The sequence below is a fragment of the Magnolia sinica genome, chromosome 17 (genome assembly GCF_029962835.1).
Source record: "Magnolia sinica isolate HGM2019 chromosome 17, MsV1, whole genome shotgun sequence".
NCBI classification, from domain to species: domain Eukaryota; kingdom Viridiplantae; phylum Streptophyta; class Magnoliopsida; order Magnoliales; family Magnoliaceae; genus Magnolia; species Magnolia sinica.
Window position 1 is genome coordinate 13,006,886 of NC_080589.1, and position 144,179 is coordinate 13,151,064.

A 144,179-nucleotide genomic window follows, 5' to 3' on the forward strand; every position below is an offset into this window, starting at 1 on the left:
TAGGGTCATTCCCTCAGTGGCTCTCTTGATGGCAGGCCGCGATGTGATGCTCTCCCACCAGGCTTTCCCATGCGGGCGCAAGTTAATGTGATGAGCTTTGGGAGTCCTCATGAGGTAGTAAGTGAATGGGAAGTGATGCAAATTGGCTAAGGTGAAGAAATCCCCAGCTAAGTAATTGCTCTTGGACAGCCTCTCCTCGTAGATGTCGAGCACCTTCCCAAGCTTCTCCACATTCTCCTCCACCACCTGATCATTTGTGGTCCCACCATACATGGGGCTGATGACTAACTGAAAAATGATGGCTGAGATAGGTGGATTAAAGTTTTGAGACTCCACTTCCACCCACACCCCAACCAATGCAGACTCCTTGGTGTTGCCTAGCCTCAGTAGATCGGCACCTCTCCCGTAGTGCTTGGTCGCTACATAATGACTGATTGCACGAGACTGTGGCCGTTCATTCAAGATCAAGTGGTCCAATTAAAGCATGATAATAATAAGTATAATAAGAATAATCAAGATATGGAAGAAAAATCTCTTCAGGTCTCATGTGCAATGGCAGATCAAGGAAGCAAATGCAATGCTTGAAGAACCATCTCTTCGATTTGCTATTGATGGGCCCTTCGTTTTCACCATTCACTATGTTGGTCTTATAATGTCATTTACTTTATTTATTGGTAGCACGCCGATAAATCTCATTCTCACCAATTTCTTGGTTTGGGATAGATACGTTTAGTGAGATGAAGGGTTGCTGCTTATGTTGCTGCTATCCACACCGTTCATCCGTTTTTCCAGCTCATTTTAGGGCCAAAATTAAATCATATCTGAAGCTCAAGTGGACCACACTACTGAAAACAGCGGGGATAATGACGTCCACCGTTGAAATCTTTCTAGGGCCCACATTGATGTCTATCAATCATCCAACCTGTTCATAACGTCACGCTGACCTGGATGAAGGGAAGACACGATCATCAGCCTTTGATTTAAAATAAAATAAAATCTTCTGAGCCTCAAAAAGCTTTCATTGGTGAGCGTTCAATTTCCACTGTTTTTGTGGTTTGGTCCACATGAGTTTCGAATATACTTCAATTTAAGGCTCATGCACTAAAATGTGTTGAAAAAAATGGATGGACGGCTTAGATATAAAAATACATAAATCATGGTGGCCCCACAGAGTCTTCACGGGTTCAACATGCAATCCACGTCCCACATGCAGATATTTCCACGTGGCTAATTTTATCACCGAACATCTAGTTGTCCAAAATAGCAAGTCATACTCGTGTGATCACCGACCATCTACTTGTACAAAATATCAAGTCATACTCGTATGATCTACGGATGAAATAAATTAATTTTTAGACAATAAAGATCGTTCTAGGCATTTTGAATTAGCAACAAATCGTGTACGCATTGCGTGTTTTGAAAGGGACGCGGATTGCATCCCACCGACAGCACGAAGTTCGTGGGGTCAGAAGCTAGTGTGGGGCTCACCATCTTATTTTTGCAAAAATTCACTCCGTCCATCCGTTTTTAAAGCTTATTTTAATTGACGAGGCAAAAAATTAGTTGGATCCAAAACTCAAGTGGGCCACATGGCAGGAAAAATTGGGAAAGGAAATACTCACCGTTGAAACCTTCTAAGGTTAACGTTGATACTCATGTGGCATCCAAATAGTTGATAAGGCCATTCCAATGGGATGAACTGAAAAAATAAAATTATTAGTCTGATACAAAACTTCTGTTTAATTTTTTTACGTGCCTTTTTTATTATCACGTCTTAACAATGGTCCTATAAGACGTTGCCTACTTGAGTTTTGGATCAGTCTAATTTTTTTACGTGCCTTTTTTATTATCATGTCTTAACATTAGTTGAAAAAATTAAATAGACGGAATGGATTTCTCAAAAGCATCACGGTGGGCCCCACCACTCCCGGACGCAAGAAAATCCACATCCTTTTGGTAGGACAGGAAAAGCCAGTTAGGCCCACCGTGATCTTTGTGTCGTCTACTCCATCCATCATTTCCGACTGTTCAAGTTAAGATGTAAGGCCAGAAATTCAACTGATCCTAAGCTCTAGTGGGCCACACCACAGGGAAAATAGAAATAAGGAAAGTCCACCATCAAAAGCTTTGTGGGGACACCGTTACTTTGGTCAAGCTGATATCTGGTTTTTCCCTTCATCAACGTGGGAATTCTCCTTGTGAACGGGTTGGATGGGATGCTGGGCCATGATGGTTAGGGCTGAAAGTTGGGCAGGTCAGGTCAACCCTAGCCTAACTCCTATGCTTCAACCTTAACTCAATCCAACCCAACATAAGTTTAAAAATTCACAACCCAAGCCCAATCAAGTAGGCTCCGGTTGGTCAACGTATTTTCATTATTATATTAATTTATCATATTTGAATGCACATATTATTTTTTATACTTATAAATTTATTAATTACATGTGTAATTATTTATCTTAAATAACTTTATTTTTTCTTAAAAAAATAAATTAATTAAAATATAAGACAACTACTCGTTTAGAAGTTGTGTCGTTTAGCGCACAATTCATTTGGGGGAGAGAAATCTAGCATATCTTGTTAGCTCGAGTCATCAGAAGTTACGTGGATGAATGAGACCCGGTGTTATTGGAATTTTCTATTCCTTCCACACAGACATTTCATACTCAATTATAATTTATAACTTACATATTGATTGAATCTTTAACCTGTGGGGTTGGCCCCAAACTGAACCTGGTACATTTTGCCCGAGCCTAACTCAAAGTCGGTTGGTCAGGTTCTACCCGCCGGATTTTCAGCCCTAATGGTGGTTAAGTGCATGGACTACCATCATCTGTTGTGGCCCATGGGTCATAAATATGGGCTGACATCCTAAAATGGCATAGGTTAAAACAATTCCAGCGTGAGGAGAGCTAAGCTTGAAAGCCCGATGTGGCCCACATAAGCCACGGTACTTCCTGAGTCTTGGCCTAACCCCTCATTTCAAGTGGATGAAGGGTCTGGATGGCTTTGATATACGACGGTCTGTATTCCCTCTCGATATGCTGAGCTTTGTATGGTCTTGATGTTTGGGGCCTTTGGGCTATGGGGTTTTCAGAGATACGGTGCATCTCATGGACGATTGGATACTGTGATCACATGATCACTGGGCCCCACATGCCATCGTAAATTTATGATGGTACTGTTGTTGCTAGTGGAGCGCGCCCCTGTGTAATAGCAGAAAGGATGGCTGTCTTTATCAGATGACCAAAAGGAGATAAGGTAGTTGACGTGTATTCCTCCATCGGATTGGACTGATGGGTCCCTCTGCAACGTTTGCAGATTAAGCTTATTCTAGCAAGCCGTGTATGGGGCCCATCGTGATGTGAGTCTCAAATCCAATCCGTCCACAAGGTGTGTCCCTTCAAGTTCACTCAGTGTGTAAAAATCAGCACCATCCAAAAACACATACGAGTCACACCGGAGAACAGCTGTGATGAGGACACCAACCATTAAATCTTTCAGAGAGTATGCGGGGCTTATTGAATTTTTTATATGCTATATGCTATCCCATCCATTCCACAGATGAGGTCCACTAGGATGATGAGACACCCCAAATATCAAGTCACTCCAAAAGTCTTGCGGTGGAATATCATGTGATTTTAAAGGTTTTAGGCATAATTTTGGATGGTGTGGTCCACCTGAGTTTTATATTAGCCTAACTTTTGGATCATAAATACGATAGATTCAACATGATGGACGGTTTGGATGTCATTTATACATGACCACGGATCCACACGCAATATTGTACTATTCTAGACATCCACCTTTTACATGAACTGGCCTCCTTATTCATCTAGGTATTTCCTGTGTTAGTTTATCACCATTTAAAATGGTTGTGGGCTTGTTCTCATCACATATACTGCACAGATGCACAACTATCTGGACCTTTGAAACCAAGTGTCCCTTTTAAATAGGAGCATATTTCCAAAATCACATTGATCAAGCAATCTAACCATTCAATTAATGGCTATTAAATAGATGGTTAAAAACAAAAGTGAATGCTCAAGTCGAAATTCGGAGGGGAAATTAGATGATTAATATTATATTATCAGTTCAATCTTTCAGGAGCCCCAGCTCGGCTTTGATCTTGATTGGACCTATCAGCTTGGCCATGTGCTGAACTTGGGCTTGACCCATATGACCCAATCAATTTTTGTGATGGATTGGGCCGGCTTATGTCATTTTAGCCCTAACAAGCTTAGCTTTTCCATAAATGTTCCCACAATTTAGTCAATTCTAAATGACATTTAATAAAAATTATTTTTGATAGTTATCACTTATTTTTGGTACTCATAAGATTTAAATCATTTGAAGAATGCAAATAATTATTAAGTGCGTAAATCAATTTTCATTGAAAACAATGATATTTTTTTAGCTCACCTTCCTTTAACACTTATACAATTCAAATTGTTTGACAAATCTAGATAATTAAAATGTTGAAGGTTAAATACTCTGTTGGAAAATATATTAGAGAAGCGTATTTGTTGCTCCAACTCTAATACCATGTCAAGCATCCAATTGTTCTAAAAGCTCGGGCCATTAGAAAATGGCTTATCAATGTATATCAAGAGACTTTAACATGTGTATCTCATCTAAATTATATATCTGGATCTCTTTACCATAAAAGTTAGATGCCTCAAAAATCAAAAGAATCCAATCATCGTGTGGACCAGTTAATTAATTTGGATGATTAACCAATATTTTTCATGGTTTGGCTAGCTGCATTTTTGCCTTATTTTTGGAGAATGCCATCATCATGGTGGTCTTAAAACCAATTACAATCCTCTCTCCCATGCACGTGCCTTCTACTGGAAAATTATTAATCTATTACTACCAAAATGGATATAGTTATAAAGGTGACACGTGGCACACATGTGCCAGATCTGAGAGGTTCATTAGTAGCACTACAAGAAATGTGAGAATTACTAACACATTTTTTTTTTCCGGCGGCCAACATATATTGCCGGTAAAGATAAGAATCACCGGCATTTCTTGTCACTGCCATTAAATGTAGGAAGCGAGCGCCCCTGTACCCCCAACTCTTTCATTTTTATTTTTATTTTTTAATTTCTTGGCACTTCCCATCCATGGATGGGGAGTGCCCTAAAAATCTCCAATTGAAAATTTTCTAACGCTTCAATAGCTGGACACTTTCCCATCAAATGTGGATGGATGGTCTACATTTATTCTCTTAACCATATGCTTGAAACCAAGAGGAATAATCTTTCAATATTGGAGCCTTCCTGGACAACATCCATTTTTTGGGCCCATCAAATCAACTAAAGACGATTATATGAAATCCACTCCAACAATTGGCTTAGTGAGGTAATCAATAACATGGACCTTAGCACACTAGGCTGGTATGCTGGGTCTCAAGTTGATTCAACAGGTGGTTGCTCTGTTAATTTATGGCAATATCCAAATTTACAACAATGCGGGCCACAATTTGTTGCCTGCTGTGGCTGACTTGCTTCAACATGTATTGGTCTAGCATCATCATAGATTGTTTTGTTACCAAATTTTGTGAGTTCTCTCTATTGCTATGGCGGCTGCTATTCTATAGTTTTTATTTTTATTTTTTTGGTAACATATGCTGCTGTTTTTCTGTAGATGCACATAGTTTGTATGGCCGGTTTTGGAGATTCACTTTTCCTGCCAGTAGTTGTCCTGTTGGTGGTGTTGATTGCAGTACATCATTCAAAAAAATGCAAGGTATTAACAATAGACATTTAGTCTAGCCAAATATCTCAATATCAATTAGTCAACCATTCCTGTTAACAGCATTAGTGATTTAAAAAAAAAATAAAAATGAAAAGTGCATCTTTCACCAAGACATGGTGTGATGTATAGAAACTTCAGAGTTTGGATTCCCCTTCATCAAAACAAATTCAAGGTGTTGACAATAGACATTTAGTCTAGCCAAATCTCTCAATGTTAATGAGTCAACCATTCCTGTTAACAGCATTAGTGAGTTAAAAAAAATAAATGAAAAGTGCATCTTTCTTTTTACTGAAATTTCAATTATAGAAAACTTCTAGGAATCTCTGAGGAGAAATGTGATCAAGCACACGTGTGGCTGAGTGTGGATGGACAGGGAAAACACTCTCCACATGTGTGGAATTAGCAAACCTCCTGAATATATTGTTGCATTTATGCTAAAATGCTAAACTCGGTAAAACCCTTTTTCTCTCTCTTTGAGTTTTATGATATCTCATCAGTTTATTGTTTTGACAGGCTTATAATCCTCCGTTGGATATTCACATTTTCTCTTTTGGATGTATTTTGGGGTATATTTCTTCCTTAAAAAAGTAAGCATTCTTCTTCCTTCAAGGCAACACATCTTCTGAATTTTTTTTCTTTCTTTTCTTTTTGGTACTAAAGAAGAAAATTATGTTTTCAGTTTTGCCGGCAACATGTGTCTTTCTTTGTCGTTAATACGTAAAAAATTGTCTTTCTTTCTTTTTTCCTTTTCCTTTTTTTTTATTTTTTATTTATTTTTTTATTTTTTTAATTTTTTTTAAAGCTTCATCTTCCCATGAATCAATTCCTACCATAGATTGGATTGGCCAATTAAAGGTCTGATCTCTACCCTCTCTTCTTCATTTTCATTACCTCTATTTCTTACAAATGGATGCTTGTTGGGTAAGAAATGAGACATGGCCATAAAATTTTAAGCCCCAATTCATGTAAGTGGGCCATTGAAAGTCATAGGATATGCCCCATGTAAGTTTTGGACAGGAGTTTGACCCTATTACTTATAGTGAGTGGGCCCCTCATTTCATTGACTTGTACAGGAAGGAATGCATTCTTAGTGGGCTATTGAAAGTCATTGGATCACTTTCCACTACTGAACCTAACATGTCAAATCCCACCTTATTAATTAAGTCAGTTTTCTAAGTGTAATATGATGGATTTCATGCATAAGCCTTTCGAATGAAGTTCTTGTGTTGGGAATTCAGGTGGGGACCAACATGAGTTTGGTAATAAATCCACTATGTCCATTTGTTTTGTGAGCTCCTTTTAGGGCATGCGACAACAAAAAGCAAGGTACAAGACTAAAGTGGGCCACAGGAGAGGAAAAGTTTGGGAAAGAAATGTATATCATTGAAACCTTCCTAATCTTCATCTTGATGCTCATATGGCATCCAAGTTGTTTATAAGGTCATCCCTAATAGGATTAACATAAAACATAAATAAATAAATATCTTGATACAATTAAAAATGAATTGAGTGGGTCTATCCTGTCATTTGACTTAATTTATTTATTTTTATTATTTTGTTTTGCAGGTTGTAGGCAGAGACAGATGATAGCTGGATGGAAGAATTTCTCTTATATGTATTCAGAACATTTTCAATATATGATTGTAAATATTAAACGTTTCTCATTGTGAAGTAATACAATTTATTTAGTATTCATTTTTAATTGTATTGTGTAACATTTTTTAGATTTTAAATATTTAGAAGCAATTCAGGTTTCAATTCAATATAAACAATCAAATTGATTAAAAATAATAATTAACTCGCGGTTAGAACTTTTACAAACAGTTAACAGTTTTTACTAGTGCACATTTAAAGGTTTTCCAAGCTTTTTCCATGGTATATATCGGTGTTTTAAGACATTTGAATTATACTTAGCTTATTGGAAGCCTTTTACTGAAGCCTTGATAGATCTGTACCGACATATATAGGCGCTTTGATATGTCTAAAAAACACTTCGGCAGGCCTTTTCCGGCATTTCTATATATCATTTTCGGCATTTTGGCAAATTTTTGGCTCCGCATAAATATACTTTTATCGGCATTTTTTTTTTTTTCATCTTTAACCAGTGATTTTACAGTTTTTACTGGCGTTTTTTTACAACTTTTACCAGCAATTTTTTTTTTTTTTTTTTTTTACAATTTTTACTGGCGCTTTTACAATTTTTACCGGCAGCCAGCATAAGCACCGGTAAAGGATAATAAGTGCCTGTAAAAGTCTCATTTATAGCAGCGGTCATAAAAAATGCCGGTAAAAAGGTACGACCGCCGATAAAAGATACAGCGATGCCCCCCTTTAGTGGCATTTGTACGACCACCGGTAAAATAATTACCGGCAGTTTTTTAGACTTTTAGGGGTGGTTTTGGCCGCCGGTAAAGCCCATTATTCTTGTAGTGTGGATATCAGTTAGAGTCATGAGTTTATCTGGTCCAAGTCTTATCGGGTCATTGGGGGTCAAATGGTCTTGTTTTTTTAGGACTTGACCCATATCCGGCTCGGTGCAGTCATCAAATGGGTCTTTAGATCTTGTTTTTGAGTAACATATTTTTTTGGTAAGATCACTCTGAGAGGATTTTAGTTCAAGTCATCTCTTTTTTAATAGGACCTTGGTTCTTCTTTCCCATTAACTTTATCTAGCATCAATGAAAAAGCATCATGTGCATATATAAAACCTAAAATAAAATAAACAAAATCATCATTCATGTGGAAGAGTATTTACTTTTTTCACTGTAGGTTCCTTGCATGATGCGCTCATGGGGTACTTTATCACTAGGACTTAATGTATTATAATTTTATAATGATTGCAAATTTCTTTACTTGTCTTTTATTACATTTGTAATGTATTAAATAACACATTAGATTATATGTTTAAACAAACATCTATCTAAACATGTCTTCAATATCTCCAATCCTATGCACATGAAACCATCTAAGGGTCTTTATTTTTTTAAAAATTATGATGTGGGAGTTCCCATTTGTTACGTAAAGGAACTCCTTATTTGAAGCCTGATTTGTATAATTGGTTCATCCAATCCATTTATTCGATGGCCCCGTGATGCTCCAAAAGATCTCTTCAGTTGTTCAAATTTAGCATTTCTATTATTGGCATGTAAATACTTGGTTTAAAGAAATGCACCTGCAATTCGCATCCGATGCATATATATATATATATATATATATATATATATATATATATATATATATATATATATATATATATATATAAAAAAAATTTGTAGGTAGGATCTTTTAATTCAGCGAATTTTCTTTTTGTCATAGCTCTTCCATGGTAGGGACATCAGATCATATCATTTATGGGCCACACATGTAACTAAGAATCATTACTTTGCCTTAAGTCGAGTTTTGAAGCTGGCTTTGAAGCGCTTCAAAACAGCTATAAATTCAACAACTAGCATATTTTATTAATAAGCTTTGAAGCTAAACAAGAAATTCAGCCTCCAAATTTATACAAACAAGAAAATCTTAGATAACATCAACCAACCCATATCATGAGTTTGTAACTAAATTCACCTTAATAACAACTTAAAATTCACTTTCACCTTTCGAATTACTACTAATAGTTAACATCTTAAGACATTTTTATAAATTAGGCAATCGCGCTGTCCATTTATTCATTTTTGTGGACCCAATGATATCTTCACTAAATTAAGGTCATTCCTTCAGTGGCTCTCTTGATGGCGGGCCGCGATGTAACGCTGTCCCACCAAGCTTTCACATGCGGGCGCGAGTTAATGAGATGAGCTTTGGGTGTCTTCATGAGGTAGTAAGTGTATGGGAAGTGATGCAAATCGGCTAAGGTGAAGAAATCCCCAGCTAAGTAATTGCTCTTGGACAGCCTCTCCTCATAGATGTCGAGCACCGTCCCGAGCTTCACCACATTCTCCTCCACCACCTGCTCATTTGTGGTCCCACCATACATGGGGGTGAAGACTAACTGAAAAATGATAGCTGAGATAGGTGGATTAAAATTTTGAGACTCCACTTCCACCCACACCCCAACCAATGCAGACTCCTTGGTGTTGCCTAGCCTCAGTAGATCGGTACCTCTCCCGTAGTGCTTGGTCGCTATGTAACGAGTGATTGCACGAGATTCTGGCCGTTCATTCAAGAGCAGTCCAATTAAAGCATGATAATAATAAGTATAATAAGAATAACCAATATATGGAAGAAAAATCTCTTCAGGTTTCCTGTGCAATGGGAGATCAAGGAAGCAAATGCAATGCTTGAAGAACCATCTCTTCGATTTGCTATTTATGGGCTGTTCGTTTTCACCATTCACTATGTTGGTCTTATAATGTCATTTACTTAATTTATTGGTAGCACGCTGACAAATCTCATTCTCACCAATTTCTTGGTTTGGGATTTTTTTGGAAAATTTTAAAATATGAGGTTATTTCTAGGATGGTATTGGGGATTAATCTGTTTAATTCATATGTATACAATGAATTATTTAAATATTCAAATAATTTTTTGCATAAAATTCCAATAATATCTTAATACAATCACAAAAGTTACAAAAGTTACAAGCTTTCAGATTTTAAACTTTGCAATGCTAATGAGATAATATTGTTTGATTAATTTTCTATGAAAATATTGCAAGACTCTCAAAATGTCTGAATATTTGTCACATGGATTGGTGGGGTCTTCATAGTAAGAACCTTGGCCAACACCCAACTCTTTTGTGTTATTGGAAGGGTTTCGTTAGGGTATAGTGCCCCCACCAGATTCCAGAATCAGATTGCATCCTTAGATTCAAATGAACTGTTCGGGTTGCTACCACATAGAAGTTATGGTCTTATTATCATGATTCATCAATAATCCTGATCATTAAATCTTGAAAATATGAGCCATTAAATATTCACTTTCATGTATAATCACCCATTCAATAAATATTTTTTTCAATGGTTAGGATGTCATAAAATCCAGAACATGAAGAGTTCAGATCATTTTGAAGATGCACTTAAGAGGTCGAAATCACCCACGCGTGGAGTAACACGGTAGAAGCACCATAACCTAACAAAACTAAGCTGCAAAAATCACCTTAAGCCTTGTTTGCTTTCATATAATTTTATTGGCATTAATTAAGAATTCATATCTAATACATAATAAGTTCATGCTAACAATAATTATATATACTTACTAATAACTAAACAGAGATTAGCTAGTCAGAGCAATGGAAAAGATGAGTCTTTTTGTTTGCTAAAAATTAGAACGAACGAACCAAAACTTCAATAGCATACTCCGATAAAGCTGTTAAGATAATGAAAAAGTGGGCAAACAAGGATAGAAGGCTTGCCAACTCATTTCAAGATCAAGATCTCTAGCACATAATTACTGGTAACTAAAATGAGATTAATTAATTAGTCAGATTAATGGAAAAAATGAATCTTTTTTGTTTGCTAAAAATTAGCATGAACAAACTGAAATTACAAAAAACATACTTAGAGAAAACCGCCAAGATAATTAAAAAGTAGGCAGACAAGGACAGAAAGGCATGCCAACTCATTTCGAGGTCAAGATATCTAGCATATAATTACTTGTGACTACAATGAGATAAGCTAGTTAGAGCAATGGAAAAGATGGGCCTTTCTTGTTTGCTAAAAACTCGCATGAACAAACTGAAATTGCAAAAGCAATCTTAGAAAAAGCTGCGAAGATAATGAAAAAGTGGGCAAACAAAGATCATTGAAGGCCTGCTAATTCATTTTTTTGATATCTACCAAATAGGGCCTTAGCATTTTAGTTGAGAGATACTAACCAAAGAACGTGTAATCATTGTCCTCTAGAGCTGGAACTAGACCAAATGGCTGCCAAATTACAATTAAAGAGAAATAAGTATTTTGAATGGCTGCCAAAATACAATTAAAGAGAAATACATATGTTGAGAGAGAGAGAGAGAGAGAGAGAGAGATCCTTGCTGGGAGAGTCACTAACCGCTTGTTGAGTGGGCTTGCTTAATTTTTAGCTCTTGGATTAAGCTTACCATGACAAGGGTAATTGGTTCATGATACATACATTTGAGTACCATTCATGGGTTTTCCTGTGGTGCTGCGAGTTGTCCTTTCCCCGTCCATAGGAAGTTCCTATGATGTCGGGAAGCTATGTGAGGACCATAGAGATTTCAGTGAAAAATATAGTTGGCCCATCAGTTTCTCAAACTCACGGTAAAATATGAGTCTAAAAATTAGGTAGATCCAAAACTCAAGTAGACTACACCACACGAAAAAGTAGAGATTGAACATCCACCATTAGAAATTTTGTGTTGGCCATAGAAGTTTTGGATCAAGATGAGTTCTTACAGTTCATCCCAGTGGTAATAACCTTTTGAATGTTTTAGATGGCATATAAACATCATGGCCAACTCCAGAAAGGTTTTAACAGTGGAGGTCTCCATTCTCACTATTTCCTTTCATGTGGCCCACCTAAGAATTCAATCTAACTGATTTTTGGACTCATGTCATATAATGAGCTTGAAAAGCTAATTGACGGAGTGGATTTCTCATAGGCATCTGAAGCAGGGACGAACGTGATGAGGTCAATCACCATCTTCCTTAAGGATAACTACTCTGAATCCTTAGTGCTTCTCTAGACTCCTCACATAAACTTCTCAAATTCACGAAGAAAAGAAATAGAAATAATTTTAAAATATTTAAAATAAATCTGTTCATGATTGATAAACGAGTGTACAACCCTTTAAATAGGGATACCAAGACTTGGAAGAAGTTTATGATTTAAACTATAACTAAAATTCCCTAAAATTCGTAACTTACTATAAATAGTAAAATTTCTATTTATGGTAAGTATCCTATGTGGCTTAACCACGTTATTCTCCTAATTTTTCTAAATACTTTTCATATTGGACACAACTCCTAAAGCCCAAGCGGATGAAGAGTTACAATCAAACCAAAACTTATTTAAAAAAATGGTAAAAACGTAAATAAACATAGAATTCGACTGTCGATATGATAGAATTTCACAAATTCGGCATGGGCAACCCGGCTATACCGGGTTGGTTGGCTAAAGTAGCTCATCCTACTCAAAATTATATATGGTACGTCGAGTAACTTATTCCAATTTGTGAGATATGTCTGTTTTAAGGTTCCGACAGTCTTGATGACTTCTGCCTCTAATTGGGCTTTCTCTGATTCATCTTGGACATGAAAGTGTAAGATCCACAAAGCTTCTGAACATAAGAACTTGGGGGTGAGAGTGAGGTGCACAAACATTTTGTGTCCATTTCTTACTTAGTATCCTTAAATGGTGGGAGATATTTGTGCACTGAACTACTCATTCTTATTCTTCTTCTTCCTTTTCTTTTTAAGTTGGTGTCATGGCGCTATAGTAGTAGACTATGATGTATGTTTCGCCGTATGTTAAAAAGATTGAAAGCACCAACATCATGGAGGGATGATATCATTAAAACTCGTCGTGTTACACCAGCTACAAACAAACACTAGAATCTACCCATTTATGTAATATTATTGCTGTAATAAAATGGAAGGATAAATAAAAAATAAAAATGAAAATGAAAAATATTCAGCCCATGAAAAATAATAACCCTCTCTTTTAAACCATAAATGGTGATGGGATCTTACTCTCATGTGTTAAGAGTACAAGACCATAAATTAGGTCAGGCTATTTATTAGGTAAGATATATTGTGAACTTGTCAATTTATAAAACTTAAGGCACCATACATATCAAGTGATCAGGCGAGGCATGCTCACCCATGCACATGTGCACCTTTGCACACATGTCATGGGCCCAAAATTCGAACAATCCATGTGATGTGGAACCTTTTGAGGCTCCCATGAAATCTCTAAGACTAATTTTCACTCTAATCTAAAACTCTTGTGGGTCATAACAAAGAGAAATGCAAAGCAAGGCAGGAAGTTATTTTCTTTTGCCATAACCTACTAAACTTTTGAACCCATGAAGTTTTTCATGAGTTGTTGCATCACGTTGACGGTTCTGATTTTGGCCTCACATCATGTGTGATGAGTTCTCGATAAATTCTTGTAAGAATTCACGAGAACTAGTGCGCAACTAACCGTTAGGCCAAGTGAGCCATATATATACTATTCAAATATATATATATATATATATATATATATATATATATATATATATATATATATTTCATTTCTTATGATGCAAGCTTTACTTGCAAATATAATGAAGCCGTGCTGAAAATATCAATAATGACATGAATCAATCACAACGCAGAAAAACATAAAATTTTTGCTTTAGCAGAGGATCCAAATTCTTCGTACATATGATCTGCCCCCAACTTGAGGATGAGGAGGGCCTACTTACATACTCATAACCCATATTGGAATTTGGCACGTACATTTTTTGCGAGGTAGGACGGCTGCTTGTGTTCGCCAGCAATGACATCGACGGTCACGAGCTCGAAATCAATGCCGATCTCGTAGAGGGTGCCCAGAACACGTGCGGTGCACGTGGACATTGCCATACCATACAACTTGAAAGTCATTTCTGTGATGAGAACAAGGAGATACACGGAAGGAAAGGTGTATATCTTCTCTCTCTCTCTCTCTCTCACTCTCTCTCTCTCTCTCTCTCTATCTCACGTAGTTTAAGAAGCATGGCAGTGTCAAGGGGGGTTTATATAGGGTGGGTTCTGTTTTCTTGGTGGCCAAACGAGGGCCCAGATTAGGTGAGGCCGGGGTAACCAACTTAGTGGTTGATGCCCTGATGGTGGGACCCACCTAGATGTATGTGTTGTATATCCACGCCGTCCATTCGTTTTTCCGGATCGTTTTAGAACATGATCTCAAAAAACGAAGTAGATCCAAATCTCAGGTGGGCCATTAAAAACTTCTTAGGGCCATAAAAGTTTTGGATCCAGCTGCTATCTGTGTTTTCCCTTCATCCAGGTCTATATGACCTTTTCAACGGTTTGAATGACAAATAAACATTACTGTAAGTGCTGGAAAGTTTTCAATGGTAGGTGTTCAATCACCATTGTTTTTCTGTGGTGTGGTCCACCTCAAATTTGGATCTGCCTCATGTTTGGGAAAATGATCTGGTAAAACGGATGGACGGCATGGATATACCACACATACATCAAGGTGGGCCCACGGTCAGGGCCTCACCCACTAGCTTTTATCCAAGCCTCACCTAAAGCCCACACATGTACAATAAAGCTCGTTTACACAACGCACATGTGCCAGCATGACTTGATTAGTCCAAGATCCAATCCATCCATCAGACTGGTGCCATTATATTGATTCGCTAGGCCAAGAATCAGATTGGCCCACCAATCATGTGGCCTACAATTTGCAAAAATAATTTTATGGATCACTTTTTTCCAACCCATCCACCTGATGGATGGATCAGATACCATACTACCACATGTGTAGCATGTCAGAGCTTTATTACACACGTGTGCACTGAAAACAGCCCTCCATTCCCTTTAATTTTGGGTGTTTCTGGATTTACGGGATTGGGTACTACCCCATCCAGCCCTGGCTAGGACCGGGCGCGGGGGCTTTAAGGACCATTGTGATGTATGTGTTTCATCCACACCGTCCATCCACTTTTTCATATCATTTTACATTGAAAACCCACAAATCAGAAAGATAAAAGGCTTAAGTGGATTATACGGTAAGGATTAAACACCTGCCATTGAAATTTTGTTGGGGGCAACTGAAGCTTTGGATCAATCTGATATTTATGTTTTCCCTTCATCTAGGTCTATGTGACCTTGTAAGCAGTTTGGATGGCAGTTAACCATCACAGTGGGCCCTACCAGGATTTCAACAGTGGGTGTCATTATAACCGCTCCTTTCTGTGGTGTGGTCGACTTAAGATTTGGATTTTCCTAATTTTTGGGCTTGTACCCTAAAATGACATGGAAAAATAGATAGATATGGATAAAACCCATACTTCACGGTGACCGTTCATACTTAGGGACAGGCGCATTAGCATGCAATCAGACATTCCCTCCTAGGTACCTTACCATTCTAAAGAACAAGGGTAAATGAGTCTTTTTATCTTGACGTATATTTTAGGAAAATCAGTACTTCAAGAAATTCTCGGATAAAAATACTGAATCTTGATTTTTATTTATTTCTGGCATTTTTCTCACCTCAAAATAAAAAAATATATATTGCACCTATAAAATTGGTATATAATAAAGGGGAAAGGTTCCGTGCATTTGAGCTCCGGGAAACTTTCCATGAGGTTGAGCTGTGTAGGCGCCACCATAATATATGCCGAAAATCTACCCCATCATTCATTCAGATGCACCATTCCATGGTGGGCCTATGGATTAAAAATAAATTCAATCCATAACTTGTGTGGCCACACCACATACAAAAGTTGAGAATGGTTAACCTCCATTAAAACATTCATAAACATTTTTTGGGCCTACCGAGATGTGGTTCACAAATCCAGCCCGCCCATTTTGTGTGCCCCACTTGGATGAGGGCTCAGACCAAGTTTCAGACGCCTCCAAATTTCAGGTGGACCCCACCAAGTGCTTTTATATGTTTTAGGTTCACATGATTTTAGATGGTATGGCCAACCTGAGTTTAGTATAAGGTTAATTTTTGGAATATCCCATAATTTAAAGGGTACCCATCAAATGCACGGTGTTGACGTTTACATCATGGTGTGGCCCACAGGGCTCGAAGTCATGGGAAGTTCCCATGAGCTCAACCGCATGGAACCTTTTCCCTATAATAAATAGATAATAAATGTTATTTTCTTGGTATCTTTCAACCACTCCTCTTGGGAGGGCCCACCTTATAATAGGAATGAAAAGAAAATTATATGATCTAACCAGCTTTGCTGGGAGATTGCCAGGAGGAGGTGGCTGCTGGACAGTTCTCTGTGGGCCCCACTATTATGTATGCGTTTTATCCAATGTCTACATCTATTTTTTCTTATTTTAAGGGCATGAGCCCAAAAGTTAGGCAGATCCAAATTTAAAGTGGACAACGACATAAGAAAACATTGGTAATTAAATGTCCACCATTAAAAAATTCCTAGGGCCCACTGTAATATTTTTTTTCCATCCAACCCGTTGATTAGGTCACAATGACGTGGATGAAGGGAAAACACGAATATCAGCTTCATCTTAAAAAAATCGTGGGCCCCAGGAAGCTTTTAATGATGAGAATTCAATCACGACTGCTCGTGGTGTGATACACATGAGATTTGAATCTAAATAATTTTTGATCTCATGCAATAAAATATAATATAGAAAAATGGATGGACGGCGTGGATAAAACACATACAGCCCACACAGGCCCACACAGCACCGTCAAGCAGCTAATGCAAACTGACAGCGAGCCATCCATCAGAAGGATACCATGGAAGATACGTATAATATCCATGCCATACATCAGAAGGATACCACTATGTCGATTCCCTATCCCAAGGATCAGACCGTTCCATTAATCGTGTGGACCACAATTAACTGAATAAATGTATGGTTGCGGAATAATTAGCTGAAATTTATAACTGGTCAATTTATTTCTACTATCGTGGATCGCTTACTCAATAGGCTACCTTTATCGAATATTAACATTTAAACTGTGGGGTCCACTTGATGGATGGCTTGGATATTTTACTTTTCTGCAATGCTACCATATATGGTGGCGTGTGCATTAGCTGACTTGTCCACGCGTGTGGGCTGAGGAAAGGTCTGATCGTTATCACGCGATTAACGTTGTAGCTCTCCTTTTCGAAATACTGACAGGTTGATTATCGAGACTCGCTACTGAAGTGACGTCACCAAGTTTTGTGAGTCCCACCATGATGTATGTGTTGTATCCACACCGTCCATCCATTTGTAGAGATCATTTTACACCGTGATTCAAAGAATGAGGCAGATCCAATGATATATTGGACCCCACCACATAAAACAGTGGAGAGAGTGATGCTTACCGTTGAAACATTGCTAAGGTCCACTGTGATGTTTATTTGAGATTCAATCTGTTCATAAGTTATCACAGACATTAAATAAGAGAAAACACAAATATCAGCTTGATCTAAAACTTTTGTGGCCCTTAGAAGTTTTTAACGGTGGGCGTCACTCTCTCCACTGTTTTCTGTGGTGGGGCCAATAGAGATTTGGATCTGACTAATTCTTTGGCTTATGCCCTAAAATGTTCTCTTCAAATGGATGGACGGTGTAGATACAAATCATAGATTATGGTGGGACCCACATAACTTGGTGACGTCACTTCATTAGCGTGACCGTCGGGTACACCTCGATGTATATGTGGTATATCCACGCCGTCCATCCGTTTTTTTCCAGCTGATTTTAGGGCATGGTCCAAAAATGAGACAGATTCAAATTCAGGCGGACCACACCATAGGAAAATAGTGGTGATTGAATGCTCACCGTTAAAAACTTCCTACTGCCCACTGTAATGTTTATTTTCCATTCAACTTGTTGATAAGGTCACATGCACTTGGATGAAGGGAAAACACGAATAGTATATTGATCCTTGCCTCTAAGAAGTTTTGAACGGTGAGAATTCAATCCCTATTGTGAGGTCCTTTTGAGATTTGGATCTACCTCTTTTCTGGGACCATGCCCTAAAATGATCCGGCAAACAGATGGATGGTCTTATTTTGTCGGTCTTATTTGAGCAAATGTGTGCTAGGTTTACAATTTCTGAGTGCACGTGCATCAGTCATCAAAGGCTTTCTGAGCATCATATAACGGGTGCGGTTTTGATACGTTCCTTACTTTCACTTTGGATATGATCCCTAACTGTAGGGCGTACTGTGACGTATGTTCCTTACATCCACACCGTACATCTACTTTGACGGCTCATTTTAAGGTATGATCCAAAAAATGAAGCAGTTCTAAATCTTAGGTTGACTGTACCATAGGAACCAGTTGTGATTGAATCACCACCGTTAAAAACTTCATGGGAGACACCGGAATATTTATTTTCCAATCAACCATTTGATAAGATCAAAAATAGCCGGATGAAGAGACCGCACAATATCCGCTTGATCCAAAACGTTTGTGGCTCACCTGAAGTTTTTAACGGTTGATTACTACTATTTCCTGTATTATGGTCCACCTGAGAGTTGAATCTGCTTATTTTTTGGATCATGTCTTAAAATAAGTTTTCAAAACAGATGGACGGCATGGATATAAGACAAATACATCATAATGGGCCCCATGGTCAGGGATCTCACCCAGCTCCGTAGATCTGGGCATCCACCGAAGCAGCGCCCTCACATTACACGTTTGATCGATAAGCTACGGCGATTTCCAACGCGGATTGCACACAGAAAGAACTCAAATAATATTTTGGGGCCCACCGTGATGTATGTATCTTATCCACACCGTCTATCCATTTTAAATTATCATTATAGATCAGGATGCAAAAATTGAAACATATCAAAAGTTCAAGTGGACCACACCACAGGAAACAGTGGGGAAATGATATTCACCGTTGAAATTTTCCTAGGGTCCACAGTAATATTTATTTGTTATCCAACCTGTTCATAAGATCACAAAGACATGGATTAACGGAAAAAACCAAACATTAGCTTTATCAAAAACTTCTGTGGTCGTGGAGAAGCTTTCAAGGGTAGTCGTTCACTTCACACTGTTTACTGTGGTGTGGTCCACTTGAGTGCTGAACTTTCTTCATTTTGGAGTGCATATCATAAAATGAGATGGTAAAATGGATGGACGGCGTGGATAAGATACATACATCACGGTGGGTCCCACATATTTTTCTGAGTACCCAACGCAATCCACGTCCATCAATGCAATGCTCCGGTCCAGGCCGTTAAAACATTCGGCCATCTTAGATGGACCATGACTTAAAAAAGCACACCGATGGTGCTGAAAAGGAAAACCGCTTCTTTCACAATATTTAAAACCGTACACGCATTACACGTGTGCAAGATACGGACCTTTCATGATCGTACGTGCCGATTGAAGGGCCATCGATGATGATTACAATGGGCGTTTAGAAAAAGTACGACCATTCAATCAATGGCTAGGATTTTATGACCGTTGCGATTGCTGAAGTATGGCCTATCCACTGTAGGGTACAAGAGATGGACGGTCCAGATCTCGTACATATGTGGCACGTGTATGGATGTGTGGGTGCATGATAACTATCTTAGATGCAAGCGATTTGCACTGTATACTTTCTCAAAAATCAGGTGGGCCATTGGAATTTCTGAAGGCCGTAATTCACGTGAAAATCATTACGTACGGAAACTCTAGAAACAGGCAGAAGCGCACGATAATCCATGGAAAAACGTGGGGCTAACAATCTTCTGGAAGGGTGGGCCACACCAGGTGCAAAACGAGGAATTAGAAAATTCTGGAGCTTTTAAGGTTTGTACCGCACTAGGGTGCAAATGAGTTGCATGGGCACACAAGAAAAATTCAAAACACAAACCTTCCAGAAGACCTACACACGTTTCATGGACCACCGTATTTAACAAGGATTGAATGATCCTAACCGTCTGAACATGGGTCAGTTTCTTCGTACGTACGTTACGAGAATTTGATCGAATGGCTAAAAACGTTGGATCAAACTGATTCTTGAGAGACCTATGTGGATGAGGAATCCAAGGAAGGGGCTTGCGTCTGGATTTAGACTAGTTTGATGACACGACCAGTTGTATTATATTTCTGTTCGCTTGGCTCGTTTTCAATTGTGTTGGCACAATAGAATTGATATGGGTCTCAATTCAAATCGATCAACTATAACCCTAACTCCAAGCGTCAAAATAAATAGATATGTTCAGTATAAATATATATGATCAAAATTTGAGAATATCAATCACTTACTTAACTGCTTATAAAATTTGATAATGATCAAGTGATAATTACAAGTTTGGGTTTTTTCATCTGAAAATGTGTTATTTTGTGCCTTCTATATGAAAAGACTTTGAAAATATCAGTTTAATTTAAACAAAAAAAAAAAAACTCATAATCTCCCACTAGAAGCACCTGCAAAAATGTGTCTTTAAAGAACTGTTTAATATTGGATAAAGAACGAATCTAGAGTATTAACATAAACTTGGATTACAACTAAAGATTATGTTTAAGAATTACTAGTACTCCTAAGATAAGTTGAGATAAAAGATAAATTGATAAATTTGATTGATTGTGGTTGGTTAGTTGTGTTTAGAGATTGAGTTGTTTTTTTTGTTATACTCCTCTATTATTTATAGATTTCTGTTGTAGCTTGTTCTTCCATATCTTTCTTCTATTACTACAATGGTTACAACAACTAAAAAGTTTTTTTTAGATCATTCTCTCATCTAAATCCCTCTTTCATGATTGTTCCTCTTCCGTATTGCTTCTATACGTATTTTGGCCACTCACTTCACTTTTGTCAGCTAAGGTTTTATTTTTGTTGCCCTCGGTTGCCTTTTATTTCTTTAACAACTCGATCATGTTTCTTATATGTTTACGACAACACTCTGTCAACCATCTATTGACATGTATAATTAGCTTTACGCCAGTTGTAATATACAAAAAGCGCTTTAAATTCTTAAAGATCTTTTTATCCACTTCTTATTCTTCATGCAATACCATTTGTCACCCTCCTATTGGCTTTCTCAGAATAGTGAAAAATATTGGACAACACTTACCTAGGCCATCTGATCTGCTATATTGCTAAGACGGTTAAAATCATTTAATAAGTGTGGGCCGTGACGATTAGGGTGGACTAAATTGAAGGCTTAGATCAGTGGATAAACTATCCACCATGATTAAAAGACTCAGAAATCCAAACCCACTCACTCAGTTATGAGTCGCATTCAGTCTCGCTCGAGTAAAGGCTGACTCAGCTTAACTTGCCTACGTCGGTGTAACATCCTGGATTTTCACTATTTTGGATTTTCAAAAATCCTTGAATTTTTTTTATTAAATAACTTATAATATCACTTAATGACCATTAGCACTCAATGATAGTTTAAACACGGGTGGAACCAGTAAAGAATCGCACAAGTCCGTTTAATCAACTATATGAAGCTAACGAATCCGCCCGATCACCTGAACATCAAGTTTAACCCTATAATTCACTCATGGGGGACCCAAATCTAATCGACCCATCGTTAATAAATCAAGACAATCATAACTAAATTAAAGATCCAACCGAAGCCGAGTCAGAAAAGGCCCGGATCTTGGCTAATAGACCAAATGAACCTCATTACTCTTTTAGCCTAAAACCGACGGTTTAGAGTAGTCATGACCAAATCTCTACTTTCATTAGTTCTAAATAGGCCACACTATGAATATAGTTAATCCAAACCCTAATTAGTGTCCACGAAAAATCTCAATACCTAATTCATTCCAGAAATGCACTGATTCTCCAAACAAGCTCTAGACTGCTCGTTAGTAGGCCACTAGTTCCAAAACTATAGAATAATGTCTATCTTACTAGGCTTGATGCTCATTGCGAGAGTTGAAGGTACTGTCCAGAACCGCTCAACTTGAGCCGAAGGACGAGTGCATGAGAAGTGCAAATACCCTAAAGGAAAACGTTGAAACTTAAGTAAATTGGGTCGTCCACTCTTATGCAAAGTTGAAGATTTCGGACCGTCGGTTTATGACCAAAATTTACCCATAAAGTAAGGATATTTCCCTTCTCATATCTGTATATCCGCTGTCCCAATCGACTATCGGTGACCGTTGAACAGACTTCTAATCATATCTGTTGATCGGCGCATCTGAATGGCGAGCCGATCATATACGTACGTAGATCATCATTAGGTCTAACTATCCTACGGTGTATATCAATATTGTAATGCCCTGAAAATTGAGGGTCGTGCATATACTCGACTCCCGAGTTCCCGAGTGTCACTTTTCGTAAAATTTATGGTTTTGCGGTTAATCAAATTTAGTTGCGCAACTTGGAATTACTTGGAGCATGAACACAACCACAACTAGTCTACTGAAATGAAAGAGATATACATATATATATAGGTCTAAAAGAATACAGATGGGTCACCCAAGGCGTTGCCCAACAAAAATCACAAAAATATCATGTCCAAAGGAATGAGACTAAGTCTGCTACTTAGAAATCCAACGTCCCGCCTACTGATCTGATGAGATTCTGCGCATCAGCTAGAAGTAGTAGAACTCGTCCCCCTCCTCGAGACTCGCATCACCAGGCCCCACGTAGCTTGCATCACCTGCATTTACGGGCGAATCTAGTTGGTGTTTTAAAACACCATCTCAGAGTGGGAGTGAGTGATCAACTCAATGGGTGTTATTAGTCTTAAGTTGTAACCTGCATCAGTTATAGTAAGAATTTAATAAAAAGCAATTATTCACAAACACCTAACTAATCTTATTAATGCACATGCATTGTGGATGATATAATGTATGCCCTCGCCACAACTCTCTCTCGAGCGACTCCGTCTAATGATCGAGTATGTCAACACTCCCTCAAAGCGACCTCGACTTATAAGTCGCCAACCTAGCTAATGCTGTGCAATGATGATGTTAACTGGGTTCTTAGTTAAGTCCATTCATCCAGCAGATTTGAGAATCTGATACACCTCACGTATCAAATGCCATGAACTAGTTGCGAGGCCAAGTCCCCCCAATGTGTGAAGCCAAGACCCCGTGATCCTTGATCCCGTCGGGTTCCCCGTCCCCGACTTCAAGTACACAGGGAGTGCTGAGAGAAAGGGATCGCTCGCGGTCACTACGGGGAGGTGCGTCACCCCAGCGTAGGCCGACAGCTCCGACATAGTGTCTCATTCCACCATGCCTGGCTTACGAGACTGTGAATCAATGTTCCATCCGGTATCAATGGGCTACAACGGTGGTAGGGTGTTCCAGATTCCATACATAAGTGAGCAAACATGGTTAACAAACAGGGTTGGACAGTCGATAGGCTAGACCGCATGAGTCAGGCGAGCACGTGACGGACGACATCGAGCACAAGAGGCCCATGTAGTCGAACTACTGCCGCCCACGCGCACCCGCTCAAATCCATGGGTTTAGCCTTGGATAGCCCTACCAATGGGGCTACCGTCTCTCCTCAAGTTTCCTAACCAATCCAAAGATTTGAGAATAACTCTTAACATGCCAACCATCAAGATTACCGACTAGCATAATGGTATCATATTTACAAACATCACAACTTACGGTTTGATTATTCCTAACAAGCATGCTACAACAACATGAACAAGGTGCATGTGAGTGGTGTGGATTAGGGAGGAAGTTACGCACTTCCTACGCCTCAAGGGATCAAATACACAAGAGTGATGAGTTAAACACAACATAAAACAACACATATGAGAAGAAATCGATCAAACATGAGCATGTAGTTATTCATATACTAATTCATGTGAGAGGCAAGGTCAACATCAAATGCGAACTAAGCATGTAAATCATACAATTCCAACAACATACCATCCCTAGGTTTCCTCTAGATTCTTCAATACATCATACCAAATGAACAAAATCATTAAACTCCTACTATAATCGGTGCTAGGCCACCTAAGGATAATAGTCCGCACCTATGGATCGTTGAAGACTTGGAAACGACCTAGGAGTGTGGATTGTGGGTCGATTAGCCGGAATCCCTAAAGCAAAGCATTGCATGTTAGAATCCCATATAAACCCCTCTTCATCATAAGGTTTTCTAGAAAAATGGGTGATGGATCTTACCTAGGCGATCAATGGAATGAAATGGCGGTCGCGGAGGAGGGTTTCCTCTTGGAGATGAGGTAGGGAGTTGTGGGGTTTGATTTCCTTGGGCCCCACCTCGATCTAGGGTCCACCTTGTCACCTTCACTCTTTTCCTCTCTTCCTCCTTTCTTCTTTCTCCCTTTTCTCTCTTCTCTCTTCCTTTCCTCTAGGGCAAAATCGTATGGGGAGAGGGGGTGCCCAAATGAGGCCCTTTTATAATGCCAGATTTGGCGTAAATGGCCCCAAGGGCTAGGTTTTTACTATACTAGACCTATATGAGGATCTTTCTAAGCTCTAGGGCCCACTATGGGGTGTACACATTGATTTACACCATAGGATAGTTAGCTGTAAGACCCGTATCCTAGTCCGTCCTGTTCCGTCGCATCCCGCGATCCTTCCTGTGGAATTTCGGCAACCTGTGACGTATAATCGACGTTGCGATCGACCTTAAGCCATATGTTGTACATTTGAGTCGGCTTAAATCAAGACTTGTACCATTGCGACCGCACCATCGCCGAGGTTCCGACGCCGCGTCTCTCGCACCGATCCGATACCCTGGCAGGAAGATGTGAGCCGGCGTTTATTTCGAAGAAAACGCCGTGCGGTTGCAATCCCAAGAGAATCTCTACAATATGTCAAATCAATCTCATCCATCACCTCATGTCAAGTACAAGCAACCCATGCTTTCTCTCTCCAAAGTCAACCCTTTCTCACCCTCTCTCTTACACACCCATGCTAGTCAAGTACACATCACCTCACCCATCACTCACATCCATCACTCTCTCTCTTTACATCCCATCTCTCCCTCTCTCTCTCTCTCATTTCTCAACTCTATCCCAAGCAACAAGAGAGCTCACGTCCAAGCTCTCTTCCATGTGAGAGAGTGCATGTGTGTGGCCCACTTTCCCATCTCAAATCCTCCATCCTAGCCTTTCACTTCTCATCTTCCACCATCAAAGTGAAGCTTAAGGAGACCGGCATTTCAACGGACCGAGAAGATCGACCGGTGGGTGCTTCTATAGGCTAGATTTTCATGTTCTTATGATGGGCCAAGTGAGGCCTACCGATCAATGGTATGGATCTTACTTTGGACCCTTGATGTGGCTAATGGCCTACCTTGATGCTTAAGATCATTCCATGATGGGGCCATTCTCCATGGACCCCATCATGATGTTTATTTTCATGCATGAATATGGTCATCTAGACCTTCTAGTTTGGTGGAGAAAGGATCTCCACCGTTGATTTTCAATTTGGTGGGCCCATATGCAATGGGACCCACTTGATGTATGATTGGATGCTTGAAACGGAGGGCCCATAGTGCCGGGGTCCCTCCATCACACGTGTATATCTCTCTCTCTCTCTCCCTCCCTTTCTTTTATTCTTCTTTTCTTGTGATGTTGGTGTGATTGTGTGGCCCGCCCGAATAGACCCCACCATAAGGCTTGTATTTTATCCTAAACCATCTATAGGTGGGACCCACCTTATATGTATTGTATCCACAATACTCATCATTTGGTGGCCCACCCAAACAGGACCCACCTCATGCGTGTGAAAGGCCTAGACCGTCCAGCGTCCAGGGATGTTAGACGTTCACGTGAAACACAAATATCAGCTTGGTTAACAAGCCTTTTGGTGGCCCACTTGTTTAGGCCCCACCTTGATGAAAGGATTCAATCCACGCCGTCCATCCTATTAACCATCTCATTTTAGGCGTTGAGCCAAAAAATGAGGTCAATCTGAGATTCTGGCGGGCCATTGCTTAGCAAACAGTGATCACCACTGTTTAAAGTTCACTGAATTTTTCTACACACTGAAACAGGCCCAATATTGGGCTTAATAAACTTGTTATGAACTATGAAATCTAATGGTTAGAGTGGATTATCTTGAAGCGGGCCCCATACGTGAAAAACCACAAAAATACAGGTTTTTCCAAAAATAAAAAATAAGTAAATAGAAATGCAAGGCAGTGCTGCTGCGTCAGAAGTAGCGAACTGCTGCTGCGTGTAGTGGGTGGACGGCATGGTCCCACGGCTCCAGCCGTGGGCCCCACCTTGATGTTTATATGTCATCTAAGCCGTTCATATGGTGGGCCCTTAGGGAAGCGGGCCTCCCTCCAAATTTCAGCCTCATCCAAGACCCAGATGGCCCACATCATGGGAAACAATGGGATTAAACGTTTGCCTTTGAAGACATTTTCTGGGCCACGAAAGTTTTGGATCAATCTGAAATTTGTTTTTAACTTCAATCCAGGTCTGTGTGACCTTCTCAATAGGTTGGATGGAAAGCAAATGTTATGGTGGGCCCCACGTGGGACCCACAGTGATGTATGTTATTCACACCGTGCTGACGGTGGACTCCCACCCTGTGTATGCGTTATCTCCACGCCGTCCATGGCAGTGGACATGGACTCCACCATGATTCATGTATTTATCCACACTGTCCACTGTCTGGACAGTGGACCCCACCATGATGCTTGTGTTGCATCCCCAACCGTCAATCCATTTTGCAAGCTCATTTTAAGGCATGAGCTAAAGAATGAGTCAGACATGTGGTTCAAGTGGGTCCTACCACTATTATTTGAAGTGAGGATCGGTTGATCCTTTGGCATGATTTATATATATACATATATATATATATATATATATATATATGTATGTATGTATTTGTGGCCATTTTTAAGGCCCACCTTGGCATTTATAAGGCCCGTGTTATGAGGCCCATTTGATCTACATATGGGGCCCAATTGGTGTGGTCCATTTGAGATACATAAAGCTCATGTGATTAGGCCCATTCTGATATATTCTAAGGCACATGGGTTATAGCCCATTGCAATGTACATAAGGCCCGTTGGTAAGGCCCATTAATGTGGCTCATTTGATGGATGTAAGGCCCATGTGATACGGCCCATTTGATATACCTAAGGCCCATGGATCGAGGCCCAACGGGTTGTCCTTAGGGTCCATTACAATGCGTGATTTCTCCATGGTTTGTGGCAGGCTATGCCTTGGGAGCAATGTTGGTTTGACGTCCACATTGCAAGTATAATGTTGGTTAAATGTCCGCATTACGACTCTCCCTAGGGCCCATTGATAGGCCGTACTTGTGGTGTGTAGCCCTTTTAGGCCCATCTGCATGGTAGGGATAATTCATCACCTTATAACATGCTTAGTATAGATCCATGATACATGTCCATACGCATCATCTGTATGCTTGATATGAGGAATGTTTGATCATAGCATAAGCCGTTGGGCTGTGGCATTTATGGGACTCCTTATGAGACGGAGTGCCCCCACATGAGTGCGTGGTACGCACAGGATTACTGCATGATTTGACGATGTGACTCATGCATTCCGCATATGTGTGACTTGATCACTGCACGCCCTAGCGACATCAGGGCCGTGGCCTCCACAGGCACATCGTGGATGGTCGTATCGGATACCGAAAATATTGGCTCTAGCATTGTGGGCACTTAGGATGTCCTTGGGTGAAAGTCTCAAAACCTTTTTGGTACCAGGAGATGCTCCAACGTCTAGACCGAGTGGATACATGAGCGCCCGAGTGCCGAATACCAGTAGGCCGCGTCTCCCACTGTGTCGTGGTCGGTTGGAAGGGGGTGTGGCCTTATCCGCCCGAGTGAGGGGGCTATAAGCTAGGCTGAGTTTGACCAGCTCGTAAATGAGTCCGCTATCGACGAGCCAGGTAGGTATTGGCAGACTACTTGTTAGGCGGATTGTGTGGTCTCTTCCACTCGCTTGGCTGTGCAACTAGGGAGGAGGTAATCAGTGTGAGGTGTATTAGACCCCGGTGATATCCAGAGAGGAACTGTACTGATATGTGTACTTGATGAGGACTGACATGCTTGCTTCGCATCTCGCATATGACATTTGGCTACATAGGCCTCGCATCGCATGGCCTTGGTATGGCCGATAGCATTCATGTCTTGCATCATATAGCTTTGGTACAGCTGATAGCATTCATGGACTTATCGCATATTTCCGCATTACTCTGATACTGTACACTTGGCGCTGGCCTTGCACACACACTTACACCACCCTCTAAGCTTTTGTAAGCTTATGCACGACCGTTGCGTGCAGGTAGTGTTGGACAGCAGCAGCGCTGAGGCAGGAGTGCACATCAGTTTATTTTGAAGCTTTTGATCACCCTGTATTTTCCTTTCCGCATTGTACTTAAAGTTTTTGATTTAGTGGATATGTGGTGATGTTGTTTTATGACTTGGTTATGCTTATAGTTATGCTCCATTACAAAAAAAATTCATACTGAAAATCCTCCTTGTAGGATCCCAGGATCGGAATCTGGTATGGGTGCTGTTTTACTATACTAGCCCTATAGGAGGATTTTTCTAACCTCTGGGGCCCACTATGGGGTGTACATGTTGATATACACCGTAGGATAATTAGCCCTAATGATGATCTACGTATGGATATGATCGGCCACCCATTTGGATGCGTCGATCAACAGATATGATTAGAAGTCTGTTCAACAGTCACCGATACTCGATCGGGGCCGCGGCTATATGGATATAAGCAGGGAAATATTCTTACTTCACGTGTGAAATTTGGTCGCAAACCGACGGTCCGAAATCCTCAATTTTGCATAAGAGGGGACGATCCAATTCACTTAAGTTTCAGCTCCTTTTTTTAAGGTATTTGCACTTCTCATGCAATCATCCTTTAGCTCAAGTTGAGCGGTTCTAAGCATTACCCAGGTTTGACTCTCGCGATGAATGTTAAGCCCAGCAAGACGGACATTACTCTATAATTTTGTAACTAGTGGCCCACCAACGAGTGGTCTAAAGCTTGTTCGGGAAATCGGGGCATTTTTAGAATGAATTAGGTATTGAGATTTCTCGTGGGCGATGATTAAGATTTGGATTAACTATTCATAGTATGGCCTATTCATAACTAGTGAAAGTGGAGATTTAGTCATGATTACTCTAAGTCGTTGGTTTTAGGCTAAAAGAGTAACAGGGTTGATTTGGTCTATTATTCAAGATCTGGTCCTTATCTAACCTTACCCCAGTTAGATCTTTAATTTAGTCATACTTGCCTTGATTAGTTAGCGAAGGGTCGATTAGATTTGGGCCCTCTGGCCTTAAGTTTCAATGAATTCCCACAATGGCCCTCTAGGACTCGTCATTATCTTTGGGGTGGACCCAACACTTCCTTGGCCACCAAATTTGGTGTGTAGGTGCCCAGTGAGGGACCATATAAAATTTGGAACAAACGGATGAACGGATATGGGGTTTGAGTAAACTATTCCGATCTTCAAATGGCCCTATGGGGTCCATTTCGGTGATTAGAACAGTTCTGGTGGCCCTCTAGCCACGAAACTTATAAGATAGGTGCTTCATGGCCTGATGAAGGGCCATGCAAAATTTAGGAATGATTAGATATAGGGTTTGGTCACACGGGTCTGATTTGCGATCAACGGTCACCGTTCCACGATCGGGTTCCAGAGTTTGTGGACGGGCGTAGAAAAATACATTAGACCCTCATCGTAAATTATGAAGAAATCCGACGGCTAAAATATCTTACATTTCAGTTTTATTTACACGTGTCAGATTCCAATTCTAGCATTGGTGGGGCGCATCTGGCAAGTGCCAGATTCCACTTCTGGGTGTCTACTGGGTTCGTGGTCCGCAATAGTCCCCAAGCCCAGTGAGATTTATGCTCCCCTAAATTTTTATAATTTTCTGACCTTCCCGTATCGCGGTATAGCCAGCACGAGTTGTCGCTAGGTGTAAACGGTCATCTAGCTTGGAGGCCCGCACCAGGTTCTATCAGGACCCGTCTGGTCTATTCAATTAGGCTAATCTTGGTCTAATTTATTTGTGATACCTCACTATGAGTGGCTTAAACGAACGGTCCTGTGGCAAATCCTACGTGGACACCCCAGGACACTGTTCTGGTTAGGCGGGACATTACACTACACATGATGTTCAAGTGACCAGGCGGATTCATTGACTTCCTATGGCTGATTAATCGGACTGGTGCGGTTCTTTACTGGTACCACCCCTGTATACACTAATATTGAGTGCTAATGGTTATTAAGTAATATTTAGGTTAATTAAATTAAAAAAATTGATGGATTTTTGGAAATCCAAAATAGTGAAAATCCAGGATGTTACAAATATGTACACCCTATAGTGGGCCCTAGTCACTTTGGATCGTGTATGAGTGGGATTAGTTCTCTATTTAGATGACTTTGGATTCATTGTTTGCATATTTTTATAATTAGTAGCAATTGATACTGCTTATGACGTACTTCTACTTCATGTCTTGCTAAATCCTTCATTGTTTCTGAGATCAGCCAAATATAATTAAAATATGAAGCCCATTAGGGCACCCATGACACCTGAGAATTTGGGAACCGAGTTCTTACACGGCCCCTGAAAACCCGAGGTGTTACAGATGGTATCAGAGCAATGGTTTGGAATTAATTGGGCTGTGGATTATGAACTCGCCATAACGCATTCGCTGACGTAGGAGGGAGCGAACAAACTTAGAGAGATCTATAGGATCCCAGGATCATGTCATTTGACAAGTCCGAAGACTAGAACGTTAGGGTTTATGAATAGAAATACTTAAACTGCGCAAAGTGATACAAATCACTTCTAATTGGAAGGTTGGACAACTTGAGCCGACCTGACCAAAATGTGATAGGTTCAAGCTGCTGAAGTAGCTTGTGCGATCCCAAAATCTAGTGTATCCTAGCCCGACGAATAGGTGGGGCCCTCCCACACGTGGGGACCCCATTCTGGCCTCTCCAAGCTCCTTAAAGGCCCTAAGGGCTTCTCCCTATAGTCATTTCTAGCCAATCATATCCCTTTCACCCTTAATCATCACCTCATTTTCTTCCTAAGCTCTCAAAATTTGACCCTTAAGTCTCAGCTCCTCCTTCCAACCCATTTCTTTAAAAAAAAAATCTCACTTTTCACTACTTTATCCCTCTAATTTCTCTAAGTACTTTCAAATTGGACACAATTACAAAGCTCATAGGATGAAAAGCTATAATCAAACGAAAATTTACTATAAATAATAAAAATGTAAATAAAATAGATTTTTAACCATTAACTTGATGAAATCTTGTGAAATGACTAGGTCTATTGCGTAGAGTAGCTTCTCCTACCCCAAATTCATATATGGCACGTCGTGTAACTCAATCTGGTTTGCGAGATATGGGAGTTGTAAGGTCCACGTGTCCAGAAGCCCGGCGCCACAGCGCCGAGCCTGGTGCCGCCAGCGCCACTGGTCCAGAGGATCGACTCCACAGCCCCCAAGTGGGCGCCGCCACCGCCCGGCCCCGGCCCCGGCACTGCAATGCCCGACCAGCGCTGCCAGCGGCCAACTATCCAGCAGGCCGGGCGGCCCGTTTTCTGCCTCGCTTTCTGTAATTTTTATTCGAATTCAAAAATTCATATCTCCTTTATTACAACTCCAATTTAGGTGATTCAAAAGCTAAATTGAAGATTAACAAGTCTAGTTTCATATAAAAATTTAAAAAAATTACAATATAGTTATATTTGGAGTGAATTGACAACTATTCAAAAATCATTAGTTTTAGATGGTGGTTACTTCTAGAATTTTTATAATTTATTTACAACTCCAAATTATATGAATTTGGGTGAGATGACTTAAAAATTGATGGTAAATCATTGTAAAAATTTTAAAAATAATCCAATTACTTAAAGTATAAGAAACGTTACAAGATAGGTCCCCTCCTTCCTTTCAATGTACACACAAGTGGGGCCCATTTCCCTTGCTACTTAGGACTATCTAGAGTCCATAAAACCTATCTCTACTACTCTCATTACCCTCCACCATCCCTTCTAAACCTTAGAGAAAACTCTCCTACTCCCAATCTCAAAACCCAATCCCCAAACCCACCATCTTCTTCTTCACTCTAACTAATCTTAATCCTCATTCTCTCAAACCCTTTCCAAACTTTTCTCAATATCATTTCTTCAACTCATTCCTAATCACTTCTCAACTTCCACCCCTCAAATCCATTTTCTTAAACTCATCTCCAAATTCATCCCACTCAACATCTCCAAACCTCCCGAATACCTTAGAACCTCGACTATTCCTTCATTCTTGAAATTTATGAAACCAAAGTGTAGTCTGCGATTAACCCACTAGCCATAAGATTAAAACAGTAATTCATATAAAATTTTGTGCTTTTAAAAACTTGTTAGGATGATCTTTAACCATAGGCATATCAAGAGATTTATTAACCCCCAATTTGGATATAAATTAAAACGAAGACTCTCGTAGGCCAAGACTCAAAGGACAACCTTTTTACTCTGGTCAAGTAGATGATCGACGTATCGGGTTCAAGCCCACTACAACCGTCTCTCCGTATTGGTCTAACATTGAAAACAAATATTTTTACTCTAGATAGAGGGAAATTGTCGTCATAAATCCAAATATTTTTTTTAAAAATAAATAAATAATTAATTAATTAATTAAATTGTAGTAAACCATCAAGGTGAAAAAAAAAGTTTTAAGGGGTGTAGACAAAAAATGAACCAAACTAGTATAGATAGTATACACCCTATTAGACATATAAACTTGAAATCAATAAAACTTAAGTAAATGAAATAATAAAATCTTTGCTTATTACCCTTGGGCAATTTCGGGGACGAAATTATTTTTAAGGGGGGTAGATTGTAACATTCTGGATTTTCACTGTTTTGGATTTTCAAAAATCCTTAAATTTTTTTTATTAATTAACTTATAATATCACTTAATGACCATTAGTACTCAATAATAGTTTAAACACGGGTGGAACCAGTAAAGAACAGTACAAGTCCGTTTAATCAACCATATGAAGCCAACGAATCCGCCCGATCACCTGAACATCAAGTTTAACCCCATGATTCACTCACGGGGGCCCAAATCTAACCAACCCATCGCTAATAAATCAAGACAATCATAACTAAATTAAAGATCCAACTGAAGCCGAGTCAGACAAGGCCCAGATCTTGGCTAATAGACCAAATGAACCCCATTACTCTTTTAGCCTAAAACCGACGATTTAGAGTAGTCATGACCAAATCTCTACTTTCACTAGTTATAAATAGGCCACACTATGAACATAGTTAATCCTAATCAGTGCCCATGAAAAATCTCAATACCTAATTCATTCCAGAAATGTCCCGATTCTCCAAACAAGCTCTAGACTGCTCGTTAGTGAGCCACTAGTTCCAAAACTATAAAATAATGTCCATCTTACTGGGCTTGACGCCCATCGCGGGAGTTGGACTGGGGTACTGTCCAGAACCGCTCAACTTGAGCCGAAGGACGAGTGCATGAGAAGTGCAAATACCCTAAAGGAAGAAGCTGAAACTTAAGTGAATTGGGTCGTCTACTCTTATGCAAAGTTGAGGATTTCGGACCATCGGTTTACGACCAAAATTTACCCATGGAGTAAGGATATTTCCATTCTCATATCCGTATAACCGCGGCCCCGATCGACTAATGGTGATCGTTGAACAGACTTCTAATCATATCTGTCAATCGGTGCATCCGAATGGCGGGCCGATCATATACGTACGTAAATCATTATTAGGACTAACTATCCTATGGTGTATATCAATATGTACACCCCATAGTGGGCCCCAGTCGCTTTGAGTCGTGTATGGGTGGGACTAGTTCCCTATTTAGATGACTTTGGATTCATTGTCTGAATATTTTTATAATTAGTAGCAATTGATACTGCTTATGACGTACTTCTGTTTCATGTCTTGCTAAATCCTTTATTGTTTATGAGATCATCCAAATGTAATTAAAATATGAAGCCCATTAGGGCACCCATGACTCCTGGGAATTCGGAAGCCGAGTTCTTACACGGCCCCTGAAAACTCGGGGTGTTATAGACCTCCGAGCCTCCCAGCATCAAATCAAATCATATTCAATTGAGTCCAACTTGACTCAGATGAGTTACATCAGACTTATCTCGATCTTCAAACAACCAAGTTAATGGGCCCTCGATAGGCTGTTAATGGGTCAGGCTAGCCCTTTGGACTCCTTCGGACTTTCCATCCAGGCTTGAACCGTAGTATTTAGGCATGAGGCTAAGATCAACCTAAAAACTCAAGCTCGTTTTTTAAATGGGTTGGGCTTGGATCACATACAACAGTCCCTCAACCTGAGCCGAATCTGGTATGGCTTAGCCCCTTCGGGTTTACAAGGCCAACCACATTGTATATGGGCCACCATGGTTTGTATCTTTCATTAAAGTCATTAATTAGGGGTAACTCACTAAGATGAAGGTAAGATACAAAAAACCAGCATGATAAACAACTCAAGTGGGCCAAATTGTAACTTAGCAGTTTTAGGAGCAATTTATATCATTCTTATTAATGAAGCTCATATGAGATTTTAATCAAGATTTTCTTATCTATGTATGGTCTGAATAATAGTCCCACCTAATGGAGGATTGAATTTTACTTCTATAGCATGGTAGACCCCATAAAGCTTGAGTGTTTTACCTTCTACATAAAAGAAGTTAAAGGTGATTTCGGTCTGAATTAGAGTATACGTATCTACAATGATGTCCACATATGATGCACTGATGATCTCCACCCCCCCCCCCCCCCAATATATCTATTTATACACACCATCCATCCCTTTTCTCAAATCATGTTAAGGTATTGACCCAAATATGAGGCAGATCCAACACTATAGTGAACCATACCAAATAGTAAGCTTACGTTGTATTAAATGCACAAATCATTAAATGGAAGAGTCATCTCTTGTATAGTCCACTAGAGTGTTGGATTTGCCTCATTATTGGGCCCATACCTTAACACGATCCAAAAAAGAGATGGATAGCGTGGAAAATAGATACATCACAGTGGGCCCCACATAGATCTGGTAAGATGCTTAAAGGTCTGACCAGGAGTCGAATGCAATAGGCTTCCCACCCAGAAGGTGTTCGTAGGCCTTAGGGAAATAAGATGGGTCATGTTCATCCCTATGGTCACCAATTCCTGTGAAAGCCAATCAAAGTGAGTTACGTGTGATCTGGATGGATTTAAGTAGTGTATTTGGAGATCTGTGGGGATATACGAAGAAGATTCTATGATAGTATAGGTGAAGCGCATTAAGCAATGCAATGTTATTCATTAAGCGATCGATTGAAGAGTAATCGTGTAAAATTGGTTATAGGACAGATGACAAAGTTATAACAAGGAAGGTTAAGATGTGTTTTATGGTTATAGCAACCATCAGAACGTGGGAAGCATATAAATGGCCAAATTAAGGCTATAAATAATAAAAAATTTAGCAAAAAGATTTCGTCTCATATCAACCCAAACAAACCCAAACATATATTTCAATTACCCGTCATTTTACATTTCTTAGTGTAATCACTTTACCTTTTCTGCAAGTCAATTACATTCCTTAGTGTAATTATTTACTTTTTCGTCTGTTATTTACATTTCATAATGTAAATTGTACCATTAATCAAGCAGCTGGTAATCTTAGCAATAATTTGAGTTTACGCTCATATGTTGGATTCAGTTCTTCATCCAAGAAGGTATTTTGTAGCTATTATCTGTGATCAACTATAAGAATTCCTTTTTTAATCTTTTATCTATACTGAAAAGTCTTTTTGTACGGAAGGTAAAGGTGTAACCTATCATCAAAGGACAAACTCTACCATCTGAATATTGCATGATTCTATTTACATAGTAAGTGAGTGGTTGAATAGGGGGGCGATCTTATTCGATCTCGGTCATATACTGTGTATCTGCCTATCTTATCGCTTGAGGTCATAGTTGTTCGGTTTGAATTGAGCCACAAATTCAATTCAGGCACACCCACACTTATCACGTGACCAAATTGGAGAAACAACGAACAACTAGCAACAGGTCCCACATGATATACTTCTCAGATGCACTCCATGTGAGCACGTGTATATGATCACTAGTAAGCTTATGTGATATTTGACTATCACTCAACAGAACTACTAAATTAAGCTAACTAAATGCAAAACCCGGGTTCACCAACTTGATCTTTGGGCCTAATCACAGACATCTATCTGATGAACGCCTGAGATAGTTTAACATAAATATTGGCTATTAACCAAATAAAACTATGGACAAGATCAGTCAAATTAAACTAACTATATTATGGAACCCACTATCACTAAACTATAATATGAGAATCAGAATGGTTGAATAATAATGATTTCTTATTAGCGGACATTTGTTTGATGAAATAAGATTGTGGGATATTTTTCATTTTAATTCTCTAATAAATGTTAAAAAATATAATAGTTAGATAACCACATAAAATTAAATTTTTGTTCCATGCTACATATAAATTTGTGTGAATAATTTGGACAATTTAGCTTGAATTATTTGTGTGCCTCATATGCATTTTCTCAGTAATTTCTAATTGTATATATCATCCATCACATCATGTAAGAGTATCAAAGTATTTTTATTAATTACATATGATATTTTCAAAATATGAGTAGGTAGGTACCAACCGAGGGTAACTTTCTCATAGGGAAATGATTCTATATATACCCCGTTGTTCATCAGGCCAATCATCCTTCTTTTTTTCTTTTTTTTTACCTTGATCCGACAAAATTGGGCTAATTTAACACTCAAGTGAGCCACACAGTTCAAATTATACAAAACCTCTAAATTCTCTTAGTATGGTCTCATCTGAGTTTTATTTAAAATTTTATACTTTAAGTAGATAGAGCATATATGCACATGTTTGATATATACTTTTTTACTTGGCTCAAATTCGATCGTGTGCCATGTGTGTTTTACCGGGCATGCTAGAGCCAAATGTGACTTAATTCAAACTGAACTCCTTTGACCCCTGGCATAGATACACACCATGAGTCCGAAGGGAAGGGTTTGTTCTTCTATGGGTTCTTTTTGCCTTTCAGTCGAAAGGACTTTTAATAACTGTTAGTGACGATCATTCAACAGTAAGGTGATAAAGATGAAAGATCTAACAGGTAGGAAAACAAGAATTGTATCAATGATGTTCATAACGAATATACTTACAAATAGCTTCATGAGAAACCGCCCAATGGCAACAAGGTAATGAACTAACTACAACTGATTCTCCTTCTAGTTCAACGGCATACTATAGACAAATGAATCTAAGCAAAAACTATAATTCATGCTGAGAGGAACATTGCATTGATGAGCAATAGAGTGCTAAATTAAACTAAAATATCTATAACTAATCTTTGTTGTGATCCAGCAGTGTGCTGTGGATGAAGGCTCTGAAACTAAAAGAAATTAGAAAAATTACGATCCATGATGAGTGCAGTATTGCACTGATGAATGATGAAGAGTTGAATTAACCTATTTTAGGAGAAGAGATCCCTTGCTGACCACACACAAAACAATATTGAAGAAAAATAAATTAGAGGGAATATGTAAACCACAACACAAAGATTTACGTGGCTCTCCCTTTCAATACATCCATAGATTCACGGCAATCCACTATGCCCAAAGGAAAAAAAAAAAGAGCAACTCTTAATACAATGGCGCATCTCTGTCTCACTCTCTCACAATAGAATATCTATTACCCCAAACGAACTAAGGTCTACATAAAACTCTATGCGAAATTACAATAGTACTGGCTAGATGAACAATACATATTTGATGATTAAGCTGGATCAGATCCTAACAATCTCCCACTTACAAACTAATCACAAGTAATCTCCAACTAAATAGAACTCGGTGTGAATCTCGTCATGGTCTTCTAGCTTAAAGACCAATATAAATTGAACAAGATGTCAGCTTCTCTCTGATGACTACCTTAGTTAACATATCTACAGGATTCTGATTTGTATGAATCTTTTGTAAAGTAAATTGTTCATCTTTGAAAAAAAATTATATGAAATGATATTCAATGTCTATTAGTTGGTCTCTAAATGAAAGGTTGAGTTCTTTACTAGATGAATTGAGCTTTACTATCACTGTGTAACTTACAATTTATTACATTTTATCAAACTCCTATACGAGACCATGTAACCTACCATTTCCTTGCAAACCTTTATTGCAGCAAGATGCTCTGCTTATATCATCGAGATGGTAATAATCTTCTATAATTGTGAGATCTAATTAACTGTTGTATTGATCAAAGTGAACATATACCCTATAGTGCTCTTTTTGCTACTAATATTCCCTGATAGCTTTGAATCATATCCCTGCAAACTTATTTCTAACCCTTTATAGTACAATGCTACATCGGTAGTTCCTCTCAAATATTTGAGAATCCATTTAACAACTTTCTAATGCTCCTTACTTGAGCTATTTATAAACTTGCTGATAACTCTCACTACATGAGTAATATTTGATCTTGTGCAAATCATTGCGTACATTAAGCTACCAATGGCCAAGGTATATGGAACCTTAGCCATATAGTCACATTCTTCCCACATTGTTGCACCCCGTTCTTTTAAGGTTCGGTTCTGAAGTGGCTTACTAATTGGCTTAACACTTTATTACACTCCAAAATTTGGGTAACTAAATTGGATTATTTGATACCCGAATCCTAAACCCGTGAGGTATATTTAATCAAATTATAATTCAATTCTCTTGATTTCCATACATTTCGATAGGTGACCAGAGCTAACTGAAAAAATATTGAAATATTCATTAATGAAATACTCACTAATGCATTATTCACATTAAATAAATCTTTATTATCATCTGTCATTAAAATCAAGATATTTCACATATCAAGTGATCTACAACACATGAAACAATTTGTACTGAAAATATATTTCAAATGTTACCCGCTAAAAACATAGGGAAATGGCCCACTCTAGCCTTGGAACTGCTTCATCCTTTGTAAAAGGCCCATTTTGAACCAGAGGGACCTGATGGATGGAGTGGATTTCACCCGATCATCATGGTGGACCCCACATCAGGATGCACGTGCACCATAGACGGTGCGTACGCAGTGCACTGGAGCATGGTATGCTGGTTGACCAGCGCTGACCCGACCATCCCGAAGAAGAAATTCTCTTCTTCATTTCGTTTTCTCGCCAGCGAAACGGACGACGTTCATGTTTTTTATCAGCATCCCGTTATGTAGTCTCATCTTCAAGATCCGAACCGTTCATCGGATTCATACGATGGGCTCGACCAAAACCCAGTTGTTACAACAATTTTCCTGGTACGAGTGGACACACGATCCTTGGTGCAATAGGGTCCTACGAAGCACAACGTTTCTAAAAATGGAAACTGCCCACACGCCAGAAGGGCGATCCACGTGAGTCACTCTTCCTCCATCCAGACCGTCCATTCTAAAGAAATTCTAGTCGTCCTAGCTAGGTATTTAGAAAAGAAAAGGGGGCTGAGAAAGAATAGTCGTTTCCTTCTCCTTTCAAACCCACCACCCAAACTCTCCTCAAGCTTCGAAAGGGGCTGTTCGTAAGCTGCTTAGGGTCCAGATGGACTGTCTGAAAGAAGCCGATTGGAGGTGGAAGCCTCCATTCAAGATCTACCATTGCAGCTCGGGCATCTTCCCCATTCGAGCAGCATTGAGTCGCGGTCCGAGTTCGGCCAGTTCATGCTTTGCTGAGTTTTCAGCAAAGGAAGGAAGAAAAGAGAAAGAAACAAAGCAGAAAGAAGAAAAAAGAAAGAAAGAAAGAAAGAAGAAAGAATCAGAGAGAGGGAGAGGCTGCCCTGTTCGGCAACGGCTCGAACCGAGTCGAGTTCTGGGGTGCACCGGCTCGCTGGACTGATTAAACCACCAGCGAGTTGCTGGCCATTCTTAGGGAAGAAGCAGGAAGGAAAGAAGGAGAAATGAAGAGAGAAAGGGAAGGTGGGTGCTCTGTTTCACAGCTCGAATCGAGCCAAGTTCGGGCCGAGTTGTGCTCGCAACTCAGGCCGAAACCGGACCCAATCCGCTGCGCTTGGATCTGTCCAAGTTTCGCCACTCGTTGTCCCATGATCCAGCGTGCTCAGAGCTGGCTCGGGAATCCAGCAACGAAAGAAAAAAAAAAGGGAGAGAGAAGAAGAATAGAAAGAAAGTTCGGGTGGTGGAGTTCCACCACATTACAGTCAGCAGACCGAGTCGCTGACTCGGTTCAAGTTTGTGGCAGGCCAGGTTCGGTCCTGCTGCTGCTGGCCAAGGAAAGAGAGCAGGGAAGAGAGTGAGAAAGGAAAGGGAAAAGGAAGAAAAGAGAAAGAAGACGAAGGAAGGAAAGAGAAAAGGAGGCAGGGGGTTTGAGAGTGACTCAACTCGTTACCGAGTCCGTCCGAACTCAGGGCAAGTTGGGCGTCCATTGCTGAATTTCCAGCAGAAGAATGAATAACGAGATAGGGAGAAAGAAAAGGAGAAGGGGAAAGGCGGGCGGTTAAGTGGAGCTGAGTCAACTCAACTCAACTCAAACCGAGTCGACGAAGGTGAGTCCATGTCTCTCCTCCATATCAAAATTCTTTCGGTTTCAATTCCCATTTTTGCCCTCCTATTGTTATTAGAATTATGAGTATTATGAGTGAATAACAGTTAGTAAATTATCTATATTTGTAACATCCCGTCCAGCCAGAACAGTGTCCTGGGGCGTCCACATAGGATTTGCCGCAGGACTGTTCGATTATAGTACTTGTGGCGAGGTTCTACGAATAAATTAATCTAGGATTAGCCAAATTGAGAGGACCAGACGGGTCATGGCAAAACCAAGTGCGGGCCGCCAAGCCGGATAGCCGTTTACGCTTAGCAACAGCCTGTACGGGCTATACCGCGACGTGGGAAGGTTAGAAAAATCTAAAAATTTAGGGAACCATAGAGCTCACTGGGCTTGTGGACCATTGCGGACTATGGACCCAGTGGACACCCAGAAGTGGGATCTGGCATTGGCTAAATGCACCCCATCAATGCCAGGACCGAAATCTGGCACTTGTAAATGAAACTGAGATATCAGGCTATCCAACCGTCGGATTTCTTCTACATTTACAGTGGAAGTCTAATGAATTTTCCTACACTCGTCCACAAACTCTGAAACCCGATCGTGGAACGGTGACCGTTGATCACAAATCGGGCCCGTGCGACTAAACTCCAAATCCGATCATCCCCAAATTTTGCATGGCCCTTCAACGGGCCATGGAGCAACTATCTTATGAATTTCATAGCCAGAGGGCCACTAGAACCACTCCAATCACAAGAATGGACCCCATAGGGCCATTTAAAGATCGGAACCGTTGACTCAAATCCCATAACCATTCATCCGTTTGTTTCCAAACTTTATATGGCCCCTCATTGGTCCATAGGGCACCTACCCACCAAATTTGGTGGCCAAAAGATGTGTTAGGTCCACCCCAAATCTCATTGGAGACCTAGAAGGCTATTTTGGGCAAGTATGAAAACTTAAGGCCAAAGGGCCCAAGTCTAGGGAATAAACCCTAACTCTCATAACTCTCTCTCATTTACCACAACCACCAAAAGTAAAAAGAGAGTAAAGGAGCTAAGAGGAGAAGATAGTGTGAGAGAAGGAGATACAAGGTGAACCCTAGATCGAGGTGGGGCCCAAGAGAGTCAACCCTTCCAACTCCCTACCTCTCTTACAAGGAGAAACTCTCCTCCTTAACCTCAACAATCATCTGTGAGTTGTCTAGGTAAGATCTTTCACCCATTCTTCTTGAAATTCATGTACTAAGATAGGGTTGGCTTGGAATTCTAACATGTAAGAGCTTATTTTAGGGATTCCGGCCGATCGACCAGAAAGCCCTCTTTCCTAGGGCGTTTTTTGAATCTCCAACAACCCATAGGTGCGAACTATTATTCTTAGGTGGCCTAGTACCAATTTTATTATAAGCTTAATGATTTTGATCGATTGGATGCAACATTTGAAATTCTAGAAAAAACCTAGGAAGTATACGTTTGTGAAATTGTATGGATTTGCATGTTTGACTCTTTTGGTGTCGTTCTTGCCTCTCACAAGATTTTCTGTGTCTTTATGATACCATGATTATGCCATGTTTGATATCTTCATGTATTGTGCCTCATAGTATATATGATGTCAATTCGCTTGTGCACATGATTTCGTAATATGGGGGAAGTACTTAACTTCCTCATAGGCCCACACAACTCACATGCACTTGTTCATAATAGTGATAGCTTGCTCGTTGAGAATATGTGAATTGTATGATTGAGATGCATGAACACATGATGTAATATGCTAGCTGATAACTTGGATTGTCGGTATGTCATGGATCCCCTCACCCTCTTGGGTTGGTCAGGAACTTGAGGAGAGACGATAGTCCCATCGGTTGGACTATGCTATGGCTAGACCCATGGGTTTGGGCGGGTGTGCCCGGGTGGCTGTAGTTCGACTACATGGGTCCATTGTGCCCGATGTCACTCGTCTCACGCTCGCCTGACTCTTGCGGTCTTGCTAACTGTCTGACCAACCTTGTTTGTTAACCCTGTTTGCTCACACATGTATGGAACCTGAAACACCCTACAACCGTTGTAGCCCATCAATAACCTACTTGAAATTGGTCCACAGCCTCGTGAGCCGGGCATGGTGGAATGGGACACTGTGTCCGAACTGTCGGCCTATGCTAGGGTACTGCGCCTCCCCATAGTGACCGCAAGCGATCCCTTTCTCTCGACACTCCTCATGTGCTTGATGTCGGGGATGAGGAACCCAACGGGATCACGGACCACGGGGTCTCGGCCTCATGCGTTGGGGGGTCTTGGCCTCGGAACTAGTTTAGGGCATTGATATGCGAGGTGTATCAGATTCCCCAATCTGCTGGATGAATGGATCTAACTAAAAATCTCGGCTAACACGATCGCATTGCATCGCACTAGTTAGGGTGTCGACTCGGCAGTCGAGGTCACACTGAGGGAGTGTTGTCATATGCGATCGCTAGATGGAGTCGCTCGAGGGAGCGTTGTGGCGAGGGCATGTATCATTTCATCCTGCACGCATGCGCATTAATAAGATTAGTTAGATGTACATGATTGACTACTTTTCATTAAGATCATATTAAATTCATGCCTGTGATAACTTGAGACTAATAACACCCATTGAGTTGATCACTCACTCCCACTCTGGGACGGTGTTTTAAAACACCAACTAGACCCGTTCATAGATGCAGGTGACTCAGGGGCAGAGGAGCCTGGTGAGGCGAGCTTCGAGGAGGAGGACGAGCTGTCCTACTTCCAGTTGATGGAGGGTTCTCCGCCAGCTTGAGAGGTGGGATTGGATCACTAAGCAGGGGGCTCAGTTCTATTCTTTTGCGATTTTGTTGGGTAGCGTCATGTGTGCCCCTTTTATTCTTTTGGACATGTATATAGATTTGTGTTTGATCTCGTTCACTTCAGTAGACTTGTGTGATTATGTTTCATGTTCCAGAAAATTCCAGGCTGCACAACTAAAACGGATTAAATGCATATTAATGAAAATCGGTTAAAAGTGACTCTCGAGAACTCGGGAGTTGAGCGTATGCGCGACCCCTGATTTTCAGGGCGTTACAATATTGATATTAGCGTTACATATAAAATAAAATTTTCATTGTTAACTATTAGTATTTTGTCAACATTAATAGTAGGTATTGGCATTTATTTATTATCATTAGTATTACTATGATATTTGTAATTATATAGCATGCTTAACTATTAGAAAATTTTCCATGCTTATATTAGTTATTATAAATGAACAAAAGATTTTACGATTATTAAATATTAGCATTTTATCTTTTATGCTTGAATATTATCATTGATAGCAGATTGTACAATTTGATATCACCATGATGATTATCGTTGCTGTGATAGCTAGCGTTAATGGTAACATTGATGTTAATAAATATTTTACAAGTACTAAATTAACATTATAATCAATTACACACCACTGGGGTTCAACCTAAAAGATCTAGCCTAAACCTAAACTTTAAGGTAAAACCCTAGACCTAAGCAACCTAAACTAAAGGACAATAACCTAAAGCTAGGTAGAGTGTGAGATTTTGATCTAGAATAGCATCTGATCCATCGCACAATAATGGTAATAATAATAATGATTTAGGATTTAAAACCTAGAATCTAAGTATAGGACTAACCTTCAGGATAAGACCCCAAGTTCTACATCAAAACCCTAAAAACGAGTAATCCAAAACCTAGGTTGTAATTAATCTTGACCATAAGTACTTTGTAGAAAACTTGATCTCACATACGACTTCACAATCCATGGTAGGATTCAATTCTAAGGGTGCACGTGCTTCCTAGTGACAATAGTTGGTGATTCAAAGTATAAAGTGATGAATCTTCCCTTTGAGCTTTCCATCTTCCCATTAGCTTAAGTTATAGTTTGTATTCTAATTTATAATTGATATCTCTCTTTTGTAATCACATGTGTTAGCTGGTGGGAATTGAATTGTTATATTACATGCTTAATGTTCATCCTTTATATTTGTTCATACTTGTGGATTATTTGTGGATTTCTTATGGAAGTTAAACTGATACATTAGTGGAAAACCCCCACTTATAGATGTACACCCATACTTAGGATGTAACTTGACTAATAGTGCTTATAATGGACCTTCGACTTAGTGGTTTTTGAATGGTGATTTAAATTAAATGTTAATATGGGCCTACCATCCAAGGGTTGCTGTGACTAAGTGATTTTCAAGGATGGTCTTTTATCACATTGTTTTGATACTCACCTTATGTGGCTTATTTTAATATTTGCCCTATGTGGCTTGTCTTGATATTGGCCCTACGTGGCTTTGTTTTGGTATTTTCCCTATATGGGTTCGATGTTTTATACTGTGCAACCATGCGATGGTAAGCCCCATATATCGAATATGATTGGCCACTAGTCGACGGGTTTCCATTAAACATCCTAAGATGGTAGTCTCATGAGCCGGGGATAGTGGTATGGGACCTATGTCCGAGCTATTGGCCTACGCTGGTGATGAGCCCTTATAGTGACCTTGAGCTTATTTAAATTGACTGATTGTAACTGGACTAATAATGGCTTGGCTAATCATGCATACATGGCACAGACCAGCATCTATTGTTATCGTACGTGATGTACGTATTTGTCCGATTGAATTTTTTCCCAGGTCGATGATTGTATAGGTAACGAGCTCACTATTCGCACGGATGAGCATCTATTGCCATCATACGCGATGTACGTATTTGCCTGACTAGATGTTTTTCCCGAGGCACAGACCGTTTGGATGCTTTTCCCGGGTCGATGATTGCATGGGTGACGAGCCCACTGTCCGCACGGATGAGCATCCCCGGGGCGATGACTGCATTCACGCATCCATGCATCTAATAAGACCTGCATCATGTATTGTTTTGTATGCTTTGCTTTATAACTATGCTTACTTAATGCGGAGGTGTGTAATCTTAAGGGAAATTCACACTGAGTTGGCCACTCATCCATCAAATATATAACCATACAGGTAGTACGGGTGGCTCAGATGACATTCACATTCATGTTGGTGAGGAGCAGGCTATGGTTGACAAGGGTGCATGATTGTATTTGCTAAGGGTTGCTACAAGATTTCACAGTTCAAGATTGTTGCAATTTACCTTGTTTTACATGTAATGTTATTTCATTTTGTATTTGTAAGAAAGGGGGACATTGGTTTGTATAAGTCATTATGGGCAATCTCTTATATATTCTAAATGTAATCAACAATTTTCCTTATGTTGATTTGTCCATTCTACACTTATCTGTTAACTCTGATGAAAAAAATGGTATGGAATTTGGTTCTCTATAAGATAACGCTTGGGTTTTTGGGAAACGGGTCGTGTACTCGGGTCCTGAAAAGTCGGGGCATTACAGCAGCCTACACAACAATCTCCACCTTGACTTGGATTCTACCAAGTCACCTTAAAGACCTCTCATGCATCCTCCACCTTGAGCGTAAACTGCTCCATGCATTCTCTACCTGGAATGCAACTCCATTCGCATCCTTGTACAAGGGTGCCCAATATCATCAATGGCTGGTGAGATTGATCAAGCCCAAGTAGTGCTTAAACTTCTCTATGGTCACTAGCTTTCTCATAATGTCCAAAGCATTTCTCGTTCATATAAATCTTCTGAAACAGAATCTCTCCTGAAGTAATAAGGTCTTGTATCTTGTAGAACCTTACATTGATGTGCTCGGTTCATGCACGATACACCTAATTCATCGCTAGATGGATAACACTCTAACTATCGCAATGCAACTGAATTGCCTCTTGCTTCAAGTTGAGTTTTACTATTAGACCTTTCAATTACAATGTATCATTTGACGCCTTCGTTGCAATCATGTATTCTGCCTCCATTGTAGTCAACGTTATCGTAGATTGCAGTGTAGATATCCAACATACTGGTCTTCCTGTTAATGTGAAAACGTATCTCGTAGTGGACCTCCTATTGTCCAGATCACCTCCATAGTCCGAATCCACGTAGCCTACAATTCCATATGAAGCTCCGTGTCTCCCAAACATGATTTTAGTATCGATTATGCCCCTAAGATATCTGAGAATCCACTTAACAACATTTCAATGCTCTTTTCTTAAATTCACCATATATCTGCTAACAGCAATAATTGCTTGTAAGATATGTGGCCTCATACAACCCATTGCATATATGAGACTCTCCACTACACTCACAAAAGGCACCTGAGACATTTATGAAATTTTCTTTTCTGCACTTTGATACACCCCGTCTGACAACTTAAAGTGACCTGCTAGAGGTGTGCTAACTGGTTTACCCAACTCTTATATGAGACTATATAACCATACAATTTCCTTGCAAGCTTTTATTATAGCAACACGCTCTGCTTATGTCGTCGAGATGGTAACAATCTTCTATAATTGTGAGACCCAACTAACTATTGTACTGTCCAAAGTGAACATATACCCTATAGTGCACTTTTTGCTATTAATGTTCTCTGCTAGATTTAAATCATAACCCTAGAAACTTATTTCTGACCTCCATAGCACAATGCTACATCAGTAGTACCTCTCAATTATTTAAGAATCTATTTGACAACTTCCTAATGCTCCTTACTTGAGTTGTTCATAAACTTGCTGACAACTCTTAATGCATAAGCAATATCTTAGGACAAGGTATATGGAAACTTAGCCATATAGTCACGCTCTTCCTACATTGCTGCAACATGTTGTTTTAAGATTTTGAAGTGGCTTGCTAAGGGAATGCTAACTAGCTTAGCACTTTGTCACACTCCAAAATTTGGGTACCTAAATAAGATTATTCGAGACCCGAATCCCAGACCCATGAGGTGTATTTAATCAAATTATAATTCAATTCTCTTGATTTCCACTTATTTCCATAGACAATCAAAGCTAATTAATATATATATATATATATATTGAATAATTCATTAATGAAATACTCACTAATCCATCATTCACATTAAATAAATCTTTATTATATCAGTGTTCAAAAATAGACCAACCTAATAAATAAAATAAAATTTCAATTTAAACTAATCCTAAAATAACAAAAATAGAATTTCATCAATACAGTCTAGCTTGCTCAAAATACTTAAATCCTGCACTTGCAAAATAGTCTAAGGGGGTGTGAGCACGACGACATGTAGGGTCACATCATTCTCAAATTGAAAATTTTATATTAACCCCAAATAAATCCTCATAAAATGAAAATGCCAATTATAATAAATAAATTGGCATTCACGTTCATATAATAACGTTGGAAATTTATAATAATAAAATAATATAATGAAATTATTCCTAATCCTTTTAGGGCAAAGCATCCATAACATATATCGATCATTTTCGAGCACAACACCCAAACTTAAATGCATCATTTAACAATAATCAAAATACTCAATAAATAACATCTCTACAAGTGCGACACAAAAATAAACTACACTCACATCTATTCTACATAGCGATCCATCCAAGGACCCGATTTAAATCCATATGTGATAACCGAAATTAAGGCATCCACAAGCACCAACTGAATAGACAATAACGCACGCTAACAAAATCAAACCCAACACTTTCATAACATCAAGTGAAACAATAACACATGCTAAATACGATCTAAATCAATGTAACGACAACATCAATCATGTCACAGGCACAAATTAAACCTATTTATCCACCATGTCAAAAAAAGATAAATTTCAATGTTAAATAATATCAAATCATTACACATACCAATAATAAGAAATAAATCATTAATATATAAAGTCCGCATATGGTGTAAACATAGGATTCTTAAGTTGAGAAGGTCACACATGTGTAAATGTATGCAAATGTATGCAAGGTTCTGAATACATCACTGGAAATACGAGTGCACGATCCGGTTCGTTTCCATATACACAGTTAGACATAATTATACATGAGGCAATTCGAGTGACTTGGTGGGTGTTTTAATATCAACAGGTAGGGTTCTATACATGTAAACATATATGATAATCTATCATAACCTGCTCCAGGGTTCTCGAGGATCTAGTACTAAAATCTAACTAATTAAAAAATTTACTGGTTGAGTCAACATAGTGAGTCGACTCAATAAGTCATGAATTTCAACACTACAATTAAATATCTATCTAAGTCAAAGGAATTATATGGACATTTACATGATAAAAGACGTATACAAGTTCCTGACTTAGCCCTAGAACACCCTCAAAGTCGAAGCTCAGTGGGTTAACTCGGTGAGCCAACTCTACTGAGTTTCTTCTTCTTCCTTTTTTGTTTTCTCTTCTTTTTCTTTCTTTCTTCTCTCTTTGTCGATTTCTTTCTCCTTGGACAGTGTTTGGTCATGGACCTAACAAACGGTGAAGCAAGTAGTCGATGTACGCGGCTTTCTCCCTCAAACTCGCTCTCTCACAATGTCTTGAATCTCACTTTCTCCCTCGCATTACTAAGATGGGCTTCTCACGTCTATGGAGAGTTTAATAACTCTTTTTTTTTTTTTCATCCATGTTTCTGTTATCAGACATCTTCATATTGAATAACCTCTTCATTAGATGAACTTTATTGGAAGTAGAGGGTTTTTCATACATTCTTATTAGGGCAACCATCGGATCCTATTTGCTTGTCTCCTTAAGATGTTGAAAATAATAGATTTCGCCAGAGAAAGTCGAATCATTCCTAAAGCATTTCTATCGAGCACCTCCCAATCATTATTGAACATCATTTCTAATTTCTTTGATTTTTCCTCCAAGAGATCATTCTAATAGAGATAATCTTCTATCTGCATCTTCCAAAAGCCAAACTTCAAACCATTGAACTTTTTAATCCCCGCTTTTCCTTCTCTAACATTTCTACCACTCAAAACCAAAAGCTCTAATATTAGCTGTTGGGAGAAGAGATCCCTTCTCGACCACACACAAAAATATCGAAATCAAATGAATTAGGGTTTACATAAAAAAGATTTGTGAAATTATGAAATTGCTTTCTAGGCCAAGGGTTATACCCCCAGACGCCAACCATGTCACCCCAACAACCTCAGCACGGAGCACAACTCGCGACAGTGTTGACTAGATGAACAATACATTTTTGATGATTAAGCTCAATAGATCTTAACATCTGTGAGTAAGATTCTTTGGCAACTGAGATAAGCAACATTATGATATAATGTTGCCGCGTTGTTGGCCATCGAAGATCTCTAATTTGTCTTATCATGGATGGCAATTTACTGATGCAGGGCTGGGCCCACGTCGGCCATAGCCTAGCCCTGGTCCCTGATCCTTGGCCTTAGCCTTAATCAGACTCTTTTTCTTCTTTTTTCACAAACACCACATGGGCACTCAAAGTCATGATCTTAGTGTTGAAATACCCTCAGTCCACAGCTAAGACATGAGTTGGAATCCGCCTTAATTGGGCTGAAAGCCTATAACAGTATATTTTAAGTACACCGTTATCCAATTAGTGTGATGTTAGACATTCCTCTGTCCACGATAGAACCCACAACTTAAATGTGTAAGAAAGGTGAGCCCAGACCATTTTTTTTATTTGGTGAAAACTAGCATGGGAATCTAGCCCTTTGTATTGTACCAGATCGAGTTGTGGTAAGGGCCGTACCCATCTTCACACAGACACATACACATGTGCCAATATGAGACACGTGTGAGATTTGAACTTCCCATGAAATAGGCTGAAAAGGTTATATCATCTGCCATTAAAATCAAGCTATTTCATGTATCAAGTGATCTACAACACATGAAATAATTTGTACTGAAAATATATTTCAAATGTTACCCGCCAAAGAAGTGGAATCGCCTATTTTCAGTTACAACACAAAATTCCTAATGGAAGGCTCAGATCTTTCACACATGTTCCATATTGGAACATTAGAACATGTAACAATGTATGATGAGCAAGGCCAACACATAACACATCTATAATCACACCATGTAATTCACTACATTCATTTATCTAAACTTTATATAATGTGAGCAGCTTTTGGACATTTTTACCACCACAATTAGTTTACATAGGAGCCAAAACCTTTGGATTTCAGGTGTCAACAGGCCGAGTTTGGGCTAAGTCAAACTCTGTCCAAACCCGGCCTGCATTGTTTAATCCAGGCTTAAACCCGGCACAAGTCTATGATGGGCCAAAATAGTCCAGCCCCAGTCCGGTCCTAAATGTTTGTGCTGGGCCCAAGAGAGAAATTTGTTGCATGGCCAAGAAATGCGGATTGTGTCATTGGTTAGTACTGTATTGACATGGCAAAGTTCCGTGGACCCCACCATGATGTATGTATTATATCCACACCTACATCTATTTTGCTAGATTATTTTAATGTGGCCCTCCATCGGTATTTTGTTAGCCGTTCGCAAATTGAACGAGTTCAAGAAGGCTCCTTCAACGAGTTAGTGTGGTGACTGAACAAACAGAAAATGGGGAAGCGGGGGATCCATAGCCCAAGTGGATCACCACACCACATAAAGAAGTGGAGACAATTGAGTTGAAACTTTCTTCGGCCCCCATATGTTTATTTTGCCATCCAACCTATTCATAAGGTCACATGGGTCTGGATGAAAGGAAAACACAAAGGATCAAAAACTTTCATGGCCCCGGGAGAAGTTTTAATGGTCGGCGTTCAATCCCCACTACTTTTTGTGGTGTGATGAACTTGAGTTTTGGATCTAACTCATTTTTGGACTCATATACTAAAATGATCTGGGAAAATAAACAAACGGTGTGGATATAATACATACATCATGGTGGGGTCATGAAACTTTTATGTGTCAAAACATTTAGGTTGGTCCAGTTGGAGAGAGAGATGTGGGAAGGGTGGGTTGCAGGAGGAAAAAGGGAGTGATTGTAAATGTCTTTGAACCCTAATGAGACAGGCTGGGCTGACAGGCTGTTTTACACATCCATACCTGACTCGATTGAAAAGCAGTCTTGAAAATTAAGCCTGAGCCCAGTCCAGTCTGAATCCAGCCCGAGGTGAGCTAGGCCTAAAAGCTCAACAGACTAGCCTGGTCCATTGACAGTCCTACTTGGACAGCGGAAGACTTTTAAAATGATGGCATGGATTTCACTAACACCACCACAAGCTGACACCTGACAAATTCAATGGCTAAAAATTCATGGGCTCTAAATGGTAAAGATCATTAACCCATAAGCAATTTCCAAATAGAGATCAACACAAGGTGTGGCCCACCAAATTAATAGAAAGAATAAACCATCACACCATTGATAAACAGATACGGGCATTATATATAATCAGCAAAAATGCTGTATTGCAGGAGATAATTACTCAAGAAAACATATTAAATATCCAAACCAACAGATGAAAATGAAAATGTATCTATAAGTATGATATCCTCATCCTTTTATTTCAATCCCAAAACCACCCTTCAAAATCTAATCCGTTCATGCAAAGTTCATATCCGCCGTGACTTTCTTGATGGCTGGCCGTGATGAAATGCTGTCCCACCAGGCCTTCACATGCGGGCGTGAGGTAATGAGAGAAGCTTTAGGAGTCTTCATGAGGTAATGAGTGTATGAGATGTGATGCAGATCAGCTAAGCTGAAGAAATCCCCAGCTAAGTACTTGCTCTTTGACAGCCTCTCTTCATAGACATCGAGAACCTTGGCCAGCTTCTCTGCATTCTCCTCGACCACTTGATTATTTGTGGTCCCACCGAACAATGGACTGATGGAGATCTGATAAACAATGGCTGAGATTGGAGGATTGAATGTCTGGGACTCCACTTCCAACCACACCTCAACCAATCCTAATTCTTTGAGGTTGTTAAACCTCAGAAGATCTGTACCCTTCTCTTTGTACTTGGTCGCTACGTACCTACTGACTGCGCGTGATTCTGACCGTCCGATCAAGATCAAATGGGTCAATTAAGGAATTAATGATAATAACAGTAGTTTGTAAAGTAGAGAAAGTTGTTAATAATGGCACAATGTCTTAACGTGGGGCCCACCTTGATGAGTTTGTTGTATATCCATGCTGTCCATCTGTTTTTCCAGCTCATTTTAAGTGTTGGCCCAAAAAGGGAAGTAAATCCAAGTCTCAGATGGACCACACCACAGGAAACAGTGGTGATTAAAGATCAAAAACTTCTTGTGGGACACAAAAGTTTTGGATCAAGCTGATATATATATATATATATATATATATATATATATATATATATATATATATATATATATATATATATATATATATATATATTCACTCCATTCATGTCTTTTTGACCTTCTCATCAGGTTAGATGACAAATAAACGTTACGGGGGGCCCTAGGAAGTTTTTAATGATAGGTGGTCAATCACCACTGTTTCCTGTGGTGTGGTCTGCCTGAGAGTTGGATCTGCGTCCGTTTTGGACCCACCTCCTAAAATGGGCTGGAAAAACGGATGGATGGAATGGATATACAATACAAAGATCAAGGTGGGCCCCACAGTCACGGCCTGACAATCCGCTCTCAAAATTTTTAGATGGAACAAGCGTAACCCTTCGATTTGTGGGCCGAAAAAAAAAAACATTCAACTAAGAAAAAGCATAGGATGGCAAGCATGGATGCTCCCAGCTGTGTGACTTTTAGGGGCATAGACCGTCCGTGCAGTGGGCCCAGGCAGGTGAACGGTCGATATTACTGAACTGTACTCCCGACCATGCCGACAAAAACATCCCGGATTGGAAGATCTTATCCATACAACCTTTTATCATCTTGTGGTTGAATATGGACCGTTGTCGTATTTCCTTCTTTATATGTTTAGTTTTTTTCAGGACTCCCGACTTCCTACAACACTTCTTCGGAGAGCCACATAACAAAAAGCTCTGTGGGGCCCACCATGATGTCTGTGTGCCATGTGCTCTGTGGGGCCCACTATGATGTCTGTATGACATCTGCCCCGTCGATCCGTTGTACCAACTCATATTTAGGATGTGAGCCCAAAATTTAGGCAGATTCAAAACTCAAGTGGGCCACACCACAGAAAATGGTGCGGATGGCAATCCCACCATTGAAATCTTTCTGGTGGTCACTGTGTTGTTTATATGCCATACGATAAACATGAATCTCAATCCCCACTGCTTTATGTTGTGTGGTCCACTTGAGCTTTGGATCTGCCTCGATTTAGAGCTACCTTGATAGCGTGTTAATATCTGCACCGTCCATCCGTTTCTAAGGCTAATTTTAGGAAGGGATCTCAAAAATTAAGCAGATCCAAATCTTAGGTAGACATATACCATTAAAAATTCCAAAGGGCTCATCCTAAGGTTTTCATATGTTTATTTACAATCCAAACTGTTTATAATGTCAAGGAGATTTGGATGAAGGGAAAATTACAAAGATCAGCTTGATCCAAAACTCTTATGGCCCACAAAAACTTTTTTGAATGGGCATTTATTAATGTTTCTAGTGGTGTGGTCCACCTGAGATCTGTATCCTCCTATGTTTTGGGAATGCAAGTTAAAATGAGATGGAAAAATAGATAGACGGAGTGGATATATAAAATATAAAATATGTTAGGAACTAAGGTGTTACCCGGATATCAGCTAATCCACTCCAGAGTAACTCGGCCATTTGACAGCACATATATAATTAACCAATCAAATCTCACCACGTAATCATACCACTGCTGAAAGGAGGGATTGATTGCCTGCGTTGGGAAGCTGCTAGGTGAGACCACTGTGGTCCGTGATAAAACCACGCCGTTCATCAGTTTTCCTGATCATGTTAGGGCATGGGCAGAAAATGGCGCATATCCAAAACTTCTGGCGTCCACACGAATGTTTCAACGGTGGATGTTCAATCTTGACTGTTTACTATCGTGGGCCCACTTGAATTTTGGATCTGCCTCAGTTTTAGGCCCATGTCCTAACTTGATCTGGAGAAAGAGATGGGACGGGGTGGATTTCTCACAAACATCATGATGGGCCCCACCTAGCTTTCCGGTCGCAGGAAAGGTCTCGCAACGTGAACATGTTCCGGCCAGGGGATCCACATGGATGTGTTGCACCCAGATCTTTGATTTTCTTTTCCAGCCGCAAATCTTTTCTAACACACACGAGATCAACGATCAATGTCCAGGATCATGTTCACGGCAATCCCCACATAATGAACGGTTCGGATCTTTTATACGTGCACTATGTTGACGCATGCGACGAGAGAAACTAACCAAAGAGCGTAAGATCGCCGTCCTCGAACGCGGGGATTTGACCGAACGGCTGTAAAAAAAAAATAATAATAATAATAAACAGAGAATAAAAAAGAAATTTGGGAAAGCGAAGGACGAAGAAATGGTACGACGCGTTGTACGTTTTTGGTGGCGAGGTAGGAAGGCTGTTTGTGTTCTCCTGCCGCGAGATTGACCGGAACTAGTTCGAAATCGACGCCTTTCTCGTTTAGACAGAACATAACACGTGAGGCGCACGTGGACATGGCTGCACCGTACAACTTGAGTGCCATTTCTCTGAGGAGGTGGTGGATACACAGATGGAATGGTGTACAGCCCTCTCTCCCTGAGTGGTATGAGCTTTCAAGTGTAGATGAAGAGCTATAAATAGCAGGATTTCGTAGACACGTGGCGAAGTTCGGCTCGTCAGTTCCATTTTTCTTGCTTTCTCATAAATCGGATTGCGTAATTACTCAGTACACTCTTATCGTACTTTGTAAACTCATTTGGGCCCACCTTGAATGTATGTAGTCTATCCACGCCGTCCATCCGTTTTTTCATCTAATTTAAGGCGTTGAACCGAAAATTGAAGCATATCCAAAGATCAAGTGGATCATACCACAGTAAACAGTAGGGATAATGATTTCCACCGTTGAAACCTATTTAGGCCCCACAGTGATGTTTATTTGTCATCCAACCTGTTCATAAGATCATATAGACATGGATGAAGGGAAAACACAAATATAAGGTTGATCCAAAACCTCTGTGGCCCCAAAAATGTTTCAATGGTAAACGTTCAATTCAACTTTTTACTGTGTTGTGGTCCATTTGAACATTGCATGTGCTTAATTTTTAGGCTAATGCCCTAAAATTATCTGATAAAATGGATGGACGGAGTGGATAAAATACATAAATCATGGAGGACCTCATGGAATTTACTCAGTACGCTAACAGTAGTGAGTTACTGCGCAGTCCGCTTTCCTGACTGTGGAGCCCATCCTGATGTATTTATCTTACATCCATGCTGTCCATCCGTTTCTTTCAGCTGATTTAGGGCATGGGCCTACAAAATACAGCAGATCCACATATCTGATTGACCACGCCACAGGAAATAGTTGTGATTGAATTCCCACCGTTAAAAACTACCTGAGGTCCACGGCAATGTTTATTTGCCATCCAACACCACACTAATATCAGCTTGATCGAAAACTTTGGTTGCCCCCAACGAGTTTTTAATAGCAATCACCACTGTTTCCTGTGGTGTGGTCCAGATCTTCTGAATTTTTGATCTCTGCCCTCAAAATGACATGGAGAAACGGATGGTCGGCATGGATGTAAGGAACATAAATCAAGGAGGTCCTCCGAGTCAGGGATCCACATAAGCCGCGCCCGAGATCCACGCAGTCGAGCATGGGAACTAAATCACTGTGGAGCGGATTCGGTGAGGCGCCGGCCCCACCCAAGACGGTAAGGCACTTGAAGTTACCGTGGGGCCTATCTTGATATACTTATCATCTATCCACTCCGTCTATCCGTTTTTATTGATTATTTTAGGTTACAATCCCAAAAAATGAAGTATATCCAATTATCAGGTGGACCATTTCATAAGAAACAGTGGTGATTGACCATTAATGCTCGAGAAAGGTTTCGGATCAAGCTGATATTTGTTTTTTCCCTTCATCCATGCTTATGTCACCTTATCAACAGATTGGATTGTAAATAAACACTATTTAAACATTACTTTCTACCCTAAGAAGTTTTTAATGGTAGGACTGTCAATCACCACTGTTTCTTATGGTATGGTCCACATGATGATAGGATATGCTTCATATTTTGAATAATGTACTGAAATGATTTATAAAAACGGATGGACGGCGTGGATACAAAGTACATACATCAAGGTGGGCCCCACAGTAAGGGGCGCATAGTCTTGGCCTCTTGGGTGAGGCCGGGGTCTCACCTAATCCGCTCTCCAGTCGTTGATGGTAAAAAGAGAAAACTATGATACTACGGCAGACGTTGATGGTTCATACACAGGCATTAGAGAATTGTACGCTTGGCATATTAATGACTGAAATTAAACTGTCCAAATTGAGTCTGTTGATATGAAATTTAATAAGCCGACGTCTGCATTTTTTTGGACGGATTTGATGAAAAATAAACCGTCCCTCTTTTAGAGAACAAGTGTCCACAAATCAAGGGACAGGATTGTTCAGCCAATATGATCTTTGGACAACAACCTATTCAAAGTGGGTCCCAAAATTTGTACTGTTTTTTTAAAGCTTATATAGAGCATGATCATAGTTTCTGATTGCCTTGTGTATCAACCATCACACTCTGTCAGAGTATCAAATAACTCACCCCAAAGAAAAGTTCTTCATTTTGAAACGCGGATCTCAGCAGTAAAGCAACTAAATATCGGTCCACATGGCGTGGATGTAGTAGGAGATCACCCACCTTGAAGAGGGGAAGTGCCGTAATCACACTGGATGATCTTAGCCATCCATTGAATGACTTCCGTTCAAACACTAGGATCCCGCCGCCCGTACAGATTTCGGGCTGTGCCCCACCGACGGTTGGGCCTATCAAATGGAAGGCATGCTCCTTGTGCGCGCGTGCCAAATCTCTGGGCATTGAATGATTAGAATCTGACTTGGATCCAATGGTGGTGGAGTTGAATTCAGTTCAAACGATGGGACAATACATCGACTTATCTGAACCGTCCATTAGGTCCAACATACGTAAGAAGGTCTAATGAAAAATAAAATAAAATCACATCAATTTCGATGGTCTAATCCATCCATGAGACTATCTTTTTTTTTCAATTATTATATAGCAATTCGTTGATAACCCATGTATGCTATGCTTAGTTTTATGTTTGTTGTTGTTGTTCAATTAGAACATGTGACCATCTTTATAATGAACGGTCCAATTTTAGTTATGCGTGTATGATTAAATTAGGTATCCATTGTGCCTGCCTCCTGTTCAACTCGAATGAATTTGAATGCCAGTAACCCTAGGTTGCGAATTAACCAAATTAGGACTATATCCATGAAGACTTGGCATGACTAATCATTCATCCATTGTTAAGTGATCATGTGATTTAACTGGGGAAGGATTAGTCATTTTGAATGAAATCATTTTGCCTTGGAGATGGGACTTTTCTTTCAACGGCAATGGCTTAAATCGTGTTTCTTAATAAAATAATAAAATATATATGAATTAAAAAATAAAGGCTGGATTACCAATTTTATTAATTAGAGTATTAGGTTGAGGTACCACAAATAAAATTAATCCAAAATTAGCCCAATTGAGTGGACCAGATGGGCCATGACAGGACCAAGTGCGGGCCGCCAAGCCAGATGACTGTTTACCCTTAGCAACAGCCCGTGCGGGCTATACCGCAACGCGGGAAGGTCAAAAAATAATAAAAATTTAGGGAAGCATAGATCTCACTGGGCTTGTGAGCCATCATGAACCACGGACCCAGTGGATACTCAAAAGTGGAAATCTGGCACCTGTCAAATGCACCCCACCAATGCCAGAATTAGAATCTGGCACTTGTAAATAAAACTGAGACACCGGGCTTTTCAGCCGTCGGATTTCTTCAAAATTTACGGTGAAGGTCTAATGTATTTTCTTACGCCCATCCACAAAACCTGGGACCCGATCGTGGCACGATGACCGTTGATAGCAAATCGGACCCGTACGACCAAACCCCATATCCGATCGTTTCCAAAATTTTCATGGCCCTTCATCGGGCCATGGAGCACCTACCCTATGAGTTTCAGGGTCAGAGGGCCACCAGAACTGCTCCAATCACTGGAATGGACCCCGTAGGGCCATTTAAAGATCGGAACCGTATGATCAAACCCCATATCCGTTCATCCATTTGCTCTCAAACTTTGCATGACCCTTCATCGGGTCAAGAGACACCTACACACCAAATTTGGTGGCCAAGGAGGTGCTAGGGTGGGCCCAATCCAATAGGGAGTCCTAGAGGACTATTTTGAGAAATTGTTGCAACTTAAGGCCAAAGGGCCCAAGTCTAAGAGATAAACCCTAGCTCTCTCATAACTCTCTCATTTACCACAACTATCAAGGAGTAAAGGGAGAGCAAGAGAGTAAAGGAGAAGAAAGAGAGCGTAAAGGTGAGCAAGGTGGATCTTAGATTGAGGTGGGGCCCAAAGAAATCAAACCTCACAACTCCCTACCTCTTCTCCAAGAGGAAACCCTCTTCCGCGACCGCCCACTCATTCCGTTGATCGTCTAGGTGAGATCCATCACCCATTTTTTCTTGAAACCCTTGCGATGAGAAGGGATTTACATGAGATTCTAACATATGAATATATGCTTTAGGGATTCCGGCCGTTCGACCCCAAAAATCCACGCTCCTAGGTCGTTTTCCCAAACCTACAATGATCCAAAGGTGCGGACTATTATCCTTAGGTGGCCTAGCACCAATTATAGTAGGAGTTTAATGATTTTGTTTATTTAGGATGTTGTATTGAAGAATCTAGAGGAAACCTAGGAATGGTATATTATTGGAATTGTATGGATTTGCATGTTTAATTCTCATTTGATGTTGATCTTACCTCTCACATGATTTGGTATATGAATGATTACATGCTCATGTTTGTTTGATTCCTCTCATATGTGTTGCTTCCTAGTGTGTATGATTTATTACTCTTGTGTATTTGATCCCGTGAGGTGTAGGAAGTGCTTAACTTCCTCCCTAATCCACACCACTCACATGCACCTTGTTCATGATGTTGTAGCTTGCTTGTTAGAAGTATTTGAACTATATGTTGAGATGTATGTGAACATGATACTGTTACGCTAGTTGATCACCTTGATGGTTGGCATGTTATGAATCGTTCTCAAACTTTTGGGTTGGTCAGGAAACACGAGGAGAGACGATAGTTCCGTTGGTAGGGCTACCCTGAGGCTAAACCCATGAATTTGGCCAGATGCGCATGGGCGGCAGTAGTTTGACTATATGACTCGTGCCGTCCAACCTACTTACTGACCAACCTTGTTCATTAATCATGTATGCTCACATATGTATGAAACCTAGAACATTATACAACCGTTGTAACCCATCGATAATCAAACTGAAAACTGGTCCATCGCCTCGTGAGCCGAGCATGGTGGAATGGGACGCTGTGTCCGAGCTGTCGGCCTACGTTGGGGTGTCGTCGCCTCCCCGTAGTAACCACGAGGGATCCCTTTCTCTCGGCACTCCCCATTTACTTGAAGTCAGGGATGGGGAACCCGACGGGATCAAGGACCGCGGGGCCTCGGCCTCGCAACTAGTTTAGGGCATTTGATATGTGGGGTGTAACAGAATCTCCAACCTACTTGTAACACCCTGAAAATCGGGGGTCGTGCATACGCTCGACTCCTGAGTTCCCGGGGTCACTTATAATCGGTTTTCATTAATATGCGATTAATCCAGGTTTAAAGGCGTAGCATGGAATTACTTGAAACATGAAGCACGATCACAACTAGTCTGCTGAAATGAAAATAGATAATTATATACAGGTCCAAAAGGATATAAAAAGGGTCGCATCAGGCGTTGCCCAACAAAATCACAAAAGGAATATCATGTCCAAAAGAATAGAGCTAAGTCCACAACTCAACGATCCAAATCCTGTCTACTAGGCCGATGGGGAACCATCCATCAGCTGAAAGTAAGAGAACTCGTCCTCCTCCTTGAGGCTCGCATCACCAGGCTCCACGAAATCTGTATCACCTGCATCTATGAACGGGTCTGGTTGGTGTTTTAAAACACCGTCCCAGAGTGGGAGTGAGTGATCAACTCAGTGGGTGCTATTAGCCATGAGTTGTAACAAGCATCAATTATAATAAGAATTTAATGAAAAGCAATCAATCATAAACATCTATCTAGTCTTGTTAATGCGCATGCATGCAGGATGATATAATGTATGCCCTCACCACAACACTCCCTCGAGCGATTCCATCTAACGATCGCGTATGACAACACTCCCTCAGTGCGACCTCGACTGCCGAGTCGCCAACCTAGCTAATGTCATGCTATGATGATGTTAACCGGGTTCTTAGTTAAGTCCATTCATCCAGCAGATTTAGGAATCTAATACACTCTACGTATCAAATGCCCTGAACTAGTTGCGAGGCCAAGACCCCCCAATACGTGAGGCCGACACCCCGTGATTCTTGACCCCGTCGGGTTTCCCCCATCCCCGACTTCAAGCACATGGGGGGTGCTGAATGTGGGATCGCTCGCGGTCACTACGGGGAGGCACGTCACCCCAGCGTAGGCCGACAGCTCGGACACAATGTCCCATTCCACCATGCCCGGCTCACGAGACTGTGGATCAATATTCTATCCGGTATCGATGGGCTACAACGGTGGTAGGGTGTTCCAGTTTCCATATATATATGTGAGCAAACAAGGTTAACAAACCAGGTGGGTCAGCCTGTGGACTAAACCGCACGAGCCCAGGCAAGTATGTGGCCGAACGACATCGGGTACAAGTGACCCATGTAGTGTAATACCCTGAAAATCGGGGGTCGTGCATATGCTCGACTCCCGAGTTCCCGGGGTCACTTATAATCGATTTTCCTTAATATGCATTTAATCGGGTTTAAATGCGCAGCCTGGAGTTCCTGGAACATGAAGCACAAATGCACCTGTCGACTGAAATGAAAGAGAACTAGCATATATATATACACACACACACATATACATGACCAAGAAAAAATAATAAAGGGTCGCACATGGTGTCACCCAATAAAATCACAAAAGAATAATATCTCCAGAGAGAATAGAGCTGAGCCCTCTGCGCAGCGATCCAACGTGCCATCTACAGGTCCGATGAGGGCCCGTTCGTCAGCTGGAAGTAAGAGATCTCGTCCTCCTCCTCGAGGCTCGCATCACCAGGCTCCACGTAATCTGTATCACCTGCATCTATGAACGGGTCTGGTTGGTGTTTTAAAATACTGTCCCAGAGTGGGAGTGAGTGATCAACTCAGTGGGTGCTATTAGCCATGAGTTGTAACAAGCATCAATTATAATAAGAATTTAATGAAAAGCAATCAATCATAAACATCTATCTAGTCTTGTTAATGCGCATACATGCAGGATGATATGATGTATGCCCTCGCCACAACACTCCCTCGAGCGACTCCATCTAATGATCGCATATGACAACACTCCCTCAGTGCGACCTCGACTGCCGAGTCGCCAACCTAGCTAATGCCATGCAATGATGATGTTAACCGGGTTCTTAGTTAAGTCCATTCATCCAGCAGATTTGAAAATCTAATACATCCCACATATCAAATGCCCTGAACTAGTTGTGAGGCCAAGACCCCCCAATGTGTGAGGCTGAGACCCCGCGATCCTTGACCCCGTCGGGTTTCTCCCATCCCCGACTTCAAGCACATGGGGGGTGCTGAATGTGGGGTCGCTCGCGGTCACTACGGGGAGGCGCGTCACCCCAGCGTAGGCTGACAGCTCGGACACCGTGTCCCATTCCACCATGCCCGGCTCACGAGACTGTGGATCAATATTTCATCCGGTATCGATGGGCTACAACGGTGGTAAGGTGTTCCAGTTTCCATACATATGTGAGCAAACAAGGTTAACAACCAGGTGGGTCAGCCAGTGGACTAAACCGCACGAGCCCAGGTAAGTATGTGGCGGAACGACATCGGGTATAAGCGACCCATATAGTCTAACTACTGCCGCCCGCACGTACTGGCCCAAACGTATGGGTTTAGCCTCAAGGTAGTCCTACCAACGGAACCACCTTCGCTCTCCTCATGTTCCTGACCAACCCAAGGGTAGGAATAGTGACTCATAGCATGCCAACTACCAATGTAACATCAAGCATATTCAACACCATGTTCTCATGTTGCTCAACATATAATTCAAATTTCTCTAGCAAGCAAACTATTAATATCATGAATAAGATGTATGTGTGTGGTGTGGGTTGGTGAGGAAGTTAAGCACTTCCTACACCTCAAGGGATCAAATACATAAGAGCAAAAGAATCATACACAAGATGAATCAACACATACGAGAAGAAGAAATCAACCAAACATGAGCATGTAATCATCCATACACTAGATCATGAGAGAGGTAAGATTAACATCAAAGAGAAATAAACATGCAATTCATACAATTTCAACAATATGTCATCCCTAGGTTCCTCTAGATTCTTCCATACAACATACCAAGTAAACAAAATCATTAAACTCCTACTATAATCGGTGCTAAGCCACCTAAGGATAATAGTCCGCACCTTAAGGAGAGATTTCCATTCTTTGAGATCTTAGGGTTTGGGGATTTGGGTAAAACCACCATTTCCTAAATCAAAATCAAGAAAGACAACATTAATACCTAGAAATCTACACTAAGTTGCTCTATTGAAGGGAAATATACCATTCTTACCTCCGCTTCTTGGCATGGGTGGGTTTGGTGGAGGTTTCCTTGGAGAATGGGTAAAGAGTTGCAAGGTTGAGCTTCCTTGAGCCCCACCTCCTACCACATACTCATTTCCTTTCTTCTTCCTCTCTCTTTCTCCTCCTTTCTCCTCTCCCTTTTCTCTCTTCTCTCCTTCCTTCTCTAGGGCAATTTCGTATGGGGAGAAGGGTGCCCCAAATGAGGCCCTTTTATAATGCCAGATTTGGTGGAAATGGCCCCAAGTGCTAGGTTTTTACTATACTAGACCTATGAGAGGGTCTTTCTAAGTTCTAGGGCCCACTATGGGGTGTACAAGTCAATATACACCATAGGATAGTTAGCCCTAATGATGATCTACGTATGGATATGATCGGCTCGCCATTTGGATGCGCCGATCGACAGATATGATGAGAAGTCTGTTCAACGGTCGCCGATGGTCGATCGGGGCCGCGGCTATACGGATATGAGCAGGGAAATATCCTCACTCTATGTGTGAAGTTTGGTCGTAAACCGACGGTCCGAAATCCTCAACTTTGCATAAGAGTAGATGACCCAATTCACTTAAGTTCCAGCTCCTTTCTTTGGGGTATTTGCACTTCTCATGCACCCGTCCTTTAGCTCAAGTTGAGTGGTTCTGGGCAGTACCCAGGTCCGATTCCTGCGATGGGCGTCAAGCCCAGTAAAATGGACATTATTTTATAGTTTTGGAACTAATGGCCCACCAACGAGCGGTCTAGATCTCGTTTAGAAAATTGAGGCATTTCTGGTGGCCCTCTGGCCATGAAACTTATATGATAGGTGCTCCATGGCCCGTTGAAGGGCCATGCAAAATTTAGGGTCGATCGGATATGGGGTTTGGTCGCACGGGTCCGATTTGCGATCAACGGTCACCGTTCCACGATCGGGTCCCAGAGTTTGTGGACGGGCGTAGAAAAATACATTAGACCCTCATCATAAATTATGAAGAAATCCGACGGTTGAAATGTCTTATATTTCAGTTTTATTTACACGTGCCAGATTCCAATTTTGGCATTGGTGGGGCGCATCTGGCAAGTGCCAGATTCTACTTCTGGGTGTCCACTGGGTCCGTGATCCGCGTTGGTCCCCGAGCCCAGTGAGATCTATGCTCTCCTAAATTTTTATAATTTTCTGACCTTCCCATGTCGCGGTATAGCCCGCACGGGCTGCTGCCAAGTGTAAATGGTCATTTGGCTTGACGGCCCGCACTTGGCCCAATCACAACCCGACCGGTCTACTCTAATGGGCTAATCCTAACTTAATTTAGTTGTGGCACCAAACCATGAGTAGTTTAAACGAACGGTCCTGCTGCAAATCCTACGTGGACGCCTCAGTACACTGTTCTGGTTGGATGGAACGTTACATGATTAATCGGACTTGTGCGGTTCTTCACTGGTATCACGCGTGTATGAACTAACATTGTGTGCTAATGGTCATTACGTGAAATTATAAGTTAATTAATAATAAAAATAAAATTTCAAGGATTTTTTTTGAAAATCCAAAACAGCGAAAATCCAGGATGTTACATGTAGCCTAACTACTGCCGCCCACACGTACTCGCCCAAACCCATGGGTTTAGCCTCAAAGCGGTCCTACCAACGGAACCACCTTCGCTCTCCTCATGTTCCTGACCAACCCAAGGGTAGGAATAGTGACTCATCGTATGCTAACTACCAATGTAACATCAAGCATATTCAACACCATGTTCTCATGTTGCTCAACATACAATTCAAATTTCTCTAGCAAGCAAATTATTAATATCATGAATAAGGTGTATGTGTGTGGTGTGGGTTGGTGAGGAAGTTAAGCACTTCCTACACCTCAAGGGATCAAATACATAAGAGCAAATGAATCATACACAATATGAAGCAACACATATGAAAAAAAGAAATCAACCAAACATGAGCATGTAATCATCCATACACTAGATCATGAGAGAGACAAGATTAACATCAAAGAGAAATAAACATGCAATTCATATAATTCTAACAACGTGTCATCCCTAGGTTCCTCTAGATTCTTCCATACAACATACCAAGCAAACAAAATCATTAAACTCCAACTATAATTGGTGTTAGGCCACCTAAGGATAATAGTCCGCACCTATGGATCGTTGGAGGCTTGAAAAACGAGCTAGGAATGAGGGCTTTTGGGGTCGGACGGCCGGAATCCCTAAAGCAACCATTCGCATGTTAGAGTTTCAAGCAAATCCTTCCTCAACTCAAGGTTTTCAAGAAAAGGGATGAGGGCTTTTACCTAAACGATCAACGGAGCGAATGTGTGGTTGTGGTGGAGAGTTCTTCCTTGAAGAAGAGGTAGGGAGGTGCAAGATTGAACTCCCTTGGGTCCCACCTTGCATACGGTCCACCTTCACTCTCTTCTTCCTCTCTTCCTTCTCCTTTTTCTCTCCTCTCTCCCTTTGTTCCTTAGGGCAAATTCGTATGGGGGAGTGGGTGCCCCAAATAAGGCCTTTATATAGTGTCAGGTTTGGTGTAAATGGCCCTAAGGGATGGGTTTTCACTATACTAGCCCTAGGGGAGTGTGTTTCTACCATTTGGGGGCCACCACGGGGCGTAGGAGTCGGCACCCACCATTGGATAGTTGGCCCTAATGATGATCTACGCATGAATATAATCGGCCCGCCATTTGGATGCGCCGATCGACGGATATGATTAGAAGTCTGTTCAACGGTCACCGGTGATCGATCGGGGCCGCGGTTATACGGATATGAGCAGGGAAATATCCTTACTCCACGTGTGAAGTTTGGTCGAAAATCGATGGTCCGAAACTCTCAACTTTGCATAAGAGTGGATGACTTAATTCACTTAAGTTCCAATTCCTTCCTTTAGGGTATTTACACTTCTCATGCACTCGTCCTTCGTCTCAAGTTGAGTGGTTCTGGACAGTACCCTGGTCCGACTCTCGTGATGGGCGTCAAGCCCAGTAAGATGGACATTATTCTATAGTTTTGGAACTAGTGGTCCACCAATGAGCGGTTTAGAACTTGTTTGGAGAATCGGGGCAGTTCTGGTGGTCATCTGGCCATGAAACTTATAGGATAGATGCTCCATGGCCCTATGAAGGGCCATGCAAAATTTGGGGATGATCGGACATGGGGTTTGGTCGCACGGGTCTGATTCGCGATCAATGGTCACCGTGTCACGATCGGGACCCAGATTTTGTGGGCGGACGTAGAAAAATACGTTAGACCCTCATCGTAAATTATGAAGAAATCCGACGGATGAAATATCTTACATCTCAGTTTCATTTACCCGTGTCAGATTCGAATTCTGGCATTGGTGGGACGCATCTGGTAAGTGTCAGATTCCACTTCTAGGTGTCCACTGGGTCTGTGGTCCGCGATGGTCCCCAAACCCAGTGAGATCTATGCTCTCCTAAGTTTTTATAATTTTCTGACCTTCCCGTGTCGCGGTATAGCCTGCACAGGCTGTCGCTAGGTGTTAACGGCCATCTGGCTTGGAGGCCCGCACCAGGTTCTATCAGGACCCGTCTGACCTATTCAATTGGGCTAATCTTGGTCTAATTTATTTGTGATACCTCACTACGAGTGGCTTAAACGAATGGTCCTGTGGCAAATCCTACGTGGACGTCTCAGGACACTGTTCTGGTTGGGCGGGACATTACATTACACCTGATGTTCAAGTGATCAGGCGGATTCATTAGCTTCCTACGGCTGATTAATCGGACTGGTGCGGCTCTTTACTAGTACCAGCCCTGTATACACTGACATTGAGTGCTAATGGTTATTAAGTAATATTTAGGTTAATTAAATAAAATAAAATAAAAAATAAAAATTGATGGATTTTTGGAAATTTAAAACAGTAAAAATCCAGGATGTTACACTGCTGGATGAATGGACTTAACTAAGAACTCAGCTAATACTATCGCATTGCATCGCACTAGGTAGGGTAGTGACTTGGCAGTCGAGGTCGCTCTGAGGGAGTGTTGGTCATACGCGATCGTTAGATGGAATCGCTCGAGGGAGTGTTGTGGCGAGGGCATGCATCATATCATCCATCATGCACAGACATTAATAAGAGTAGTTAGTTGTTATGAATGAATGTTTTTCATTAAATTCATGTTATAATTAATGCTTGTTACAACTTAAGACTAATAGCACCCACTGAGTTGATCACTCACTCTCACTCTGGGATAGTATTTTAAAACACCAACTAGACTCCACTGTAGTTGCAGGTAACGAGGAGTACGATGAGCCCGTCGACGCGAGCTTGGACGAGGAGGACGAGCTGTCTTACTTTCAGTTGATGGGTGGCTCTCCATCGGCTTGACGGGTGAAATTTAGATCGCTGAGTTGTGGACTCAGCCTTATTCTTTTTTGACATAACATTCTTTTGTGATTTTGTTGGGCAACGCCTCGTGCGACCCATGTATATTTTGGACCTGTATATGTATGCTTGATCTCTATCATTTCAGTAGACTTGTGTGGTTGTGCTTCATGTTCAAAAAATTCCAGGCTGCGCAATTTAACCCAATTAAATGCAAACTAATAAAAATCGGTTATAAGTGACCCCGGGAACTCGGGAGCCGAGTGTATGCACTGCCCCCAAATTCCAGGGTATTACAATACAATCGGCCAAAAAGAAACGAAATAGCAGGAGGCATTACCTATGACGTTTGGTACTAGTGAAAACGGTTGTGGTCCTAATAATGCTATGGAACTAGATGGTCATGGAAAATACTAAACAATCGCGGTGTGTGGTTAACAGATTGTGATCAGTGACGTACCAAGTAAGAACTCAATAATCTGAAAATCTGATGACCAGGTTATAGATATTTAAACTAACTTATAAGCATATTATAGCGGTGTGCTGGATAGTATTGAAACTAAGCTAAGAAATTAAAAGCTAAGAAAATAAATGGGGGGCATATTTAAACACTAGGTTTGCCCTCGGTTATTTAAACTAACTTATAAGCATATTATAGCGGTGTGCTGGATAGTATTGAAACTAAGCTAAGAAATTAAAAGCTAAGAAAATAAATGGGGGGGCATATTTAAACACTAGGTTTGCCCTCGGTTATCGTGTGCAACCGCTTTGCAGCCGATATCTCAAAAATTACATGTCATGATTGAAAACCTTAATTGTAGGCATGAGAAATCAAATGGTTATTTTGCTAAAATGATCATCAAACGCTTTTCTTTTCATCTGATACGTTCCTTATTTCATCGATCATTTTCTTCGTTTGGTCCCCAAAATCTCTTTAAGCTCTTTTGTTCTCATTTTGTTCTCACCCAACTTTTTCTCCCTTCTTCATCCCTCATTGTGACCTCTGAGATGAAGTCTTCTTCGTCAAAAGAGATACCTGCTCCTTTAGTCTCATTTATTGTTGAGGGTTTTTCAGGATTCTATTTTGCTTGACGTGCTATCTGCTTTGGAGACCTCTTCTTCTAGTTCTTCTGATCAAGGACATGTTCATGGTCCAACTATCGTCCCTTCATTCTCTAACAGTCTCTTCTCTTTCTCTATTCTTTCTTTCTTACCAAGACGAAAACGCTTTTGCTCTAGGTTGGTTCCCTTGTTTGGTCACCTTGGAAATTGAGTGCCCTAAAATATAAGCTCCAGTCGCATCCCCGCACTAACTCGATTAATTGGTTTAATCAGGTAGAACCCTCTCTTGGAAATCTCAGGATTTACGACTGCATCCAGCTCACGCGCTTCGATCTTCAAATGGATCCTGCTCTTTTGGCTTTGGCTATATGTTTCTAGAGCTATTCGACCAACGACTTCTACTTCATCACGGGCTAATGAGCCCCACAATTTTAGATATTTACGTTTATTAATAACCCCTTCCAACTGTTGATGAAATTGTTCATGCAGGCCTTTGTCAGCCTTCCCCTCTTTTTTTGGACAATCATAATACCTTTTGTTTCTTACTGTGTCTACACTAAAAGGAGACCAAAAAAAAGTAGTCTTAAAAAAGGAGAGTGAAATTTTATTTCAAATGTTAGCCACCAAAGGAGTAGAATGACCTATTTTAAGTCACATCACAAAATACCTATTTCGAAAGTAATGGAAGGCTCAAATCTTTCACCATGTTCCATATTAGAACATGTGACAACATGTGATGGGAAGGTATAATTACACCATCTAATTGACTACTTGCATTTATTTAAATTATATATAAATTATATATAATTTCAGTAACTTTTGGACATTTTTACTCTTATAATTAGTTTCCATGAGAGCAAAAATCTTTAGCTTAGGGGTGTCGATGGGCTGGGTAAGGACTGGGCTAAGCTCTGTCCAAGCCTGGGCTCATTACATAGCTTGGCTCATGTCGCATTGTTTAATATAAGTCCAAACCTTCCCTCAGTCCGATTCTAAATGTTTGTGCTGGGCCAAGTCAGAGAGAGAGATATGTGGGTTCGTGGACGACAAACCAGATATTGAAAATCTTTGTATTACAAAATTGCCATTGAACCCTAATGGGCTGGGCCAGGCTGAATTCGGGTTGGAATGACAATCTATTTTACACAGGCCATAACCACTCTGATTAGAAAGCGGGCTTGAATTTTAAGCTTGAACCTAGAACTTGGGCCTGACACCCAAGCCCACGTCTAGCATAAGTGGCCTAGCCCAAAAGCCCAAAAGGCTAGCCCAACCCATTTATAGCCTTAGTTTGGATATGCAAATGAAATTGAAAGTCTTTTCAAATGAAGGCAGAGGTGTTTTGAAAGAACTTAACACATTCACTACTTTTTTTGTGGCATAAGCTTCGCTAACCACACCACCTTACCAATTCAATGACTGAAAATTCATGGGCTCCATTCGACGGTTAAGATCATCAGGCCATAAAACAAAAGGTGTGGCCCATCAAATCAATAGAAAGATTCAACTATCACGCCATCCACACCATCAACACTTGTGAGCAATATAATCAACGAAAATGCTGTATTACAGTAGATAATAACTCTAAGAAAACAGATATTAATATCTAATCCAATAGATGAAAATGTAACTATAAGGATGATATCCTCATCCTTTTATTCCAATCCCAAAACCACCCTTCAGTAGATAATAACTCTAAGAAAACAGATATTAATATCTAATCCAATAGATGAAAATGTAACTATAATTTCAATCCGAAAACCACCCTTCAAAATCTAATCCGTTCATGCAAAGTTCATACCCGCCGTGACTTTCTTGATGGCGGGCCGCGATGAAATGCTGTCCCACCAGGCCTTCACATGCGGGCGTGAGGTAACGAGAGAAGCTTTAGGAGTCCTCATGAAGTAATGCATGTATGGGATGTGATGCAGATCAGCTAAACTGAAGAAATCCCCAGCTAAGTACTTGCTTTTAGACAGCCTCTCTTCATAGATATCAAGAACCTTGGCTAGCTTCTCTACATTCGCCTCCACCACCTGGTCATTGGTGGTCCCGCCAAGCATTGGACTGATGGAGATCTGATAAACAATGGCTGAGATTGGAGGATTGAATGCCTGGGATTCCACTTCCAACCACACCTCAACTAATCCAAATTCCTTGAGGTTGTCTTGTCTCAGAAGATCTGTACCCTGCGCTTTGTACTTGGTCGCTATGTACCTACTGATTGCGCGTGATTCTGACCGTCCAATCAAGATCAAATGGATGAATTAAAGGATGATAATAACGGTAGTTTGTAAAGTAGAGAAAGCATCTAATGATGTGCATCAGGACGGAATGATGTTACCCAAAAATTCTTGAGAGCGGATTCAGTTAGGTAGGACTGTGGGGCCTACCTTGATGAATGTTTTGTATATCCACACCTTTCATTCGTTTTTTCAGTTCATTTCAGGAAGTGGATCCAAGGATGAAGAAGACCCAAATCTCAGGTGAACCACACCGCTGGAAACAGTGGTTATTGACCATTAAAAATATCTTGTGGGCCAGACAACATTTGGATCAAGTTGATATTTGTGTTTTCTCTTCATCCATGTCTGTTTGAACTTATCAATAGGTTGGATGGAACATAACATTACGGTGAGCCCTGGGAAGTTTTTAATGATAGGTGTTCAATCACCAATGTTTCCTGTCGTGTGGTATACCTGAGACTTGGATCTCCTTTAATTTTGGGTCCATACCCTAAAATGATTCGGAAAAACAGATGGACAGTATGGATATACAACAAATACATCAAGGTGGGCCCCACGGTCATAACCGGACCTGGACCCGACTTGAATCCGCTCTCAAAATTCTTTTAGATAGAACAATCGTAACCCTTCGATTTGTAGGCTGAAAATATAAGAATATTCAACTAAGAAAAGGCATTAGATGGTCTGCATGGATGCTCCCAATCTGTGAGACTTTTGGTAGCATGGACCACCTGCACTGGGCCCGGGCAGGTGAACGGTCGATATCACTGAACTATACTCCCGACCATGCCGACAAGAACTGGATTAGAATATCTTATCCATACAAAGCATCCTGTGGTTGAATGTGGACTGTTGCTGTATTTCCTCTTTAATCTTTTCAGTACGCAAAGCTTTGTGGGCCCGCTATGATGTCTATGTGACATCCGCTCCGTTAATCCACCATGGTGTCTCTATGTGACATCCACTCCGTTCATCGGTTGCATCAACTCATGTTAGGATGTGATTAAAAAAATTATGCCGATTCACAGCTCAAGTGGGCCGAACTGTGTGGGGTCGACGGAGATGTCACAAATCCACTCCATCCATCTGTTTTGAAAGACCACAGTATAACACAATTCTAAAAATCAGGCAGATCCAAGACTCAAGTGGGCCACACCAACAAAACAGTGGAAACAAAGACGCCCACCATCGAAACCTTTCTAGAGCTGACCATGATATTTGTATACCGTCTAAACCGTTCACAGAATTAGTACCACTCAGATAAACTATAGTAACAAATATCATCCTAATCTAAAACTTCTGCCACTCTATAAACGGTTTGGATGACATATAAACATCATGATCAACTCTATAAAAGTTTCAACGGTGAGATTTCTGTTCCCACTATTTCCTTTGGTGTGGTGCACATGATTTTTGGATTACCTGATTTTAGAATCCTGTCCTATAAAATAGTCTTGTAAAACAGATTACCTGATTGGATTTGCCACACGCATCTCTGTAGGCCCCACACATCCCTAGGCACAGGTGTATCTTTGTGCCCACGTTCACACGCAATCCGCTACGCCTTTTGGATAGGTTCGTCCACCGTGTCTTCTAGAAGAAGGGTATATTTCTAGTGGTCTGCTGCAATGCATGGGAAGTATTTCAATCTCGAAAGGGAATATGAATGATGGATCTGGAATCATATTGCTATAATCCAAACCGTTTATCTGATGGTCCTGACACTGGATTGGGGATATCCATTAAATTCTCTCGGACTAGATAATTTAGACATCCGGATCGTTTAACTTTTCTTTTAAGATGAACCATCTTCTCCAACCGTTGTTCTGTATACCATGTTTAGGACCTTCCAGATTGAATATTTTCTTTGAATTTTTTATTATATCACCCATCGACAGTGTGGCCCATTGTATAAACGGTTTGGATCATTGCAACAAGATGCCAGACGGCGGCTACAGACCCCACCAAAGAAAAAATATCATCACGTGGGAACGAACGAATGGTCATATTCTTATTTCCCCAAAGTCGTCGTCTGCTTTTCTAGAAACATCTTTTTCCTCGACCACACCGTGTAGATGCCAAACAACGTTCCACATACGGGTAAAATGGTGGGCCCCACAGTAATGATTAACTGGTGTTAAAATCCAGCCCATCCACTCAACGAGTGGGATAGAAAATCAAAGTCGATGGACGGGCCATGTTATGACTCAGTTTGTGTTGTGGCCCACCGTGATGTATGTGACTAAATCCATGCCATCCATCCGTATTGAAAGCTCAATTGAAGGCATGATTCAAAAAAATCAACCAGATCCAAATCTCAGATGGACCGTCGTACAGGAAACAGTGGTAGTTGACTCTTAAAAACTTCATGTGAGCCACAAAAGCTTTAGATTAAGATGATATATGTGTGGTCTATTCATCTAGGTCTTTCTGACCTCATCAACAGGTTGGATGGTAAATAAGCATTCCAGTAGAATCCATGAAGTTTTTAATGGAGGGGATTCAATCACTCACGACTGTTTCCTGTGGTGTAGTTCACCTAAGATTTGGGTCAGCTTCATTTTTGTGATCATGCCCTAAATAGATCTGTAAAAATGATTGGACGATGTGGATCTAAGTCACGTACATCAATGTGAGCCCAACAGTCAGGAGTCCCACCCACCTCGGTGGACCTAGGAATCCACCAAAGCCCCAGCCTCACCCAAGACAGTGCGGCTCTTACTGTGGGGCCCACCTCGATGCACGTATTATATATCCAGTCCGTCCATCCATTTTGCTAATTCATTTTAGGACACAAGCTCAAAAATGAATCAAATCCAAAAAACAAAAAAGGCACATGCCTGAAATGATCTCGTAAAATGGATGGAGGGCATGGATATAGAACACACACATCAAGGTGGGCCCCACGGTGCCCCACGTAGGGTGAGCCAACGGTGAGATTTGATCATATAAGGGCGGCTACTTTTTAAAACTCACGGGCGAGTAAGTGCACACGTGGATCGGATCCAGTACTCTATAAGGGCGGCTACTTTTTTAAAACTCACGGGCGAGTAAGTGCACACGTGGATCGGATCCAGTACTATAAGGGCGGCTACTTTTTTAAAACTCACGGGCGAGTAAGTGCACACGTGTGTTAGATCCAGGACTATATATCAGGTGTGACGCAACGTGAACATGTCCTAGCCAACAGTCAAGGTGGGCCACATGTATGTGTTCTCGTATACATGATCCAACCAACCAGATCATGTTCACGGTAGTTCCCACGTCATAAACGGCCCAGATCTTTTACACGTACGCCACGATGATGCATACGATGAGAGAAACTAACCAAAGAGAGTAAGATCGCCGTCCTCGAATGCGGGGATCTGACCGAACGGCTGTAGAAAAACCAAACAAAAATGAGAATAAAAAAGAAATTTGGGAAAGCGAAGGACGAAGAAAAGGTACGACGCGTTGTACGTTTTTGGTGGCGAGGTAGGGAGGCTGCTTGTGCTCTCCGACCATGAGATTGACCGGAACCAGCTCGAAATCGACGCCTTTCTCATGTAGACAAAACATAGCACGTGAGGTGCACGTGGAAATGGATTCACCGTGTAACTTGAGTGCCATTTCTCTTGAGGAGGTGGTAGATACACAGATGAAACGGTGTATATCCGTCCTTCTCTCGCTCTCTCAGTGTTATGAAAATTCAAGCGTCTCTGAGGAGCTATAAATAAGAGAATTCGTGCATCAGTGGACAATTTCCGTCCGTTCACTTTTTTCTTGCTTTCTCACTGTTCTTCTTTTGTGGGCCGTCATGGTCTAGAATGGAAGACGATTGCGTGGTGTGGCACACACCACCGACCTAAGTGGTGTGTTGACGTCACCAAGTTATGTGGACCCTATCATTATGTATGTGTTATATCCACACCGTCCATCCACTTTGGGATATCATTTTATGGGATGGACCCAAAAATGAGCCAGATCTAAAACTCAAGTGGACCACACCATATAAAGCAGTGAGGATTGAATGTCTACCGTTGAAAACTTCCCCAGGGACACGAAAGTTTTGGATCAAGCTGATATTTGTGTTTTCCCTTCATCTTGGTCTGTGTTTTCCCACACATCATGCTTGACAAATCAGATATCTTGGAAGTCTAACTGGCTACAGTTGCAATTTGAACGGTCTAAATTGCTGATGACTTTGTTACGCGGCATGGCATAAAAGACACCGCCATTTTTTAGGTGGTAGCAAACCATCACAAAAGTCCCTTCTTTTTAACTTAGGACCGAGTGATGTTTGTGGAATTTCCACTCCATCTATCCGTTTTACCCTAAGTGGATCAGGAGATGGTGGGGCCCTTACTGTGGGCCGGCCTTGATGTATCGATTTTATATCCATACCGTCTATCAGTTTTTACATATCATTTTAGAGCATAATCCAAAAAATGAAAAAGACCCGAATCTTAGGCAAATCATACTTTAGAAAATAGCGGTGGTTAAATGCCCTACCATTAAAAGCTTCTTAGGACACACCTTAATGTTTCGGTAGTGTTTATCTTCCATCCAATCCGTTGATAAGGTCACATACGCCTGGATGAAGGGAGAAAAACAAATATCCGCTTGATCCAAAACTTTTTTGGCCCATTAATGGTCAACACCATTGTTTACTATGGTATGGTCCACCTGATAATTGGATCTGCTGCAGTTTTGGTTTGGTATAATGCATTAAAATGATTTTTTTAAAAAAATAAATAAATAAACGGCATGGATATAGGATAGATATGTTAAGGTGGGGGCATGATAAGTGCCGCACTATCTCCCCTTATTCTAGAGCATGAGTCATGCTTAAAAAGTCTTCTTCGAGGCGCGCGGATTAGGTACTACCCCGCCTGTTCGGAGCTCGGGACGGGCCGAGGCTCCGAGCGGAACTAAGGGGTCACTGTGATATATTAAGTTTATCCACACTGTCCATCTATTCTTTTTATATTATTTTAGATTATTATCCGAAAAAATAGATAAGATCAAAATCTCAAATGGACCACACGGTGGTGATTAAATTTCTACCGTTGAAAATTTCTTAGGGACTAGAGAAGCTTTAGATCAAGATGATAATTGTTTTTTCACTTCATCCAGGTGTATATGACCATATTAATGGGTTGGATGGAAAATAAACGACACAATGGGCCATGAGAAGGTTTCAACAGTTGGCATCCTTAGCACCGTTGCTTCCTATGGTGTGGTCGACTTGAGTCTTAGATATGCCTTATTTTTTTATCAATTACTCTAGCATGATATGAAAAAAAAAGAATGGACGGTGTGGATGATATTTATAAATCACAGTGGACCGTCAGTTACTCTCAGAGCCTCCGCCTGTCCCGAGCTCGAAAAGGCAGGGGTAGATCCTCATCCGCACCCTTCTTCGAATAAGGTACCCGAATGAACGGCTTGGAAGTGGATTGGCTGGTGTACCACACAACAGCTATATAGCTGGTGTATTGACAATAGCAAGTTCTATGGGTCCCATCATGAGGTATGTGTTATATCCAAACCTTCCATCCATTTGGCGAGCTCGTCTTAAGGCTTGAGAAGAAAAAATAAGACAGATCTAAAGATCAAGTGGACCACACTACAAAAAAAAAAAAAAAAAAGTGGGGGATTGAACGTTTACCATTGAAACCCTTTTGAGGGTCACAGAAGGTTCGGATCAATATGAAATTTGTTTTTCCTCTTCATCCATGTATTTTTAACCTTATTAACAGATTTCATGGAAAATAAACGTTATGGTGGGCCTTACGAATTTTTCAACGGTGAAAATCATTATCCTCGCTGTTATTTTTGGTGTGGTCCATTTGATCTTGGATATGATTCATTTTTTTTTCTAATGCTCTAAAATGATCTCGAAAAATGGATGAACGGTATGGATATAATAAATACATCATCGTGGGGCCCATGTAACTTTGATCTCATTTGAACTGTTCGTACAACTCAGAGCTCAAGCAGCGTCTGCACTCGTCTTCGCGCTACACGTATCTATATAGCTGGTAGGGGTGTAAACGAACCGAGCTAGCTCGCTCGACTCGACTCGAAAAAGCTCGATTCGACTCGGCTTGAAGTTGAGTTCGAGCCGAGTTGAGCTGATTTTTTTAGTTTGAAAATGAGTTCGAGCCAAGTTCGAGTAGGCCCCAGCTCGACTCGACTCGGATCGAATCCAACTTGAATCCAGCTCGAATCGAACTTGGATCGAACTAGTTCGGTGACTCAGTTACTTTGACATTGATGTTGCTCACAACTATTTGATAAAATGACTCAATGAAATGTTGCTGGTGACAAGGAAGGTTTGGTTGGCTGGTGGCAAGGAAGGTATGTACATGAAACAAATACCTTTTTTCTCTTTGTTTTTTTTTTTGGTTTTTTTTTTAATGTTATTAAGAAGGTGTTTGAGAAAATACCAGTAAAAAAGGGACCACACGGTGGTGATTAAATTTCTACTGTTAAAAATTTCTTAGGGACAAGAGAAGCTTTAGATCAAGATGATAATTGTTTTTTCACTTCATCCAGGTGTATATGACCATATTAATGGGTTTGATGGAAAATAAACGACACAATGGGCTATAAGAAGGTTTCAACGGTTGGCATCCTTAGCACCGTTGCTTCCTATGGTGTGGCCGACTTGAGTCTTAGATATGCCTTATTTTTTATTAATTACTCTAGCATGATATGAAAAAAAAGGATAGACAGTGTGGATGATATTTATAAATCACAGTGAATCGTTAGTTGCCCTCGGAGCCTCTGCCTATCCCAAGCTCGAACAGGCGGGGGTAGTACCTGATCCACGTCCTTCTTTGAATAAGTACCCAAATGAACGACTTGGAAGCAGATTGGCTGGTGTACCACATAACAGTTATATAGCTGGTGTATTGACGTCAGCAAGTTCTATGGGTCCCATCATGAGGTATGTGTTATATCCAAACCGTCCATTCATTTGGTGAGCTCATCTTAAGGCTTGAGACGAAAAAATAAGATAGATCTAAAGATCAAGTGGACCACACTGCAAAAAAAAAAACAAAAAAAAAAAAGTGAGGGATTGAATGTTTACCATTGAAACCCTTTTGGGGGTCACAGAAGGTTCGGATCAATATGAAAATCATTATCCTCGCTGCTATTTTTAGTGTGGTCCATTTGATCTTTGGATATGATTCAATTTTTTTTCCTAATGCTCTAAAATGATCTCGAAAAATGGATGAACGATATGGATATAATAAATACATCATCGTGGGGCCCATGTAACTTTGATCTCATTTGAACTGTTCGTACAACTAGGAGCTCAAGGAGCATCTGCGTTCGTATTCGCACGACACGTATCTAGATAGCTGGTAGGGGTGTAAACGAACCGAGCTAGCTTGCTCAACTCGACTCGAAAAAGCTCGATTCGACTTGGCTCAAAGCTGAGTTTGAGCCGAGTCGAGCTAATTTTTTGAGTTCGAAAATGAGTTCGAGCTAAGTTCGAGTAGGCCCCAGCTCGACTCGACTCGAATCGAATCCAGCTCGAATCGAACTTGGATCGAACTATTCTTTTGGACTTACTATTCTCCGCCAGCTTGAGAGGTGGGATTGGATCACTGAGAAGGGGGCTCAGTTCTATTCTTTTGGAGTTACTATTCTTTTGCAATTTTGTTGGGTAGCGTCATGTGCGCCCCTTTTATTCTTTTGGACATGTATATGATGTGTGTTTGATCTCGTTCACTTCAGTAGACTTGTGTGATTATGTTTCATGTTCCAGGAAATTTCAGGCTACGCAACTAAAATGGATTAAATGCATATTAATGGAAATCGATTAAAAGTGACTCTCGGGAACTCGGGAGTTGAGCGTATGCGCGATCCCCGATTTTCAGGGCGTTACAATATTGATATTAGCGTTACATATAAAATAAAATTTTCATTGTTAACTATTAGTATTTTATCACCATTAATAGTAGGTATTGGCATTTATTTATTATCATTAGTATTACTATGATATTTGTAATTATATAGCATGATTAACTATTAGAAAATTTTCCATGCTTATATTAGTTATTATAAATGAACAAAAGATTTTATGATTATTAAATATTAGCATTTTATCTTTTATGCTTGAATATTATCATTGATAGCAGATTGTACAATTTGATATCACCATGATGATTATCGTTGCTGTGATAGCTAGCGTTAATGATAACATTGATGTTAATAAATATTTTATAAGTACTAAATTAACATTATAATCAATTACACACCACCGGGGTTCAACCTAAAAGATTTAGCCTAAACTTAAAGTCTAGGGTAAAACCCTAGACCTAAGCAACCTAAACTAGAGGACAATAACCTAAACCTAGGTAGAGTGTGAGATTTTGATCTAGAATAGCATCTGATCCATCGCACAACAATGGTAATAATAATAATAATTTAGGATTTAAAACCTAGAATCTAAGTATAGGACTAACCTTCAGGATAAGACTACAAGTTCTACATCAAAACCCTAAAAACGAGTAATCTAAAACCTATGTTGTAATTAATCTTGACCATAAGTACTTTGTAGAAAACTTGATCTCACATACGACTTCACAATCCATGGTAGGATTCAATTCTAAGGGTGCACGCACTTCCTAGTGACAATAGCTCTTGCTTCAAGTTGAGTTTTACTATTAGACCTTTCAATTACAATGTATCATTTGACGCCTTCGTTGCAATCATGTATTCTGCCTCTATTATAATCAATGTTATCGTAAATTGTAGTGTAGATATCCAACATACTAGTCTTCCTGTTAATGTGAAAATGTATCTTGTAGTGGACCTCCTATTGTCCAGATCACCTGCATAGTCCGAATCCACGTAGCCTACAATTCCATATGAAGCTCCGTGTCTCCCAAACATGATTTTAGTATCAATTATGCCCCTAAGATATCTGAGAATCCACTTAACAACATTTCAATGTTCTTTTCTTAAATTCACCATATATCTGCTAACGACAATGATTCCTTGTAAGATATGTGGCCTCATAGAACCCATTGCATATATAAGACTCTCTACTACACTCACATAAGGCACCTGAGACATTTATGAAATTTTCTTTTCTGCACTTTGATACACCCCTTCTGACAACTTGAAGTGACCTGCTAGAGGTATGCTAACTGACTTACCCAACTCTTATATGAGACTATATAACCATACAATTTCCTTGCAAGCCTTTATTGTAGCAACACGCTCTGCTTATGTCGTCGAGATGGTAACAATCTTCTATAATTGTGAGACCCAACTAACTATTGTACTGTCCAAAGTGAACATATACCCTATAGTGCTCTTTTTACTATTAATGTTCTCTGCTAGATTTAAATCATAACCCTAGAAACTTATTTCTGACCTCCATAGCACAATGCTACATCAGTAGTACCTCTCAATTATTTAAGAATTTATTTGACAACTTCCTAATGCTCCTTACTTGAGTTGTTCATAAACTTGCTGACAACTCTTAATGCATAAGCAATATCTTAGGACAAGGTATATGGAAAACTTAGCCATATAGTCACGCTCTTCCGACATTGCTGCAACATGTTGTTTTAAGATTCTGAAGTGGCTTGCTAAGGGAATGCTAACTAGCTTAGCACTTTGTCACACTCCAAAATTTGGGTACCTAAATAAGATTATTCGAGACCCGAATCCCAGACCCATGAGGTGTATTTAATCAAATTATAATTCAATTCTCTTGATTTCCATTTATTTCCATAGACAATCAAAGCTAATTAATATATATATATATATATATATATATATATATATATATATATATATATATATATATATATATATATATTGAATAATTCATTAATGAAATACTCACTAATCCATCATTCACATTAAATAAATCTTTATTATATCAGTGTTCAAAAATAGACCAACCTAATAAATAAAATAAAATTTCAATTTAAACTAATCCTAAAATAACAAAAATAGAATTTCATCAATACAGTCTAGCTTGCTCAAAATACTTAAATTCTGCACTTGCAAAATAGTCTAAGGGGGTGTGAGCACGACGACACGTAGGGTCACATCATTCTCAAATTGAAAATTTTATATTAACCCCAAATAAATCCTCATAAAATGAAAATGGCAATTATAATAAATAAATTGGCATTCACGTTCATATAATAATGTTGGAAATTTATAATAATAAAATAATATAATGTAATTATTCCTAATCCTTTTAGGGCAAAGCATCCATAACATATATCGATCATTTTCGAGCACAACACCCAAACTTAAATGCATCATTTAATAATAATCAAAATACTCAATGAATAACATCTCTACAAGTGCGACACAAAAATAAACTACACTCACATCTATTCTACATAGCGGTCCATCCAAGGACCCGATTTAAATCCATATGTGATAACTGAAATTAAGGCATCTACAAGCACCAACTGAATAGACAATAACGCACGCTAACAAAATCAAACCCAACACTTTCATAACATCAAGTGAAACAATAACACATGCTAAATACGATCTAAATCAATGTAACGACAACATCAATCATGTCACAGGCACAAATTAAACCTATTTATCCACCACGTCAAGAAAAGATAAATTTCAATGTTAAATAATATCAAATCATTACACATACCAATAATAAGAAATAAATCATTAATATATAAAGTCCGCATATGGTGTAAACATAGGATTCTTAAGTTGAGAAGGTCACATATGTGTAAATGTATGCAAATGTATGCAAGGTTCTTAATACATCACTGGAAATACGAGTGCACGATCCGGTTCATTTCCATATACACAGTTAGACATAATTATACATGAGGCAATTCGAGTGACTTGGTGGGTGTTTTAATATCAACTGGTAGGGTTCTATACATGTAAACATATATGATAATCTATCATAACCTGCTCCAGGGTTCTCAAGGATCTAGTACTAAAATCTAACTAATTAAAAAATTTACTGGTTGAGTCAACATAGTGAGTCGACTCAATGAGTCGTGAATTTCAACACTACAATTAAATATCTATCTAAGTCAAAAGAATTATATGGGCATTTACATGATAAAAGACGTATACAAGTTCCTGACTTAGCCCTAGAACACCCTCAAAGTCGAAGCTCAGTGGGTTAACTCGGTGAGTCAACTCTACTGAGTTTCTTCTTCTTCCTTTTTTGTTTTCTCTTCTTTTTCTTTCTTCTCTCTTTGTCGATTTCTTTCTCCTTGGACATAGTGTTTGGTCATGGACCTAACAAACAGTGAAGCAAGTAGTCGATGTACTCGGCTTTCTCCCTCGAACTCGCTCTCTCACAATGTCTTGAATCTCACTTTCTCCCTCGCATTACTAAGATGGGCTTCTCACGTCTATGGAGAGTTTAATAACTTTTTTTTTTTAATCCATGTTACTGTTATCAGACATCTTCATATTGAATAACCTCTTCATCAGATGAACCTTATTGAAAGTAGAGGGTTCTTCATACATCCTTATTAGGGCAGCCATCAGATCCTATTTGCCCGTCTCCTTAAGATGTTGAAAATAATAAATTTCGCCAGAGAAAGTCGAATCATTCCCAGAGCATTTCTATCACGCACCTCCCAATCATTATTGAACATCATTTCTAGTTTCTTTGATTTTTCCTCCAAGAGATCATTCTGATAGAGATAATCTTCTATCTACATCTTCCAAAAGCCAAACTTCAAACCATTGAACTTTTTAATCCCCACTTTTCCTTCTCTAACATTTCTACCACTCAAAACCAAAAGCTCTAATATTAGTTGTTGGGAGAAGAGATCCCTTCTCGACCACACACAAAAATATCGAAATCAAATGAATTAGGGTTTACATAAAAATTTTATGTGAAATTATGAAATTGCTTTCTAGGCCAAGGGTTATACCCCCAGATGCCAACCATGTCACCCCAACAACCTCAGCACGGAGCACAACTCGCGACAGTGTTGACTAGATGAACAATACATTTTTGATGATTAAGCTCAATAGATCTTAACAACTATGAGTAAGATTCTTTGGCAACTGAGATAAGCAACATTATGATATAATGTTGCTGCGTTGTTGGCCATCGAAGATCTCAAATTTGTCTTATCATGGATGGCAATTTACTGATGCAGGGCTGGCCCCACGTTGGCCATAGCCTAGCCCTAGTCCCTGATCCTTGGCCTTAGCCTTAATCAGACTCTTTTTCTTCTTTTTTCACAAACACGACATGGGCACTCAAACTCATGTTCTTAGTGTTGAAATACCCTCAGTCCACCGCTAAGACATGAGTTGGAATCCGCCTTAATTGGGCTGAAAACCTATAACAGTATATTTTAAGTACACCGTTATCCGATTAGTGTGATGTTAGACATTGCTCTGTCCACGATAGAACCCACAACTTAAATGTGTAAGAAAGGTGAGCCCAGACCATTTTTTTTTATTTGGTGAAAACTAACATGGGAATCTAGCCCTTTGTATTGTACCAGATCGAGTTGTGGTAAGGGCCGTACCCATCTTCACACAGACACATACACATGTGCCAATATGAGACACGTGTCAGATTTGAACTTCCCATGAAATAGGCTGAAAAGGTTATATCATCTGCCATTAAAATCAAGCTATTTCATATATCAACTGATCTACAACACATGAAATAATTTGTACTGAAAATATATTTCAAATGTTACCCGCCAAGGAAGTGGAATCGCCTATTTTAAGTTACAACACAAAATTCCTAATGGAAGGCTCAGATCTTTCACACATGTTCCATATTAGAACATGTAACAACGTATGATGAGCAAGGCCAACACATAACACATCTATAATCACACCATGTAATTGACTACATTCATTTATCTAAACTTTATATAATGTGAGCAGCTTTTGGACACTTTTACCACCACAATTAGTTTACATGGGAGTGCAAAACCTTTGGATTTTGGGTGCCAACAGGCCAACTTAGGGCTAAGCCAACCTCTGTCCAAACCTGGCCCGCATTGTTTAATCCAGGCTTAAACCCGGCACAAGTCTATGATGAGCCAAAATAGTCCAGCCCCAGTCCGGTCTTAAATGTTTGTGCTGGGCCCAAGAGAGAAACTTGTTGCATGGCCGAGGAATGCAGATTGTGTCATTGGTTAGTACTGTATTGACATGGCAAAGTTCCATGGACCCCACCATGATGTATGTATTATATCCTCACCTACATCTATTTTGCTAGATTATTTTAATGTGGCCCTCCATCGGTATTTTGTTAACCGTTCGCAAATTGAACGAGTTCAAGAAGGCTCCTTCAAGGAGTTAGTGAGGTGACTGAACAAACAGAAAATGGAGAAGCGGGGGATCCATAGGCCAAGTGGATCACCACACCACATAAAGAAGTGGAGACAATGAGTTGAAACTTTCTTCGGCCCCATGATGTTTATTTTGCCATCCAACCTATTCATAAGGTCACACGGGTCTGGATGGAAGGAAGACACAAAGGATCAAAAGCTTTCATGCCCCCGGAAGAAGTTTTTAATGGTAGGCGTTCAATCCTCACTACTTTTTGTGGTGTGATGCACTTGAGTTTTGGATCTAACTCATTTTTGGACTCGTACACTAAAATGATCTGGGAAAATAAACAAATGGTGTGGATATAATATAATACATACATCATGGTGGGGTTCATGGAACTTTTATGTGTCAAAACATTTAGGTTGGTCCAGTTGGAGAGAGAGATGTGGGAAGGGTGGGTTGCAGGAGGAAAAAGGGAGTGATTGTAAATGTCTTTGAACCCTAATGAGACAGGCTGGGCTGACAGGCTGTTTTATACATCCATACCTGGCTCGATGAAAAGCAGTCTTGAATATTAAGCCTGAGCCCAGTCCAGTCTAAATCCAACCCGAGGTGAGCTAGGCCTAAAAGCTTAACAGTCTAGTCATTTTGAATGAGATCATTTTGCATTGGAGATGGGACTTTTCTTTCTACCGCGATGGCTTAAATCATGTTTCTTAATAAAATAATAAAAGATATACAAAATAAAAAATAAAGGCTGAATTACCAATTTTATTAATTAGAGTATTAGGCAAGTACAATAGGCCAAAAAGAAATGAAATAGCAGGAGGCATTACCTATGACGTTTTGTACTAGTGAAAACGGTTATGGTCCTAATAGTGCTATGGAACTAGATAGTCGTGGAAAATACTAAACGATCGCGGTGTGAGGTTAACAGATTGTGATCAGCGATGTATCAAGTAATAACTCAATGATCTAAAAATCTGACGGGTTATAGATATTTAAACTAACTTATAAGCGTACTAGCGGTGTACTGGATAGTATTGAAACTAAGCTAAGAAAATAACTGAGCGGGATATTTAAACACTAGGTTTGCCCTCGGTTATCGTGTGCAACCGCTTTGCAGCCAATATCTCAAAAATTACATGTCATGATTGAAAACCTTAATTGTAGGCATGAGAAATCAAATGGTTATTTTGCTAAAAGGATCATCAAACGCTTTTCTTTTCATGTGATACGTTCCTTATTTCATCGATCATTTTCTTCGTTTGGTCCCCAAAATCTCTTTAAGCTCTTTTGTTCTCACCCAACTTTTTCTCCCATCTTCATCCCTCATTGTGACCTCTGAGATGAAGTCTACCTCGTCAAAAGAGATACCTGCTCCTTTAGTCTCATTTATTGTTGAGGGTTTTTCAGGATTCTATTTTGCTTAACGTACTATCTGCTTTCGAGACCTCTTCTTCTAGTTCTTCTGATCAAGGACATGTTCATGGTCCAACTTTCTTCCCACCGTTGATGAAATTGTTCATGCAGGCCTTTGTCAGCCTTCCCCTCTTTTTTTGGACAATCATAACACCTTTTGTTTCTTACTGTGTCTACACTAAAAGGAGACCAGAAAAAGTAGTCTTAAAAAAGGAGACTGAAATTTTATTTCAAATGTTAGCCACCAAAGTAGTAGAATGGCCTATTTTAAGTTACATCACAAAATACCTATTTCAAAAGTAATGGAAGGCTCAAATCTTTCACCATGTTCCATATTAGAACATGTGACAACATGTGATGGGAAGGTATAATTACACCATGTAATTGACTACTTGCATTTATTTAAATTATATATAATTTGAGTAACTTTTGGACATTTTTACTCTTATAATTAGTTTCCATGAGAGCAAAAACCTTTAGCTTAGGGGTGTCGATGGGCTGGGTAAGGACTGGGCTAAGCTCTGTCCAAGCCCGGGCTCATTACACAGCTTGGCTCATGTCGCATTGTTTAATATAAGGCCAAACCTTGCCTCAGTCCAATTCTAAATGTTTGTGCTGGGCCCAAGTCAGAGAGAGATATGTGGGTTCGTGGACGACAAACCGGATATTGAAAATCCTTATATTACAAAATTGCCCTTGAACCCTAATGGGCTGGGCCAGGCTGAATTCGGGTTGGAATGACAACCTATTTTACACAGGCCATAAGCACTCTGATTAGAAAGCGGGCTTGAATTCTAAGCTGGAACCTAGAACTTGGGCCTGACACCCAAGCCCAGCCCAAAGCTCAAAAGGCTAGCCCAACCCATTTGTAGCCTTAGTTTGGATATGCAAATGAAATGGAAAGTCTTTTCAAATGAAGGCAGAGGTGTTTTGAGAACTTAAAACATTTACTACTTTTTTTGTGGCATAAGCTTCGCTAACAACACCACCTTACCAATTCAATGACTGAAAATTCATGGGCTCCATTCGACGGTTAAGATCATCAGGCCATAAAACAAAAGGTGTGGCCCATCAAATCAATAGAAAGATTCAACTATCACGCCATCCACACCATCAACACTTGTGAGCAATATAATCAACGAAAATGTTGTATTACAGTAGATAAAAACACTAAGAAAACAGATATTAATATCTAATCCAATAGATGAAAATGTAACTATAAGGATGATATCCTCATCCTTTTATTTCAATCCCAAAACCACCCTTCAGTAGATAATAACTCTAAGAAAACAGATATTAATATCTAATCCAATAGATGAAAATGTAACTATAATTTCAATCCGAAAACCACCCTTCAAAATCTAATCCGTTCATGCAAAGTTCATACCCGCCGTGACTTTCTTGATGGCGGGCCGCGATGAAATGCTGTCCCACCAGGCCTTCACATGCGGGCGTGAGGTAATGAGAGAAGCTTTAGGAGTCTTCATGAAGTAATGCGTGTATGGGATGTGGTGCAGATCAGCTAAACTGAAGAAATCCCCAGCTAAGTACTTGCTTTTGGACAGCCTCTCTTCATAGATATCAAGAACCTTGGCTAGCTTCTCTACATTCGCCTCCACCACCTGATCATTGGTGGTCCCGCCAAGCATTGGACTGATGGAGATCTGATAAACAATGGCTGAGATTGGAGGATTGAATGCCTGGGATTCCACTTCCAACCACACCTCAACTAATCCAAATTCCTTGAGGTTGTCTTGTCTCAGAAGATCTGTACCCTGCGCTTTGTACTTGGTCGCTATGTACCTACTGATTGCGCGTGATTCTGACCGTCCAATCAAGATCAAATGGATGAATTAAAGGATGATAATAACGGTAGTTTGTAAAGTAGAGAAAGTATCTAATGATGTGCATCAGGACGGAATGATGTTACCCAAAAATTCTTGAGAGCGGATTCAGTTAGGTAGGACTGTGGGGCCTACCTTGATGAATGTTTTGTATATCCACACCTTCCATTCGTTTTTTCAGTTCACTTTAAGATGTGGATCCAAAGATGAAGAAGACCCAAATCTCAGGTGAACCACACCGTAGGAAACAGTGGTTATTGACCATTAAAAATATTTTGTGGGCCACACAACATTTGGATCAAGTTGATATTTGTGTTTTCCCTTCATCCATGTCTGTTAGAACTTATCAATAGGTTGGATGGAAAATAACATTACGGTGAGCCTTGGGAAGTTTTTAATGACAGGTGTTCAATCACCAAAATGTTTCCCGTCGTGTGGTATACCTAAGATTTGGATCCGCTTTAATTTTGGGCCATGGCCTAAAATGATCCGGAAAAACACATGGACGGTATGGATATACAACAAATACATCAAAGTGGGCCCCACGGTCACAACCGGACCCGGATCCGACTTGAATCCGCTCTCAAAATTATTTTAGATAGAACAATCGTAGCCCTTCGATTTGTAGGCTGTAAATATAAGAATATTCAACTGAGAAAAGGCATTAGATGGTATGCATGGATGCTCCCAATCCGTGAGACCTTTGGTAGCATGGACCACCTGCACTGGGCCCGGGCAGGTGAACGGTCGATATCACTGAACTATACTGCCGACCATGCCGACAAGAACTGGATTAGAATATCTTATCCATACAAAGCATCCTGTGGTTGAATGTGGACTGTTCTTGTATTTCCTCTTTAATCTTTTCAGTACGCAAAGCTTTGTGGCCCGCTATGATGTCTATGTGACACCCGCTCCGTTAATCCACCATGATGTCTTTATGTGACATCCACTCCGTTCATCGGTTGCATCAACTCATGTTAGGATGTGATTAAAAAAATAGGCTGAACTGTGTGGGGTCAACGGAGATGTCACAAATCCACTCCATCCATCTGTTTTGAAAGACCACAGTATAACAGAATTATAAAAATCAGGCAGATCCAAGACTCAAGTGGGCCACACCAACAAAACAGTGGAAACAAAGACGCCCACCATTGAAACCTTTCTAGAGCTGACCATGATATTTGTATACCGTCTAAACCGTTCACAGAATTAGTACCACTCAGATAAACTATAGTAACAAATATCATCCTAATATAAAACTTCTGCCACTCTATAAACGGTTTGGATGACATATAAACATCAAGATCAACTCTATAAAAGTTTCAACGGTGAGATTTCTGTTCCCACTATTTCCTTTGGTGTGGTGCACATGATTTTTGGATTACCTGATTTTAGAATCCTGTCCTATAAAATAGTCTTGTAAAACAGATTACCTGATTGGATTTGCCACACGCATCTCTGTAGGCCCCACACATCCCTAGGCACAGGTGTATCTTTGTGCCCAGGTTCACACGCAATCCGCTACCCCTTTTGGATAGGTTCGTCCACCGTGTCTTCTAGAAGAAGGGTATATTTCTAGAGGTCTGCTGCAATGCATGGGAAGTATTTCAATCTCGAAAGGGGATATGACCGATGGATCTGGAATCATATTGCTATAATCCAAACCGTTTATCTGATGGTCCTGACACTGGAATGGGGATATCCATTAAATTCTCCCAGACTAGATAATTTAGACATCCGGATCGTTTAACTTTTCTTTTAAGATGAACCATCTTCTCCAACCGTTGTTCTGTATACCATGTTTAGGACCTTCCAGATTGAATATTTTCTTTCAGTTTTTTTTATATCACCCATCGAAAGTGTGGCCCATTGTATAAACGGTTCGGATCATTGCAACAAGATGCCAGACGGCGGCGGCTACAGACCCCACCAAAGAAAAAATATCATCACGTGGGAACGAACGAAAGGTCATATTCTTATTTCCCCAAAGTCGTCGTCTGCTTTTTCTAGAAACATCTTTTTCCCCGACCCCACCGTGTAGATGCCAAACAACGTTCCACATACGGGTAAAATGGTGGGCCCCACAGCAATGATTAACTAGTGTTAAAATCCAGTCCATCCACTCAACGAGTGGGATAGAAAATCAAAGTCGATGGACGGCCCATGTTATGACTCAGTTTATGTTGTGGCCCACCGTGATGTATGTGACTAAATCCATGCCATCCATCCGTATTGAAAGCTCAATTGAAGGCATGATTCAAAAAAATCAAGCAGATCCAGATCTCAGATGGACCATCGTACGGGAAACAGTGGTAGTTGACTCTTAAAAACTTCATGTGAGCCACAAAAGCTTTAGATCAAGATGATATATGTGTGGTCTCTTCATCTAGGTCTTTGTGACCTCATCAACAGGTTGGATGGTAAATAAGCATTCCAGTAGAATCCATGAAGTTTTTAATGGAGGGGATTCAATCACTCACGACTGTTTCCAGTGGTGTAGTCCACCTAAGATTTGGGTCAGCTTCACTTTTGTGATCATGTCCTTAATTGATCTGTAAAAATGATTGGACGGTGTGGATCTAAGTCACGTACATCAATGTGAGCCCAACAGTCAGGAGTCCCACCCACCTCGGTGGACCTAGGAATCCACCAAAGCCCCGGCCTCACCCAAGACAGTGCGGCTCTTACTGTGGGGCCCACCTCGATGCACGTATTATATATCCAGTCCGTCCATCCATTTTGCTAATTCATTTTAGGACACAAGCTCAAAAATGAATCAAATCCAAAAAACAAAAAAGGCACATGCCTGAAATGATCTCGTAAAATGGATGGAGGGCATGGATATAGAACACATACATCCAGGTGGGCCCCACGGTGCCCCACGTAGGGTGAGCCAACGGTGAGATTTGATCATACAAGGGCGGCTACTTTTTTAAAACTCACGGGCGAGTAAGTGCACACGTGGATCGGATCCAGTACTCTATAAGGGCGGCTACTTTTTTAAAACTCACGGGGGAGTAAGTGCACACGTGGATCGGATCCAGTACTCTATAAGGGCGGCTACTTTTTTAAAACTCACGTGCGAGTAAGTGCACACGTGTGTTAGATCCAGGACTATATATCAGGTGTGACGCAACGTGAACATGTCCTAGCCAACAGTGAAGGTGGGCCGCATGTATGTGTTCTCGCATACATGATCCAACCAACCAGATCATGTTCACGGTAGTTCCCACATCATAAACGGCCCAGATCTTTTACACGTACGCCACGATGACGCATACGATGAGAGAAACTAACCAAAGAGAGTAAGATCGCCGTCCTCGAATGCGGGGATCTGACCGAACGGCTGTAAAAAAACCAAACAAAAATGAGAATAAAAAAGAAATTGGTAAAGCGAAGGACGAAGAAAAGGTACGACGCGTTGTACGTTTTTGGTGGCGAGGTAGGGAGGCTGCTTGTGCTCTCCGACCATGAGATTGACCGGAACCAGCTCGAAATCGACGCCTTTCTCATGTAGACAAAACATAGGACGTGAGGTGCACGTGGAAATGGATTCACCGTGTAACTTGAGTGCCATTTCTCTTGAGGAGGTGGTAGATACACAGATGAAACGGTGTATATCCGTCCTTCTCTCGCTCTCTCAGTGTTATGAAAATTCAAGCGTCTCTGAGGAGCTATAAATAAGAGAATTCGTGCATCGGTGGACAATTTCCGTCCGTTCACTTACATTTTTTTATTGTCTTCTCACTATTCTTCTTTTGTGGGCCCACTTAGTCGGCCAGGATCGTCATGGTCTAGAAGGGAAGACGATTGCGTGGTGCGGTACACACCACCGACCGAAGTGGTGTGTTGACGTCACCAAGTTATGTGGACCCTATCATTATGTATGTGTTATATCCACACCGTCCATCCACTTTGGGATATCATTTTATGGGATGGACCCAAAAATAAGCCAGATCTAAAACTCAAGTGGACCACACCATATAAAGCAGTGAGGATTGAATGTCTACCGTTGAAAACTTCCCCAGGGACACGAAAGTTTTGGAACAAGCTGATATTTGTGTTTTCCCTTCATCTTGGTCTGTGTTTTCCCACACATCATGCTTGACAAAATCAGATATCTTGGAAGTCTAACTGGCTACAGTTGCAATTTGAACGGTCTAAATTGCTGATGACTTTGTTGCGCGGCATGACATAAAAGACACCGCCATTTTTTAGGTGGTAGCAAACCATCACAAAAGTCCCTTCCTTTTTACTTAGAGGACCGAGTGATGTTTGTGGTATTTCCACTCCATCTATCCGTTTTACCCGAAGTGGATCAGGAGATGGTGTGGCCCTTACTGTGGGCTGGCCTTGATGTATCGATTTTATATCCATACCGTCCATCAGTTTTTACATATCATTTTAGAGCATGTTCCAAAAAATGAAAAATACCCAAATCTTAGGCAAATCATACTTTAGAAAATAGCGGTGATTAAATGCCCTACCATTAAAAGCTTCTTGGGACACACCTTAATGTTTCGGTAGTGTTTATCTTCCATCCAATCCATTGATAAGGTCACATACACCTGGATGGAGTAAAACAAATATCTGCTTGGTCCAAAACTTTTTTGGCCCATTAATGGTCAACACCATTGTTTACTATGGTATGGTCCTCCTGATAATTGGATCTGCTTCAGTTTTGGTTTGGGATAATGCACTAAAATGATTTTTTTTTAAAATAAATAAACAAACGGCATGGATATAGAATAGATACGTTAAGGTGGAGGCATGATAAGGGCCGCACTATCTCACCTTATTCTAGAGCATGAGTCATGCTTAAAAAGTCTTCTTCGAGGCGCGCGGATTAGGAACCACCCCGCCTGCTCGGAGCTCGGGACAGGCCGAGGCTCCGAGCGGAACTAAGGGGTCACTGTGATGTATTAAGTTTATCCACACTGTCCATCTATTTTTTTTTAATATTATTTTAGATTATTATCCGAAAAAATAGATAAGATCGAAATCTCAAATGGACCACACGGTGGTGATTAAATTTATACCGTTAAAATTTTCTTAGGGACCAGAGAAGCTTTAGATCAAGATGATAATTGTTTTTTCACTTCATCCAGGTGTATATGACCATATTAATGGGTTGGATGGAAAATAAACGACACAATGGGCCATAAGAAGGTTTCAACGGTTGGCATCCTTAGCACCGTCGCTTCCTATGGTGTGGTCGGCTTGAGTCTTAGATATGCCTTATTTTTATTAATTACTCTAGCATGATATGAAAAAAAGGATGGATAGTGGGGATGATATTTATAAATCACTGTGGACCGTCAGTTACTCTCAGAGCCTCCGCCTGTCCCGAGCTCCAAAAGGCGGGGGGTAGTTCCTCATCCACACCCTCCTTCCAATAAGGTACCCGAATGAACGGCTTGGAAGCGGATTGGCTAGTATACCACACAACAGCTATATAGCTGGTGTATTGATGTTAGTAAGTTCTATGGGTCTCATCATGAAGTATGTGTTATATCAAAACTGCCAATCCATTTGGCGAGCTCGTCTTAAGGCTTGAGAAAAAAAAATAAGACAGATCTAAAGATCAAGTGGACCACATTGCAAAAAAAAAAAAAGTGGGGGATTGAACGTTTACCATTGAAACCCTTTTGAGGGTCACAGAAGGTTCGGATCAATATGAAATTTGTTTTTCCTCTTCATCCATGTATTTTTAACCTTATTAATAGATTGGATGGAAAATAAACATTATGGTGGGCCTTACGAATTTTTTAACGGTGAAAATCATTATACTCGCTGCTATTCTTGGTGTGGTCCATTTGATCTTGGATATGATTCATTTTTTTTCTAATGCTCTAAAATGATCTCGAAAAATGGATGAACGGTATGGATATAATAAATACATCATCGTGAGGCCTATGTAACTTTGATCTCATTTGAACTGTTCGTACAACTCAGAGCTCAAGCAGCGTTTGCGCTCGTCTTCACATGACACATATCTATATAGCTGGTAGGGATGTAAACGAACCGAGCTAGCTGGCTCAACTCGACTCGAAAAAGCTCGATTCGACTCAGCTCGAAGCTGAGTTCGAGCCGAGTTGAGCTAATTTTTTTAGTTTGAAAATGAGTTCGAGCCAAGTTCGAGTAGGCCCCAGCTCTACTCGACTCGGATCGAATCCAACTTGAATCCAGCTCGAATCGAACTTGGATCGAACTAGTTCGATGACTCTACTTTGCCATTGATGTTGCTCACCAACTATTTGATAAAATGACTCAATGAAATGTGGTTGGTGGCAAGGAAGGTTTGGCTGGCTGGTGGCAAGGAAGGTATGTACATTAAACAAATACCTTTTTTCTCTTTGTTTTTTTTTTTTGGTTTTTTTTTTTTTAATGTTATTTAGAAGGTGTTTGAGAAAATACCAGTAAAAAAGGGACCACACGGTGGTGATTAAATTTCTACCGTTAAAAATTTCTTAGGGACAAGAGAAGCTTTCGATCAGGATGATAATTGTTTTTTCACTTCATCCAGGTGTATATGACCATATTAATGGGTTGGATGGAAAATAAACGACACGATGGGCCGTAAGAATGTTTCAACGGTTGGTATCCTTAGCACTGTTGCTTCCTATGGTGTGGCCGACTTGAGTCTTAGATATGCCTTATTTTTTATTAATTACTTTAGCATGATATGAAAAAAAAGGATAGACAGTGTGGATGATATTTATAAATCATAGTGGACCGTCAGTTGCCCTCGGAGCCTCCGCCTATCCCGAGCTCGAACAAGCGGGGGTAGTACTTGATCCACGCCCTTCTTCGAATAAGTACCCGAATGAACGTGTAACGCTCTGGAAATCGGGGGTCGTGCATACGCTCGACTCCCGAGTTCCCGGGGTCACTTATAACCGGTTTTCATTAATATGCGATTAATCCAGTCTAAATGCGCATTCTGAAATTTCCTAGAACATGAAGCACAACCACACAAGTCTACTGAAATGGAAGAAAATCAACTATACCTATATATACATGTCCAAAAGAATACAAACGGGCGCACAAGGTGACGCCTAACAAATTCACAAAAAGAATGGCATGTCCAAAAGAATAAAGCTGAGCCGCTACTCGGCGATCCAACGACCCATCTACTAATCCGACGGGGTCCCTCTCATCAACTAGAAGTAAGGGAACTCGTCCTCCTCCTCGAGACTCGCATCACCAAGCTCCACGTAATCTGTATCTCCTGCATCTACGAGTGGGTCTGGTTGGTGTTTTAAAACACCGTCCGAGAGTGGGAGTGAGTGATCAACTCAGTGGGTGCTATTAGTCTTAAGTTGCAACAGGCATTAGTTATAATAAGAATTTAATGAAAAGCAATCATTCACAAATACTTAACTAATCTTATTAATGCACATGCATGGTGGATGATATGATGTATGCCCTCACCACAACTCTCCCTCGAGCAACTCCGTTTAACGATCGCATATGTCAACACTCCCTCAGAGCGACCTCAACTGCCGAGTCACCAACCTAGCTAATGTCGTGCAATGATGATGTTAGCCGGGTTCTTAGTTAAGTCTATTCATCCAGCAGATTTGAGAATCTGATACACCCCACATATCAAATGCCCTGAACTAGTTGCGAGGCCAAGGCCCCCCAATGTGTGAGGCCGAGACCCCACGATCCTTGACCTCGTCGGGTTTCTCCCATCCTCGACTTCAAGCACATGGGGGGTGCTGAATGTGGGATCGCTCGTGGTCACTACGGGGAGGCACGTCACCCCAGCGTAGGCCGACAGCTCGGACACAGTGTCTCATTCCACCATGCCCGGCTCACGAGACAGTGGATCGATATTCAATTCGTTATCGATGGGCTACAACGGTGGTAGGGTATTCCAGTTTCCATACATATGTGAACAAACAAGGTTAACAAACCAGATGGGTTAGCTAGTGGACTAAATCGCACGAGCCCAGGCAAATACGTGGCGAAACGACATCGGGTACAAGCGACCCACGTAGTCTAACTACTGTCACCCACACGCACTCGCCCAAACCCATGGGTTTAGCCTCAAGGTGGTCCTACCAACGGAACCACCTTCGCTCTCCTCATATTCCTGACCAACCCAAGGGTAGGAATAGTGATTCATAGCATGCCAACTACCAATGTAACATCAAGTATATTCAACACCATGTTCTCATATTGCTCATCATATAATTCAAATTTCTCTAGCAAGCAAACTATTAATATCATGAATAAGGTGTATGTGTGTGGTGTGGGTTGGTGAGGAAGTTAAGCACTTCCTACACCTTAAGGGATCAAATACATAAGAGCAAATGAATCATACATAATATGAAGCAACACATATGAGAAAAAGAAATCAACTAAACATGAGCATGTAATCATATATCCACTAGATCATGAGAGATGCAAGATTAACATCAAAGAGAAATAAACATGCAATTCATATAATTCCAACAACATGTCATCCTTAGGTTTCCTCTAGAGTCTTCAATACCTCATACCTAACAAACAAAATCATTAAACTCCTACTATAATCGGTGCTAGGCCACCTAAGAATAATAGTCCGTACTTATGGATCGTTGAGATCTTGGAAAACGGCCTAGAAGCACCAAAATCGATGTCGATCGGCCGGAATCCTAAGACAATGCACTTGCATGTTAGGATTTCATACAAGTCCTAGCTCAACATAAATTATTACAAAAAGGATGGGTGCTTACCTCCCCAATCGGATTAAAATCGCTTGTATTTGTGGATGTGGGATTTCTTGAGGAAAGGGAAGAGGGGTTTCTAAATCTCACCTCCCTTGGGCCCACATTTCTCTCCCTTCTTCCTTCTCTCCTTTTCTCTTTCTCCTATTTTCTCCTCTTTCTCTCTTTCTTTTCTCTAGGGCAAATTCGTATGGGGAGAGGGGTGCCCTAAATGAGGCCCTTTTATAATGCCAGATTTGGTGCAAATGGCCCCAGGTGCTAGGTTTCTACTATACTAGACCTATGAGGAGGTCTTTCTAAGCTCTAGAGCTCACTATAGGGCTTAGGAGTCGACACCCACCGTTGGATAATTGGTCCTAATGATGATCTACGTAGGTATATGATCGGCCCGCCATTTGGATACGCTGATCGACAAATATAATTAAAAGTTTGTTCAATGGTCACCGATAGTCGATCAGGGCTGCGGCTATACGGGTATGAGTAGGAAATATCCTTACTCCACGGGTAAAGTTTGGTCGCAAACCGACAGTTCGAAATCCTCAACTTTGCATAAGAGTGAACGACTTAATTCACTTAAGTTCCAACTCCTTCCTTTAGGGTATTTGCATTTCTCATGCACTCGTCCTTCGATTCAAGTTGAGTAGTTCTGGACAATACCCCGGTCCGACTCCTGCGATGGGCGTCAAGCCCAGTAAGATAGACATTATTTTATAGTTTTGTAACTAGTGGTCCACCAACGAGCGGTCTAAAGCTTGTTTGGAGAATTGGGGCAGTTTTGGTTGCCCTTTGGCCATGAAACTTATAAGATAGGTGCTCCATGACCTGATGAAGGGCCATGCAAAATTTGAGGATGATCGGATATGGGGTTTAGTCGCACGGGTCTGATTCGCGATCAACAGTCACTATGCCACGATCGGGACCCAGATTTTGTGGGCGAGCGTAGAAAAATACATTAGACCTTTACCGTAAATTTGGAAGAAATTCGACGGCTGAAATGCCTGAAATCTCAGTTTTATTTACCCGTGTCAGATTTCAATTCTGCCATTGGTGGAGCGCATCTGGCAAGTGCCAGATTCCACTTCTGGGTGTCAACTGGGTCCATGGTCCTCGATAGTCCCCAAGCCCAGTGAGATCTATGCTCTCCTAAATTTTTATAATTTTCTGACCTTCCCGTGTCGTGATATAGCCCACACGGGCTGTCGCTAAGTGTAAACGGCCATCTGGCTTGGAGGCCCGCACCAGATTCTATTAGGGTCCATCTAGTCTATTCAATTGGACTAATCTTGGTCTAATTTATTTGTGATACCTCACTATGAGTAGCTTAAACGAACGGACCTGTGGCAAATCCTACATAGACGCCCCAGGACACTGTTCTGGTTGGGCGGGACGTTACACTACACCTGATGTTCAAGTGATCGGGCGGATTCATTGGCTTTCTGCGGCTGATTAATCAGACTTGTGTAGTTCTTTACTGGTACACCCTTGTATAAACTAACATTGAGTGTTAATGGTCAATAAGTGATATTATAAGTTAATTAATAGAAAAATTTTCAAGGATTTTTGGAAATCTAAAACAGTGAAAATCCAGGACGTTACAGAACGGCTTGTAAGCGGATTGGCTGGTGTACCACACAACAGCTATATAGCTGGTGTATTAACGTCAGCAAGTTCTATGGGTTCCATCATGAGGTATGTGTTATATCCAAACCGTCCATCCATTTGGTGAGCTCATCTTAAAGCTTGAGATGAAAAAATAAGATAGATCTAAAGATCATGTAGACCACACTGCAAAAAAAAACAAAAAGAAAAGTGGGGGATTGAACGTTTACCATTGAAACCCTTTTGGGGGTCACAGAAGGTTCGGATCAATATGAAAATCATTATCCTCGCTGCTATTTTTGGTGTGGTCTATTTGATCTTTGGATATGATTCATTTTTTTTTCTAATGCTCTAAAATGATCTCGAAAAATGGATGAACGGTATGGATATAATAAATACATCATCGTGGGGCCCATGTAACTTTGATCTCATTTGAACCGTTCGTACAACTCGGAGCTTAAGGAGCGTCTGCGCTCGTATTCGCACGACACGTATCTAGATAGCTGGTAGGGGTGTAAATGAACCGAGCTAGCTCGCTCGACTCGACTCGAAAAAGCTCGATTTGACTCGTCTCAAAGCTGAGTTTGAGCCGAGTCGAGTTGATTTTTTTAGTTTGAAAATGAGTTCGAGCTAAGTTCGAGTAGGCCCCAGCTCGACTCGACTTGGATCGAATTCAGCTCGAATCGAACTTGGATCGAACTAGTTCGGTGACTCAGTTACTTTGCCATTGATGTTGCTCACCAACTGTTTGATAAAATGACTCAATGAAATGTGGCTGGTGGCAAGGAAGGTTTGGCTGACTGGTGGCAAGGTGGCAAGGAAGGTATGTACTTAAAACAAATACCTTTTTTCTCTTTTTTTTTTTTAAATTTAAAATGTTATTTATAAAGTGTTTATGGAAATGCCCCAATGGAGAACTCGGCTTGATCTTGGCTCGAACTCGGCCTGAGCTGGCCCAAGCTGCTGACCGAACCGAGCCGAGTTGGCCAGTTAGGTTCGAGGACCGAGCCGAGCCAAGTTCGAGCTGAGGTCAGCCACTGTTCGAGCCAAGTCGAGCTAAGGCTAGCTCGACTCAGTTCGACTTGATGTACACCCCAAATAGTTGATGTGTGGTACACCAGCCAATCCACTTCCCAACTTTTCAAACTACTATGCATGGCCCATCTTTAACAGTCGTTAATCTTTCAATCAAATCCAGCTAGGTGTGTCAATACCAACTTTAAGTATAGGCAATAGCAATGCTCATTCTGCATCTAAAAAAAATAAAGAAATGACAAACTTAAGTTGGCACAACATATAAAATAGTAGGTATGGAAAATGAGTTTGTGAAAGATTTTTTGTAAAAGGTTTCATTCACGCGTAATACATATTAAATAGGCTTTGCCATTGTGAGAATTGTTAGAGCCTATTGGGTTTACTATTTATTAAAGTAATTTTTATTAAGTGGATAATAATTATTTATAATGACAAATTCATGTACATGGTTGTTTTTGTTGTCAAAACAGATGTCTTAAATCTGTCTAGTCCGAGATGCTCGACCAGATGAGGGGCTGGCTCGACTGGTCGATGATCCCTTCGACCAATCGAAGCCTGTTCGACTCGAAGTCTAGCAATAATGTATTTGGATCCCCGGGACAATCAACCAGTCGAGGGACAGGCTCGACCAGTCGAAGCCCTCCTTCGACTAATCGAGGGTTACGCAAACGGTGCGAGGTTTGTGCGCGGACTGCGTAAATTTGAGGCGGTTTCTAAGGAGGTGCGTAAGTGGGTGTAACATCCTGAATTTTCACTGTTTTGGATTTCCAAAAATCCATCAATTTTTATTTTTTTTTTATTTTTATTTAATTAACCTAAATATTACTTAATAACCATTAACACTCAATGTCAGTGTATACAGGGGTGGTACCAGTAAAGAGCCGCACCAGTCCGATTAATCAGCCGTAGGAAGCTAATGAATCTGCCCAATCACTTGAATATCAGGTGTAGTGTAATGTCCCGCCCAACCAGAACAGTGTCCTGGGGCGTCTACATAGGATTTGCCACAGGACCGTTCGTTTAAGCCACTCGTAGTGAGGTATAACAAATAAATTAGACCAAGATTAGCCCAATAGAATAGGTCAGACGGGTCCTGATAGATCATGGTGTGGGCCTCTAAGCCAGATGACCATTAACACCTAGCGACAGCCCGTGCAGGCTATACCGCGGCACGGGAAGGTCAGAAAATTATAAAAATTCAAGGGAGCATAGATCTCACTGGGCTTGGAGATCATCGCGGACCATGGACCCAGTGGACACCCAGAAGTGGAATCTGACACTTGCCAGATGCGCCCCATTAATGCCAAAATTAGAATCTGACACGTGTAAATAAAACTAAAATGTAAGACATTTCAGCCGTCAGATTTCTTCATAATTTACGATGAGGGTCTAATGTATTTTTCTACACCCGCCCCCAATCGTGGCATGGTGACCGTTGATCGCGAATTAGACCCGTGCGACCAAACCCCATATCTGATCATTCTCAAATTTTGCATGGCCTTTCATCGGGCCATGGAGCACCTATCCTATAAGTTTCATGGTCAGAGGGCCACCAGAACTGCCTCTGTTATCCAAACAAGCTCTAGACCGCTCGTTGGTGGACCACTAGTTCCAAAACTATAGAATAATGTCCGTCTCATTGGGCTTGACGTCCATCGCGGGAATTGGACCTAGGTACGGTCCAGAATCGGTCAACTTGAGCTGAAGGACGAGTGCATGAGAAGTGCAAATACCCTAAAGGAAGGGGTTGGAACTTAAGTGAATTGAGTCATCCACTCTTATGCAAAGTTAAGGATTTCGGACCGTCGGTTTGCGACCAAACTTTACCCATGGAGTAAGGATATTTCCCTACTCATATCCATATAGTCGTGGCCCTGATCGACTATCGGTGACCGTTGAACATACTTCTTATCATATCTGTCGATCGGCGCATCCAAATGGCGGGCCGATCATATCCATACGTAGATCATCATTAGGGCTAGCTATCCTACGGTGTATATTGACTTGTACACCCCATAGTGGGCCCTAGAGGCTAGAAAGACCCTCTCATAGGTCTAGTATAGTAAAAACCCAACACTTGGGGCCATTGTCACCAAATCTGGCATTATAAAAGGCCTTATTTGGGGCACCCACTCCCTCATTCGAATTTGCCCTAAGGAACAAAGGGAGAGAAGAGAGAAAAAGGAGAAGGAAGAGAGGAAGAAGAGAGTGAAGGTGAGAGTGAAGGTGGACCATAGGCAAGGTGGGATCCAAGGGAGTTCAATCTTGCACCACCCTACCTCTTCTTTAAGGAAGAACCCTCCACCACAACCACACATTCGCTCCGATGATCATCTAGGTAAAAATTCTCATCCCTTTTCTTGAAAACCTTGAGTTGAGGAAGGATTTGCTTAAAACTCTAACATGCAAATGGTTGCTTTAGGGATTCCGGCCGTCCGACCCCAAAAGCCCTCATTCCTAGGTCGTTTTCCAAGCCTCCAACGATCCATAGGTGCGGACTATTACTCTTAGGTGACCTAGCACTAATTTTAATACGAGATTAATGATTTTGATTGCTTGGATATTATTTTTGAAAGCCTAGAAAATCCTAGGAATTGTATGTTGGTTGATATGATATGGATTTATATGTTTTGACTCTCTCTGTCATGATGTCGTTTATGTTTCTCACATGATTTGATGTATGGATGATCATATGCTCATGCCGTGTTGATTTTTATACGTTGTTGCTTCATAATTCGTATGATTTCATTACTCTTGTGTGTATGATTTCTCAACATGGAGGAAGTGTTAACTTCCTCAATAACCCACACCACACACATACACTTTATTTATAATATTGATGATTTTGCTTGTAGAAAAATTTGAATTGTATGTTGAGCAATATGAGATCAAGGTGTTGAATATATTTGATGTTACATTGATAGTTGGCATGCTATGAGTCACTATTCCTACCCTTGGGTTGGTCAGGAACATGAGGAGAGCGAAGGTGGTTCCATTGGTAGGACCACCTTGAGGCTAAACCCATGGGTTTGGACGAGTACGTGTGGGCGGCAGTAGTTAGGCTACATGGGTCGCTTGTACCCGATGTCGTTCCGTCACATACTTGCCTGGGCTCGTGCGGTTCAGTCCACTAGCTGACCTACCTAGTTTGTTAACCTTGTTTACTCACACATGTATGGAAACTGAAACACCCCACCACCGTTGTAGCCCATCGATACCGGATAGAATATTGATCCATAATCTCGTGAGCCGGGCATGGTGGAATGGGACACTATGTCCGAGCTGTCGGCCTACGCTGGGGTGATGCGCCTCCCCGTAGTGACCGCGAGCGACCCCACATTCAGCACCCCCCATGTGCTTGAAGTCGGGGATGGGGAAAACCCGACGGGGTCAAGGATCGCGGGGTCTCGGCCTCACACATTGGGGGGTCTTGGCCTCGCAACTAGTTCAGGGCATGTGATATGTGGGGTGTATCAGATTTCCAAATCTGCCAGATGAATGGACTTAACTAAGAACCCGGTTAACATCATCATTGCATGGCATTAGCTAGGTTGACGACTCGGCAGTCGAGGTCGCACTGAGGGAGTGTTGGCATTGGCGATCGTTAGATATTGTCGCACGAGGGAGTGTTGTGGTGAGGGCATACATCATATCATCCTGCATGCATGCACATTAACAAGACTAGATAGATGTTTATGATTGATTGTTTTTCATTAAATTCTCATTATAATTGATGCTTGTTGCAACTTAAGGCTAATAGCACCCACTGAGTTGATCACTCACTCCTACTTTGGGACGGTGTTTTAAAATACCAACCAGACCCGTTCATAGATGTAGGTGATACAGATTTCATGGAGCCTAGCGACGCGAGCCTCGAAGAGGAGGACGAGTTCTCTTACTTCCAGCTGATGAACGGGCCCCCGTCGGATCAGTAGATGGGTCGTTGGATCGCTGCACAGAGGGCTCAACTCTACTCTTTTTTGTCATATTATTCTTTTGTGATTTTGTTGGGTGACGTCATGTGCGACCCTTTATTTTTTTCAGGCATGCGTGTGTGTGTGTGTGTGTGTGTGTGTGTGTGTGTGTGTGTGTATATATATATATATATATATATGCTAGTTCTCTTTCATTTCAGTCGACAAGTGCGGTTGTGCTTCATATTCCAGGAGCTCCAGGCTGCGCATTTAAACCCGATTAAATGCATATTAAGAAAAATCGATTATAAGTGACCCCGGGAACTCGGGAGTCGAGCGTATGCACGACCCCCGATTTTTAAGGTGTTACAGTGGGGTTTCTCCACTTATAAATAGGAGTCCCTAGGGCTATTCTGAGGTATTCTAAGGCTTCTTAAAGGTATTCCAAGGGTTTCTAAAAGGGTTCCAAGGCTATCAAAGAGTGTAGCAATGGTAATATTCGAGGTTATTCGAATCGGGTAAGTCCTCTCTCTTTGTAATTTCTATTTTCATAGTGAAGATATGTTGCTTTGTGCCGCGATTTTTCCTGCAAGTGTTTTCCACGTTAAATCTTTATATTCTCTTGCGTTTGCTTGGTGCTCTTGGATTATTATCCTAGATCCAAATTTGTGTGATTCCGTAAACTAAATCCCAACAGTTTTGATGTTGATAGTTTCACCAAATAGGAGGTGAAGAAGAATGTGAAGAAAAACGAGTTATATAAAATTTATGGAGCCCACTGTGATTTATTTCTCTCGTCCACACTTCGCAAGTTTTATCAGCTTATTTTAGGGCATGAGTTAAAAAATGAGGCGAATCCAAAGTTTAGGTGGACCACACTATAGGCCATGATGGGAATTGAATGCTTATCGTTGAAAACTTTTTTAGGGCTAAAAGGGTTTTGGATCAAACTAATATTTATGGTTTTTGATTCGTTCATATCTTTCTAACCAGATGAATAGATTGAATGACAGATACACATTAGTGTGGGCCTTACACAAATTTCAACTTTTAATGATGGTAATCATTATTAGTGTTATGGAGAACAAATTGACTTATAATATAGGAAGACAGTGTTGCCAGACTCTCACACACCTACACAACATGGCACTTTGATCTCATGATCTCAATGTTGAAGAAGTCTGTCTGACGCTGAGCTACACAGCTAGACCCAACTAACCTGATGATAAATGACTCTCACCTATATGTGGGAAAACACAAATATCAACCTCAGCTAAACTTAAATGCTCTTAAAAGGGATTTCAGGGTGGGCCTTCAAATTTTACCATTTTTGGTGTTGTGGCCCACTTTAGCTATATCTCCTTCAAGTTAGGGTTCATGTCTTAAATTGATCTTGTGAAATAAATGAACGAAGCATATAACACAAGGATCCATGACTGTGGGGCCCCACCTTGATGTGTTTTCTTTACATCCATGCCATCCAACCGATTTGATAGCTCATTTTAGGGCATTATCCTAAAAATGAAGCAAGCATATCCAAATCTCAGTTGGACCATACCACAGGAAATAGTGGTGATTGAATCCCCACCATTAACTTCTTGAAGGATACTGGATTGTTTATTGTCATCCAACCTTTTGATAAGGTCATAGAGACATGGATGAAGGCCCACACAAATATTAGCTCCAAAACTTTTTGTAGCCTATAAGAAGTTTTTAATGATCAAGTCACCACTATTTTATCAAATATGGTCCAACTGAGATTTGGATCCACTTTATTTTTGGATCATGCTATGCCACAAAATGAACTGTCTAAATGGTTGGATGACTTAGATGTAAGGAACATACATCAAGGTGGCCCCAAAGTTAGGGATCCTACCTACGGTAGATCTAGGGATCCACCAAAGCCACATCGGCATTCCTTAGCCAGTCATTCTTAATGGTTGCCTTTTCACAAATACCAATACACTGGTTACGTGTCCCAGTGAGCATGCTAATCCATCCAACCGTAGCATTTCTCCTCTCTAATATCATACCCATGTAAGAGATCTTGACCGTAGTAGCATTGTGGTATGGTAAAAATCTCGAAAAGGAAGGAATATTTCAAATATTCTTAAGCTAGTCATCTGAAAGGTTTTGAAATTTTTTTTGGACCAAACTATTAACGTCCTTAAATCAACAATTGTACGAATTTTAAGTGAAGAAAACATCACGTAGTATTCAATCCTAAGGAAGTGACATCAACAATATTAGTTATTGGGCCTACTGGAATTTAAATCGAATCCGTTCATTTTCTTTATTGCTCTCTATTTATATGAGAAGATGATAACTTTTTGTTGATATGATCTCTATATGACTCATAAAACCTGATAACTTATAAAGGTGTCCATTCGATACAAACTATTTTCTTGTGATGCGGTTAATGTGACTAGCGGATGTTAATTATGCTTCCGACTGTGGCCTTCCATGACATTCCAAAATTAATGGATGGAATGGATTTCACACATATGCGATGGTGGACCCCACATGGTGCACGGACACCCTAGAAGTTTTATTATGGTGTATTACATTTAAGAAGTTTTGAACTGTAAGAGTTTAGTAACTAGTTTCTTGTAGTGTAGTCCATTTAAGCCTTTTGTCTGCTTCCTTACAGGACTCATGCTTTAAATTATTTTATTAAGATATATATATATATATGACATGGATAAATTATATGCATCACGATGGCCTATAACAATTAATAATAATGTCCGATGGCTGTTCACTCCTAACTATTTTCTTATGGTAGGGTCCACCTTATCTTTGGATGTAATTCATTCTTTGTCTATAAAAAGCAATGAGATGGAAAACCTACCATGACATTAAATTAAATCTTGAATCCAATGGACGGAAATAGATCTTTGACACATATCACATAGTGGGCTCCCACAACTCTTAACACATAATAACCTAAATCCTTAACACATGTCAATTTCGACCCTTAACACATACTTGATAGTGGGCCCCATAGACAGCGTCCTTATAGTGTTGAGGGTTAGGGCTGAGGTAGTCATGTGTTAAGGGTCGAAAATTTCATGTGTTATGCTCTGAGGTTATCATGGTCGAGGTTATCATGTATTAAGGGTTGAGGTTGTTATGTGTTAAGGGTTGAGGTTGTCTACATTAATGGTAGAGATTGTCATGCGTTAAGAGTCGAGGTTATCCTGCATTCACTATAAAAAAAAAAAAAAAAAAAAGGACTAAATTCGTAGCAAAAAATAAAAATGTACAGTTTTGGCCCATAACCATTGGTACTATATTTATTGCTTTTTCAATGTTAAGGTTGTTATGTCACTATTAAAAGGGAATAAAGGCTACAAACTAAATTTGTAGTGAAAGAATGTTTTAGTTCATAGTCATTTGTACCATAGATATTGCTTTTGAAGGATTAAGGTTGCCATGTATTACGGGTCGTTGTTATCATGCATTTATTGCGAAAATGGAGAAAAAGCTACGGATTCGATATGCAGCAAAAGACTGTTTTGGCCGCAGCTTTTTGGTACCGTAGCCGTTGCTTTGATGGTTTAGGTTGCTGTGTTAACCTCCATCCTTCACACATACGAAACTGTTACGGTCAAAATCCCCCACGTACGAACGGAAGGTCCTGATTTTTAGGCGCATCCACGCGGAGAGATCTACCTCATGGATGAATTAGATCTTGCAGCAGTGTTACACTTTGGCACGTGTGCTTGCATGCAGATAGCCTGCCTTATAAACGCCTTGATGTATCTCCATCGTGTGAAAGCTCTTATCCGGTGTTGATACTCTGGCAGAGCCAATACATAAATTGTCCACGTTACACACATGAAATACAAATTCGACCGTCCAAATCCTCGGGCCCACCTTAGATATTTCATAATGCCAAATCATATCAATTTAACATATCTATTCTCTTATGGATTTTTTATTTTACTATTTTAAAATTTACCCGTCCATTAAATGTCAACCCATCGGCCATTTAAAACATTATTTCAGTGTTTACTTTTTGATTTTTGACCCATCTGAAGTGAGGCCCACAATACGGACGGTGTGATTTGAGCCATATATATTGCAAATGCACGAATACTAAGTTCTGCTGCGGAGTTTTGAAGCTCGCAGAGGATGATTATGAATATCCGTACACATGCACACAGCCAATGAAAATAAAAAAAAAGTCATATATAATCCAGGCCGTCCAAACGGTAGATCTCTTTGTGGATGGATACATATAAAAAAAAATTACAATAAAGGATAGATCTAACTGTCTGATTAGTGTCCATCGAATGGATGGTTGAAAGATAGTCCAAGAAAATGATTCTTGAGAGCCGGAAAATCCAAGATTATTCCACAAGCGTGTAGCTTTGTGCACATCCACACGCAGGCACATGTGCAAATATGAAACTGCTTAATCTTAAATGGATGGTCAAAATCCTTTTCTTAATCATTCATTTGTTTTGATATGTTGTGGCCCACCTAAGGAGTGAAATGTCCTGATTTTTATGCCGTGAGATCTAAACAGTGTAGCCTAGCAGATGGAAAGCTAAGATCCCACGCCTGTGTTAGCAAACTTATGATATTATAAAATTTTCTATGGACCATCAATTTCGATGGCCAATGATTCGATGGTTAGGATTATCCAGTCAAAGCTATCCTTCGTGGTCACTATCAGTTCAAGGTCATCATTTTCTTTGGTAACTACTGGATGCCTCTGGAATGATGTAATATGAGAAGAATTCCTGACCGTCATAGCCCACGTGATGGATGGTGGGCCCAGATGTCATGACCATCGCGTGGAGACTGGGCTATTTAATGGCTTGATAAGACCTGTCGTACTACATCTATCTTAATTTAGTTGATTCGTGAGGGTCTTTCAGCCGCCTGCCGCCTGCATGGTCATGACTCGTGTTAGAGCTGCGTCAGTGTCAACCCGACCCCAACCAGTTTTACTAAATGGGCCTACTATGATGTATGTGTTTCATCCATGCCATTCATCCATTTTTACAGATCATTTTAGGCGTGATGCCAAAAATTAGAGGGATATACATCTCAGGTGGACCACACCACAGGAAAACAATAGTGATTGGATACCCATCATTAAAATCATCCTAAGGCCCACTGTACTGTTTATTTAACATCCAATCTGTTGATTAGGTCATACAGACCTAGATGAAGGGAAAACACAAAGATCAGCTTGATCCCAAACTTTTATGGGCCCAAAATGTTTTTAATGGTCGACGTTCATTTGACACTGTTTCTTGCAATGTTGTCCGGTTGAGATAGGGATATACATCATTTTTAGTCTCATATATTAAAATGATCAAGAAAAATAAATTAACAGCGTGGATGAAACACATACATCATGGTGGGGCCCATAGAGCATGGAGAGTAGCTAATCCGTTTCCCCTCCTAGCAAGCCAAAATTTTGTGGCCTACCGGAACGTATGTGTTTTATCTACTCTCTACATTCATTTCGTGGAATTATTTTAAGGCATGAGCCTAGAAATTTCGGAGCTTCGAAGATACGTGGAATTTCTCGTCGAAAAAGAGAATATTCCACCACCTAAGTGCGTTTTTCCTTCCAAGGAAAATTTTTGTGGGCCCACTATAATAGGTGTGTTTTTTCCAAAGAGTGTTTTATACGAAATCGGATTGGGTATTGAGTTACTCAGTGCGCTCTCATGGTACTGATTAAACTCTGTTGAGCCCACCATTAATGTACGTGGATTATCCACGCCGTTCATCCATTTTTACTGATCATTTTAAGTTTTGAGCTCAAAATTAAAGCATATCCACAGCTCAAGTGGACCATAACAGATTAAACAGTGGACCTATTAATTTCCACTGTTGAAATCTTTCTAAGGCTCACAGTGATGTTTATTTGTCATCCAACCTGTTAATAAGATCAATCAGACATGGATGATTTGAAAACACAAATATCATCTTGATCTAAAACTTCTGTGGCCCCTAAGAACTTTTCAACGGTAGACGTTCAATTCACACTGTTTTCGTTGGTGTGGTCCATTTGAGCTTTGGATAGAATTAATTTTTGGGGTAAATCCATAGAATTATCTGTTAAAATGGATGGATGGAGTGGATAACATGTATGAATGACGGTGGGCTCCACAGGGTTTACTCAGCACGCTTAGGGTACTGAGTTACTGGGTACGCAACCCACTGCCGTTTTATACGCGCTTTTCATTCATTTCATTACAATATTTTAAAGCATGAGGTAAAAAATATGACAAATACAAAGCTTAGGTAGACCACAGTATAAAACAATGAATATTTTAGACATGTAGCAATGGATATTTGTGTTTTCCCTTTATACATGTTTGAGTGACCATATAAGCAGGTTGTATGTCTAATAAACATGACGGTGGAATACCCCACGTAGGTTTAAACAATGGGCATCATTATTCCCACTGATTCCTGAAATGTGGTCCACCTAAGATTTGGATCAGCCTCATGTTTTGGCTCAAGGACTAAAATGACCTAACAAATGAATAGATGGTATGGATAAAACATATACATTATAATATAGGTCATAGGATGGTAATGACGTCATTCAAACCCAATGCCCTCTAAAATGCCACGGTTGTCAAAGTTTTTCGGAGAGAAAATAACCATGTAAATAATCATCACTTATTTGCATTAAGTCAAACAGGCCTGAAATATCGACCGTCCATCTATCATAAGTATTTGGGAATGGGCCGGGTTTTACTCGGGCCACGACGTTAGCATGACCAACTATAACAATAGGTTAACAATTATAATCCAGTAGCCCAAACCCATCCCATGGCCCATTATTTAGTGGCCCGTTTCAATCCACTGTAATTTATCAAGTATCACACGAGCCCATATCAAACCCAGCCTGGGAAGATGGGTTGCCCCCATATTGTCCTTTTGGGCATTTTTGGATTTTCAATGCTTAGAAGCCACGGACATCACGTTGGCCTCTAGGCTATTTCCCACTTGGAAGTCATCATGATTAGGGTCCACCTGTTGGATGGTCCTGATTGACGTGCGTGTTAAAGGGGAAATAGAAATTCGTCTTTTGACTTCTTTGTCGGTGCGAAGGAATTGGTATGGAGGCGAGAGAAATCTAGGGTAAAGGACTGGTACTTACCGTCGCGCATTGCAAGCGCTAAATTCAGTGCCCCACGTATCCTACGCCGTGCATGTGTGCAAGATCCAGGCCTTCCATTGGGCAATACAAACCGTTTAAGTTCGTTGGCCCACTAACTGGCCGGTCACAAATGTATTAAAAATGGGACAATTACAATATGGAAAATGAATGGTCCACATTCAACCAACAGCAGCCAAGGCGGTAAATACATTGGTAATACAGTAGAGGTGTACATGAGTTGAGCTTGGCACAGCCCGGCTGGGCTCAGTCCTCAAGCCTGACTGGCCAACTTGGCTTGGCTCATTTAGCAGCTCAGATAGTTTGAGTCAAGATTGAGCCTATGTGCCATTTTCTCCATGGAGTGGACTTTCAATTTCTCACATAATGTAAAGCACCGGCACCGGTTTACAGGTATTCCATCAAACACTTCGTGAGCAATATGAAAATCAAGATACAAAGATATTTGTTTCATATTCATACCTTCCTTGCCACCAGCCGACGCTTTACTTCGTTGAGTCATTTCATCAAATACTTGCTGAGCAGCACAATATCAAAATAATCAGGTCACCCAATTGTTTCGATCCGAGTTCAGTTCGAGTTGGGGTTTGATCCGAGCCAGGTGGACCTCAGGCAAGCTTGAACTCAGCTCAAAATTATATCAAGCTAAAAAAAAAAATCAGCTCAACTAGGCTCCGACTCAATTTCAAACCAAGCTGGATCAAACTTTTTCAAGTGTAACTGAGCGAGCTAATCGAACTAACTCGGTTCATGTACAATTCTAAGTTACAGCAAGATTCAGCAACTCACCTGAATTAAAAATGAGTCTGAATTTGACCTGTTTTATGGCTGCCTATAACACTCAAACTGTGTTGGGTCCACCATCTCAATGTATATGTAAAATCCACTCCGTCCATCAGGTGAAAAACCCTTTTGTAAACCTTATATATGATAGATAAGCTTCATGAAATACTCATATATATGAGATACCCAAATGGCAACAATGTAAAATTGCTTACCAAAACAGCTAAGTTTATTCGGTGTGGCCCACTTGAGTTTTATATCAACTGATTTTTGTATCTACTCTTCATCCTACTGAGTTACACCTGATTAATTTGATGAAAGATACAAATATAGTGGCCCCACACATAAACTTATGTATGACATTCCATCCCTACTGTTCCATATGTTGTAGCGCATCTGGACAGTGGATCTAGCTGAATTTTTAATCTTCTGACCTACCACCCAGGATAGAACCTGATTGGCGGAGCGGATTTTACAAATACAACATGGTGAGCCCCACCAGTCATGGGTGGGCTGCACACATATCAGACGTATGGTAATTACCATACGTAAGGAAAATGTGAAAGGGGCAAGGGAAGTATGGGATTGTGTGGTGATCCCAACAGCCACTTTGTGAGGCCCACCTTGATGTATATTTTTAATTCATACCGTCCATCTATTTTGCTATCTCATTTTAGAGCACTAGCTCATACTTGAAGCATATCCAAAGCTCAAGTGATCCACACCACGGAAACCGTGGGGATACCGATGTTCACGGTTAAAACCTTCCTAGGGCCATGACCTTATATTGAAACTCCTGTGAGTCTACCACCATGGCATGAGTCTACCACCATGGCATGAGTAATAGCCCATGAGTGTAACGAGCTTCTTTTCTCTTTATAGCCATCTATTTATCTTAAATTATTAGAAAATATCAGAATTGTCTTATCAAGTATATTTTCTAGTAATGTTATATTACCGTTGGAGCGCAAAGTATCAACGTTTGGATTACTTAAACATTTTACCCATTCGTCAAAATTGGAAAATAGAGTATCTTATTGGGCGCCTTTGGTCAAGGATGATATCACGTAGTATGTTAGATTTAGTGATAATTGGCGGTAATAACCAAGAGTGGTAGTATTTAATAAGGTGTACGAAACTAGGGCTGTACATGAACCGTATTAGCTCGGTTAGCTCGCTCGACTCGACTCTCGAAAAAGCTCAATTCTACTTGGTTCAAAATTGAGTTCGAGCTGATTTTTTGAGCTCGAAAAAATTTCGAACTCAACTCGGATCGAACCCCAACTCGAATTGAACTCGGATCGAACTAGTTCGGTGACTCAGTTACTTTGATATTGATGTTGCTCACCAAGTGTTTGATGAAATGACTCAACGAAGTGTCGGCTAGTGCAAGGAAGGTATGTATGTGAAAGAAATATCCATTTTTTCTTAATTTTGACCTTGCCTACAAGGTATTTGATGAAATACATATAAAACCGCTGATGCTGTTTTACATACGTACAGCGAGAATTTGAATGTGTAATCTATGTGTTTGTGAAAATGTTGCACAGGCGATCTCGACTCGATCTTAGCTTGAGCTCGAACTTGGCTTGAACTGGGCTGAACTACTGACTAAACTAAGCCGAGCTGACCAGTCAAGCTCAAGGATTGAGCTGAGCCGAGTTTGAGCTAGGGTCAGCTAGTGGCCGACTCGACTCGACTCGTGCACACCTCTATACAAAACTGTTAAATGGATTTCATTTACCACCTTATCTTACACCCAACTTAGCTCTTAAACTTCTTCTTCTTCTTCTTTTTTTTTTTTTTTTTAAACACATGCCCACACACTCACGCTAGTGGAATTTCACCACCTATGGGTACTTGAACCCTTGACCCGGTGTTGAGACTCAGCTCTTAAACTTGCCCTCAGCTTGATAACTCAGATTAAACTCATTCCATTCAAGTTCTCACTAACTACTAAGTGCTTGGAAATGTTCCCACATTCTAGATCATCTCTCCATTTGGAAGAATAGATGATTATGTGGTAACCCCAAAGTGACTTTGTGGGGCTTATTGTGATGTATGTGTTTCCTGCGACAGGCTGTTGTAAGACTATACCACGCTCGTAAGCTACTTGTGGCCACCGCATGTTTTCTAGAAATCCACTTCATCCATCCGTTTTTTCATCTCATTTTAGACGATATCTCAAAATGAGGCGGATCCAAAACTCAAGTGGGCCATATAAGAGGAAAAGGTGAGAAGAGAAATGGCTACCGTTGAAATTTTCATAACGGGGCCACAATAGTTTTGTTACATTTTTTTTTTTTTTTTTCAGTTCATCCAAGTGAAAATGACTTTATGAATAGTTTGGATGGCAGATAAAGGTGGACTTCAGGAAAATTTCAACGGTAAGCATTTCTTTCTAGCCTTTTCTTCTTGTGTGGCCCATTTGAATTTTGGATCGGCTTCATTTTTAGTTATCTGTAATAGAATGAGATGAAAAATGGATGTACCAGGTGGATTTCTTATAAACATTACGATGGGCTCAACGTAGCTTCCGAGCGCACGAACTTTCTGATACAAACTGTGCAGGAAATCCACGTACCTATCCATCTCGGAAACGGATTGGTTACTTCCCCTGCCACCAGCCCGGTGGCAGGTGGTCGGTGCTCTGTGGGCCCACCATGATGTATGTGATTCATCCATGCCGTCCATATATTTTTTCCAGATCATTTTATGATATGAGACCAAAAATGAGGTTTATCTCAATCTTAAGTGGCCCACATTACATGAAACAGTGTTGAATAAGTGTAAACCATTAAAAACCTTTTGGGGCATAAAAGTTTTGGATCAATCTGATCTTTGTTTTTTCCCTTCATCTCGGCCTGTATGACCTAATCAATAGATTGGATGTCAAATAAACTGTACAGTGGTCCTTATGAGGATTTTAATGGTGGATATCCAATCACAATTGTTTTCCTGTGGTGTAGTCCAGATGAGATTTATATCCCTTTCGTTTTTGGGATTGAGTCATAAAATGATCTATAAAAATGGATGAACAGAATGGTTGAAATAGATACATCATGTCTGCATGAGTTGTATATGTGGTGTGATTGATTCTATGAGGTGTGATTGATTCTATGATTAGTCCTTGTAAATATAAAAATATTATATTTAGTTTTCTTTAGAATAAGATTTTTTTTCTTTTATATGAGATGTAATTGTATCTATGTATAGCACCCGATTAGGAGAAGATAATTTAATTCAAATTATTCATAGAAACTATAATCTGACATGGTATCAGAGCGGGTTCGATTCTAAGGAGCTCGTATTCTGGTCGCTTCGTTGGCCACTCCAAGGACGTTGCATCCGTTGCTTTCTCCATCAATAAGACGATCAAGCTCTCCTGACTCTTTACGCCAATCATCTTCTTCATCCAACGGTCCTCGACGAAGGCCGTAACATTGGGAGCGTATGACACCGGAGTCACCACCGTAAATCTGTTGTGAGTGCGATGGCAATCACCACAGACGCAACAACTGAACCAGCTCCAATACCAGCACCACAGATTATTGTCTACCAAGACAATTCTGTGCTTCCTACCGGTACACACTAGATGAGACCAATTACTCATTATGGTCTCAACTCATGGAAATGCGTATTGGCGCTCGTAACAAAGTAAGATATCTCACCGGAGAAGGGAAAAAACCTGCACCCGGAGATCCCAATATTGAAACATGGATTATCGAAAATCACAAAGTGAAAGTTGGCTTATTGACTCAATGAGTCTGTCGCTGATGCAGCGATTTATTCGTCTCCCCACAACCAAGGAGATATAGGAGGCTGTATCGAAAACCTTCTATGATGGATCGGACGAAACCTATATCTTTGAATTAAATCAGAGATCCTTTTCTACCACACAAAATGGTCGACCATTATCAATGTACTATAATGAACTTGTTGCTATTTTCTAAGAAATCGATTACAGGACTTGTAACACCCTGAAAATCGGGGGTCGCGCATCCGCTCAACTCCCGAGTTCCCGAGAATCACTATTAACAGATTTTCATTAATATACATTTAATCTGTTTAAGTTGCGCAGCCTGAAATTCTCTGAACATGAAGCATGAACACGCAAGTCTGCTGAAATGAAAGAAGTCTGACATATATATATACAAGTCCAAAATATAAATGGGTCGCACAAGGCGTTGCCCAACCAAAACAACAAAAGAATATTATGTCCAAAAGAATGAGGCTAAGCCCATTGCCCAGCCATCCAATCCCGCCCCTCGAGCAGGCGGCGAACCCTCCATCAGCTGGAAGTATAACAGCTCGTCCTCCTCGTCCAGGTACGCCTCGCCAAGCTCCTCCAATCCCGAGTCACCTGCATCTATGAAAGGGTCTGGTTGGTGTTTTAAAACAAGGTCCCAGAGTGGGAGTGAGTGATCAACTCAGTGGGTGCTATTAATCTCAAGTTATCGCAGGCATCAATTATAATATGATCTTAATAAAAAGCAGACAATCACATATGTCTAAGTAATCTTTTTAATGCGCATGTATGCAGCATGACATGATGCATGCCCTCACCACAACGCTCCCTCGTGCGACATCATCTAACGATCGCCAATGCCAACACTCCCTCAGTGCGACCTCGACTGCCGAGTCGCAATCTAACTAGTGCGATGCAATGTGTTCGTGTTAACCGAGTTATTAGTTAGGTCCATTCATACAGTAGATTGGGGATTCTGGTACACCCCACATATTAATGCCCTAATCTGGGTGCGAGGCCAAGACCCCCCAATGCCTGAGGCCGAGGCCCCACGGTCCGTGATCCCGTCGGGTTCCTCATCCCCGACTTCAAGCACATGAGGAGTGCCAATAGAAAGAGATAGCTCACGGTCACTACGGGGAGGCGCGGTACCCCATCGTAGGCCGACAGCCCGGACACAGTGTCTCATTCCACCATGCCCAGCTCACGAGGCTGTGGACCAATTTCAAGTGGGTTATTGATGAGCTACAACGGTTGTAGGGTGTCCCAGGTTCCATACAAGTGTGAGCAAACAGGGTTAACAATCAAGGTTGGTCAGATAGTAGGCTAGACCGCACGAGCCCAGGCAAGTGCATGGCGGAACGACATCGGGTGCAAGCAACCCATGTAGTCTAACTACAGTCGCCCACACGCACTCGCCCAAATCCATGGGATTAGCCTCAAGGCGGTCCTACCAACGAGACCGCCTTAACTCTCCTTGTTTTCTTGACCAACCCTAGGGTTTGGATGGTAATCCACAACATGTCAACGGACAGAGCTATCAACTAGCAAAATCATCATCATGTTCTCACACCTCAATCATATAATTCAGATTCGTCTAATAAGCAAGCTAACACAATTTATGAGCAATGGTGCATGTGTGCTGTGTGTGTTGGTGAGGAAGTTGCTCACTTCCTACAACTCATAGAAACAATTACATAGGAATTAATAAGGCACGCATACTATAGGGCATCATCATATGAGCAATCTAATAAGTCATCAACAAGCGATCATCAAATTTGCACCAAGTCATGTAAGAAGCAAGAATAGCATCATGTGAAGAAATGAAATAAAACATACAATTCCATACCATTCTAAATAAACATAAATTCTTAGGTTTTCTCTACACTCACTAATGCATCAACCAAGCAATCAAAATCATTAAACTCATATTGAAATTGGTGCTAGGCCACCTAGGAGTAATAGTCCGCACCTATGGTTCGTTGGAGATCCGGAAAATGCCCTAGGAAGGAGGGCTTTCGGGTCGATCGGCCGGAATCCCTAAACCAAGCTCTTGCATGTTAGAATTCCAAACCAAACCCACCTTCCTACATAGATTTCATGAAGAATAGATGAGAACCTTACCTAGGCAACCCACGGTCGGTCGTTGAAGTCAAGGAGGAGAGTTCCTCCTTATAAGAGAGGCAAGGTGTTGGAAGGGTTGGCTCTCTTGGGGCCCCACTTTGATCTAGGGTCCACCTTGGATCTCCTCCTTCTCTCTTTCTCCTCTTTACTCTCCTTCACTCTCATTCTCTCTTGGTGGTTGTAGCAAATGAGAGAGAGAGTTATGAGAGATAGGGTTTATCCCCTAGACTTGGGCCCTTTGTCCTTGAGTTTCCCCAAATTCCCAAAATAGCCTAATAGGTCTCCTTTTTCGTGTTGGAGTGGCCCTAACACTCCCTTGGCCACCAAATTCGGCGGGTAGGTGCCCTATGGCCCGATTAGGGCCCATGTAAAATTTGGGACCAAACGGATGGACGATTGTGGGGTTTGAGTCAACAGTTCTGATCCTTAAACGGCCCTGAGGGGTCCATTCTGGTGATTGGAGTGATTCTGATGGTCCTCTGGCTATGAAATTTCTAAGATAGGTGCTTCATGGCCCGATAAAGGGCCATGTAAAATTTGGGGACGATCGGACTTGGGGTTTGGTCGTAAGGGTGCGATTTGTGATCGACGGTCACCGACCGACGATCGGGTCCCAGAGTTGGTGGACGGGTGTAGAAAAATTCATTAGACCCCCACCGTAAATATGGAAGAGATCCGATGGTTGGATAGCCTGAAATCTCAGTTTCATTTGCAAGCGCCAGATTTTGGTCCTGGCATGGGTGGGGTGCATTTAGTCAGTGTCAGATCCCACTTCTGAGTGTCCGCTGGGTCCGCGGTCCGCGATGGTCCACAAGCCCAGTGAGTTCTATGGTTCCCTAAATTTTTAGATTTTTCTAACCTTCCGGCGTCGCGGTATAGCCCGTACGCTGGGTCGCGTATGCTTAAAACGCTCGGTCCTGCGAAAAATCTTACGTGGACGCCCCAGGACACTGTACCGGTTGGACGGGTCGTTACAGGACTATTTCTCAGGAAGAAACAGTTGAAGGGGTGGTCCAGTTGCATTTCGCGATGGCTAGGTTTCGAGTTCATATTTTTTTAAGTGGACTCGACTCCGAATTTGATCAGGTCTGTGGAGAAATCTTACGAAAAGACCCAAAACTCGATTTGGAGAGCTCGTATGCATATGTCAGGAGAGAATATTAACAGAGACAGACAATGGGAGGCTCTCTTCCAATCTCCGAGCATTCGGCTATGCTGGCTAACCAAACTCGACAAGGAACGTCGTCTGGCTCATCGAAAAATCGAAATAATCAATCAACTGGAAAGTCTAGTGGCCCGATATGTACTCATTATGGTGAAACAGGTCATTCGAAACAATGATGTTATGAAGTCATTGGTTATCCTGAGTGGTGGGACTTCACAAAGAAACCTCGAAAGAAGATTGTAGGGAAAGCTATGGTGACATCTACGAAAGAAGACCAATCGCAGCCTACAGCAAACGTTGTCCATCCAGGTATTGTCGGTAAGACATCTGTATTCTCTGCAACTGCTAAGAACAGTACTTGGATTATTGATATAGGTGCATCCAATCATATGACAAGGGACTCCGGTCAGTTGCATTCCGTTCTCCCTTCTTCTCAATCTGTTATCTCCACAACTAATGGTAGTACCTCTCCTATTACTGGAGAAGGATCTGTCATCTTATTTAATGCTCTCACATTAGATACTATCCTTGTTGTTCCATCCCTTGAGTATAATTTTTTGTCTGTTAGCCAAATTACCTCCACTCTTGCTTGCACTGTGACTTTTTAGCCCTCATTTTGTGTTTTTCAGGACATTCTAACTCAAAAAATTCTTGGTTGTGGTGTTAGACGGGGCAAACTCTACTACTTGGAGTTGATAGAAAATGGGGGACCGAAATTCAGTCAGGCAAATCAAACTAGTAGCGAAGACAAATCTCGAGCAACTATATGGTTATGGCATCGGAGACTAGGACATCTGTCCTTTGATTATCTTAGAAAATTACACCCACATCTATTTTCAGCTTTGAATGATTTAAATTTTCATTGTGACATTTGTGAATTGGCTAAGAGTCATCGTGTTTCTTATTTACCAAGTTTGAATAAAAGTTCAAAACCTTTTGTTGTTATTCACTCTGATGTTTGGGGTCCTGCAAAAATTCCTTCTATTTCAAAAGCTCGCTACTTTGTTACAATTATTAATGAATGCACTAGAATGACTTGGGTGTCTCTGCTTTACAAAAAGAGTGATATATGTACAGCATTTCAGGAATTTCATAATATGGTGTGTACTCAATACCAAAAACGGATTGGTGTTTTGCAATCTGACAATGGTACTGAGTATATAAATACATCCTTCGGTGAGCTTTTGAGCCAATATGGGATTCGTCATCAGACTTCTTGCACCTATACTCCGCAGCAAAATGGATTGACAGAGAGGAAGAATAGACAACTATTGGAGGTGGTTCGTGCCTCTCTCTTTGGCATGAACATGCCTCAGTTCTATTGGGGAAAGGCTGTAAAATTCGCTACTTACCTCATTAATCGAACACCTTCTCGAGTCATAGATTTTCAAACTCCCCAACAAAAGATGCAATCCTTACTTTCAGTTCCTCATCTCCCAAATCTTGAACCACGAGTCTTTGGTTGTACGGTATATGTTCATATCCCCAAAAGTTTGCGAAACAAACTTGATTCATGTGCAAAACGGTGTGTCGTTGTTGGCTATTCTGAGTTTCAGAAAGGATACAGGTGTTATGACCCTCAAACTCGAAAATTACATGTAACTTTGGATGCTTCTTTTCGTGAAGTAGAACCTTATTACACAGGGGAAGTCTCTGGCCCTTCTCTTTAGGGGGAGAGCTCTATTGAAGAGAATGTGGAAGTTGGCGGAGGAGATGAGTTTATGGAGTTAGAAAAAGTGAATGAAATTTTTGAGAAAAGTGTTCATCAAAGCTGTGATAGTATTCCTAAAGTTGAGAGTGAATTGATAGTTCTTCCCCAAAATAATTCAGGTATTCCCGACATGTCAGAATCACCGATGCCCTCAGAGTTGTCCATGTCCACACCATTAACTAAAGAATCAACCCAAAATGTTCTTCCTCAGGTAATCTTGAATCCCATATTTAATGAGTCTAATGAAACACATGTTCCTGCAGAAGATATAACTCCTAAATATCTACAAAGATCAACTAAGAGAGTTCCAAAGAAATAATATAAACCTGATCCTAAAGCCAAGACCAAATACCCAATTAGTAACCATGTGTCCTCCCATAAATTGTCTACATCATATGCATTTACTGTTAATCAATTATCCACTGTATCTATTCCTAGTAGTGTGCAGGATGCATTGACTGATCCGAAATGGACAAAGGCGATGAACGAAGAGATGGAAGCTCTGCAAAAGAATGCGACTTGGGAACTGGTTCCGTTACCCAAAGGAAAGAAGACAATTGGATGTAGATGGGTGTTCACGGTGAAACTCAAAGTGGATGGCAGTATTGATAGATATAAAGCAAGGTTAGTTGCAAAGGGGCATACCCAAAGATATGGTGTGGATTATCAAGAGACTTTTGCACCGGTAACCTAGATCAATACAATTCGCATTCTCATATCTATAGTGGCAAATCGGGATTGGCCCTTGCAACAATTTGATGTCAAAAATGCTTTCCTCAATGGAGATTTAGAGGAAGAGGTATACATGGAGTTGCCACCCGGAGTCAAACGTAGTTCCTTGTGTACAAGTGAAGTTTGTAAATTGAAAAAGTCATTGTACGGGTTGAAACAGTCACCTAGAGCTTGGTTTGGGAGGTTCTCTTCTATAATGAAGGCATTCGGTTATAAACAAAGTAATTTAGACCATACTTTGTTTATAAAACAAAAAGACGGAAAGGTAACAGTTTTAATCGTGTATGTCGATGATATGGTCTTGATAGGAAATGACCCATGTGAAATGAAAGCATTACAGGAGTATTTGGCTGCTAAATGCAAAATGAAGGATCTCGGGCAACTTAAATATTTCTTGGGGATTGAGGTTGCAAGATCGAAACACGGAATTTTTCTTTCACAACGGAAATATGTGCTAGATCTTTTAACCGAAACTGGAATGCTTGCTTGCAAACCAGCAGAAACGCCCATATAAATGAATCATAAACTCGGAGTTTTTTCAGGTCAAGCTCCAACAGACAAGAGTCGTTATCATAGGTTGGTTGGGAAATTAATCTATTTGTCTCACACGAGGCCGGATATAGCTTATGCAGTGAGCGTCATAAGCCAGTTCATGCATGCACCAAGTGAAGAGCATATGAATGCGGTATATCAAATCTTAAGATATTTGAAGAGTGCACCAAACAAAGGTTTGTTATTCTCCAAAAACAGTATCTCTAACATTGAAGGATATACGGATTCTGATTAGGCAGGTGATCAAATCAACAGAAGGCACGTCTAGCTATTTTTACCTTTGGGGAAGGTAATCTTGTCACTTGGAGAAGCAAAAAAGCAGAAGGTTGTGGCAAGATCAAGTGCAGAAGCTGAATTCGGAGGTATGGCTCATGGTGTATGCGAATTGTTGTGGCTTAAAAGTGTACTAAAAGATTTATGAATTGAATATGCAAAACCTATGAATCTCCATTGTAATAATAAGGCAACTATTGAGATTTCACAGAATCCTGTACAACATGACTGCACCAAACATGTTGAAGTTGATCGTCATTTCATCGAAGAAAAACTCAATCAAAAGATTATACAGTTTCCATTTGTTCAGTCTGAAAGCCAGTTAGCGGATATACTCACGAAAGCAATTTCCGGAAAGGTGTTCCATGGTAAAATTGACAAGTTGGGCATGATAGATATCTATGCTCCAACTTGAGGGGGAGTGTCTGCATGAGTTGTATATGTGGTGTAATTGATTTTATGAAGGGTGATTGATTCTATAATTAGTCATTGTAAATATAAGAATATTTAGTTTCCTTTAGAATAAGATTTTTTTCTTTTATATGAGATGTAATTGTATCTATATATAGCACCCGATTGGGAGAAGATAATTCAATTCAAATTATTCATAGAAACTATAATCTAACACATCAGGGTGAGGCCCACAGAACATCGACCACCAGGCACGGGGTTGGTGGCAGGGGAGTAGCTAATCCGTTTCCATCTATCTCTGGTTATGATGGAACGCGATGCTAAAGCCTTTCGCAGGAGGTTCCTGCACAAGGATGCAGGATGGGGCCCACTGAGATGTTTGTGAGAAATCCACCCCATCCATCCTTTTTTGAGCTCATTTTAGGACGTGCATCCAAAAGAGAGGTGTATAAAACACTCAAATGAGCCACTGGTGAGGAAACATTGGGAATTTAGTAAGAACTGTTGAAGCATTCTTTTGGTCATAAAAGCTTCATATAAGAATATCATTTTGGTTTTTTCACTTCATCCCATTGCCAATGACCTTATAAACGGTTTGGATAGCATATAAACATGTAGGTGGAGCGCAGGAATATTTCAACGGTGGGAATTTCTTTTCCTAATTTTCCCTTTCATGTGACCCATTTGAGTTATGTCTCCAACTAAATTTATGGACGCATGTCCTAAAATGATCTCGTAGAACGGATGGACGGAATGGATTTCTCACAAACATTTCAATGGGCCTCACCTAGCATCCTTGCACAGAAACTTCAGCCGATTTTTCCGGACACAAGTAAAAGATACTTCGTTTCAATATTGGGGTCTTGGCATTGATCCCTAGTGTGAACTTGCAGTTGGGTGTACCGACGAAATCCGCTTCCGTATTAGAAATGCATCTTTGAATGTGGATGAATTGTGGTTTGATGCATCTCACATCAATGGATTACAATTTACATATAAGAATATCATTCATCATTCTCTATTTATTTATTTATTTATTTTTCATAATCCACTAGCTGGGCATTCTTTTTCATAATCCACTAGCTGGATGATCAGAAACGTTAGAGAGGTGGGTCCCACTAGTCACAGCTAAATTCAGAGAATCATCCAAATAATTCAAGCCAAGCACAAATCTAGCTTTTGTAACGGAGAAACGTCCACGGCATACTGTGACAGGGCCTACCACGAACGGTTCTGACGCCGATTAAAATGGCCCAATTGGCAGATTATTTTATTTCACTTAACCGGTCCACGCAAAATTCCTCTTAAAAAAGGACTCAACTTGCCTCGAACCCTGAGCTTCGTGGGGTCCACCGTGACGTTTGCCATATATTCACTTTTCACTGTCCATCCGTTTTCCTACCTCATTTCAGGGAATGAGCCAAACAAGAGGCAGATCCGAAAATCAAGCTGTGGGGATGGAAAAGACCAACCGTTGGGGCCTGCCTGGGTAGGACCCTATACAGATAAGGCTGTCTAAATGGGACTTCGTCAAAGGGGCTGAACATGGGGTTGGACCATTGCTGGCCGTAGATCAGAACCGAATAAAATTAAAATGTTGCCGTAAGGTATCTTGCCTCATGTGGTATCGAGTACAGAGAGAAGCCTTCCAGATGAAGCATTCTCATTTAAAAATATAGCTTCGCTGACTGGCTCTTTTGAGCATTAGAAAATTTTAAGAGGCGGCCGTCGACGCGGATTTCCACGGAATGCCTTTCGCAGTAACTTCCGGTCACGGGTAGCCACGCGGGGTTCACTGTAATGTTTGTGAGCACGTGGGCCAAAACTCAAGTTGACAGGAAACAGTGAGGATTGAAATTTCACCGTTGAAATATTCCTAGGGCCGCACAAGTTTTGGATCAGGCTAATAGTCGTGCTTTCAGCTAATCCCGGTAGGAGTTACCTTATAAACCGTATGGATGGTATATGAACCTCACTGTGGACCCAGGGAGGTTCCCATGGTAGGCATTTCCTTACCTACATTTTCCTATTGTGCACACTACTTGAGTTTTGGATGTGCCTTTTTTTTTTTTTTTCTTCTTGATGGATTTCTCTCGAACATCATGGTGGCCCCACATGGCTTCCCATGAAAGGCGTGGCAATGAGGAAACTGATGGGGATGGAAGACTTCATTTGGATGAGATCCGCCACGTACATCAAGTGCGCCACCCTGTTTTTGTTATGGCAAATAGCGGATTCAAAACTCGAGTGGGCTAAACCACGGGGAACAGTTGAGATGGAAAGTCCCACTAATGAAGTTGTCCAAATTGTGCAATAGTCCTATATGCCATCATCCGATCCACTCATTGTGAAACGTGTGGTAATGACCGTGAAGTGAAGGTAATTAACTGCGAAATGCATGGAAATGACCGTAAATCAAAACGAAATTATCAGGATTAACTGTGAAATGCATGGAATTGATCACGAAATAAATGAAATGAATGAAATTGATCGCTAAGTGAATGAAATGGATTTTCGACCATCGACCTGATGGAATCTTGAAAAATAACTAGGTTAGTTGTTTTAAGTAGCTTCTCCTACCCCAACATCATGTGGGGTACATCAAGTAACTAATTTTAGTTTAGAAGATATTCATATTAAATGAATTAAGAAATAAATGAAAAAAGAAAGAAATTTTTTTTAATATGCTTATATATATATATATATATATATATATATATATATATATATATATATATATGTGTGTGTGTGTGTGTGTGTGTGTGTGTTAGAGAAAATTATAAGTAGAATAGAGTTCTCCATGTAAAAAAAATAAAATAAAAATGCATAGATTGTGATAACGGTAGTCTGCCCATAGGAGCTGCCAAATGAGCGTGGTCCCACCGGACAGGCCAACAACTAGCGTGTGGGCCGCTAGTTTGGCGAGCCCACTCCGAATAGTCTTTTATGACTACGAATTAGGGTATCTATGACTACGGCTATAATGCATAGCTATAAATCTGACCGTAGCATATGACTTTACCATTCTACTTTGAACGTCTACGGTTGAAACCCTTTTACGGGTTACGGAAGTTTTGAATCATTATGAAATTTGTTTTCCTGTTCATCCAATCTTTGTGACGTTATGAATAAATTGGATGGAAAATAAATGTTATGGTGGGCCCTACAAAAGTTTCAAGGGTGAAAATCAATTTTCTGCTGCTCTTTGTGGTGTGGTCAAGTTGATCTTTGGATATAACTTTTTTTTTTCTTTTTTTATAATGCTACTGTGGGGCCATGTGACTTTGATTTCTTTTGAACTGTTGGTACAACTCGCAGTTCGAGGAGCGTCAGTGATCGTCTTCAAGCACCAGCCGATCTGCTTGAAGGAAAAAGCAGAGGCACTTTCGACCTTTGGCAAGGCGTCCGTACATCTGGGCCCTATTTTGGTCACGTAAGAGGGGGTGGGCTTCAACGGGTAAATGGGCCGTAAATGGGTCGTACAGTGGTAAATTTCTCATTAAGATATCCGTACACATGCACACAGCCAATGAAAATAAAAAGTCATATATAATCCAGACCGTCCAAACGGTAGATCTCTTTGTGGATGGATACTTATAAAAAAATTACAATAAAGGATAGATCTAAGTGTCTGATTAGTGTCCATCAAATGGATGGTTGAAAGATAGTCCAAGAAAATGATTCTTGAGAGCCGGAAAATCCAAGATTATTCCACACGCGTGTAGCTTTGTGCACATCTACACGCAGGCACATGTGCAAATATGAAACTGCTTAATCTTAAATGGATGGTTAAAATCCTTTTCTTAGCCATTCATTTGTTTTGATATGCTGTGGCCCACCTAAGGAGTGAAATGTCCTGATTTTTATGCCGTGAGATCCAAACAGTGTAGCCCAGCAGATGGAAAGCTCAGATCCCACACACGTGTTAGCAAACCTATGATATTATAAATTTTCTGTGGAACATCAATTTCAATGGTCAATGATTCGAGGGTTAGGATTAACCGGTCAAAGCTATCCTTGGTGGCCACTATCAGGTCAAAGTCATCATTTTCTTCGGTAACGTCTGGTTGCCTCTGGAATGATGTCATATGAGTCATGACCATCCCGTGGGGTGGGGTCTGAATTGTTTACTGGCCTGATAAGACCTGCGTACCACATCTATCTTAATTGATTCGTGAGGGTCTTTCAGCCGCCTACCGCTTAGGTGGTCATGACTCGTGTTAGATCCGCGTCAGTGTCAACCCGACCCCGGCCAGTTTTACTTAATGGGCCCCACTATGATGTATGTGTTTCATCCATGTCATTCATCAACATTTACTGATGATTTTAGGGCTTTAACCCAAACATTAGAGGGATACATATCTCAGTTGGACCACATCACAGGAAAACAATAGTGATTGGATATCCACCGTTAAAATCCTCCTAAGGCCCACTGTTCTCTTTATTTAACATCCAATCTGTTGATTAGGTCATACAGACCTAGATGAAGGGAAAAAACAAAGATCACTTTGATCTGAAAATTTTATGGGGCCTAAAAAGTTTTTAATAGTCAACATTCATTTGACACCGTTTCTTGTAATGTTGTCCGATTGAGATTGGGATATACATCATTTTTAGTCCCATGCACTAAAATGATCAAGAAAAATAAATTGATAGCATGGATGAAACACATACATCATGGTGGGCCCATAGAGCATGGAGAGTAGCTAATCCGTTTCCCCTCCTAGCAAGCTAAAATTTCGTGGCCAACCGTAACGTATGTGTTTTATCTACTCTTTTCATTTATTTCGTTGGCATGAGCGCAGAAAATTCGGAGCGTGGAAGATAAGTCGAAATTCTTGTCGGAAAAGAGAATATTTCCGAAATTTCGGAGCGTGGAAGATACGTCGAAATTCTCATCGAAAAAGAGAAAATTCTACGTCCTTAGTGCGTTTTTCCTACCAAGGAAAATTTTTGTGGGCCCATCAGAATAGGTGTGTTTTATCGAGAGTGTTTTATACGAATCAGATTGGGTACGGAGTTACTTAGTATGCTTTTACTGTACTGAGTAAACTCTATTGGGCTGACCATTAATGCACATGGTTTATCCATGCTGTTTACCCGTTTTTACGTATCATTTTAGATGTTGAGCCCAAAATTGAAGCATATCCACGGCTCAAGTGGACCATACCATAAGAAATAGTGGACCTATTAATTTCCACTATTGAAATCTTTCTAAGGCCCACAGTGATGTTTATTTGTCATCCAACCTATTAATAAAATTAATCAAACATGGATGAATGGAAAACACAAATATCATCTTGAATTTCTTGATCTAAAGCTTCTGTGGCCCCTAAGAACTTTTCAACGGTAGATATTCAATTCACACTGTTTCAGTTGGTGTGGTCCATTTGAGCTTTGGATAGAATTAATTTTTGGGCTAAAGCCATACAATTATCTGTTAAAATGGATGGATGGAGTGGATAACATGTATGAATGACGGTGGGCCCACAGAGTTTACCCACCATGCTTGGGGTACTGAGTTACTGAGTACGCAGTCCACTTCCGTTTTATACGCACTTTTCATCCATTTCATTGCAATATTTTAAAGCATGAGGTAAAAAATGAGACAAATACAAAGCTTAAGTGAACCACAGTATGAAACAATGAATATTTTAAACATGTAGCGATGGATATTTGTGCTTTTCTTTTATACATGTTTGAGTGACCATATAAGCAGGTTGTATGTCTAATAAACATGACGGTGGAATACCCCACTTAGGTTTAAACAATGGGCATCATTATTCCCACTGATTCCTGAAATGCAGTCCACCTAAGATTTGGATCAGTCTTAATTTTTGGCTCAAAGCCTAAAATGACCTGGCAAAATGAATAGATGGTATGGATAAAACACACATTATAATATAGGTTATAGGATGGTAACGACGTCAGTCAAACCCAATGCCCTTTAAAATGCCATGGTTGTCAAAGTTTCTCGGAGAGAAAATAACCATCTAAATAATCATTACTTATTTGTATTAACTCAAACAGGCCTGAAATATCGACCATCCATCTATCATAAGTATTTGGCAATGGGCTGGGTTTTACTAGGGCCAGGTCGTTAGCATGACCAACTATAACAGTAGGTTAATAATTATAACCCAGTAGCCCAAACCCAACCCATGGCCCATTATTTAGTGGCCCGTTTCAATCCACTGTAATTTATCAAGTATCACACGAGCCCATGTCAAACCCAGCCTGGGAAGATGGGTTGCCCCCGTATTGTCCTTTTGGGCATTTTTGGATTTTCAATGCTTAGAAGCCACGGACATCACGTTGGCCTCTAGGCTATTTCCCACTTGGAAGTCATCATGATTAGGGTCCACTTGTTGGATGGTCCTGATTGACGTGCGTGTTAGAGGGGAAATAGAAATTCGTCTTTTGACTTTTTTTGTCGGTGCGAAGGAATTGAGGCGAGAGAAATCTACAGGAAATGATTGGTACTTACAGTCGCGCATTGCAAGCGCCAAATTCAGTGCCCCACGTATCCTACGTTGCACATGTATGCAAGATCCAGGCCTTCCATTGGGCAATACAAACCGTTTAAGTTCGTTGGCCCACTAACTGGGCCGGTCACAAATGTATAAAAAATGGGACAAATACAATCTGGAAAATGAATGGTTCACATTCAACCAACAGCAGCCTATGGGGTAAATGCATTTTAATACACTTGTAGAGGTGTACATGAGTCAAGCTTGGCACAGCTCGGCCAGGCTCGGTCCTCAAGGCTGACTGGCCAACTTGACTTGGCCCGTTTAGCAGCTCAGGTAGCTTGAGTCAAGACTGAGCCTATGTGGCATTTTCTCCAACATATGGAGTGTACTTTCAATTTCTCACATAATGTAAAGCAACGGCATTAGTTTACAGATATTTCATCCAACACTCGGTGGGCAACATAAAAACCAAGATACAAGGTAATTTGTTTCATAACCATACCTTCCTTGCCACCTGCCGATACTTTACTTGGTTGAGTCATTTCATCAAACACTTGCTCAGCATCACAATATCAAAATAATCGGGTCACCCAATTGTTTCGATCCGAGTTCAGTTCAAGTTGGGGTTCGATCCAAGCCGAGTGGACCTCGGGCAAGCTTGAACTCGGTTCAAAATTATTTCGAGCTAAAAAAAAAACAGCTTAACTAGGCTCGGACTCAATTTCAAACCAAGTCGGATCAAACTTTTTCAAGTCTAATCAAGCGTGCCAATCCAACTAACTCGGTTCATGTACAGCTCTAGGTAACAGCAACCCACCTGAATTAAAAATGAGTCTGAATTTGACCTGTTTTATGGCTGCCTATAACACTCCAACTGTGTTGAGTCCACCGTATCAATGTATATGTAAAATCCACTCCGTCCATCAGGTGAAAAATCCTTTTGTAAACCTTATATATATGATAGATAAGCTTCATGAAATACTCATATGAGATACCCAAATGGCAACAATGTAAAATTGCTTACCAAAATAGCTAAGTTCATACGGTGTGGCGCACTTGAGTTTTATATCAATTGATTTTTGTATCTACTCTTCATCCTACTGAGTTACACCTGATTAATTTGATGAAAGATACAAATATAGTGGCCCCACACATAAACTTATGTATGACATTCCATCCCTACTGTTCCACATGTTGTAGCGCATCTGAACGGTGGAACGGTGGATCTAGCTGAATTTTTAATCTTCTGACCTATCACCCAGGTTAGAACCTGATTGGCGGGCAGAGCAGATTTTACAAATACAACATGGTGAGCCCCACCAGTCATGGGTGGGCTGCACACAGATCAGACGTATTTTAATTACCATACGTGAGGAAAATGTGAAAGGAGAAAGCATACAATGTCCTATTTGGAAGGACGGGGATTGTGTGGTGATCCCAACACTCACTTTGTGCGGCCTACCTTGATGTATATGTTTAATCTATGCCGTCCATCTATTTTTCTATCTCATTTTAGAGCATTATCTCAGACTTGAAGAATATGCAAAGCTCAAGTCGACCACACCACAGGAAACTGTGGGGATACCGATGTTCATAGTTAAAACCTTCCTAGGGCCATGACCTTAGGTTGAAACTCTTGTGAGTCTACCACCTTGGCATGAGTAATAACCCATGAGTGTAACGAGCTTCCTTTCTCTTTTTAGCCATCTATTTATCTTAAATGATTAGAAAATATTAGAATTGTCTTATCAAGTATATTTTCTAGTAATGGTATATTACTGTTGGAGCGCAGAGTATCAACGTTTGGATTACTTAAACCTTTTACCCATTCGTCAAAATTGGAAAATAGAGTATCTTACTGGGCGCCTTTGGTCAAGGATGATATCATGTAGTCTGTTAGATTAAGTGATAATTGGAGGTAATAACAAAGAGTGGTAGTATTTAATAAGTTGTATGAAACTAGGGCTGTACATGAACCGAATTAGCTCGGTCAGCTCGGTCAGCTCGACTTGAAAAAGCTCAATTCAACTTGGTTCGAAACTGAGTTCGAGCTGAGTCGTGCTGATTTTTGGAGCTCGAAAAAATTTCAAACCGAGTTCGAGCTTGGCCGAGCTCGACTCGACTCGGATCGAACCCCAACTTGAATTGAACCAGTTTGATGATCGGTTACTTTGATATTGATGTTGCTCACCAAGTGTTTGATGAAATGACTCAACGAAGTGTCAGCTGGTGCAAGGAAGGTATGTATTTGAAAGAAATACCCATTTTTTCTTGATTTTGACCTTGCCTACAAGGTGTTTGATGAAATACCTGTAAAACCGCTGATGCTGTTTTACATATGTATAGTGAGAATTTGAATGTGTAGTCCATGTATTTGTGAAAGTGTTGCACAGGCGAACTCGGCTCAATCTTAGCTTGAGTTCGAACTCGGCTTGAACTGGGTCGAACTGCTGACTAAACCGAGCCAAGCTGACCAGTTAGGCTCGAGGACCGAGCTGAGCCGAGTTTGAGCTAGGGTCAGCTAGTGGCCGACTTGACTTAACTCAAGTATACCTCTATATGAAACTGTTAAATGGATTTCATTTACTACCTTATCTTACACCCACCTCAGCTCTTAAACTTGTCCTCAGCTTGATAACTCAGATTAACTCAATACAACTCAAAACTAGTAACTAACTCATTCTATTCAAGTTCTCACTAGCCACTAAGTGCATGAAAATGTTCCCACATTCTAGATCATCTCTCCATTTGGAAGAATGATGATTATGTGGTAACCCCAAAGTGACTTTGTGGGGCCTATTGTGATGTATATGTTTTATCCTCACCATCCATCTATTTTTCCAGCTCATTTTATATCACGCCCTAAATTCGGGAACCGGGCTCACAAAATTTTCGATCGCTGAATCCGGTGTTGACAACCTCCATAGTACCCCATTCTCGGCTCTCAGCGTCCATACGCTAGATTCCGATCCTGCGATCTTACAAGGAGGATTTTCAACGTACTTTTGTCTTGTAATAAGCATAACTACAAGTTTACCCAAATCACAAAGGCAACATCATCAACACATATCCACTAATATAAACATTTGAATACTGTGCTAAAAGAAAAATACATATGGCAAAATCAAAGCTCTAGAAGTCCGCTACATACTCCAAGTTCAACGTGCTACGACCTAATGCTACCTACATGTATCTATCGTGCATAAGCTTATAGAAAGCTTAGTGGGTGGTGAAAGTGTGTGCACAAGGTAAGTGCCAAGTAAACAATATTAGAGTAATCAGAGTAAGTGGAAATACTGATAAGCCCATAATCATATAATATCAGAAATACTAACAAGATCATAAATCATACGATATCAGAGTAAACAAAAATATACTAGTAAGTCCATGAGTCATATAATATCAGAGTACGTAATGTAGATCATAATGAGCCAAATATCATATACTGCGGATGCAATGCAATATGCAGATCCTGCCAAGTCTGTCTAAGCCATATAAGTGCAAAAACGTAGCAATTCAAAATATCATATGTCGTGGATGAAATGCAATATGCGATGCGAATGAAATGATCAAGTTGGAGTAAAGTCAGGATGATAGTACGTAGTATCGCAGGCTATGGGGTCCATCACAAGAGAATTCTATCCAAACCAGTCCCATACCTAAATTTGGATAGTCAAACACAATGTGGTAAACTCCTGATCTCAGGTTAGTCGTGCGCTCCAACCAAAATCCTGGCCATTGCGAAGGTACACGTAACAAATAGTTGCGCACCACCAGCCTGAGTGGATAGTGAATGAATGAATGAATGAGTATGCAACTCCTCCTCAGTATCCTACCAGCACAGTAATCTGTCAACCACTGGTAGCTCACCCAGGCCTCAGTCCCGCCCACATCACACCCGCCCACATCATCGTCCGCCCACGTGCTCCAGCTCACATGTGCAGCAGTGATGGGGTGTTATTGTAACGCCCTGGAAATTGGGGGTCGTCCATATACTCGACTCCCGAGTTCCCGAGGTCACTTATATCCGATTGTCATCAATATGCGATCTAATCTAAATGTGCAGCCTGGAATTTCCTGGTACATGAAGTACATCCACACAAGTCCACTGAAATGAAAGAGACTAAATACAAATATATATATATATATATATACATGTTCAAAGGAATACATGGGTCGCAAAAGACACCACCCAACAAAATCACGAAAGAATAGTAAGACCAAAAGAATAGGACTAAGCCCCCTGCTCAGTGACCCAAACCCGCCGATCAAGTTGGCGGAGAACCCTCCATCAGCTGGAAGTAGGTCAGCTTGTCCTCCTCGTCCAGGCTCGTCTCGCCAGGCTCCTCCAGTCCCGAGTCACCTGCATCTATGAATGGGTCTGGTTGGTGTTTTAAAACACCGTCCCAGAGTGGGAGTGAGTGATCAACTCAGTGCGTGCTATTAGTCTTAAGTTATCACAGGCATCAATTATAATATGATCTTAATGAAAAGCAAACAATCACACACATCTAAGTAATCTTATTAATGCGCATGTATGCAGCATGACATGATGCATGCCCTCACCACAACGCTCCCTCGTGCGACAACATCTAACGATCGCCAATGCCAACACTCCCTCAGTGCGACCTCGACTGCCGAGTCGCCACCCTAACTAGTGCAATGCAATGATCGTGTTAGCCGTGTGATTAGTTAGGTCCATTCATCCAGCAGATTTGGAAATCTGGTACACCCCACGTATCAATGCCCTAAACGGGTTGCGAGGCCAAGACCCCCCAATGCGTGAGGCCGAGACCCCGCGGTCCGTGATCCCGTCGGGTTCCTCATCCCCGACTTCAAGCACATGAGGAGTGTCATGAGAAAGGGATCGCTCGCGGTCACTATGGGGAGGCGCGGTACCCCAGCATAGGCCGACAGCTCGGACACAGTGTCCCATTCCACCATGCCCGGCTCACGAGGCTGTGGACTAATTTCAAGTGGGTTATTGATGGGCTACAATGGTTGTAGGGTGGATCAGGTTCCATACATATGTGAGCAAACAGGGTTAACAATCAAGGTTGGTCAGGCGGTAGGCTAGACCTCACGAGTCAGGCGAGCGTGAGGCGTGTGACATCGGGCACGAGGGTCCCATGTAGTCGAACTACAGCCACCCGATCACACCCGCCCAAACCCACAAGTCCAACCATAGCGTAGTCCAACTGATGGGACTACTGTCTCTCCTCAAGTTCCTGACCAACCCAAGGAGGGTGGGGGACCCATAACATGTCAACTAACCAACTTATCAACAAGCATAATAATAACATATTCACAGACATCTCAACCATACAAGAATGGATATTCCTACAAGCAAGCAAACTTTATCAAGAACAAAGTGCATGTGATAGTGTGGGTTTGTGAGAAAGCTAAGCACTTCCTCCATCTTGAGAAATCATATGTACAAGAGTGATAAATCATGCATCCAATGAAGCAACATCACATGGAAAAATTAAACAAGGCATGAACATGTAATCATCCATACACCAAATCATGTGAGAGGCAAGAACAATCATCACAAGAGTCAATCCAACAATTTCATATTATTTCAACAAACCTAAAATTTCTAGGCTTTCTCTAGATTCTCCAAATATAAAATCCAAGCAACCAAAATCATTAATCTCGTATTAAAATTGGTGCTAGGCTACCTAAGAACAATAGTCCGCACCTATGGATCGTTGAAGACTTGGAAAACGACCTAGGAATGAGGCTTTTGGGGTCGGACGGCCGGATTCCCTAAAACAACCATTTACATGTTAGAAATCCATGAAATCCCTTCTCAATACATGGATTTCAAGAAAAAGGGGTGATGGGTTTTACCTAGATGACCAACGGACGATTCTTGTGGTTGTAGTGTAGGGATTTCCTTGGAGAAGTGGTGGAGAGTTGCAAGGTTGAGCTTCCTTGGGCCCCACCATCAACAACACCTTCCTTCCCTCTCTTCTTCCTCTCTCTTTCTCCTCCTTTCTCCTCTTTCTCTCCTCCTTTTTCTCTCTTCTCTCTTTCCTTCTCTAGGGCAAAATCGTATGGGGAGAGAGAGAGCCCAAATGAGGCCCTTTTATAATGCCAGGTTTGGTGGAAATGGCCCCAAGTGTTTGGTTTTTACTATACTAGACCTATGGGAGGGTCTTTTCAAGATCTAGGGCCCATTATAGGGTAGTTAGCCCTAATGATGACCTACGTATGAACATGATCGGCCGGCCATTTGGATGCGCCGATCGACGCCGATCGACAGATATGATTAGAAATTTATTCAACGGTCACCGATGGTCGATCGAGGCCACGATTATACGGATATGAGCAGGGAAATATCCTTTCTCCATGGGTAAAGTTTGGTCGCAAACCGACGGTCCGAAATCCTTAACTTTGCATAAGAGTGGATGACTTAATTCACTTAAGTTCCAACTCCTTCCTTTAAGGTATTTGCATTTCTCATGTACTCGTCCTTCGGCACAAGTTGAGCGATTCTGGACAGTACCCAGGTCTGATTCCCGCGATGGACGTCAAGCCCAATGAGACGGACATTATTCTATAGTTTTGGAACTAGTGGCCCACCAACGAGCGGTCTAGATCTTGTTTAGCAAATTGGGGCATTTCTGGTGGCCCTCTGGCCATGAAACTTGTAGGATAGGTGCTCAATGGCCCGTTAAAGGGCCATGCAAAATTTGGGGTCGATCGGATATGGGGTTTGGTCGCACGGGTCCGATTTGTGATCAACGGTCACCGTTACACGATCGGGTCCCAGAGTTTATGGACGGGCGTAGAAAAATTCATTAGACCTCCCCTGAAAATGTAGAAGAGATCCGACGGCTGGATAGCCTTGTATCTCAGCTTCATTTGCAAGCGCCAGATTTCGGTCCTAGCATTGGTGGGGTGCATTCAGTCAGTGCCAGATCCCACTTCTGGGTGTCTGCTGGGTCCATGGTCCGCGATGGTCCACAAGCCCAGTGAGATTTATGGTTCCCTTTATTTTTAGAATTTTCTAACCTTCCTATGTCACGATGTAGCCCATACGGGCTGTCGCTAGGTGCAAACGACCATCTGGCTTGGAGGCCCGCACCAGGTTCTATCAGGACCCGTCTGGCCTTATCAATTGGGCAAATCTTGGTCTAATTTATTTGTGATACCTCACTACGAGTAGCTTAAATGATCGGTCTTGTGGCAAATCCTATGTGGACGCCCCAGGACACTGTTCTGGTTGGGCGGGACGTTACACTATACCTGATGTTCAAGTGATCAGGCGGATTCATTGGCTTCGTATGGCTGATTAATCAGATTGGTGTGGTTCTTTACTGGTACCACACTTACATACACTAACATTGAGTGTTAATGGTTAATAAGTAATATTATAAGTTAATTAAATAAAAAAATTTTAAGGAATTTTGGATTTTCAAAACAATGAAAATTCAGGATGTTACAGTTATAATATCATGTCAGTCCACATATCAAGTCCACAAATCAGTACAGTTCCTCTCTGAAAAATCACAGGGGTCAAATATACTACCTGCTGATTGCCGTTCTCCAAGCTACACAGTCCTGCGAGCGTAAGAGACCTCATTACTCGCTTATGGACAGCCAACACCAACAAGGCACGACGGTAGCGGACCCATTTATGAGCTAGTCAAACTCAGCCTAGCGATTGCTCCTTCACTCAGGTGGGTAAGGCCACACCCCCTCCCAACCGAACACGATACAGTGAGAGATGCTGCCTAATGATAAAGGCACCGATGCTCATGTTTTTCACTTAGTCTCGGCGTTGGAGCATCTCTTAGTACTAAGGAGGTTCTGATACTTTCACCCAAGGACATCCTACATGCCCATAGTGCTAGAGTCAAGCATTTTCAGTCCAAATTCGTCATCCACGATGTCCCTATAGAGGCTACGGCCTTGATGATGATAGGGCGAATAATAACCGTGCTATGAAAATGTGAAATGCATGAGTCACACCCTCTAGTCATGCAGCAATCTTGTGCATACTGCGCGCTCATGTGGGTAACTCCTATCAGTGAGTCCCATAAATAGTCTACCCAATGGCACATGTTATGATCAGTCACTACTCATATCAAGCATACATATGATGTGTATGGGCATAAGTCATGGAGTTATACTAAGCATGTTATATGGTGATGAATTATCCGTACAACAAGGATGAGCCTAGACCGTCTATACACAACAAGTACGGGCCTATCAATGGGCCTTAGGGAGAGTTATAATGCGGACATTTAACCAACATTATTCTTACAATGTGGACGTCAAACCATCATTGCTCCCAAGGCATGGCCTGCCATAAATATCATTACACAAACCATGGTGGAATCACACATTACAATGAGCCTTATATACATCCCATTGGGCCTTGACCCATGGGCCTCAAATATATCAAATGGGCCGCATCACTTGGGCCTCATACATATCAAGTGGCCTCAACAATGGGCCTCATACATCACATCGGGCTTAATCAAATGGGCAGAATTAAATGGGCCAAGTTGTAACGCCCTGAAATTCGGGGGTCAAGCATAACTCAGCTCTCGAGTTCCAAAACATCACTTATGCAACATACGTAATGATGAATGTATGTTGTCTGTATTAGTGCATAAAATATGAACTAGATTAAGCCAAAACTGCAAACATAATTCAGGGACAGGTGAAATATGTAAGCGGAAGACTAAAGAAATATGCAAGCGGAAGACTGACCCCAAAATATGCAGTTTGCAGGCCAAAACTGCAAACGCTTGCACTTGTAGCTGAAACATCTGAGTCAGTAATCGCAACACCTTGGACCTTTGGGGTCACTGCCCACATTTAAGGTACACCTGTTTTCCTATTAGTAGACACTAGGTCCACTATTTTGAGAGTGTCATGCTCTATAGTCAAGCGTTTAGAGGTTGAACATTACCCCTATGGGTGTGTTGAGAGTCCTTACTGCGACAGGGATCTTCTCTGACATTACCAAACTCTGTAAGGTTTGCCCGATAAACTTAGGAAACAGAAAAGGTGCGCATTGACCTGATAGTCTACTCACTCATAAGCGCGATGGGTGCTTGGTGGGCTAATAGCCACTGGTACGGGGTCGAAGGAAACTAATCTAGGTTATACTTAAAGTTAGGTCACTAAATAGGAGCTAGATCTTCCTTGGTAGGTCAATAACGAAGTCGTAGAAGGAAAGCAACTAAGATCCAAGTATTAAACCAATTCATATGAAAGAATAGGCCTAATGATGGATTAAAAATAATATGGTAACTAGAGGTAATAAATAAGGGAAGGGTTGACAAATATTTATATATAAACAAAATCTCCAACTTCGAGTTACCAATAGACTGATCATACCTTAGTTTAGTATTCGATGTCTATTTAGGAATTATTTATAGTCATACTAGGAATTATCTTGTGATTAAATTTGATTATACGTAAAGATATATATGTTTTTTTTTTGTCATTTTTGGTACAATTAAATTCGGACCCTCAGGTAGTATTGAGTTTTATAGTTAAATACTCCATAAGCTCATTTTGGAGGTGGACCATAGTAAAAGATTATAAGTTTCTTATTCCCTTGTAGATTCAAGGTTCATTCCGCGTCAAGGACATGTCCCTCTTCTTTCCTATCCCGCGGCCTTATGGCGCTAACATTCCAAACTTCTAAAATATTTTAGAACTCTTGACTCTTCCTTCCCTTTCAAAGTTAAGAAAACCAAAGTGCAATCTGCCCTTAACCCCCTAACCGTATGATTAAAATGGTGACATGCAAATATAATTTTAGGAGGTTGAAAACCCTTCTAGCCTAGTCTTCTAACTATGAGCACCATGGAAGAACTTATTATCCACCAAGTTAAACATAGGTTGAATAAGAACACTCGTTGGATATGACCCGAAGGACAACCTTATAAACATAAGGCTTAAACCTCCTAATAAATTATAATACCCCTTAAATACTTAGGATGAGCAGATTTCGAAATTTCAGAACCATATTCCTACGAGGCATTCGTGCCTTAACTCAATTCTCAATCCTAGGTGATTACCAAGGACTCACTGCTTTGACCGAGCAGAAGACCAGGATCCATCGAGATTAGGATGGGATACAACGTTGTCTACCCTGGTCAGGCGGACAATCGACGTATCGAATTTGAGCCTACCACAACTGACTTTCCGTACTAGCTTAATCATAAAGAGTAAATTACACCACCCTTAAGTAGACTTTATCATTAAACACTTAACACGATAATAATGAATTAGACATTTGTTTTAAACTTCAAAGGTAGAAACTTTTAAGGGGGGTAGACCAATATAAGCTAGGCTGATGTAGTTATTACCCTAAGGCAATTTCGGGGACGAAATTGTTCTTTAAGGGGGGTAAATTGTAACATCCCAAAAAATTCCGTACAAAGACCCGAGTACCACCTCAAATAGAAACCACTTAGGACCAAATCCTTTAGAAATTAACGAGGATTAACTAGCGCTAAACTAGATTACCTGTGAAATTAGTACCAATCAGTTTAAATATGATCTGCAAGACCCAAAACTTGTAGAATCGTTAATGCTATGTTACCTTGAAATCTAGGATCCAACTCTAAACCCAGTTGCTCTCGGGAGCATTCAAAAACTCTGTAACGGACCTACACCGCACGTTGAAAGTCCGATAGCGATGAACTTAGACAATTATGATCGCCTAGTTGGACTTGACTATCACCTCAAAAATCAAGTCCAGATGATGTCTTGAGACGATTTGCTTTAGTCCGGAGTGAAGAGTGTGAGAAAGGTGAATCTATTTAGAAATTAAAAATAAATTTAAGTAATCTGAGTCGTGTCGCTTGCGCGCTGATTATAAGCATTCTGACCGTTGGATTCTGACCCAAATTCACCATCAGTTCAGGGAAGATGGCCCACATATGCCAATATACTTGTGGCCCTGATCGAGTTTCGATGACCGCTGAACTGAAACTGGTCCGCCACGGGCGATCTGTAAACCCGATCCGACTGAAAACTTAACTTGATCAAGATCCAATATCTGTGAGCTTAAGTCCGACCGCATTCAGCAAAAGGACCTCCAGAAATGCTCTGTTGGATCGGAATAAGCCCGATTTGGTTATAACCTAAGTATACCATGGCCTTGAGGTTCTTTTCGTTAGTTCTGGGTCTATATAAGGGTCTTAAACCCTCACTCTCTCATTCCATACGAATTTAGAAAACCTAGGAGAGAGAAGAGAGCAAAGAGAGAAGGAAAGTGAGAGAGAATGTGGGAGAGAGTTTCTGGGATTCCATCCCATCGCTCCACGGGCTTGGCTACCACATCTGTGTCGCTAATCTGATGATTTCGACTCTGTACTTGGGTAAGAAATCCTAACCCTAATCCGTTCTAGGGATTCAAATAGTGTAATAGATGAAATAGCTAACCTATTTCATACTGTAGGTTGTTGTTGTGCCGTAAACGATGTATTAACAGACGAATTGAGTTCGTTATGTGTCTACCGGCGTAAGGTGTGGACTATATACGTATAGGTTATGGTTTTCAAGGCCTTCAATGTCAGATAATGATTTATTACTGACGTGGGTATCATTTCATATGCCAAATGCGATATCTGTTTCGTTTAACATATATGTATAACCTATGTTGTAAATAGAGTGCTTCATGTGTTTGTTGAAATGTTTGTATGCATTTGAAATCTGATGTTGTGGTTGCCATGATTAATTGTCGTAGGAATATGATTGTGAAAATGTTTGAATGAGTATAAAATGTCTATTCATGCTTGCCATAATTGACTATTTTGGGTATTTGATCGTTGTGTAGACGACACTTCCTTGACGAAAGGTTTTGCCCAAGTACGTATTATAACCAACGTATGTTATATATGTTGGAAGGTGTAGTCCAAGTGTTTGTAAAAATGACTGAATGAGTTAGTAGTTAGTAAATTATGATTTGTAGGGAGTTGAGATACGAATCCCAACTACCTTAGCTGTGTGTATGATTTCCCTCATGTACTGTATACAATTCATGTTTAACTGAGTGTATGATTTCTTCCATGTACTATATAAACATGTTTAAGTTATATTCCATAGTATGCTCAAATGATTGTAGGATTTGACTTAAGTCTTCATTACTGCTTTGATTATCTCATATGCTTAATTGTTATGATTGTACGTGGTTAAGACTATATCACAGTCCAGGTAATCGGTAACAGGCCTCGAACTGGTGGCTGAGGTTGTTTTCGCCACACAGGATGTGTTCGATAAATCCGAACCGTACTTGAAATGTCTGCAGTGGTTAGGCCACACGAAGTGCTTATGCACTTCGTGTCGATCAACTCAACGTGCGCTCATACTAGTCGAGCTCATCAATTAACCCGATTGACCCAATGTATGTTCACCATGTTTGGATGCTACTGCTTGAATCTGAGGTACCAAACTTACTAGTGAAATGCCCGTTTAACCTTGATACCACGATCCGCTAAGACTCATGAGCCGGACATGGTAGTATGGGATACCGTGGTCGAGCTGTCGGCCTATGCTGGGGCGATGAGCCTCCCCATAGTGACCAGTGAGTAATTTACACTCGTGAACCAAATATGGTGGTATGGGACACTGTATTCGAGTTGTCGGCCTATACTAGCGCAGCCTAGCTGTGGTCCCCAGTCGGGTTGGTGACGAGCCTTCGAAAATAGACTGTCAGTTGGTAGGGCGTCAGTGGAGTGACCTCGAGTATGAGCAGGCTTACCTCGGCGCAGCCTGGCTGTGGTCCCCAGTCGAGTTGGTGATGCGCCTTCAAAAATAGACTGACAGTTGGTAGGGCATTGGTGGTAGTGACCTGAACTTGCCGATTAACTAGGATTGACGACCCTAGATGGATCAATGTTGGGCAGATGATATAAATGGTGGTACCTTAACTTCTCAATCCTGCTGTATGAAAAGGACTAATAGGAACTTAGTAATCATGTTCATGCACCGCATTGCATGTGCCTTGACATTGTGGAGCACTGCGGGAGGTTGTCATGCATACCGTAAGATGAAGACGCTGAGAGAGCGTAAGCGAGGGCATGCATCATTTCTTTATACATCTTTTCATTAACAAGAGTAATTAGGACTTGTTTGATTGTATTGTTTTATCATTACTACTTGATTGAATTGATAACATGTTAACCTTTGCTATATAGTTCTACTGAGTTGATCACTCACTCTCACGTTTTGGGACGGTGTTTAAACACCAACCAGACTGTCTTAGATACAGATGATGATGCGACCCATGAGGCAGAGCAGGAGTATGAGGATGATGAGGAGGCATTCTCCTTTATGTAGTTCTCAGGCGGGTTCATGTGAGCCGTGTCCTGAGCTACAGGGATTCATGGTTATTGTTGCAGTGGTTTATTTCATTTTGATATTTGTATTTTGAAACAAACACTTGTAATTATGACCAGGCAGAGCATACATATCTCAAGGACTATATATATATATATATATATATATATATATATATATATATATATATATATATATTTCTTGATTCCATCACCCACATAAGTGAAAAAACAGTAGTCCCATTGAGAGGTTCTCCTAATGGTATTAAGTGCGGAAGACCAAGCTTTCCTCTCGGCTACGTCTTGTCATCGAGAATGTTTTGGAACTCGGGAGCTGAGTTAGGCTCGACCCTCGAATTTCAAGGCGTTACACAAGTCGAATGGGCCAAGTCGAATGGGCCGAGTTGGATGGGCCAATTCAAATGGGCCGAATCATAATTCACCTATTATAGAGGTTAATATAAAGTATTGTGCAAAAACATGAGTCATATCAAGAGATCATCTGGACCATACCATATCCAACCGTGGTGATAATGATTTCCACGGTTAAATTCTAGTGGGCCCCATCATAGGGTTTGTTTCTCATCCAGCCTATTCGTAAGGTCACAAAGGCCTGAACTTAGAGGAAAAACAAATATGATATAGGTCCAAACTTTGAAGCCCGAGGGTTTAATGGTGGACTTCAAACCCACTGTTCACTATAATGTGGTCCACCTGATCTTAAATCTGTCTTATTTTTAGTCTCAAGCCTTAAAATTATATTTCAAAATGGTTGAACGGTTTGGATGCAACACATGCATCAACGGCACCATATAGATGGACAACATAGATAAAGCACATGCCTCAAGGTGGGGGTCACACGGATGGAATGTGTGTAATATATACATCAGTGGGTCCCACATGGGGCCCACTATAACGTTTATTTACTGTCCAATCTGTTAATACGGTCACACAGACCTAAAAAAGAGGAAAAATAAATTTTCTAGTGATCCAAAACTTCCATGAATCCAGAAGGATTTCAATGGCTGGTGGTTCAATCCCACTGTTTCCAGTGACGTGGGCCACCTAAGTTGTATACAACTGATTTTTGGGGTGGCCCACTGCCCTAAGGGGCCCACCCAAATGCACGGTGTTGATGATGACACACATCACGGTGGGCCCACAGCTGGGACCCGCCGTCCCTGCCCACACGCAGCAGTGTCCTGCTGCTACGCAGCAGTAGGCGCTGCATATATTTTTTTTTGAAAAATGAGTTTTTTCGCAGTTTTTCGTAGGTAGGGCCCGCATCCAAAAAATTCACTCCGACCGTTGCATTCCATGGCTCAAGACCGACCAAATAAGCCCGATATTCAGTATGTTTTGGAGTGTAGAAACATCAGAGTGGGTTTTAACGGTAAAACCACTGTTTTCTATGGTATGGCCCGCCAGATAATCGGATTCACTTCATTTTTCGGCTCAACGCCTAAAATGAGCTGAGGAATGGGATGGACAGCGTGGATTTGATTTATACATCGAGGTGGGGGCCTACATGAGCGGTTCACCCAAGTTTCTAAATCAAATTGATATTTATTATATATATATATATATATATATATATATTATATTTGTCTTGGTCGTCAGTACACTACATAGTCAGTGCACACTTCACTGCACGTCCACGTCCAGCGTCCCTGGATGCTGGACGGTTTAGGCAACACATATATAAGGTGGGCCCCACCTAAAGATGGCTGCTTAGGTGGGCCACCAATGGTTAGATGGTGTGAGTAAGACATAAATCAAGGTGGGGTTCATCCGGGTGAGCCACCCAACCACATCATCACACACAAAAACAAATGAAAGAAAAGAGAGGGAGAGAGAAAAAGGAAGAGAGACACGTGTGATGGAGGGACCTCGACACTATGGGCCCTTCCTTCCATGCATTCAATCGTACATCAAGTAGGTTCCAATATATGTGGGCATTAAATCAAAAATCAATGGTGGAGATTACTTCTCCATCAAAATGGAAGGTCTAGATGACCCTTATCAAACTAGAAAGTAAACATCATGATGGGGTCCATGGAGAATGGCCCCACCATGGAATGATCATGTGAATCATAGTGAACCAACGATCACATCTAAGGTCCAAAGTGAGATCCATACCATCAATCGGTAGGCCCCACTTGGCTCGTCATCAAAAGAATGAAATCTAAGCCTATAGAAGCACCCACCGTCCGATCTCCTTGTGCTTCACTTTAAAGGAAAGGATGAGGAATGAAGGCCTAGGATGATGGATCTTGAGATGGGAAGTGGGTCAAATAACACCACTTTTCTCTCTTGAAGTTGCATGGACGTCCACTACTCTTTGCTTGGTTGCTTGGAAAATGTGAAGAGAAAGAGGGAGAGAAGGGGGTGGTTGTAAGAGAGGTGATGGGTGTGAGTGATGGTGTACATGTATGGGTGTGTAAGAAAGATGGTGAGAGAGAGTTGACTTTGGGATTGCTCTTGTACTTGACATAAGGTGATTGATTAATTGATTTGAGTGATTGATTGATGGGACATATTATAGAGATTCTTTTGAGTTTGCAAACGCGCGGTGTTTTCCTCGAACTGAACGTGGGTCCACATCTCCCTGCCAGGTTATCAGATCGGTATGCAAGACGTGACATTGGAACCGTGACGATGGTGTGGTCAGAAGGATACAAGTTTCGAGTCGAGCCGCTCTGATATATAGGACACGACTCAAGATCACGCGCAACTTC

The 144,179-nt window shown here is 40.9% G+C and overlaps 4 protein-coding genes and 1 long non-coding RNA gene across 5 annotated transcripts; 1 reads left to right on the plus strand and 4 right to left on the minus strand.

The window, feature by feature from the left end:
• Nucleotides 1–9,200: 9,200 nt before the first annotated feature.
• LOC131231846 (glutathione S-transferase F13-like) lies at nucleotides 9,201–69,067 on the minus strand. The gene is made up of 4 exons (XM_058228151.1): nucleotides 69,061–69,067; nucleotides 14,169–14,358; nucleotides 11,579–11,627; nucleotides 9,201–9,912 (listed from the first exon to the last, which is right to left on the minus strand). The coding sequence occupies exons 2-4, from the start codon at nucleotides 14,313–14,315 to the stop codon at nucleotides 9,461–9,463; spliced, it is 648 nt and encodes a 215-aa protein (XP_058084134.1). The 5' UTR covers nucleotides 14,316–14,358; nucleotides 69,061–69,067; the 3' UTR covers nucleotides 9,201–9,460.
• Nucleotides 52,160–55,465, minus strand: LOC131231845 (glutathione S-transferase F13-like). Its single transcript, XM_058228150.1, has 3 exons — nucleotides 55,247–55,465; nucleotides 55,107–55,155; nucleotides 52,160–52,791 (listed from the first exon to the last, which is right to left on the minus strand). The coding sequence occupies exons 1-3, from the start codon at nucleotides 55,394–55,396 to the stop codon at nucleotides 52,340–52,342; spliced, it is 651 nt and encodes a 216-aa protein (XP_058084133.1). The 5' UTR covers nucleotides 55,397–55,465; the 3' UTR covers nucleotides 52,160–52,339.
• A 1,393-nt stretch (nucleotides 69,068–70,460) lies between the features above and the next one.
• On the minus strand, nucleotides 70,461–74,885 carry LOC131231843 (glutathione S-transferase F13-like). Its single transcript, XM_058228148.1, has 4 exons — nucleotides 74,648–74,885; nucleotides 74,517–74,565; nucleotides 70,689–71,178; nucleotides 70,461–70,599 (listed from the first exon to the last, which is right to left on the minus strand). Exons 1-3 carry the CDS (start codon nucleotides 74,795–74,797, stop codon nucleotides 70,727–70,729), a joined length of 651 nt encoding a protein of 216 aa, XP_058084131.1. The 5' UTR covers nucleotides 74,798–74,885; the 3' UTR covers nucleotides 70,461–70,599; nucleotides 70,689–70,726.
• Nucleotides 74,272–91,113, plus strand: LOC131231847 (uncharacterized). The gene is made up of 2 exons (XR_009164537.1): nucleotides 74,272–74,394; nucleotides 90,889–91,113. It is a non-coding gene; the product is annotated as an uncharacterized LOC131231847 (long non-coding RNA).
• On the minus strand, nucleotides 87,015–91,388 carry LOC131231844 (glutathione S-transferase F13-like). The gene is made up of 4 exons (XM_058228149.1): nucleotides 91,157–91,388; nucleotides 91,027–91,075; nucleotides 87,226–87,704; nucleotides 87,015–87,136 (listed from the first exon to the last, which is right to left on the minus strand). Exons 1-3 carry the CDS (start codon nucleotides 91,304–91,306, stop codon nucleotides 87,253–87,255), a joined length of 651 nt encoding a protein of 216 aa, XP_058084132.1. The 5' UTR covers nucleotides 91,307–91,388; the 3' UTR covers nucleotides 87,015–87,136; nucleotides 87,226–87,252.
• Between the last annotated feature and the right edge of the window lie 52,791 nt (nucleotides 91,389–144,179).

Excerpts from the sequence above, each read along its gene's own strand:
- LOC131231845 (XM_058228150.1), bottom strand. The coding sequence starts at position 55,396 with ATGGCACTCAAGTTGTACGGTGCAGCCATGTCCACGTGCGCCTCACGT. Across the intron at positions 55,156-55,246 it reads CCTACCTCGCCACCAAAAAC|CCGTTCGGTCAAATCCCCGC; the intron begins GTACAACGCGTC and ends TTTTTTTTACAG. Across the intron at positions 52,792-55,106 it reads CGGCGATCTTACGCTCTTTG|AATCACGCGCAGTCAGTAGG; the intron begins GTTAGTTTCTCT and ends TCGGACGGTCAG.
- LOC131231843 (XM_058228148.1), bottom strand. The coding sequence starts at position 74,797 with ATGGCACTCAAGTTACACGGTGAATCCATTTCCACGTGCACCTCACGT. Across the intron at positions 74,566-74,647 it reads CCTACCTCGCCACCAAAAAC|CCGTTCGGTCAGATCCCCGC; the intron begins GTACAACGCGTC and ends GTTTTTCTACAG. Across the intron at positions 71,179-74,516 it reads CGGCGATCTTACTCTCTTTG|AATCACGCGCAATCAGTAGG; the intron begins GTTAGTTTCTCT and ends TTGGACGGTCAG.
- LOC131231844 (XM_058228149.1), bottom strand. The coding sequence starts at position 91,306 with ATGGCACTCAAGTTACACGGTGAATCCATTTCCACGTGCACCTCACGT. Across the intron at positions 91,076-91,156 it reads CCTACCTCGCCACCAAAAAC|CCGTTCGGTCAGATCCCCGC; the intron begins GTACAACGCGTC and ends GTTTTTTTACAG. Across the intron at positions 87,705-91,026 it reads CGGCGATCTTACTCTCTTTG|AATCACGCGCAATCAGTAGG; the intron begins GTTAGTTTCTCT and ends TTGGACGGTCAG.
- LOC131231846 (XM_058228151.1), bottom strand. The coding sequence starts at position 14,315 with ATGACTTTCAAGTTGTATGGTATGGCAATGTCCACGTGCACCGCACGT. Across the intron at positions 11,628-14,168 it reads CGTCCTACCTCGCAAAAAAT|CCATTTGGTCTAGTTCCAGC; the intron begins GTACGTGCCAAA and ends GTAATTTGGCAG. Across the intron at positions 9,913-11,578 it reads CAATGATTACACGTTCTTTG|AATCTCGTGCAATCACTCGT; the intron begins GTTAGTATCTCT and ends ATGAACGGCCAG.